The sequence below is a fragment of the Cyprinodon tularosa genome, unplaced genomic scaffold (genome assembly GCF_016077235.1).
Source record: "Cyprinodon tularosa strain WSP-4 unplaced genomic scaffold, ASM1607723v1 ctg31, whole genome shotgun sequence".
Lineage (NCBI taxonomy): Eukaryota > Metazoa > Chordata > Actinopteri > Cyprinodontiformes > Cyprinodontidae > Cyprinodon > Cyprinodon tularosa.
Window position 1 is genome coordinate 2766354 of NW_024039019.1, and position 144179 is coordinate 2910532.

General features: G+C 37.6%; 2 protein-coding genes across 2 annotated transcripts in view; one reads left to right on the plus strand and one right to left on the minus strand.

The window, feature by feature from the left end:
* The first annotated feature begins 38709 nt into the window (after positions 1-38709).
* gabrb4 (gamma-aminobutyric acid type A receptor subunit beta4) lies at positions 38710-119310 on the plus strand. Its single transcript, XM_038292235.1, has 10 exons — positions 38710-39958; positions 42288-42382; positions 89685-89752; positions 90973-91193; positions 103740-103822; positions 109265-109402; positions 110024-110176; positions 112284-112540; positions 113201-113290; positions 113587-119310. The coding sequence occupies exons 1-10, from the start codon at positions 39879-39881 to the stop codon at positions 113938-113940; spliced, it is 1539 nt and encodes a 512-aa protein (XP_038148163.1). The 5' UTR covers positions 38710-39878; the 3' UTR covers positions 113941-119310.
* A 23638-nt stretch (positions 119311-142948) lies between these two features.
* The window catches only part of tmlhe (trimethyllysine hydroxylase, epsilon), a 5895-nt gene continuing 4664 nt past the window's right edge, over positions 142949-144179 (minus strand). The window contains exons 5-7 of the mRNA XM_038292198.1: positions 143598-143834; positions 143376-143514; positions 142949-143260 (exon numbers count right to left, since the gene is read on the minus strand). Of these exons, the coding sequence (XP_038148126.1) occupies positions 143129-143260; positions 143376-143514; positions 143598-143834 (508 nt within the window). The 3' untranslated portion in view covers positions 142949-143128. The remainder of the gene's footprint in view (positions 143261-143375; positions 143515-143597; positions 143835-144179) is intronic.

A 144179-nucleotide genomic window follows, 5' to 3' on the forward strand; every position in this document is an offset into this window, starting at 1 on the left:
AAACTAAATATCTTAGGTTTGCTCAACTCTGAATTATAATTTTTGCGAACTCAACTGCAACTATAGTCAATAAACCAGTGACACATACAGGTGAATTGGTCTGTGCTAACCCTACACTATTATGATGATATTAACTCTGATATGAAATAATTCTTATTACATAAATCCTAACCCTGTACCAACCACATGATAACATGCCTACCCTGTTTTATGGGACTTGCACAGACAAGCTAGCGACTAACTTATGCAGCGCTACTATCATCAGCTAGCCGCTAGCTTTCGTGACTATAGTGCTGTTGGTGTATAAATGTTAAAAATGTTTATGTCGCCTTCTTCATTAAACGACATGTAATACTGCACAACACAACTTAGAATAAAATTTAATTTCAACTTAATTTAATTAAAGGTCACTTACCAGTGTGGACTCCAGCTCGCTGCAGCATAGCCACAATGAGACTTGAAGTGCTAAGTGTCAACTCGGAAAGTTGGCTTTCCCGCATTTTACAACAAAGAAATAAGAGTTTGCAGAACTCTTGTCCCTTGAATTGAACTCTAACTTAAAGATTTACGTATTACCAACTCACCAAACTGTTTAAGAGTACACAACTGGCTTGTTTTGTTGTGCTAACTATTTTTATTGCCTCAAATGTCAATCATTTATATTTTCAAATTTAACCAACTTAAATGACTGTTTTAGGCCAAAAAATACAAGTTGGCTTTTTTGCAGCGTACCTGCCTGGTCTTTGCCTGCTTGTGTAGCGACTGCAATCCTTTCCCAACAACTAAGCCGTTCTGCCCTCATCCAGACTGTCAGCTGCACTGTGTACTATACCTGGAACCGTAACCTGACTTTGTCCTGGATTCTCCTTCGGCACCTCACCGGATCTCTGACCTTCTGGCTCTGACAACCGACCATGTCACCAACATCAGCTTTGACTTTGCCCTCCGGATCTTCCTGCCTATATTCGTCTGACGGGTTCTGACCTCCTGCCTGTCCTCCGACCACCAATACATCAGCATCTGAGACTCTCTGTGCAGTGACCGCCATGCTGTGTTGGCAGCAAGCCGGCTAGAACCATCCTCTCTCTCTGGATTTGAACTTAACAATAAGACCGGGTTAGTGGCTCGCACGTTCATGATTATTCACTGCCGGAAAGATGTGGTCACTAATCTGCCGTCTCCACCTCTGCCTTAGACGCCGCTTACTCTGATTCTGTAATCAATAAATGTTCTGAGAAATCTAATTGTTTACCTTGAATACTGGGTCCTTCTTATCTTAGCCTGACAAAAAGGTTAGGACAATGCAACACATAGCTTGCTGGATAAAACCAACATTAGAGCTTGGAAACTTCACAAAGACACATTCTAACATTTTCCTAAGATTTTTTCATGCTGCTATTTTCTCCAAGAACTTTGTGTTTTTCATTTCTTTTAAGCTGCAGGCAATTTCTCTATCCTCCACGAGGGACGAGACACTTTATTAATTCAAAATGTATGATGTCTTGTGGAAGCATCTTTTAGTTTGTCACACCAGTGAGAACACGACACAAAATCAGAAACTGCTTATGTGGCAGTATGAAATTGACCTCAGAATGTCACATCTAATACCATGTAGATTTCTGCCAATGTAATGTGACATGTTGGATGAAATGACAGCAAAAAAACCTACTAAATAGTTTAAATAAATGGAAATTAGCTGGTCTTTATTTCTGTAACTTGAACAATGTCACTTGATAATGGTGCTGTTTTTTAACATGGTGGCACCATAATGTCAAGCTTAATAATAAATCGCAGATGTCAATAAGAAATTACATTACATTACACATGAACTTCTAAACAGATGTCCCACTTTTCTTACAACCACTCTTCTTTACTTTCCTTCGCTCTGTTTTTTTTTCTTTTTAAATAGCTCTTTGTTCTCTCCCCATGTCTATTTTTATCCTGACCGTTCATGGGAGGAGTCAGAAAAATGACGAGGCTTGGGAGACTCATCTCCATGGCAACTATATTTCTAGCCTTCATTGTCTAATGTCTTATTTTCTTTTTTCTTTTACACCTTTGCTGTTATCATGTCATGATCACAGTTGTTCAGGTCCAATTTATGTTTTTTTTTTAGAGCCCTTCCTCTTCAGATCCTCCATGGAGGTCTCATTTCTCCCATGCTTCCTCTCTTGGATCCTCTCCTCTCCATGCTTGTCCACCTCTCAGCAACCCCCTCCCTCTTCTCCGCCAGAAGTGGATTGAGCCGTCTTTTCCTCTCAGAACCAATGAGCGTGCTGTTGGAGAGTAATTCTGCACTAACCCACGCCTCACTCATGAGACATAGTTTGAATGCTGTTCGACTTGCCACCACTGTGAGGCCTACTTTCATGAGGGGTGAAAATCTCTGTGGGCTCTGTTCGATTCATGGGGGTTTCCCCATTGCCCCCCATCCCCTCCCACCCCATCCCTTCTTTTCTGGATCCCGCTGAGAAATGCAAATTTACAGACACCCTCTATGTCAAATACAAGCAGTACTAAAGATGTAGTTTATTAATCCTCTGGTAATGTAGACTGATCAGGTGCATACTCGCCATGGTTTTATTTAATAAATATTCCTTGAAATGTATTTGCCCTCCTAATATCTAAGGCTAAAGCTCTGCATACAAGCAGATTTATTTAATGTCTAATCACCATCTACACAAAATCAATAAAGCTGTGTGGGCTTCAATCACCACAAATGTTTACACATTATTAGTCTCTAGATCAAAACCATTTCAACTGCAGTATCTTTCTGTATAAAAAAAAAAAGACATGCCTTCAATTTCAGTTTTGGGATTCCTTCCTGTCGCACAGCCAGGCAACACAAGCATATTCTGTCAGTGGAAGTGTCTGTGTTCCCTGACATTATATGCACAAAACACAGCATTGGAGACAGTCATAGGAGCTATAATGGTACCAACATGAGGGGGGATGGGGGATCCTGAAGAGGCGCTCACATGAAACATGAGCAGGAGACAGAAATATACCAGTGAGGCGAATGGCAGACTGATTCACATCCTTACATTTAATACAGACTCTGCATACCATTGAAGAATGAAAGAATATACAAGATTAACAATACCATACCAGGAAATGACATTAATTACATCTTGTCTTTTTTGCCTCATCGCAGACGACGACAGATGTCTGTTACCCCGAAGAGCTAAATGCTCACCCACTATCCTCCAGACTGCACCTAAAAGAAACTCTTTCACTCGTCTGCCCTGTTCCCTATGGCAACAGTCGGAGCCCTGCATGTCAACTGCTAGTGATGAAGCAGGTGTACCCAGCAGGGCCAGGTGGAGGCTCTGCTTGTCACGCTCCCAGAGCTGTCCCCCTGCATGCCAACACAAACGGTAATAAAGACACCAGTCGCCAAACCTGCAATATTTAACACAGCCTTCATCATACAGAATACATGGGAACAGCTGCACACATGCTAACATGCTTGAACATGCAGGCTTGTTGAAGCAGGTATATTTACATATGCAAAGACCCTGACATCAGAGGGACTCTAATACATCCCAATATGCTTGCTAAATCCTTTACCGATGTGCTTTTTAAGGAACTGAAAGCATGGATGGGTTTTATTTAGATTTTAGTGAAAGGAGTAGTGGGGTAATGAGTCCTTAGTCCTAATGTGACTGGCAGATCTCTGTTTCATATTGCATATAAACCTTGGTTTTAAAATGGATGGCCATTTGATAAGGGTTAGGCAGATCAATGGAATCCAGCTTGTTTCACTTGTGGTAGCTGGCTAAAATAAAAGGCATATTGCATAAAAGATGACTTCAAAACAATAAGCGTTACTTTTGTTAAAATTCAGCTAAATTATTGTAATTACCTCCACGAAGGAGGGTATGCTTTAAGTGAGTGTTTGTGTGTACGTTTGTCTGTCTGTCTGTCTGTCTGCGTACAGGATAACTTGAAAAGATTTGGATGGATTCTAATGATTTTTTTTTCTTTCTTTTTTTTAACCAAGGTGCACCTCAGTCCAAGGAGCAATCCAATAAAATTTGGTAATGATCCGGATCACCGTCTGAATCCAGGAGTTTTTTTGAAAGATTCTGTGAATCAGCTATTAACTTAATGTGGAAGTCACAATATGTCGGGGAGTATGAGCTACTTGGCATAGGTTTACGCTCTGAGTGCTTTTCAAGTTCTTTATACTTTGGAGTGAATAAGTCCTCCTTATCATGCTTTCATTTAGAGCTGTTTCGTGGCGTTTAACTGGAAAATGGAAGAAACAGAATATTATTTCATCCTGGTTGTCTGTCTATTTTGGAGCAGCTTTTAAAAATCTTTTATTTGTTTTCAAGTCTATAGATGGTCTTGCTCCTCCTTACCTCTAGACTTACTGCTGTTGTACTACCCTTCTCAGGACCTCAGATCAGCTAACTAATGGTTGTTGGAGGTATCTAATTGAAGCTCAAGAAAATGTGGGTTTTTGGCTTTAAATCTCTAAAACTAAGGGATGCTTTGCAGCTGAAAAGTAGATTGGTTTCTGGAATACACATTTTTAAATCTGCTCTAAAGAATTTAATTTCAATTCAATTCAGTTCATTTATATTTCACCAATTCAGAACATATGTCATCTCAACCAGATCATACAGTCAAATTGATTCAAAGTTTTCTATCTAAAGAAAACCAGCTGATTGCATCGACTCATAACAATCCCTTCCACTAAGCATGCTTCTAGCGACAGTTAAGAGGAATACTCCCTTTTAACAGGATAAACCTCCAGCAGAACCAGACTCAGTGTGAGCGGCCATTTAATGACCCACCTTTTCTCTTTGGTATTTGAACCTACAGGATGTACAGGATGTTCAATTTTTTTTCTTTTACTATCTTCTTTTTAATTGTACAGTATATTTTAGATTCAATAATCATCTGTCCATCATATCCCACTTATTTCTTTGCGGATGCGGTGGAGCCAATGTCTATCTCCGGCAGTCTACAGGTAATGTCAAGGTACACCCTGGACAGGTTGCCAGTCTGTCACAGTGACTAATTATTTCTACTTTTGGTAATTGTTGTTTTATTGTATTTCAGACTCTTTTGTTCCACACTTTTGCACGTGCATACTGTTTAAAAAATAAAGTTGGTTTAAATTATTACTTTGGTAAGTACATACTGCTGCAAAGAATATGTGCATGACAAAAAACTGTGACTTCTTCTTTAAAATAACTTTTTGTCATGTTTTGAAGAAAACATTTTATTTTATTTTTTTAATGAAGTCCAGTAAAGTCATAGTGAGAAGTATTTACCTTAACCAAAGGTTATATTGCAGGGATTTTAAGAAAGAGTGAGTACAGTAACTTCTCAGTGCTATGTATAGATAACAGCTACCTAGACATAGGTTTTTTGCTGTTTGCCAAAAAAAAAAAAAAAAACCCTCAGTACCCTGTTTGAAAGATAAATAATCATGCTGGAGGCTTGCAAGATCCTGTGCTGAGCGCATTATTCATTAAAGAAATTAACAAGTAGTAGTCACTAGTTACTATTTTTTATTTAAAAAACAAAAAGGTTTCTGTCTTATTATATTTTACATGTACAAGTAAGTTCAATAAACAATAAAAAGAAAACCGTTTTTTTTGTTCTGTTTATTCAGTCACTATTAAACACACACAGAGGTGGGTAGAGTACCCCAAAAATCTTACTTAAATAAAAGTAGTCTTTAAAGAAAACTCTCAAGTAAGACTGAAAAAGGATTTGGTAAAAAAGGCTACTCAAGCATTGAGTAACTGATCCACTGATCATAACAACAGATTTAATATTTTTTTAATAATAAAACTTACAAAATCCGAAGATACAATATTTAAGAAAAGCTTAAATTACAATATGCTGTTAGCTGTTTTATCACTCAACCTCCAAACAGCACTGCAGATCCAGCAGATGAAAATAGAATAAATAACATCTATCCAACAAGCCTTGAGTACAAAAAACATTCAAGGCTAAAAGGAAAAAGTGCAATGCTGCAAAACTACTCCTAAAAGTATATTTCCCCCCCCCCAAAAGTTACTAAAGAAAATCTAACTGAGTACTGTAAATGTAACTGATTACTACCTACAGTACTACACACCTTGCACAACAAGTTGTGAAAATATAATAAGGTGTTTCTATTTGTTTCCTTTTTTAAATACAGAAAATCAAAGAAACAGCCATTAAGGTTATAGAAATAAACTGTATAGCAACCAGTCCTGTACACCCTTTTCACTGGACTTTTCCCTCCATCTTCTAAAGCTTCCATTTATATAAGTCCTCTAATAACTCTGCAATAGTCAGTAGCATCACAGTGGAGTACAGACACTGGACATAGGACATTATTTACCGGTTTCAGTGGAAGCTTCCCTTAATCAATGAGGGGAATGTCAAGAATATTGTGATGGTTTTCTGCAGGGCCAGACCATCCCACTGTCACCAGCTGCTTAGAGGAAGGGTCAAAGCAGACTCTACATGAAAGGAAGTGGTTTAAAACGCAAATTAAGGAAGGCTAACTCCCTTAGCCACCTCTATGACGTTCAGCTGGTGGGAGACAAAAGAACTATGGCAAAAATAACTTCATTATTGCAACATGTCTTCAACCCTATTCTGTGGCAGAACTGAAGCGTTTCAGTCAGACTGCTGCATCCCAGGTGCATAAAGAACAATATTACAACTCCATCGTCAAAGCAGCTTTGTGATGTCTTTTTTTGCTCTTGGAAATTGCCTTTTTATTATGAGCAAATATACATGCAGATTTTGTACATTTTTAAATCATCCCTCTTCGTTTCATTTATTAATCTCACTATACTAATTATAAAAAAAGGTTAAACATTTTTCTTTCATTTTCAATTTGCCTTTGCTGAGAATTCTTTATATATTTTTAGTTTTTACACATTTTATCTATGAGCATATTACTTTGCTGCTGCTAAATTTCCCCACTGTAGGACAATAAATCAGCTAAATGAGTGACCCTCATTTGACAAGCTCTCAGGCTTCTACTGCTCTCCGGAATGCTTCATTTTTCTATAAACTCACATAAAAGCATCTCTTTCGTACTGGTAAGGTAACATTTAATGTTGTAAACATAACAGAAAGTCATACATCAATTTTAAAAACCTCATTATAGGACCTCACCATGATTTGTGTCTTTATATACAAAGAAAAGGAAATGCATGCAGCCTTATTTTTTCTTGGTTTGGTAGGAGCACATATTTTGCTTCAGGGATCCACACCTTTACTCTCCAACCTAGATTATTCGGTATTTCCCAGACAATCTCAAAGTGTTCATATGAATTATTCTCCTCAAACATTTATTTCTAGATAAGTATTAGATATTTTTCCTGCTCTTAAGCAGAGTTGTTACATTGCATTGTTGATATCTTTCCTGGAGATATGCATTATTAGAACACAGTGTATGCCACTGGTGTCAAAAGACCAGACTCTCAGCCACTAGGTGCCGCAAACATTTGTTGCCACATGTTTAATATCTATATGTTAGCAAGCGTTTGCCCTGTGGGCGGATTCATGTTGGGAGCTAGGATGTTCTTTTGAAGGAGATTGTACTCATTTGCTGGCCCATTTGGACCATATGGATTTTTTTTTAACCTTCTCTCATATTGGATTTGGGTTGGGGTCTATTCTGGCTGTTTCTGGTCCAAGTCTTGGCTGATGTCTTAGGTGGTCCACCAGTATCAGAATGAAAAGGAACACCTAATTCCAGTAGCTAATTTGTTGGAACGTGGACCTGGGAGTGTAAACGGGAAATACAATTAGTGTACTGAGTCCCTACTTTGTAGTAAAGGTTGCTGAATGATTGTGCTCTTACTTTCTATGGCATTGAAACTGAAGCATGTGATTGTTTTATTTTAACCATTCTAAAAAGGTTTTTACTTCAAAATGAAAATCTCAACATGAAAAATTAACAAGTGTGCATCTGGTTGAATCACCTCTGCTGGCAAGCGAAACATTTACACTTATTAAATTTTACACATATGCAACACATAGTGATTGTGGAACCTGTTAATGGTTAAATTCCTGACAAATATTCAGTATAACTTCTATCAGATAGGGCTTCCTGTCAGTGAACAAAAGCTTGAAGAAATAAGCTATCATAAACTGTGTTTTATTATTTCAGTGATTGCTAAAAATAAAATGATTAAAAATGCGATGTGTTTACTATTCATTGGATTTCTTGAGTTATCACAATTACAGGATCCACACACAAGCAAGTTTAGCATTTTCTTAGCAAGAATGTCGTCGTTGCTCTCTCCTATAGATTCTTCTACTATACATCCATCCATCCATTTTCTCCCTCTTAGTCCTTGTCAGGGTTGCGGTGTACACTTTCTCTTTAGAGAAGCCAGTTAACCAGTTAAGTCATGTTTTTGGACTGTGGGAGAAAGCCAGAATATCTGGAGAGAACCCACACATGCATAGAGAAAACATGCAAACTCCATGCAGAAAGACCTGGCTCCAGGAATCGAATCTGCTGCAAGGCAACAGTGCTATCCGCTGCCACACTGTGCAGCCAATTCTTCTGCATCAAAATATGTTAAAAAATGAAAGCAGCTGGAATGCCTTCATTGGCTACAATAAAACAGAGTTTTGCTGGTAAATTTTTGGCTGACATTACCAGGTGGGCTCTTCAACATGGGATTGTTGTTTAATCAGGCTTTTTTCTTGCAGTAGACTTATAGAGATTTCAACAACCTCTAAGTCTTAGTAAGGCCCGTTGTGTAACCTGGACATTGAGTAAAGAAATGTCTTCTATCTATAGGGACTTGAGGCTGATTATACTGCGACTGAGTGTCGCAGTGAATGCATATGTGCCACCGCCTCTGTCGCAGACACTCTGGTGCACCTCTCCAAAATTGTAGGTGACAGCAGACAGGAGGCCTCTGATTGGTCATCTACATCCACTCTACACTATCCGTGTTTCCTGTTTGGTACATTACCGACCTGTTTTGTTTGTATTTCCCCCTTGTTTTGTTCATTTTTTGTTGTTTTTTTTTTTTTATCTCTTTTTTTACATCAGGATAAGGTGCAGCACCAGTATTCATTGAACAAACCACTACATCTGTTGTAAACTGTGTCTCTAGGAGTCATTATATTTTTTTTCTGTTATTAGTTTAGTAAACTGTCTAGATTTTCCCCCCGTTAAAATCTATTCCTGACACTGTGCTTCTTAACCCCCTCTAGTAAAAGTTAAAAATGGATGTATTGCTTCTATTAATTATCATCACTCTCTCTTCTTTTCTTCCCTGTAGGGAGTTCAGTTCAAAACTCTTGTTTAGACTGGCACAGTGATTTTAATGGATTTTCTTTCAGATGGTGAGGACTTTGCACTTAAATTTCACGAAAGGCATTGCAAAAGACATCTATGAACTGACATATGCTTTTGTAATCTTCCCCCACCATCCTAGAGGATTTAGATTAGGAGAACTTGTAGAATGCTCCATAAGAGGGACCCTATTCCCCTGAAATATTAGATATTACGAAATGACCATCATCCAAAGATGAGGACTCTCACCCCTGATTGATTTCTGCTGCACCATTTCTATCTAGCTATCAGCAACATGAGGCCTCTACAGAGCCCAAAACTCCACTACTCTACTGAAGGAAGAAGTCCCAAGATCATTATGGACACTCCAAATATTATTTTTATGTCACAGAATAGTTTCCCTCCACCTTTCAGTGTATGCCGTGTTTCCTTAAAGAAGCAATGTGTAACTTTTAGCCATTAGAGGTCCTAAACCTGGAAGTCACGGATGGTACATCTCATCAATCCTCAACATTCAGAACAGGAAAGACCTTTAACCTCTGCTATCTTAGGATTATGAGACGGTAAATATCGCGCAGAAAATGCCATAAAAGCCATCTGCAATAGCTTTTGTTTTTAAGGCAGCTGGTTTTAAACCACAATTAGCAGCCTGTCTAATTTCAAATACATTCAATTTCCAATAATTGGCAGATTCAATGTTGCTCATTCTTTTGCACTCAATCAGTGGTGTTTACACTGGGGTACCTTTTATTTTTCATTTTTCAAAGATAAAACAAAAACCTTATATTGCTTAAGTGAACACCAAATGTAGCCATAGGTCTTGGTGCAAAGAGGGAAGCAGAACCTTAGGACTTTCTATAAAATGATTCTAAAACCTTTTCTTAGTGAAAAGAATTTTTAGCACCAGAATTAGGTTTACGAGTAAAGAACTTCAAATAAGTATCACCCCATAAATATTTTTGCAGAACATCCGGGAATAATTTATCTTTATAGTATTAGTTTTATTTACAAAACTGTACAAGGAGGGGTCTTGTGTCATTGACAATGTTCCATGAGGGCTGTGACTGAGGGTTGATGTAAAGTAAGTGACAGTCAAGCAATCCACAGCGGTGTCTGAGGTCATAGACCCACCTCTTCCACCCTGATATACCGTATAGTCAATACTGCCAGTAAGATGCAGCCAGACGAGGGGTTTATCAATACCTCCTGGGAGAAAGAGGTTGTTTCATAAATCAGTCCTGCCTCTGAAATGTTTTGAGTGCACGAGAGTAGCACAAGGTATGTAATAAATTTGATTTATTTCTTTAAACAAAAACAACAAATCTAAGCAAAAAAAATATAGTTAATAGTTTGTTGACTTCCTACTTTAAACTTTCCGCCTGCATATAACTTATTACAAGAAATGCAACTTCCATTGAAAGACTTTTATACACGTTGACAAGCTGATGGTGTATTCTGAACTGAAGAGTGACAGTAATAAAAAAATGCACAGATATTACACTGTTGATCCAGGAAACAGCCCTTTTGGTAACTTAATTACAAGCTTATGTTCTTTTTTTTTGTTTTGTTTTTTTTGCTTATGTTCATTTTTGTCAACTAGTCTTCTCTGACTGTGTTTGAAACCAAAGATCTAGAGAAAGATGCAAAAATATTTCATGTACTAGACTGCATTGCATTGCTTTGAAACATTTTTACAAGTTGAAAAAATACCCTGAAAAGTGTGGCAGGCAGCCCATCTTTTGTAGCAAGTAGTTGTGTTTTTTCTACCGTTGAAACTAAAATTAGCTGAAATCTGTTTCTTGAACATACTTTTTCTCGACCTGTTCATTATGTACCTTGCTCTTTCTAAATATGATTGTGTAATGATATCTATGAAATCTCAGAGGTCTTTATAGCACAGCTGAATATAAACTTGGATTACATTACACACTAAATATATGTCTCCTTTGGTACCTAGATTTGATTTGAGGTATTAGAGTAAAGTGGTTTATTGAAAAAATAAAGGCCACAATTTTCAGATTTTAATCTGTAAAAACGAACTGGAAACCATGAATGCTTTACATGCTATTTTTTGCAAGGCCCAGCATTTTGACTTTAGCTGTGTTTATCAAATTATAACCACTAGGTTTCTATGTAGGAATCCAAATCTAACCATGCCAAAATATACAGGTGCTGGTCATAAAATTAGAATATCATGAAAAAGTAGATTGATTTCAGTAATTCCATTTAAAAAGTGAAACTTGTATATTATATTCATACATTACATACAAACTCATATATTTCAGATGTTTATTTTGTTTAATTTTGATGATTACAAATGACAACAAATGAAAATCTCAAATTCATCATATCAGAAAATTAGAATATTGTGAAAAGGTTCAAAATTGATGGCCCCTGGTGCCACACTCTAATCAGCTAATTAACTCAAACCACCTGCAAAAGCCTTTAAATGGTCTTTCAGTCTAGTTCTATAGGCTACACAATCATGGGGAAGACTGCTGACTTGACAGTTGTCCAAAAGACGACCATCGACACCTTGCACAAGGAGGGCAAGACACAAAAGGTCATCGCTAAAGAGGCTGGCTGTTCACAGAGCTCAGTGTCCAAGCACATTAATAGAGAGGCGAAGGGAAGGAAAAGATGTGGTCGAAAAAAGTGTACAAGCAAGAGAGATAACCGCACCCTGGAGAGGATTGTGAAACAAAACCCATTCAAAAATGTGGGGGAGATTCACAAAGAGTGGACTGCAGCTGGAGTGAGTGCTTCAAGAACCACCACACACAGACGTATGAAAGACATGGGTTTCTGCTGTCGCATTCCTTGTGTCAAGCCACTCTTGAACCACAGACAGCGTCAGAAGCGTCTTGCCTGGGCTAAAGAGAAACAGGACTGGACTGCTGGTGAGTGGTCCAAAGTCATGTTCTCTGATGAAAGTAAATTTTGCATTTCCTTTGGAAATCAAGGTCCCAGAGTCTGGAGGAAAAGAAGAGAGGCACTTCATCCACGTTGCTTGAAGTCCAGTGTAAAGTTTCCACAGTCAGTGATGGTTTGGGGTGCCATGTCATCTGCTGGTGTTGGTCCATTGTGTTTTCTGAGGTCCAGGGTCAACGCAGCCACATACCAGGAAGTTTTAGAGCACTTCATGCTTCCTGCAGCTGACCAACTTTTTGGAGATGCAGATTTCATTTTCCAACAGGACTTGGCACCTGCACACAGTGCCAAAGCTACCAGTACCTGGTTGAAGGACCATGGTATCCCTGTTCTTAATTGGCCAGCAAACTCTCCTGACCTTAACCCCATAGAAAATCTATGGGGTATTGTGAAGAAGAAGATGCAATACACCAGACCCAACAATTCAGAAGAGCTAAAAGCCACTATTAGAGCAACCTGGGCTATCATAACACCTGAGCAGTGCCACAGACTGATCGACTCCATGCCACGCCGCATTGCTGCAGTAATACAGGCCAAAGGAGGCCCAACTAAATACTGAGTGCTGTACATGCTCATACTTTTCATGTTCATACTTTTCAGTTGGCCAACATTTCTATAAATCATTTGTTTTTATTGGTCTTCAGTAATATTCTAATATTCTGATATGATGAATTTGAGATTTTCATTTGTTGTCATTTGTAATCATCAAAATTAAACAAAATAAACATCTGAAATATATGAGTTTGTATGTAATGTATGAATATAATATACAAGTTTCACTTTTTAAATGGAATTACTGAAATCAATCTACTTTTTCATGATATTCTAATTTTATGACCAGCACCTGTAAATACTGGAGTACAAAACTTATAGAAGAGCCATTGATGCAGCTCTGAAACTTAAAATGGATGCTAAAATACTGAAATAAAAGTCTGCTGCACATAGGATTTTATTAAAGGGATTCTGCATTTACTGTAGTGATCATCCTAACCGCCTAAAAGGGTGAATCCAAGTGCTCTCCCACTGAGGGCAACTGGGTCGGAACTCTGGTTCCAAAGTTCCTCTCAGTTGGGAAATCAATGAGTTGCGTGTGCAAAAAGGGTCTCTTGGGATCATAGCACATCTGCACATCTCTGCACAGTTTTGTCACCACTGTTTTTTCTCAGCTCTGTCAGATGAGATCAGAAGGCACAAATGTGCCACATTTTACGCACCTAGGACAGATCTTCACACACAAATAACCATATGGTACTCAAGGGAAAGGGGATGCTGACCCTGCTTCGCAAATCCCAGAAATAATAATAATTAGAGGTAACACTTTACAATAACCACAATTTCTAAATGGTAAAGACCAAATTTATTAATGATTATTATGATGATAGGTGTTTATAAACTGCATCTAAACCATTTTAAAAAGGTAAATATATTACATTGCCCTGTCATGTTGGTTTACCCCTAACCCTTCTATTAGGGAACTTAAGCATTTATTTTCAAATTCAACTTCCCCTGTGTGCCCAGGTTGGATTTATCCTTATCCTGACCTAACATCTGTCGGCATAATACCTCGGTCTATTTATCTTTTATGAATGGTTTAGATGTGGCTTGAGAAGGAATCAAACATTAATAAACTGTATTTGTTAATCATTAATAAATTGTCTCTTTACCATTTATAAATTATGGTTTTGTAAAGTGTTTTATTAAATGCCTTGATGGCAGTTTGGTTGTGCATCATTACCAGTTGGACCTAAATTTGAAGTGACTATATCACACCTATTTGGATTGGAGCGCTGTTCTGACTCATATAATCTAACACTACTTCTTTTTTATTATAAAAATCCAAATTTGGGCTGTTTAGAAGTCTAGTGTTATGCCCATTTGTTTGCCTACTAGATCCTGTAGCCTGCTCTGTTCTTGCCATTGCTTAATACTGTAAAATATATAAGTTTTGTACCCTTAGGTCTCTCAGACATGCAGAGAACTGAGCTGTGCACATTCAGCTTGACAGAGTAGTGTACATTTGGGTTGACACCGAAAGAGAAGGCCTTTCCTTGCCTGCGGTGATGGCCTGCGCTGCATTCTGGTTTGGGTTTAGTGTGAAAGCTAGAAGAAAATATGGAGGTCTAAAGTCCGTTGGAGAAGGACCTGCCTGTGGGTCCACAGCCCCATGCCTTTGGAACACAAGGTGAATCATCACTATGGGAGTCTGGATATACCAAGCAAAGCAGAAAGAAGCCCTGGGGAGGGTTCTGTTTCTAAATTAGTGTCCACCGAAGGCTGCATTACGGAAGAATGCATAATCAGGCTTCAAGTGCGCTTAATTCAGCACTGACCATCTCAGAGAGAGAGGAAACAAGCCAGTCAGTCACGGGCTTATTACTAATGCTGTCTGATTATTGTGTGTGTATCATGTGCTTAATTATGGCGAAACTCTCTTAATAGTCGATCAAGCCTGATGATTGATTATGGCATGCATTATATGAGTTTAGTCATGCAACATATTTAAATTCTGGTGATGTCTTCCCTAACACTATTTTACCAACTAAGAAGAACACAGAGATTGCCAAAGACACACTCAATATAGTAAAAATAACATCCTTCACCTCTTCATAAGGCCACCTTACTGAAAGTGTAGCACAGCTGTTTTGAGATGGCTTGAGTCCCCCAGCTGTAGGCCACCACATAAACAAACACATGCACACAGAACTACAGACACGCACATGTCAACATACATGTCCACACCTCTGTTCCCCTAGTGTGGCCTCTGCAGCTGTTGCTGTTGGGAGTCTGAAACTTGGTTAAGTGTGACCCGAACGAGGCACAAGCCAAAAATAGGATCCTCGGGCAGATTGGTATGAATGAGATCGCAGAAAGCAGATGGTAGGATATAAAATAAAATTAAAAAAACATGGAATGTACACTTTTTGCAGCCAAACTGGTGCTTGCGAAAATGTCATACCACTAAACAGAGTGTACTTAGGAAATGCTTTTAACCTTGCGCTGCTCCTCCTCATTGGTAAGTGAATTATTTTCTGGATGTACATGACTGCTTCTGGCTCTTAGCGCATGTTACTGTAAAACAAATGAAATACCTGCCCAGCCAACCTAACCTAAATCTTGGTCTAATTGAACAGGGAATTTGAGTTTATTTTAATTATTAGTATTACTGTATAAATGTATTTAATAAACATGATGTTTAAAAAAAAGTTTTAAAAAGCACTGATCAAAAGATTAGAACAGGTCATGGTCTTAGTGATTTAATTCTTATTTTGTTGTGTTTTCTAGTTATTTTAAGTTTTCTAAGTTTTTATTTGTCGCCCTCTGCTGCCCTCTTGTGTTCTCCTTTTTCCCTAGCTCCTTTTCTGTTCTGCTCTGTGCACACCTGCTCCCAATCTGCTCGTTAGTCCTCTCTTTGTCTTAGTCTCCCATATATACCCTCTCTGTTCAGTTCTTTTTTGCTGGGTCCTCATCAAACAGGCTCCAACTCCTTTTCTCTGAGCCTTCCTCCTTTTGATAGTGATTTCCCTGATGTCTCCTTGGTTTCTGGTACGTTTTGACGAGTTTTCATGTTTTGATTGTTGGATTTTTGGACTCCGGCTTTCATGTTAGTTTGGACTTTGTTTTCCTTTTGGATTTTTGGATTCCTGGTTTCCTGTTTATTCAAACTCTGTTTTCATATTTGGATTTTTGGATTACCTGCCTTTGTTTACAGTACTCATTATTAAATCCACAAGAAATTCACCTCTGCCTCCCTGCCACTGCCTATGGGTCAACAAACCATAACCTATTCGTGACAGATATATTGCTTTGCAGGATCTTGTTTTCTAGCATCTTCCTGTACGCTTTTTTGAATTCTCTTATTTTGACCTTAAGTCAATTCGGTATACTACTGCACTCAATAAGTCTTGTCTTCCTTCATGAAGGTTCTTTTTTTCTTATTTAGCAGTTTCTTTAGATTCTTGCTGATCCAGGGTCACTCATTGGGGAAGCACTGTTCACTTTTCTGTTATCTACACAAAAGATCACGAAGTCAGTCACATACAAACATTGCTCCGATGTCCTCTATGTGGCTGACAGTGCAATCAACTCTATACTCTTGAAACCAACCTTTCAAGGCTTATTTAGCCTTCTGGGACCACTTTCTTACAGTTATTTCTAAAGCAGGTTGTCTCTTATGAAGGGGCTTGCACTGTAAGGAGAGAAAACTTGATTGTAATCAGATTTCCCAAGAGGAGATCTCACTTTAGGGAGGTATGCATCTGTGACATTTGCAAAAAACTCTTCAAAAGTTTTGTTTTCTCTGGTGCAGCAGTTGACAAACGATTGTGGTTTTGGCAGTATAGCAGAGAGTGAGGCATCATAAAAACAATTGTAAACAGTTGGTGAACAGTTACCAAACAACAGTTTTTTGGCAAATAACTCAAAAACCAACTTCAAACAGTTCAGTATAAGGGTCGCAGAGACAAATCATCACAGTTAAATGTCATGGATAACAACATCTGTAGTTAACGAGCACTGCCAACCCACATCACTTAAGTTTACCAAGTTTTATTAATTTTCAGTCTGCTCATATGGTTAAAAAACATGGCAAAGAGGTAGAAATTCGGGGATATGATCCTTCATCCACGTAAAACAGAATACTACATTGCTGATATTCTGACTGGGTCATCCCTAGTGCTTGGAGTTCTTCTAACATTTTTCCTAAAGATCTCACATTGTCCATAATGATTGAAGGAAGAGACAGCTTGGATTTCCTGCTCCATTCTCTTCTTCCTGCTCCTGCTCTGCTTTTTTTTTGGCTTCCTGTTCAATTCTACTGGTTGCAGAAGTAGTTGAAATATTAGTTAATCTCAAGAAATGTTATTGAGCTGCTCTATGGTCTAAAAACACAACTAACTATGGGTGGTATGATTACGCATTATATCAAATGTCCAAAAAAGGGAAAAAACAACAACAACCAAAAAACTGTAAAAATGCACAGCTTTAAACACCAGAAGATAAAAAAAAGAAAGAAAAAAAACTTGGAAAAAAAGAAACTCCAATCCACAAACCTAGGGGCTAAAGTTAAAGCTAACTCATGAAAGCGAGAAGAGAATCAAGCTAGCAGAGGTAGCTAAATTAAAGGTATAGAGGACAATCTTTTATTTCCAGGCGATTCATCTAAATAAGTGGTCCTACTAATTTTCAATCATTCTTGTGATATGTGTACATAAGGCTGTCTTACTTGCTCATCCTGTTGGCCAATCTTTTTCTTTGCATGCGCATTTTCAGACGCATATGTGTGGTGAGCTACAGTTTCAAACAGTCACTGAAGCTCGACTTTTTCACCACGTTCTTTGAAAAGGGCCCGAGGGTCATAAGAAAAAAAGTGTCTATGAAGTGTACAATAATAAAAGAAAGGCCTCAGCAGAGGCAGATAAATCCCAGAATGCTTTGTGTAGAGAGCTATCCTTGCAAAGCATTATTGGATTTGCTGTCCCAGTGGCCCACTGTCGCAATAGGCTATCAAGACCCGACAGCGGGGACTAATAACAAGATTGTGCTGTGGAGGAGGAGTAACGTGACCAACTGAGAGCAAAGGGTAGTGATCATCTGTCCAAACGGTTAGTTAACTGACTTTGTCATAAAGTCCACTATATAGTCCCCACTCTAGGGATTTAGGGGTTAGGGCGGATGTTCGGACGCAGTAAGCTTGTATGATCTATGAGACCAGCAACTTTTAACCAAAGCGTGCACGAAGAGAAATGGGCTTGTGCATGTTCTTGCATGTGTTTAATAGGCGTTTCCTCTCGGGAGCAGGTACAGGGTTGTGCATGTGAATTTTTTTCTAAAGTAGAGAAGGCAGGTCTTTTTCAGCAATTTCTGAAAATCCTCCACCATACCTTTATAACACTCATAAAGCTATGGCCTTAAAATTCTGATGGGCTGTTTTCAATAAATTGAAAGATCCAATTCCCTCTTAAAATCCACTGTAAAATCCAAATTCATGTATTTTTTGCTTAGTCTTAGAATTTTGACAAGCTGTGTATATTACACTAACTGGGCTCAGTGATTTGAAATGTATTACCGTTAAATAATAAATAATATAATAATAAAATAATCTAATCTGGCACCAGCCACATCGCGACCCTGACGGATAAGCAGAAGAGGGTGTATGGATGTTTTCATAGGCTCTCAGCTCACCTTTACTAGCTACAATTACAGAAACTGCTCAATTTTTTTTTTTTTTTTTTTTTACTTCTGAGTTGTTAAAAATGTCATCACAGGGAATCTCTGAATTTTGTCTCATTCTGATATTTTATTCATGCAGATGGAGTTATGAGGCTGCTTGTGGAGCAGTGGGTAGCACTGCTGCCTTGCAGCAAGTAGGTTCCAAGTTCAATTCCCAGTCTTTCTGCATGGAGTTTGAATGTTCTCCCTGTGCATGCATGGCTTCCGCCCACAGCCCAAAAATGTCCTTAGGTGTGAGTGTGTAAGTGAATAGTTGTTTGTCCTGTTTGTCTCTTTGTTGCCCTGACTGGCAACCTGTTCAGGGTGTACCCCCGACTCCAGCAGTGATAAACATGATGGAAAATAGATGGACGGATGTTATGCATGTCTATTTTTCAAACTTACTTATTGTCATCTTTGCATAATAGGGTGGCTCCACCTAGTTTCTTATTATTACCCCCTCTTCTGAATCTTTTTCTTTACTGTCTCCTTGACTCTTCATTTGTAGTAACAAATCTTTTTCTTAATCTCTCTCCCTGACAGCTTAGTAAATATAGCCTGTGACCAAGTTATTTTTTCCCGCATTGCTTTTAAAAGCATCGGCTGAAGAAAACAGGGCCACTGGTTTTGATCCTGACTTTCTCTTACTGTAGCTTTTTGCAGGATCAATAAAGTGCATCTTCTGACAGCAGTGCAGCAACCTCTTTAACTTCCTTTTCTCTCAGAGGTGTTTCACCCTCTGTGAAATGTGCTCTGTTTCTCTCTCAAATTCCCCTAAAGTTTTTAATTTTTGTTGGAAGAAAAAAAAACAACTCATGATTTATAAAATTAATATAATTAAACCAGGTCAAGTTGGTCAATTACTTATATTGTTTGCACCTTTAAAAATATTAAAATATTCCAGATCATGGGTGCTGAATTGGATGTACATTTTTTTAAGATGTGCAATACATGAATTTGTTCCAGGTGCTCTACAATGAGTGCTAGAGCAATTGTTAAAACCAGTTTGGTTCAACCCTATCAAAATGAGTGGATTCTACTGGCATTTTAAGAGTGATCACAAAAGAAAGATAAGGTTATAAACATTTAATTGATGGATAGAATGATAATAATCTTTTAGAAAATTATATTAATGAAACTAAAATCAAGAAATGTATTCACTTCAAATAGGTAGCGTATCTCAAAGTGCTAAGAATGATAGTAAAAAAGGAAAGTATTAAAATAACAAAATTTAATTATAACCAATAGCACATAAAATATATGGAAGTATCTTTATCTGCTGATTGAGAAGGAGCCTGAGAGAGAAGGGCCTGCAGTCTGATTTACAGGAGATTATAACAGTAGCTTGGCCCGATATAGTTCAACTGTAAAACAAGATAGGTGCATAATAATTTAATAAAACGCAACTGTTATTCATTTGGACTCAAATAAAGAAAATCACAGGAGGAAAAAAGAAAAAACCTTGCCTAGTGTAACACATTGAAACTTTTAGCCAACCCCACCATCCAAATCTGTTTTTAAGCTCTTGATGAAGGCTTTTTAGGCAGACTTTTAAACTCTATACTCCAGACTTTATACTCTATACCCTTTTTCTTAAACAATCAACAATAAACTGCATTTCATTTTAAGTTTTAAAGATTGCCTTCTGTCTCGCTTGATCCCGCTGCTTCACTTTGTACTGCCCTGCAGTACTTTTTTTTATTCATAACCAAGTAGAATTGTTATTTCTACAATGCAAATATGTTTACATTCAAACACTCTTCACAGACTCTCCCTCCATCATCTGGCATTGTACTAATGCCTCTGTTGTGGCCAAAATGACTGCATACATTTTTAATTGTGTGAATTTGCCCCTTTACTTTCAGAAAGTCTAAAAAATTGCTTGGCCAGTGTATGAGAAATCCTTACATACTGTATGCATTCTCTTCACTCATAAATTTGCATGGTTTGGCCATTAGAATATGTGATGCATGTTGAGGAAGACACAAGTATAAAAAGGTTGCTCACATCATCTGATGAATTGCAAACAATATTCACCTTGCACTTTCTTTGAGCAAACTGGGTTTCAGCAAACCTTACAGCAAAGATAAGGGGCAGCAACTCAGTAAATTAATTTCAATCTTTCCGAACTAAAGGGTGAATAATAAGGGACACAATATGTTTGCTTTGAGTGAAGTTGTCTCTTTTACAGGTACAACTATCTTCCATTGATTGATGTCTTTATCTGTTACTGATTTAAAGACCCAATTTTTGGTTTTTGAAATACCATAAATACTTTGGGGTAAACATGTTTGAATTGCATGTTCACTGACAGCATTTTTCATTTAATGAGATGTATTTTTTAACTAACCTCTGTAGTATTATTGATGCAAAATCCTCAAAGTTTAAAGAGAGAGATTGGCAGTTGTTCCTCCAGGGAAGGGCCATTTAACTTCTGTACAAATAGTGATCACTGATTGGTCCATTGCTAATGACCCTTTGGGATTTTTTGACGGATGGCCTCACATCGATTGTGAACAGGGACTCAATGAAATAATTCAGAGTGCAACAAAATGGCCCCAAGCTGCACTCTGGACACTCCTGATCTACACCATTCCCTTCTAGCTCTGACTACATGTATATTTACAAGGATATGGAGTCAAGGCTTTTCCAGCTACTATAGAAGTTCCTTTAGGATTACCCTGCGTTTAGCCAAATTTTTTCCAAAGTTTGAACAGATTCGGCATCCGGTTCAATCTAATCAGAATACAAACAAAAGGTTTATTGCAAAGTACTTTCGTCATGTATGAGGGATTTGTTTTGGTGATAAGGTGCTACTCATAGACATACAGTTGAAATAATCAGCATCCTTCCCTCCTGCCTAGTCATGTCAACATCCTGTCCTTCTTTGACCTTCTTTGACCCAAGCTTCCCTCTCATACCTCGAATTATCATCTTTCATATCCCTGCTCCTTTTAGGGCATTCCATATCATGAAGATCCTAGAGAGACGTTTGTTGGTTCACCCTGACCAAGCAAATAAGTACCCATTAGGACCCCTAGCAGTTTGTCTATCACCATGGAGTGGGAGTTAAAGATGCCATCATACACCTGCTTCAACACCCCAACAGTTAATTTTCCAGTGATTTTAACATGAATTAGCCTGATTTTCTTTTTCAGAAACTCCAAAAGACTCAGGTGGAGGCATCAGCAATTGCCTGGATGAAAGACTGACCTGTGTAAAGCCCCTGTTACATCTTGACGATTTAGACCACCGTCTGTATGAAGTACGAAAAATCTGGCAAAAACGCTGGCATACGTTGAATAAGTTATGGGTTGGTTTTGCATAAGCTTTGAGCACGCTGAAGCATGCTGAAACACGTTGGCACACGTCGACATATGGCAAGAAAGTTGAGAAATTTTTAGCATGCTCAAAATGTTCCCGATGCCAGCATATGCCATATGTGGTGCATAAGTTACAGGAATTGTAACAGGCTGTTACAGGTACGCTGAACTAACTTACAGCTACTGCATAATAGAGAATTGGCAATGTTTTGGTATAAAAGGGGGTTCACAGGAAGAAACCGTCTGTACTCCTCCAGACCTCATCCCCATCGTCGGGTTGTGCGAGAAGGTAAGTGTGATGGATCCTCCCTGCGTTCACGCCCACGGCCATGACCAACAAACTTAGCAGACATGACACTCAATCTGCTGCGACTGCAAACCTTCTTTCTTTTTCTTTTTTCTTTTTATCTGTTCTTTTTTTTTTGGTGGGGCTATATTAATACCAAAATTAAAGACATCATTTTATGCAGACCAAGTGCCTTCAGGCACATCGCTGCACCCCTCAGGACACTATCTTGTGACATTTCATGGGCTTTATGCTGCTGTACGTTATGCATAAGATGTCACTGTCACTGGACATAAGTTCTGGACCCAATATGAATATGGTATTTATATGACCAAAATTGAAAATATACATAGAAAGTTCAACATATGCCAGCGTTTAGGCGATTCTGGGACATTGGGCGTATACTGTCTAGATCGCTAAGGTGTGACAGGGCCCCAGCACAGGAGCATAGCAGGGGAGAGTAATCTGATTTCCAGAACAAGACAATATCCTATCATCTGCAGAAACACTGGGATGACTCTGCAGTCACTGGGTGCATCAAAGATGAACAAGGAGCTGAGTACAGGGAGCTGGTGAACCACTTTGTGGCATGGTTTATAAACAGTCATCTGATCCTGAATGTCAGCAAAACTGATTTTTGGACTGACTGAGTACACTGGAAAAAAATCAAAATCTAGATTAGTAATTTTTTAGTAAAATAAGTGCATTTGTTTTTGGATTGAGGAGGTAAAAGAGACATCTTGCCAATGGAACAAGACAATTTACACTAAGAAAACACAATTGCATTGTCTCATTTCAAGTGCATATTATCTAATTGTCTAATTTTAAGAGTAAAAATAGTTATACCATTGGTAAACTATCTTGTTTACCTACCCAGATTAATGGTAAATACACTTAATTTAAGAAATTTTTACTTATTTCTAGATCGTTTTTCCAGTGTATAGAGAGTCTCCGACTAGGCAGGTTTGACAGATCTGTGCAGATTTTTTTCCCTTCTGTGTTAAAACAATTTCCCACATTTGAATTAAATTATGAAAGTTTATTTAAAAAAAAAAATTAATAGATTAAAAAAGCAGTGCATTCTATAAAGCAAAGTCCAACTGTAGGAGTCTATGTGGCATTTCAAACCAGAACAGATAGAGAATGTTCATATACCTAAATTAAAAACATAATCAGAACTACAGTAGCAGCCATTCAAAATGGCCCTTCCCAGTCAAACGCCACACGAATGACAGCCCACGTGCCTGCAACTCCCAGCGAAATCCCCACCAACTTCCAGCCACAGGAGGGACCCCCTTATTCTCCTGGGCATGCATATTTTTTACTATGACTCCACCCCTTCACTGAATTACAGGGTCTGACCAGGAGATGATGCTTCTCTTCAGATCTTAATGTCCACAATACATGACAAAAAGAATATTTTAGTACAAAGATTGATGTTTAAGTTGTAATCGCATCTCTCTCCCTTTCAGACGCATGAAAATGCCGCTGAATTGCAACGCAGTCTGCATAAAATAGACATGGGGTCTATCTCAGTCGGGTGTGTTCATCTCCACTGACTCTCAATTAGCACTAAATGGCACAACCTCGTCCAACACAATTTTCTCTCAGATCACATAAAAAACTGGATTCAATGTTTTCTGCCCTGAAGCCTATTAACATCATGGAAGAAGAAGTGTAGATGGTGAAAGAGAATAGATGCCTTGGTGTTCACCTCAACACCAAACCTGACTAGAGATGCAATTGTGAAGCCATCTACCAGAAGGGAGTCTGTAATTCTTAAGGAAGCTTAGGTCATTCAGTGTTTGCGGTAAAATGCTGGATATCTTATATATGTCTGTTATGGAGAGTGTTATCTCTTTTGATATCATCTGAGCGGGTAACGGCAATAGAGCAAATTACTTAAATCCGATCAAAAAGCTGATAAAGAAGTTTGGCTCTGTTTTAGGAAATTATCTAGATTATCAAGAGATATTTTTGCAAAAAAATAAAATATCTTCATTAAATGAAGGGCTTCATGGACAACAGTGATCATCCTATACAGAACACTGCCAAACACCAACACGTTGTCTACAGACCCAGTGCAAGACATTCCTTTTACTGAAGATTCTTCTCACCTATCATCTCATCTATAACAACTTGTTGAAGAAAGGTCAATGAGTTACTTAAACATTTAGTTTTCCCTTGGGGATAATAAAGTATTTTTTAGTTGAAATTGAACTGAATCAGCACAGTGCTTTAGGACAGATGGGGACACATAGACCAGCCCATTTGCTTTAGGTAGTCTCTGCTTTATTAACAATGTTTTGACCTACTTTTCTGAAAGGCAAGAGAGCAATTGAGGAGGTGGAGTTCAGACAGTACACCGGTACTTAATTACTCTAACAATGGTTCAGTTTTTCCCCTCTTTCATTGGTCACTTTAAAACCTCTCCGTATTTTAGGAGTTCTTGGCTGAGGTTCCCCTTGTAAAGGTCACAAAAAATAACAATAAAGGAGTTTTGTGTTAGTGTGTTCTAGTATTTGGATGGCTAGAATGTTCTATGAGTCCACATTGTCTTTGAGTAAATTAAAAACCCAAATCATGTTGAATGCCGCAAAGTTATGGGAGGTATAAACCAGTTTGAAATTAAGCATAAAATTGTCCATATTAGAAGAGCAATGCTGCTGGACCGCTTTCTGATTATTACACAAACTGCTGTTGATGTAAAAATATATTATGAAGAACCAAATGGTTCATCTTTCATCCTACACACACAGAGCACCTTCCTCTGCATGATTACTGTGTCCCCTGAATCACTTCATCAAATGAGAAGGGAAAGAAGTATATCAATAAAGTAGCACTGTGCTGCAAAAAACGTTAGTAACAATATTCTATACGAACAAAAGACAAAACTTCGCCTAATGCTATCATCATTTACACTAACCTCACATTAGATGTACTTTATATATAAACTATCGCTTAAAACTGGTAAGGTAGCAAAAAAATCTATATTATGGAAACATTGGATTTGAAGGTGTGCCACCACGTTTAAACTATCTGAAAATGGGTGTTGAACCTATAAGCTCTTGAAATCTATGCATAGTTAACATAATGTCAAATAGCGAGGCATTGCTGACCTCAGTTGTTTCAGTGCAGTTCCATCATCCAATTATGGTCTGATAGATTTTGTGGTTGAGCTGGACACTCTGATTGTGATTTGATGAGCCAGATAATGTGCTTTAGGCTTGTGTTGAGATCTTGCTCTTATAGGTCTCACCCAGGCACACGGTGCTTATGCTTGAGCATTGTAATAAATGCCCGGGGGAAGGTTTCTACAGAGTGACTCCAATGCTTCATGGTAACAATTTTTGCAACAGTGGCAAATCTGAATGTTCATGCTGCAATGAGCCAACATGGTAGAGGTCAGTTTGTTTTTGCATTTAGTAAAACCTTAATTTTTAGAAGTTGATCACAAAGTTCAATTTCATGTAGTGTCAAGGCTTTATGTAAAAAATGTGCAAAGGACGGTTACAGATATGTAAGTTTTACCCTTGCTTGAAGGACTGTTGCAGGTCATGGAGTGCATCTACACAAAGCACTGCTACACAGTTTTCTCCGGGGGCACGCCATGGTTACTAGGGATGGGAATCGAAAACCGGTTCCTGTTAAGAACCGGTTCCGTATTTTCCGATTCCATGGCATCGTTTGGCAGCTCGCTGAACGATTCTTTTTTCGATTCCCGCAGCACCAGAGCCTAGTGCGCCGGCTCTAGGGAGCACGACTTACGTCACGTTTTTTTACGTAAGTTACGCAACTTACGCAAGTTACGCAAGTTAGAAGAACTATTCGAGGAGGAAGACAACGAGCTGCGGTCACTTTGTGAATCAAAGCCCCGTCTTTCCTTAGCCCAGAGGGTAGATCAGGAAATCCAGCTCTATAAAAGCTTGCCCTCCATCCCCTGCAGGGATAGCGCCACACTGTGGTGGTGGTGGAACAAGCAAGATACGCTGCCCTTGCTATCTGGACAGGCTGAAAACTACCTCTGTGTGCAGGCTTCCTCCACCCCATCTGAGAGGGTGTTCTCCACGGCTGGAGACACCATAAGCCCTGAAAGATCCCGTATCCTTCCATAAAAAGCAGATATGCTCATCTTTCTGCAAAATAACTTAATTTTCCCTACTACTGTTTTATAATTAGTATTTTTTGTTATTTAAAATAGGTTATTATCCCATCATTTGTTATTAGACATTGTTGGTTATTAAGTTTGTTCTTGTATTCATTTTTCATTTAAACACAGATGTTACTCCAGTTTCACATTTCCTGTGGACATCTTGATCTTGTTGAGTTTGTAAGATTGTGCAATAGTTAAGTAAACAAAGTTGATTCTGATAATCAAACTGTTTGTTCTCCTTTTTCCCCCAAATTGGAATCGAAAAAAGAATCGATAAAGAATCGAATCGTTTCATAGAATCGAAAAGGGAATCGGAATCGTGAAAATCTTTTCAATTCCCAACCCTAATGGTTACTGTCTCTGTGAGAGTGGATCTGGTTGTAAATAATTTACTTCTACAAATATGAAGGGTCTTTTCTTGGATAATAGCTTGCATGGTTGGAAGAATCATGCCCTTGTTTTCATTCTTAAACTTCTATATCTATAACTAGTTTATGTGAAAATAGTAGCAAAGAAAACCCATGCACCAACAGCCTTTTTTTAAATGACCCTCATAAAAAGACAACCCCGAAGAGTATCATTTACTTTTTCAATGTAATTTTTACTGTACAATTTCAACAAAGGAAAATTATCCTCACACACAAAAGTTAAACTTTACATTAAAAATCCTTATCTCAAAAATAATTACAGCTTATTTAGAACAAGAAACTTAGATGTATCAATGTATGCATGAAAAAAGATTTTATTCCTCTTTGGTTTCGCTATAACTTTAAACAAAGGACATTATTTTTATGCTGGCCCTGAAACTTAATTTTTTTTATTCACGTATATATGTAATGACAATAAAATACATTTTTTTGGTGTTGCTGTTTCAGGCTGCTCATGAGAATGATCAAGATTTATAGATGCCTTTTAGTGGCTATAATTCAATCTGAATATAAAAATCTATATGAACTCTTTTAATATTGACAGAGAATTTAATACAGGCTACTGCAGTCTACTCAATGTTTTACTTCAACTTTCCAGGATCGTGTACAAACTAATGCAAGGCCATTTCATTTTATTTACCATAATTTATATCAAAGTGTGTTTCAGCTTGATTATTTCTGCTACAGCTATCATGGTCTGGCTCAAGTTAAAAATGAACAGCAGCGCCCTTATTTGGATGGCAATGAGTTCATACGCAGCAGCACATTTCAATCTAATACACTATTATTCAACAATTAATCCAAAGTCGATAATTTTTTACTTCCCTATCTTTCTTTCTCAGCCTCTACTGATAATATTTGAGCCAAAGGCTTCCCCAGAAGCCTCTTACCATGTTGACGATCGGTTCGCTTTCTGCTGAGCTAAAAAAAGCTGTCATAGAAATGTCAGACCTACCAGCCCATCTCGTGTGACATTGTGATAAAACTGATCATTTTGTTTGAGTATTCCTACATTTTAATTAAAATACAATTTAGTGCTGAAAAATTCCAGTTAAGTACCAAATTTTATATGTTTTCATTTCTACTTAATAAAACTTTGTTACTGATGCATGTGTAGGTTCAGCATGCAACTGTGATGGTAATTCAAACCCCATGATTGGAAATTTAATGTGTGGCATAAACAACAACTCTTCATTGTCGTAAAGGTGTAATAAGTATTATTTTACTACCCTGTTGCACAAAATAATTATAATATATCTGGGCTAAGCTGATAGAACCATCTATCAAATCCAGATAATCAACACAATTCATCAGTTGCAGAGGTTTTCACTTTGTTTTGTGGCTGACCTTACTGTTCTCTAGAATTAAGTTTTCAATTGTCTGTTTTCTTCAGTTCTTATCTATATTCTTCTGTCAAAGATAAAAAAAAAAATGGAAAAAATTGAAAGGGTCTGAAGGATGGGTTTAGTGGGATTCTCTCTGTAGGATGGCATAACTTTAGTTTCCTCAGCCAGAGAATAAACAAGTGAAAAATTCTGTTGTTCTGTAAGAAAATGCTGTAGACAGGAAAATTCCTAATGAGAAGGACATTACATTAAAGCCCTTGACACCTTAGTCTTTAGATTTACGTAACTATCATCATTCAGTGGCCCCCTGCGGTTTTAATTCACTGTTTTTTTCCTTCTTTCAAAATCAGGTAAATGATTGCTATTAAGGTTTTGTGACCTGTTAAATAGAATTTGCAAATGTAAGTTGACATATTAAATTTTTAGGGTAATCGGAAATTCATACTTGAAGAAATTATGAACATTGAGCACTGAGTAATTTGTTACTACATTTGGTTATTAAGAAAGGAACATTACACATGCCATTATTTATACAAATTTGAAGTAATGAATTGCCTGACCTTCAACTGGAACCTAATTTCATACAAAGTGCTTCAAAAAAGTCATCTTACCCCAAGATTTAAAAAAATATTTTAATCAAAAGAACAACATCACAAGCACAAGAGACCGAAATTAGTTTCCTTACACAATTGATCGCTGTTGTTGTTTTTATTAACTTATTTTTCTACATGCTTAGGATCATTATCTGTTTTATCATTTTGCACACCTATCCAGGTCTCATGGGCTACATTCTAGGATTCCTGGTAACAATAGTTAGTGGAGACACAATTCTCAAGTGAAATGCTATTTCACTTGTTTTGTTCTTCCCCCATGACTAAACCTGATTTACCATCTCTTTTTTTTCCTATTGCCCTATTTTGGTAGTGTTTGGCAACATATTGAGCTTTCTCATCTTTTCAGCTCAGAGTAAATTAGGAGTTTAGTAATATCAAGACTAACAAGATGTACTATCTTTTTACAGCTGCCGTGTGTAATGTCAGGCAGTTAAAAAATAGGGTCTCTGTCCATGGCTCATTTAGCAAATAAGATGAGATTTCCTAGCGTACCTGCCCTACAAAATCATGGAACCTCCCACTAATGTGTTTTATGACTTACCTCTCTGCCTTGGTAAAATAAGCTATGATCGTCGCCTAATCTTGTAACCTGTGGCAGCTGTGAGATATCTCATCAATTAAAACAATTCTCAGTGGAGGTTCGGTTTCCGAAAAAGAATTTCAGGAAAACTCTTACACAATTACGATCTGCCTACAGCCGTGTAATTATACTTGACCACAGTTGCTGCTCCTGTTTCTGCTATGTGACGAGGGGATAGCTGAAGTCTGTCTCATTTAAATTAATGTGGCTCTAAAACTTAACTGAATAGATTGATACACACTGATCCCCAATCTTTTTTTTTAAATACCCTGAGTTTTTTTGTTTTTGTTTTTTTAACGAGAGAGAACAAGGGTTGTTACCGAATTAGGCTGTTTCCACAAACCATATTTTTTACTGAAATTATAGTAGAAAGACCACAGAGGTATATTTTATTTCTGAGATCAGACAGAGGAATTGGAGCATGCTACACTCTAAACACCCAGAGAAACGGACAGGACACATGCTGATGGAATGTGGTTCAGTCCCTGGGAGAATTCCCTGCTCTTCTTTCCAATTGAGAGAGCGAGAGAAAGAAAAAAAAAAACAAACACATAAAACGCTTCAGAACATTTGAGTCCCAAAAAGAGCAGAAAGTCAAATACCGAAAGTGTCTGGGAAGGATGGAGCCCGTCTTTTTGTTTTATTGTCCCTGTTTCCTCTTCTTTTCTGTTTGTTTTCAGAATCACTCCAAGCAATCCACTCAATGCTACACCTACTGTACCCTGCATCGCTTTGCTCATTCTTCACCAAGGAGTTGAAAGCTTTCCATTGCAAAATATTTATGAATCTAAATACAGTTATTTTGCTTTTGCAAACTGAGTGCTGGCGGCAAATTGTTGCAGAAACCCTTCCTATAGAGTGGTATTTGCAGACTCAAGCATAAAAGTACATTTGGTGAGAGAGTATTGACTAACCATTGGAAGGTTGGCTTATAGCACTGAAAGAACAGGTTTTCGTGCAGAGATGGATTGGGTTACCCCACCAGCAGACACTATGCTCTGCCACCTGCTTTTAAAAACATGAGCAGGAGTCTATTATTTTTTAGGGACAAATCGTATTTTTTTTTTTTTTTTTTGGTGTGTGAGTGTGTTTTGAGGCATCTACAGAATCTGTGTACATGCATCCATGCATGATTCTGATCAATTCTCATATTTTTCCCTCTTTTCCAACTTAGCCACCAGCCATACTGCCTGAGGTCTGTGTCATAATGCAAATCAATTATTCTTAGCTGGAACTGCAGTTGTGTGTGTCTGTTTAAGAAAGGACAGTGCAGTGTATTGTTTTGCCATCGACCACATCCAGACCCCATATTTTTGAATGCATTAACTCCATGGCTACCGAAGCTGCATTGCCACTGTCAATCATGTGAAAAAAGGGCAGAGAAAGGAAAGCAGGAGGCGAATAAGGTAATGCACTGTGGACACTTTAGGGTAATTTGTAAAATTACCCAACGAGAACAAATGAAAAATTTAAAAACCCTGTAAACTAGCATGTATACACTGGAAAACCTTGGCTTCAAGAATTTCAAAATACCTTTGGCACTTTTTTTTTTTTTCCCTCCTGTGTGTATACAGGCTGCAAGCAGTCACGCAGCTGTTTCCATGGCAATATCTATCTGTGTGAGGAATTCATTAACCCTTTCTCGTAGGAGTTTCCAAGCAGAAATCCCACGTAGAATACAGATAGGAGCTGAGTGGGGATACTACAGTGCTATTTTTGACAAAAAATGCAACTATTTCTGAAAAGCTTGCATATTTTTGGAATTTACTGTTGAACTGGAGTTTGCGTTGGAGTTAACAACCATTGTTTCTGTTATATGAAGGCTACTGTAGACTGTTGCATCAGGCCTGGACATTTGAATTTCAGAAAAACAGAGGGGAGGGCAGTTTGACAGGAAATTAGAGAAATGAGCTCAACTCTAGCTGATCGGAATAGGTTAAACAATTGTAAAAAAATTTTTTTTTTAAAAAGCTACTACATGATGCTTTTATTTCACACCTTTGAGCCATCCTCATAAGGGGGAAAAATATAATGCTGGGTTTGATAAAACCCAGCATTGAATCAACAATTCATTTAAATCATGAATCTAAAACTGAAAGAGTATACAACAAAGAAAAAAAAAACTGGCAAGCGATACAGTAGCTACTCCCTCATGCAAAGAAAAACAGGTGCATTTATGTTAGCAGGTAAAAAGACCAAATACTGACTGAATATGCTTAAGAATGAACCATGAGCCAAAGACATGCTGTTTTTGTAGAGATAAACAATTGAGATGATTAACCTGATGCCAGACCTTTATAAACACTTAATTATTCATTTTGCTTATATCAATAAAAGGCCACAAAGGTCTGGTTAAAAATGCACCGCCTTCTGTAAATTAAATGATCTACGAGTTACATAGAGACACAGGCGAGGCAGGGGACAGCATTACAAATTCCTATTAGCGTTTGTCCTCCATCAATAGCTATTTAGCATCAAGTGTTGCACCTCACCAATGCAAATTCTGAAGCTGTTGAGGCATGTGGCTCTCTGAAATGTGCCGTACTCCAGTGAGGTGATCATTTCAGGTCAGTAAGTGGGCTTCTGTCTGTAGGGTGACATAACTTTATTTTCCTCAGCCGGAGAATGAACAAGTGAAAAACGCTGTTGGTCTGTAAGAAAATGCGGTAGACAGGAAAACTCCTAATGAGAAGGAGTTTACCGTAAAGCTCTTGACACCTTAGTCTTTGAGTAACGTAACTATCATCATTCAGTGGCGCCCTGCGGTTTTAATTCAGAGTTTTGTCCTTCTTTAAAAATCAGGTCAATGAGTGCTGTTAAGCTTTTATGACCTGTTAATTAGAATTTACAAATGTAAGTTGACTCATTACATTTTTTAGGGTAATCGGAAATCAATACTTGAAGAAATTTTGAAACAAGAGCATTGAGTAATTTTTTGTGCATTTGGTTATAGATAGATAGATAGATAGATAGATAGATAGATAGACAGACAGACAGACAGACAGACAGACAGACAGACAGACAGACAGACAGACAGACAGACAGACAGACAGACAGACAGACATTAGCTTTAAATCAATGATAAGCTTATTTCCAAAAGATGAGGATTTGGAAAAATCGAAAAATAGAAAGTGTATGCTGTAAATAACCAGAGAATTGTAGAGAGTTGATCTTCCAGCAGGAACAGCAACTTCTAATATCCAGCCAGTTAATGGAGTATCAGCTTGTTTATTTGTTAGAATACTACAGTCAAAGTTTTGGGACAAATCCATCTTAGATTTCAGTTTGATGAAACTCTGTTTATTGATTTATTTATAGGCTTTATTGACATATACACTGTGTCCATTTATATATATATATATATATATATATATATATATATATATATATATATATATATATATATATATATATATATATATATATATATATATATATATATATATATATATATATATATATATATATATCTGAGAAATTTCAGTCAAATGATCCAGACAGACTGCTTGGCTTTGATGTTTCCTAAGGCAACATTAGACATTCAATTGCACTGCGTCGCTAATTCCTCAGCAATCCCTCACAAAGAGTATACATGCAGTGACAGTGGAGAGGAAAAAACTTCCTTTAAACAGAAAGAAACCTCCAGCGGAACCAGGTCGAGTATGAGTGGCTTATTGGAGAGGCCGACTGGGGTTCAAGGAGACAGAAGCAGACACAGAAAAGGAAAATAAAAGCACTGATCCATAAATACTTTTTACGTAGAATATAACTGTAGAGTTTATTGAAAGAGGTGACTGTTTTTCTTAATAGGTTTTCTCCATAAAGTCTGCGCATTCGCTTTTTTGTAAAGACGAAAAGGGGAAAGTTTCAGTATGTCTATATCAAAAGATGCATAAAATAAAATACTTGCAGCTAAAATTGCAGCCTTTTTATTCAAAAATTGCTTAAAGGTAGGCTAAAACCAAACGCCTAACTTACTTCTGATTGTTATTTGTTAACTACAAAAAAATAAGAACTTTGTGTTGCTCTATCAGATCAAAGCCGGACAGAACCATTTGAAAATTTAATCCCTGCTGTTTTTTCTTTATCTACATCTTTCAAATTACATATCATGTTATGGGTTTTGTTTTATTTTCTGATGGAACTTAAACATCACCAGGGATTTTTTATCTTGTGTGCTATTTAAGAAATGCATGTACCCAGGGGCTTCTGCATGCACAAAAGGGGCTTCAAACAAGTATTTGAATCATCGTGGTGCAGTTCAGCCTCAATGGGCAACACACTACACTTTCACTGGGCTTTCTGCCGTAGCGTAGCAACAATTGCCTGGCAGCCTGCTTCAAGGTAGTGCTCCAGTGCCCTGTGTTTTCAAAGCCTCTATACTCATCACTGCAGTCAATAAGCGCCATGATGTACTCTGAAGTTAAAACTTTCATTTTCTCAAAGCTCCAGAGGCGTTCTGTGGAGGCGAGCTCTCAAAGTACTGCTTTGACCTGTCTGTGTAATGAAAGCATAAAATATCACGGTTGAACAATAGAAAATTACAGCAGAGTCATATAAAATAAACATGAACACCGCTTACATATAGGCCATATCTTCTAGCTTGACTCAGGCACTTTGGGACGATCCAAGTCTTTCTTAATTAGGACCTGACTCAGGAGGTCATCTAAATTGTGTTTGACTTGCGTGAATCTGGTAGCATCCAGGGATCTAAACTCACCTGTCAATCTTAAAGAGCAGCTTCTGATTATTGCCTTTGCCTGCATGAGGAGAGACTGAGGTCTTCCATAATGAGGCTTAACATGGAAGCACATTCTTTATGGCTGAATCACATAGAAATATCACTATTTCATTTTGACCCTTAGGCTGCTAAAGGAGACCCCCTCACTGCTAGACTGACCAAATATGTTGCATGATTGCTTTGACTAAAACCAAACTCCTTCAGGAGAAGCTTTGATTGCGTCCTCTGAGGGGGAGCTGACAAAATCCCACATCACATTAATGTTAAATGAACTCTCATTAAGACACATTTTCACTCATGTCGCAGAAGCCACGTGGAGAGAGGATGGAGCATGTTGAGATGTCGCTAAACACATCAGTTAAATACATCATCTGTTACTTAGAGCCGATTACGCCCATTTGGTGGATATAAACAGCAGGGGGGAAACGCCAGTGACTGGAAGGCACCAATGCATTAACCATGTGATACTATTTATATCAGCGGAGCAAGGGGGTGACACACTAACTTGCATGACTTATGCAACATGTGAACTACAAGAAAAGGAATCACAGTGGACTCATATTGCAAGGGCTCATGGAAGCCAAGCACAAAAAAAATGCAGTAAACGGGAAGCTACAAATGAGAGCTCAACAGTTGTGAGTGAAATTTCTTTTGTTGTAAAGCCTGAGCATGAGCGTGCCCAAAGATGGACCAAATTCCTAGCATGCTGTCACCAAGGCTCCACATCTGCAGTATATTGTATGTTATTATTGCTCCTTGGTGCACAAAGTGAGATTGTAAGCTTTTTGATTGATTAGTCAATGTTTTTAAATGTTTCACAAATACTACTATGTTTTACCTATTATGAATGTCCTTTTATTTGGCTCATAATTTGACAGAAAAAGGCTATGGTCCACAGAGTGTCAAAAATCATGAAAAGCATTGAAATAGATAAGGATAAAAATACCTTTATGTACAGATAATATTTTTCCAGGGAAGGATCAGCACATATTCCGCAGGATATCATAATCCATCCATCCGGAGTACACCCTGGACATGTTGCCAGTCCATCGCAGGGCAGCACAGAGACAAACAGGACAAAAAAACCATTCACGCCCACACTCACACCTAAGGAGAATTTAGAGAAGCCAATTAACCAGTCATGTTTTTGGACTGTGGGAGGAAGCCAGAGTACCCGGAGAGAACCCCAGCATGCACAGGGAGAACATGCAAACTCCATGCCGAAAGACCCCGGGTTGGGAATCGAACCCGGAACCTACTCACTGCATCACTGAGCAGCCCAGTACTGCAGTCAGTGCTAGTTCATTTAAAAAAATGTATAGAGCAAATATGCTTTGGGGTTTTCTTAAGCAAAACCTTGAATTAAAGAAAGTTCCAAATAGATTACAGTGAACTGGAGAACAGTTGTAACAATAAAAAATGACTCTATACAGCTCAGTGTTCAGCTGATCAAACCAGAAGAAGGCTTTCTAATTTGATGAGCCTTATCCAAGTAGCTGGATGTGACAAGCTTTTGGAAATGAAGGGCTTGTTATTAAAATTCAAATTTTGCTCTTGAAGTTTTCATTTTTTTCTTGCTTTTCTTGGTTTGCTAATAACTGTCCTAAATACAGACACCCACTCTGTTTATAGATTAATACAAAGTTTGAAAATACACTATATTGCCAAAAGTATTTGCTCACCCATCCAAATTATTGGAATCAGGTGTTCCAATCACTTCCATGGCCACAGGTGTATAAATTCAAGCACCTAGGCATGCAGACTGTTTTTACAAACATTTGTGAAAGAATGGGTCGCTCTCAGGAGCTCAGTGAATTCCAGCGTGGAACTGTGATAGGATGCCACCTGTGCAACAAATCCAGTCGTGAAATTTCCTCGCTCCTAAATATTCCACAGTCAACTGTCAGCTGTATTATAAGAAAATGGAAGTGTTTGGGAACGACAGCAACTCAGCCACGAAGTGGTAGGCCACGTAAACTGACGGAGCGGGGTCAGCGGATGCTGAAGCGCATAGTGCGAAGAGGTCGCCAACTTTCTGCAGAGTCAATCACTACAGACCTCCAAACTTCATGTGGCCTTCAGATTAGCTCAAGAACAGTGCGCAGAGAGCTTCATGGAATGGGTTTCCATGGTCGAGCAGCTGCATCCAAGCCATACATCACCAAGTGCAATGCAAAGCGTCGGATGCGGTGGTGTAAAGCACGCCGCCACTGGACTCTAGAGCAGTGGAGACGCGTTCTCTGGAGTGACGAATCGCGCTTCTCCATCTGGCAATCTGATGGACGGGTCTGGGTTTGGCGGTTGCCAGGAGAACGGTACTTGTCTGACTGCATTGTGCCAAGTGTAAAGTTTGGTGGAGGGGGGATTATGGTGTGGGGTTGTTTTTCAGGAGCTGGGCTTGGCCCCTTAGTTCCAGTGAAAGGAACTCTGAATGCTTCAGCATACCAAGACATTTTGGACAATTCCATGCTCCCAACTTTGTGGGAACAGTTTGGAGCTGGCCCCTTCCTCTTCCAACATGACTGTGCACCAGTGCACAAAGCAAGGTCCATAAAGACATGGATGACAGAGTCTGGTGTGGATGAACTTGACTGGCCTGCACAGAGTCCTGACCTCAACCCGATAGAACACCTTTGGGATGAATTAGAGCGGAGACTGAGAGCCAGGCCTTCTCGTCCAACATCAGTGTGCGACCTCACAAATGCGCTTCTGGAAGAATGGTCAAAAATTCCCATAAACACACTCCTAAACCTTGTGGACAGCCTTCCCAGAAGAGTTGAAGCTGTTCTAGCTGCAAAGGGTGGACCGACGTCATATTGAACCCTATGGATTAGGAACGGGATGTCACTTAAGCTCATATGTGAGTCAAGGCAGGTGAGCAAATACTTTTGGCAATATAGTGTATATGCCACATTTGATGGACTTGTGAAAGTATATTGCCATTGGCCTCAAGGGTGGTTTTCCACAACCTCTTTGAGTTTGCAATGAAGGCTCTTAGAGTCCTGTTGATGTTGTATTGCTCCAAGCATTCAATGACCCATGTATGTGGCGTTGTGTCATAGGATTTTTTGTAATAAATCCAGGCAGTGCTCAGATTAATGTTTCGAGTTCTGCAGTCTCAAACGACTGTTCTGTTTACCAGGAGCTGATGTTTGGCACCTCTGATATTTTTACCGATTCTCTTCTGAGCTGTGCTCATGTATTGATCCATGTGCCCGCTTATCTCCGCTATGATCCCAGACATGAGCTTCCATATTGTGGACAGGCAGGTTATTGGTGATAGTTGAAGGGGACGTTACCCTTTGAGGGATCCTTCAGGATCAGGATTGTGTGGCTTTCGTATAGCCTTCAGGGTGGTTTCCATCTCTCAGTAGCTAGTACATTTGTGCTGCCAAACATTCATGGAGTGCCGTGAGTTTCTTAAGCCAGTAGGTGTATATCATGTTGGGGCTTGGTGCTGTCCAGTTTTTCATACCTGATACTCTTTCTTGGCTGTCTGCCATTGCGATGTTGACTAGATTCTGTTCAGGGAGGTTGCTGAGGTCCTCTCTCAGAGCCACAAACCACCGTGCATCACTGTTGTGTGCTACCTCCTTCTCCATTCTAGGAACAGCAAAGATACTGCGCAAAAGGACCTGAGCTTGCAGGAAAAAGGGAACATTTGTGATATATATATTCGACTCTGTGGACTGCTATGAGTTAAGTCAGATAGGATTTCTAAGTCAGCTACAGTGATAATGGATAAAGAAAACCTGACTGAACCAAAGGTTTGTCAGCATCTTTTTAACACTTTATTGCCCCCTAAAACACCACTGGAGACAAAAAAGTAGTTAGAGTCCAAATTCTGCTCCCTTTAATAGCATTGAGCCTGCTGAAAAATGCTGCACAGCAGCAGACATATTGCAGGGTTATTTACCTGTTAGGACAAGAGATATAACAACAGTTTAAAGTGTATTTAGTGGCAACTAGTACACTTGATCGTTTGTATAAAAAAAAACTATAGGCCCTGAGCATTTTTAGATAATTTTATTCTATAACAGAGTAGGATAGGGTGAGTGATTCAACAACTACAATAAACTGTGTGTGTATGTATGAAAGGTATACATATATATGTGTATGTGTGTGTGTGTGGTCTTTCCCAGGGCAAAATTAATGGTAGAATCTCTTCTGTGACACCATCTGTGAAACATAATACATTTATTATTCTTTTCGTTGCACATCATTTAGGCAGCAATACAGATCATTAGCGATTTTTAAAGCGAAGCTTAAGTGGCTTGCATCACCACAGTCCTTGTGGGAATGACAGGGATGATTAGGAGGAGCAGGGTGATGATGAAGCAGAATTAGTACGATCCCCACGATGCGCCAAATTTCCTTTACATGACCCCCACCCCCCTTTATTCTAACGATATTGGCTCCATGGTTTATCGTCTGCTTTTGTCCCACTGACATCGCCGCTCTTACAGCGCACCGGCTCTGCTCCTTTAAGTGAGCCTTTGCGCAGAGTCTCCGAATCACCACAACTGCATCATTGCTGGGCTGGGTTGCTTAGCAACTGGACAGCACAGAGATCCCTCAAGAAAACCTCCTTCCTGTGTTTAAAACTCTAGCCTGCGTGATTTTGTGATCGTTGATGTGCAGCCTGCTGTAAGGGTGTTTCTGGTCGAAATAGACGACAAAAGAGCGCGTAAACATAACATCAGAATAAACAGAGGATTCTTCCTGTCCCCCGAGCGCGCGCCTGTCAGCGGAAGTAGGCGCGTGTCTAGTGCGTGCCTGGTGTGAGCGTGTGCGTGCTGTAAGAATGTAGTAAAGTGGAAGAAACGCATGAAAATACACCGGAGCACACCCCCAGCATCTTAATGGCTTTAAGGCAGAACATTCAGCTATTGAACATCCTGTCGCTAAGGAATTCACCTTAGGTGTCCCCCACTATTTATTGGATGTTATTTTAAATTAAACTAAGGAAACGAACAAGGTTCCTCTGTCATGTCATTTTGGACGATCGGAGCATACTAACATGTCCAAACGCCAGTGATCGCCGGCCAGAGGAGGCAGGAGTACTTTTCAAATAGCTTAATATAATCCAACGCACTTTATGCATATTTGTGCGTAAAAAAAGGGAAAATCAATATTTCTCTGCAGGTAGTTTTTAATTTTTTTTCCTTCATTAGAGGAGTGATATAGGCAGCTCTGACGTCTGCATCAGATATCACCCACCGCTTTTTCAATGTGCATTTTCCCCTCAGTGACTTTGCGTTGATCTACATCAGCAGCAGCAGCAGCAGCAGCAGCAACCGGGGGGGAAGAAGAAGAGAAAGAAGAAAAAGGAATCAAGATTTCATTTTCTTTTCTATTTGAACCCACCGCCCCCCCACCCCCCTCTGCCCCCCTCCCACCCCACCCCACTCCACTCCAACACCCCACAAATACACATCAGCCGACCGCAGCTTTCAGCTCAGTCAAATATCCTTTAACAGCATCACATTGTGGGCAAAGACTGGCGCCCGGAGCGTCGCTGGAACCATGCCTCTCCTGCAGATCTGGACTGGGGATTTTTATTCACCGATTTGATTGTCAGGAGGCTGCTGCTTCAGCCATTCATGCCAGTGTTTGCTTTTTTTCTGCCTTTCCCCCCCTCCTTCCCCCCACAACTGGACTTGTCATCACTTTTAAAAGTATCCTGTATGCTGTTCTTTTTTATTCGAGCAAAGATGTCTGATCTTCTGGTGCTGGTCGAGGGACTCTGTGACCTGCACGGATTTCCATAGCTGAGGGAAAACAGCGGGGGCCAAATATCAGATTTTTCTTTTGTTTTGTCCTTTATAATGAAGAAATTGCATGAGTAGATGTAGGTGAGTTCATTTGACTGGTTTAAAAGGGCAATTATTATTATTTTTTTAATTGCCTGCTTTTAGTTTGTGCGTTTTGGGGGAGGACCACTGGACTGGTTGGATTATAGGAACTATAAGGATTCGTGGAGATGTTGGGTCGTCAAGAAGAAAAAATATGTGGAATTTCCTCTGCTTTGGCGGCTTTGTCATTCCTATGCTTTGTTCAAAGGTAAGGAAATCTCAATTTGGAAGAAAATGTCCATCAATATATTTAATTAGAGCTTGAAATTTGGGAAATCGCATTAAGGGGGTACCCAGGCCTGCTTATAGGGGCACCGCTGCCGATATATGTTCCATTAGACAGCGGTGCGTCACGCGCGAGCGTAAAAAACGCGCGTGCAATATACAGAGCCAATTGGGAAATGTAACCTTTTCCTGATGTCCAAATGAGGAAAAGTCATATGTGTTTGGCGTACAGTCAGGGATGAAATAACCTACACACATAAAATATTTATAGGATGATATGATTTATTATAGTATGGTAAACAGCTGGATCTTTAAGTAAACAGGTAAAACAAGTAGATGTGGAAGTAATATCAATGCATATTTAATGGTTCTAATTGCCCACCTCAGTGAACTGAACCAAATCAATCAGAATTGAGGGAAAAAAATGAATCCCTGCAGGTTGTCTCTCCCTGTAGCTCTCCAGATGGAAGGCTGGGGAAGCTTTCAGCCTTTTAATAAATCAGCTCATGTCAGGGCCTTTCAATGTTTACAGCACACATTTTTTGCACAAGCCTTCTCAGAACATCATTGCACCCAGAATCTGCTACTCAGCTCCCTTATTGTTTTGATGTTGAAGACACTGATGTACATCCCTTGTGGCCTACTCTGTTTCCTTGTCCGTAACGTTCTACGGTGTCAGTTAAAAGATTTAAGGTACCTTGGGACTGAGGCTGCACTTTTTCATATTTTGCTTTCCTGATACCTGATCTGCAATGAAAGGTGGTTCTCATATTACCCAGCACTGATTTTCCCAGAGATTGAAAACACCCAGCTGCAAAGTGAGTTAATAAAAGGGTGCTTCCATGACTCAGACAGCCCTTGTTCCTCCTTTTTTTTTTGGATTTTCCTCAACATTCAGTTTGCACCTTCATTGTAGGGATAAATATTGAGTGGAGAACTGGACCATCTTAGAGGTTTCAGGTCATGTCACTCCATATTATTAGTTAGTCAGACCTGAATATCAGGGAATAAATGTACATACTCTGGTTCAAGCTGACATCATACTGGAAGGCTTCGTTTTTCCTTTTTTTATACTTAGATAAGGTTAATATTCCAATGCTATTCATTCTCATCCGTTTTGAAGGTCTTGCAGTAATGAAATACTTGACAGATTTACTGCCATCAGAACATCTCTACAGCTGATTAGATGGATGTGCAGGATAGGTTGGTCCAATGCACAAGGCGCAATGTTCAACCTTCCCCCAGATTTGAAGTGCTTTCACAGCACACCTTAATTTGACCATAGCTCTAAATTGTTACTTTGAGATCTTAAGAAGTACAACTCAATGATGTTTGAAGCACATTTTTAGTGGATATCTTAATAGATTGTTCTCTGTATTTAGCATAAATCCAGACTAGCTTCATTTTGAAATTATGGCTAATTTAAGTTTGAGAGACTAACATGGAATTCAAGATCTGTAGAATAACTCCAATCTTAAAAAAATCATCATGCTAGTTTAGGAACACATTGTTTTATAAACCCTTAAATCACTGTCACATTTACAACGGCTGATTATTTGCATTGAGGCTGATTGTTATTTACCCAGGAAATAGAGGCAGGTCTTCACCATTGATCGTTGTGTTTAAATCGCATACTGAGAATAGATCATGTAGAGGTGGAAACTCTAATTTACTGTAAGCTTGTTGAATGAACCTTTCTCTGTATTCTACTAGATTAATAGTTTTTTTGTGCTAGATGTTGTTGCCAGCTTCACCTTTTTTTTTTAACCTTATTTGTTTCACATAGGAAAATAATTGTTGGTGCACCACCTTATGGAACCGTTTCCTGTGTAATGAACCATCCAGTGCAAAAAATGGTTAAAAGGTCAATAATATAGTATTGGCTTAAACGGCTTTGAGACTGTCGAGATTGAAGTTGTTAGACATGATTTTCTTATTGGCCCTAAATTCTTCTGAATAACCAATTATCATTGGCTCTGGGGTGAACTAATCTGTTATTTATGCCAAGATATTAACTGCTTAGAACCTTAAAAGTGAACTAGAGTACACTCATAAGTGAAAGCATAAAAGCAGACACATGCGTTGCTATGTCAGAATAAAATAAAAAAAGACTTTCTGTTCCTGGTATTATATCCCCTTCCTGAAACATTACCTCTCTGTGCATTAATGCTTAAAAAGAGGTGCTGTGTGACCATTTTTCAAATTTCTACCTAACCTTGTGCTTTTACAAGATACAAACTGTCCCAGAAATGACACAACCCTGCTTTTATTGATTGAGAAAAGACTCTTATGCTTGTGGTTTTTGCCTACAGCTCCTCCACCGGAAGCAGCGGAATGTCTGTGGCCAAGACTACCGTGGACAAGTTGCTGAAGGGATATGATATCCGTCTCAGGCCTGATTTTGGAGGTATGTGGTGTAAATGTGCCTGGTTTGTGGGTTTGGTTACAAAGGCTACTGATGTTTTATTGGGTGATGCTTTGGATATCCTGACATTTCTTACTCTGAAATTCTGCAGTGAAATATTGGGACAAGTTGTGTTGTTATTTTATCAATTATTTTATTGAAGAGTCCTTCTCTTTGAGATTAAATTCAAACATGTAGTGAGAAACAAAACATGTAATTTTACAAATCTATTCATACATTTTGCCTTTTCACATTTGACCATGTTTCAGCCGCAATATGTGTTTTTCTGTAAGTCTTGAGACATAAAAGCAAATTATTGCAACAGCAAGGTAAAAGTAGATTGGTATACATTTTTGAAGATTGTTTTATCACTAAATATCCAAAAAGTGTGATGTGCCTTTGCATTCAGGCCCTCTGAGTCAATATTTGTTTAGAGACTGATAGATTGGTCAATGCTTCTAATCAAAACACCCCAAAAACACAGTCAAAAAGTATGAAAACCATCTGTGATCAAAAACTTTCAAGCATTCTCAATAATTGTAAACAGGTTAAAGGCCGGACTCTGGACCATTTTAACATCTGAACACCCCAAATCATTTAGTTACAACCCTGATTGTCTGTTTAGGGTATGGGCATCTCTGTTCTTCCTCACCTTGTACTTCCTGGGATCTTCTTTCATAAACACACCATACTCGTTTCTTTTCCAGGTGGTTGCTTGATAAGAGCTCTTGGTGGTAACAGATGTTGATATTGTTAAATAAGTATAACTCGGTTTAAACTTTCCCTCAACTTTGTTTCTCACACTGTGTTCCTTGGTCTTCACGGAGGTGTTCGTTTGCAACAAACCTCTGAGGTCTACAGGGAACAGCTGGATTTCTACTGCGATTAAATTATTCACAGGTGGTATCTAGTAATTTATTAGATGACTTCTGAAGGCAGTTGATTGCACTGATTTATATTTAGGGCCCTCAGAGTAAAGGGAGCTGTTTACAATTGCAAATGAATGCAAATTACAAACTTTTATTTGGAAATCACGTCTTCTTTTTCTTCTTTCTTCTTAGTCTATCTTTAGTCTATCATGATACCGCCAAAATACATTCAAGAGGTATAAAATCCTTTGCAAACAACTGTAGATCTAACCTATTTTTTTATTAAATGTATTATTTTGAGAACAAATGTGCTTAACACAATTTACTGCTGAACACAAAGGTTGTATAAAGATTCCTTATAAATGCCTCTGGTACTGAACAGTTTGCTGGATCAGCTCCAGTAGTTGTCAAGTAGTATACACACCTTTGGAGTTTGAGTCGTAGTATCAGTAATGTTTAACTTTCCTCAAAGCAAACATCTGAGACCTGTGTTCATGATGCATAATAAAAAGAAGGCTTTGATTTACATTTTCGAACATAAGCGTTTGGAGCTTGGTCACTTGTAACCCTCATAATGGATTGAATTTTGACTCAGTCCTGATTAGCAGCTATTGTTAAAACCCTAATTTGCTTCAGAATTAGAATTGTAGTCTTTGAGTTAAGCAGCAGCTTCATAATGTGTGGTTCATACGCTCAAAGCTCTGCTTTCTGTGAGGACGTCTGTTGCTGCTTGATACTGTCAAAAGGACAAAAATCTTAGCAAGCTCTCAGGACGTAGTAACAGCATTGGATATCAAATTAACAAGAGCAAATGACACATCCAAAATGTGTGGCATCAATTAATTTTGCAAGGGTTGGTTGGATTAAAGTCTACAGTTGGAAGAAGAGACATGCTGAAATGTCACAATCTTGCTTTTAATACTTTTACAAGATGCAGAAAATGCACATTAATCACCCCTTTCATTATTCTTCACTTTTAAGCATAATTTGATTTAGTTTAATGGGATGTGAATAACTATTGCCTGAAATAAGGGTAACAAAGTACACTTCTGGTGTTGATCTTTGTGGTTTAGCTTTATTTGGCTATGGTATGCCTAAGTTGTGTAACTTATTATTACTAATTATTGAGACACGTCACTTGCTAACAATAAGCTATCATTGGATGCCATGTGGAGTCGAACAACCAAAACATCAGCTAGCCGATATAAGCTCCTCCTATATGATATCACAGTAAGGTGAGCAGGCTGTTGTATTTGCCGCGGAAAATTTTGTATTCTGTGTTACTGCGCAAAGGGGTATCAATTGAAAAGTAAGTGGATTAATCAAATTATAGGTTATACTGCTTTGCAGTTGTAACATTTTAAATTTGTCAGCAGACTAAATTAAGTAAATCTTCATCAGTGCAGACAGTGTGTTGGCATGGTATAGCATAGGAAGTGGCCAAAAGTACAAAAAGTTCTTGCCATGAATCATATTACATAAACTAATGTGTCAAATACGTAGAAACACTATGCTGTAGCAATATTTACTCTAAGCAAGATATCGTAGCCAAAATAACTGTTAAACTAAAGAGTTTCAGGAAAACTGGACATCCACAGTTTGCCATGGGGTGGAACGGTTCACAATATCCACGGTTCAGTTCGGTTCGGTTCACGGTTTCGTGGTCACGGTTTTCGGTTTGATTCGGTATACGTTGATTGTTAGCCTGACATGTTGGTCGTGTTGCTGTTAGCATAAACAAAACGTGTTGCAAAATGCTTGCAGACCGTTGCACTTTTATCCACAACTTTCTTTCCGCCGTCATTGTAGGTCACTCTAAATGCAAAGTGGTCCCATACAGCAGACCTATAAAGTGCTGCTGGCGCGTCTTCCAACTCCTGTTCTTTCCCACTCACCATACCCACACACTCCACACGCTCATACACTCCACAACAACTGATTTTTTTCTGCTACACCCAGCTAAGCTGCTTCGCTTCTTCTTCTTGTTTACTACTGGTGGTTGGCTGTGGTCACAGTACCGCCACCTTCTGCTCTGGAATGTACACGCTTCGCCTATGAGAAAAAGGAGCAGCGCATGAACTGTGGGCAACACACGCGAATCGAACCGAGTCAATCGAACCGAACGGTTCGGACGGTTATAAACCGTTCCATCCCTAGTTTGCCACTATGAGCCTTCTTTAGGATCAGCACCATGGACAGCATTTTACAACTAAAATAGGCTGTAGATGTGTCCCGGCTCTCGCTAGTAGACAGATGGAGATAGGGACCAGCACCCCTTGCGACCCCAGCTAGAATAAAGCGTGACAGAAAATGGATAGATGGTTTTTTTTTTTTTTTCAGCTGTTGGAGCTGTTTTGTAAAGACTTTATTGAGAAAGAATTACCTTCTTGGTCAAAAATACCTGGACTTTAAGTAAATGTAATAATTTGTTTACCCATGGCACATTCACTTATTAAAACACACTGATCAATGTACAAAACATCTAGTATTTTAATTTGTACAACCATGTCTTTAAGTTTACCAAACAGAGCAAGATAACCAAATATCAAGTGAACTTGTAGTTTTCTAGAATCACTGTTGTACTCTGACTTCCTAGGGTCTGTAAAAAAGCATTTCGTAAATGAAATTTAAATTTAACTTACAGTACCATACAGTAACCTTCTTCTAGATTTACATTATTTTTCTATCAATGTCCTCTGAATTGTGCCTACTAATTACGTATATGTCAGTGTTATTCTTTAAAATTTGCTGCAGGCAGCAGCTTGTCAGTCCTGCCGCTATAACACTCTTGATGATAATGAGATCAAGCAGTGAAAAATGTATAGCAGGTGTGCCTCTTCATGTAACCTTCCACCGGTTGGGTGCTCACCCAAGCAAACGCTCTGATCAAGCCTTATGTGCCAGGATATGTTAGTTTGATGTAAGTCGTTGAAAAACATTTTTTATAGTTTTTCCCTTATTAGACTGGTTTTCACCCCACTCAAAGAATCTGAGATTTTGCTTTAAGTAAAGTTTATTTACTAAGTTAAGTTTATTGGTATGACTGTAAAAACAGCTGCTAATAATAGTAGTTCCCAAAGGTTTGTATCATGTGTGAAATATCACTAGAAAGCTAACAAGCATTGTCCCATAACACTTGATCTATTTATGGCCAGTTATGTGCAATAAAAATCCATAATGAAGTTTCAAGAAACCGCATGGTTTTCCTTAACATGTTTCAGGTAAACTTCTGGCTGGTGTCATAGATTTGCACATGATAAGAACCATGAAGTGTAAGTGGTGGGTCTTGTTTTCACCTTTGGACCTTTTTCACATTTTCTGACACAGACTTATTTATTTAGTCAGGCTTATATTAGAATCACTTATCGATGCATCAGACTCATTGTCAGAATTGTCAGAGAAATCCCAAAGTTGTATGCATACTGTAATACTGTAATACTACAGCTTCGATGTTAGAATGGATCCTAACCCGCAATGTTCCCAAGATATAAATCTTCTCCCAGGGTCCCATATGCTCTCAACTCCTTGCTTGTGCAAACACAGACCTCATGATTTACAATGTTACAGCAAAGGGATTCTGCCTCCTAGTTAGGTTAAGCTTGTAATGAACCTGTACCAGGGATGTAAACACGTCTGTTTATAATGTATACAGTATAACCTTCAGATACCACAGTTTTGGTGAAAAACTTTATGGTCAGACAAAATAAGCCTCAAACTAACTGGCCATAGTATAGATAACATCAGACCCCAGGTGTTATATCAGATTTCAGGTGTGGTAGCATTATGCTAAGGTTCTGGTTTACTTGCTGTGATCCTAGTGATCCTAAGATGCTGCACAAAGTTTGATGAAATTATGGATTTCCTGATACAAGATGTCTTATAACTGAATAAGAGTACTGATATTTTATTACTTGCCAGTACAGAGTATGGATACAAGTGCTAAAAAAAAAGCTGAAGATAAAAAAAAAAAGATTTAAGCTCAAATTCTTCTAAAATTCTAAATTGACTAAGTCAGTCTCTAACCCCAGTCTCTACACCTAATTTGCAATCGAGAGGGCTTTGACAGCTCATAGCTGCTCATAGCTGCAGCTAATGTAAACCTAATTGTTTTGATACTGTGATCTTTGTGAAATATAGAAGTGGTATCTGTTTAAAGTATCAGCTTGTTTTTATAAGCATAATTATGAGTACTCGATGCTGGTATCGGGCCTGATACTAATAACAGTATCGATATTAGCGTATCCCTAGATTTATTTATATCAATGGGAGACTGTCTTATAACAATTAAAAACCCAGCTGGGCATTCCCAGGATGGTCTGAAACACATCAAAACTGATTTTATAATAGATAAAGATGGCTAATATGATGTTTTATGGACAACCTGTGACCGTGCTGTGGTAATCTTTTATTGCTTGTGCCTAATAGCCGTATCTAAAGTAACATTTTGAATGAACTTTTGAATGAAAGAGTTGGCCAAAGTGTAGTTAGAATAATACAATAAGCTTGGTGATGGCTACAAAATGTACATAGTTTCTCTACAGCTTGCTAAAGAACATTTAAGCAAATATAAGCTGAGATATTCTGAAATATTTAAGCTAATGTTTATAATTCTGGCTCTAAATTTGAGTAAAATGTGATGGACTGGTGAACTGTCAAGAGTGTAGCCTCACTTTTGAAGATGAAATGGTATAGATTTTAAAATTCCTAGAAGAATAAAAGAACCTTCACCCTAGGATGTTTACGCAGATGATGAGCGAATGTACACTTCTCTCAAATGCTGTCTAATGTTTTAATTAGTGCTGCTATAATGGATGGCGTATTTTTGTAACCTGATTATGCTGTATACTCATTTGTTTTTCTCTATTTGCAGTTAGTGTAGAAAAAAGAATTATATGTCTCAAAAAATTCTTTTGTTTGCCTCAATATAATTTAACAAAATTGAGTTTACTGTATAAAAGGGTTAGAAAATGCATACATTTTGCTTTGAATTCTTATTGGTGTCTTGTAACTTTTAAACATATCGTTGCCATGCCTGTTTTAATACCTGTAACAGCAAAAACATTATTACAACAGATTCACTTAAAGAGATTTCCAACACTTATCTTGTCAGAATTAGTATTCTGGGACATCCTGCATCTTGGTATTTATGTGAGTCTGGCTTTGACACCTCCTAGTGAAACACTTTCAAAGGACATGACAAAAAGAGCCAGCCCATGCAGATACTAACTTATGGGGATGTGCTGGCATCTGTGAGTGTAAATCAACAAACTGAACCTATTAAAAAAACAGAACAAAACAACAACAAAATAATTGCTGTATGATATTATGGGCTTTACTTTGGCCAGGTGTTGCCATACTATTGGTAATTACTAAAACCAGTGGTTTATATGTTTACTTTCAATTTTTTCATTTGAGGTAGGAATACCGTTAGTCCACTCTGTATTCCCTCTACAGTACATAAGCTACAATATATTTTGACCTATTATTCCCAGTTAAACAAAGTCTGCCATATGTTGCGCTAGTTTGGGACGGTCAGTATGGCTGTTAGTTTGGAAGGGGAAGAGTTGTGACCCAACCTCATCTGAAGTCTGTCAGACGTGTTATATTTATCTGAGGCGAAGCTGGATGCAGTCAGGAAGTGGGAACTGATTACTGACCCCCTTGACTGAGGATCAAACACTTAACTGTGCCTGTTGTGGGATCACAGACGTCTTTCCATTTAAACCGACTAGTACTAACGAATTAAATTGAAGTCTTGGGAAACTATTGCTAGAAGATAACAGTTCGAAGACTCCCACTTTGTGAAATGTATAACTTGTTAATCTAAGATTATTTTGATCGTACATTTAGAATTTAAAATGTTTATATAATGTCTATCAATCTATATATATATATATATATATACGTATATAAAAAGAGAGAGATATATCATTTATATAAAAAGAGAGAGATATATTCCAGTTTTTAATATTTCAGTGTCTCTCCCTTTTGTTTTGTTTTATCACTGTGTGACTTTAATTAAAAAGAGTATAAATCTACCTGTATTTGATCATAAAATACCCAGGTCAAGTTGCACATGTACGCAAGAATGCAGCGTTGTTTCATACCTCGACATTAGCAGAGCAAAGTGTGCAATTGCTGGGTTAGATTCCCAGTCATCTAGGTCTTAGTCATTCCAAAAACAGTTAAAAACAAAACCACCTGACTTTTTTTTTTTCTCCACATTTGAAGATGTTTAGCTTCCACTCCAGAAACCTTTCTCAATTCCAAATGTCTGGAGTAATATGGAGCTCCAGGCTTTATAGAGTAGCCCAACGAAAGGATTTATGGCTTGTTATGGCTTAGAAAACATGCAAATTGAATCGAAACAGCTCAACCCCTTATAATGGGGAGTAGTTAAGATCATTTTTGGCCGGCAGGTTTAAACAACTGGTCCAAACCTCTGTAATGGGGAGATGTCGTTTTGGAATGAATAAGTGTGCGATTGCACCGTTCCATATTGCACAACTAAAAGGTGACACCTAAAAAAAAAAGAGTGGACTCACAGCTCTTGCTAAACTCAATGCAGTTTGTCAGGCAGCTACAGTGGAAGAAGAGAAAGAAGGGCTGGACAAACCAAAACTTAATGTCATCTTTCAAGAGATTGTTTGATTGATTAAATTACTCATCACAAACATTATCAAGCTGAATGGAAACAGCACTGGTACTGGAGAAAGAAAACTGATGTCCAAATGGCTACCTGTTGCCTCCAATGTGACCAAACTCCATACATTGCAAGACATGCAAGTCCCTGAACAGGACTGGGTTATCATTATATCAGAACTCCAAAGGGATTACAAAATGCTTTACTCTACACTTATTTTTCCAACTACCGTAGGTACTTCTATCAAAAGATTTGTTAACACAGCAATGGACATTTCCTCTGCCTGCTTTTACTTGGTAATTCTTTGAAAAAAATCTCCAAATCTCATCTGATTTCTAAATATTTGTTCAAGATTTCCGACATTTAGAATTAAAGCAATTTAATAAATTGAGAAAGATTACTCATTTCGTTCTAATGAAAGTGAAGGCTACCAACCTGGGATTTTAAAACTCCAAAACATACCAAACTAGGGTTTCTTAACCCTCGTCCTTAGGGCCTACTGTCCTTCATGTTTTTGTCATAAAACTGGACAGATGGATCCAGTATTCAGGTGAGACAGACATTCAGAAGGTACAAAATATTTAAGGACAAAACAACAAACACAGAACAGAACGCCGGCTGCTGTGGATCAGCAGACCTACAACGGCAGCAGGGGAAGGCAGAACATCACCCATCACCGGCACTCTGGTTTAACAGTTTAGTTCATGCTCTCGGATTAAGCAGGATCCAGCCGATGGACTGCCAACGAGATGCAGCACTGAGGCGTCCACAGTGTCCCCAATGCAACAACCCCAGTGAGCAGACAGGAGACATATCTAGGTCAGGGAAACAGTTCAGAAGAAGACCGCTCTGAGGACCAGCAGTCTATAACCCGGACAGGAGTTCCGATCCAAACAGAAACAGACAGATCCAGGGTTCCAGGAATCTACAGAGCATTCAGGCAGGTTCAAAGTTCTATGATTCCAGCAGCGAGCTCAGACAGACACTCATAGATGAAGAAAGGTGGGCCCAGTGGTTGAGAGAAACAGAGACAAGACATGGTACCAGGAGAACTGCAGAAGTTTAAACTGGCTCCATCCAGGAGCCACGATCACAAGAGCTAAAACTGGCTTTCTTCGCACACCGAGCCGGGACACAATCAGGTATCAAACAGAAACACCCTCTCTACACACTGGCCCCCAAGAGCAGGGACATGAACGATGGAATTAACTAAAACTAAAACACAAACAAACATGAATAACTAATGATCTGGCCCATATAGCTGGGCTGAACCATATATAAAGCAGACATAGCAGGTGGATAAGATGAATGACAATTAGAGCATGGGGAGGGAAAGTGAAGTGAGTAATTAGATCAGCTACCGGGGCTGCGATCATGACAAGTTTAGATGGGTCTCTACTAAGCACACCTGATTCAAATTATTGTGTTTTCTCCTAAAAAGTCCTGAAATAATGCAAAAGCCTGTTAATTACCTTTTCATTCAGATCAGGTGTGTGGAGGTAGGGAAAAACCTGGACATTTAGGACATTGGGCCCTTAGACTTAAGGCTGATTTATACTTCGAAACTAGGTCGTCTGCATAGGTATCGTAAAAATTGTAGGTGACCACAGACAGTGCTGCAGACAGGAGGCCGGCTTGTTTTGTTTTTATGACCGCAACTGTGAAAAATCAACTAGTGAAGTTGGGCTGGCTAGAAGAGCGAGGTGCGCAAGAATGCTGGGACCCTTTTTCCCTGCTCTTTTGCGCCGTCATGTCCCTCCGTTGTCGGACAAACTTGCCCCCACTTCCTCTCCGCCTCTGCCAGCCCTTTAGGCTACGTTCACACTGCAGGCCTTAATCCTATTTTTTTGCGTTGCTGTTCACATTTCCAAATATATGCGACTTGTATGTGATCTCCTGTGTGAACTGCATTCATGCAACCTACAACCTAAGTGTCCGCAGTAGAGGACGAAATTACGTCATAAGCAAGCGTGCTCTGTGCTTATGGAAGTAACATGGATGGTAGTGCTGGAGAACATCTAGCGATCTTTCCCAACCTTAAAAACTCAATCTTTCCAAGATGGTTAAACATAAATACTACTCTCCATATTATTATCCACCATTGTTGTTGTTTTTCTTGCCACTTCTGCATAGCAAGAAGCAGAAGAGTGACCACTGTCGGGTATTAATGACATTCAGGTCGGATGGATGCGACGTGGCTTTTCAGACACAGGTCGATTCAGGACCACATAGCCAAGCGGCCTGGGTCACATTGGAAAAAAACAGATCTTTGTTGTTCAGACTGTCATTAAATGATCAGATCCAGGTCGCATATGGGCAAAAAAAAAAATCGGATTTGGGTCACTTCAGGCTGCGGTGTGAATGTAGCCTTAGACTTACACAAACTTTATTGTCATTTTGTGCACACAGAGGCTACGTTCACACTGCAGGCCTTGATGCTCAATTCTGATTTTTTTGCAAAATCCAAATTTTTTTTTGCGTTGCCCTTCATATTTCCAAATATATGCAACTTGTATGTGATCTCCTGTGTGAACTGTAGTCACACAACCCAAGTGTCCTGCATGCGCAGTAGAGGATGCAATGACATCACAGGCCAGTCTACTTTGTGTTTACGGAAGTAAACATGGATGGTAGTGCTGGCGTGCATCTAGAGTTTTTTTCCAACCATAAAAATTCAATCTTTTGAATATGGTTAAACATAAATACTGCTCTCCGCATCATCATCTGCTATGGTTGTTGTTTTTCTTGCTGCTTCTGCGTAGCAAGACACAGAATAGTGACCACTTTCGGGTATTAATGGCGTTCAGGTCAGATGAATGCGACGTTCAGACACAGGTTGCATTTGTAAATATCAGATCTGTATCGGATTCAGTACCACATAGCCAAGTGGCCTGGGTCTGATTGGAAAAAATCGGATCTGTGTTGTTCAGAAAGCCATGAAAAGATCAGATCCAGGTCGCATATGGATTTCGGTCACTTCAGGCTGCAGTGTGAACGTAGCCAAAGTGTATACAAAAATAAATTTTGTTCAGTACAGCTCTGAAGACATTTCTATTTTTAAAGTGCAGCAGTGACAAAATGTTAGCAGCAGTGATAAAATGTAAACATGATGATCAAATGTAAACATAAGACTGGTATATGATTTAGAGTTTTCAACATTCAGCATTTTTATTTTTATTTTCAACCTGAGGTTAAAGGGGGAATTGGTCCTCAGGTTTCTTAAACCCGGAGGACCAGGGTTAAGAAAACCTGGTTTATACAATGTCCAATCCAAGTAAGTAGACAGCTGATGATGTACATGAAGCCCACTGTTTAATTCGTATTATGTTACATAGTTACTAATTAAGTAAACAAATAAAATATCTTGGAGTTGAGTCTCCCACGTAGTTGGCTGTTAATAACACAACCAGTTGACATTCCCCAGCTACTTCCATAACTTCTATTTATGTTTCTTTGACTGAGACAGAGGTCTGATTAGTTCTGTTCCTCCCACACACTTGCAGGCTCCAGTCTTCCACCTACTAACAGATTTTTTTCGCCAACTCACCCATTGTCCATAACAGTACAGAATGATACTGAATTTCTGGACTGGGAATTAGGGTAAATCTGGGCAAACTGCAGTGAAGTCAAGATGACATGAAATTGTCCTTTTACCATTTTTCTTCTTAAAGATATTAGCATCTGAATATTTGCCTCACCTTAAACTGTTTCCCTTTAAATAGCTATTGGGCATGTTTAATGCATTTGTTTGTCTTTAGCTTGTTTAACAGTGAAAAGTAGTCTTTAATCCACTAATGTAGTGTGTCCCCAAATTTAAGAAACATTCCTTTCCTCAACACTGATCTCTGAGGAAACACGCAGATCCAGATCATCATTATGGATTTAAATAGCAAAAGAACTCACCATACAAATGTTCCACAGACAAAAAACTATTGACCCTGCATCTTCATACAAACATTTAAGGTATTTTATTCAGTGAACAGTAAAAACTATTATGTATATATTTTCCTGTCCATATGTACACCGTTTTTATTGCCAGAGTTAGAAGAGAAGAGCATAGTTGTTGAAAAGTCGTTCAGATGGCGCTGTATGGCTTAGAAAAAGTGAAATATATCAAGCACCTACTGTGACTGTGGGGAAACACAATCATAGCAGCGTGCTTGTACCCAGTGAAGGACCACTGCTGAGAATTGCAGCCATTAAAGAAAGTGTTTGTACCTTATACACCATTTTAGCTTAGGTTGTATTCACTCATTGTAATGTACAGTGGGAAATCTTGAGAAGTCTTATTTAAACAATGGGTCCTGCACTTCTGCAGTAGACTAGAGAAATTTCAATACTTGAGGACATAGAGCGTTAGGTGTTAGTGTTAGGTATAAATATCAATGCTGATTTCTGTTACAGTGGCATGACTTGAGTCTCTATAAGTAATATTGATTAAGGGCCAGATGTAGCCCCTCTCCACATGTAGAGTTACATTTACTTGGGTATTTTTTTTTAGTAAAAATGTATTCCTACATTCTACCTAAGTTGTATTTTTTTTTAATATCCCTACTCTTAGTTGAGTCATTTTTCTATCTCAACATAAGCTTTGCTGCCTTAAACTTTGTTTCCTGTATAGCAGCTTTGTGTCATTGTACGAGCAGTTGCAATGTGATGAGTGAGACTGTTCAGTCAACAGTGCTCCTTGGGGCTGTAGCTAATGGATGGTGGTGATTTTCTGTACCATCAATGAATGAATCAATGAATGATTCATCAATGAATCAGGTTTCAATTCAAATATTCACCACACCATCGAGATATTGGTCATGCAGTACACTCCCTTCTTGTACTTTCTGAATGAAAGGATGTTATCCTCTTAGGCCGTATACACTGTACAATATTTACCATCTTTGCACTCAGCTACAGCTCAAACTGTACGACACACAGGGTTTTACAGTTCACATCTTACAATATATGTTCTTGCTGTATGGCATGACTCTCTGATGTGATCTAACTGCTCACATTGTACGTCCAAATACCACACCTTGGATTCAGCACCGAGAAATGGCGCTGCTCAGACTCGTCAATCAGGAAGAAGAAGAGAAGAAGAATTATTCCCTTGTTTGCACAGGCGCAGTGTACAAGGTAAATCAGCTCGTAGACACTCATAGCTCTGCTTCAACAGTGGGTTTTGCCCACAGACACCTCACAAGGGCCGACTAAATTTACGATTTTCTCCTTACCTCACGATTCCTTATCGGGAGGTGATCATGAGTGGCTAATCGCTCCCCGTTACCCCCTGTACACGACGCAGGACGCACGATGAGGCTAATCCTCGGCCCGATCCAAAATAATTATTTCACAACTAAAGAATTGGCCCAAAAAGGGAAAAATCTCATACAGTGTGTGCTCGGTTTTTAGGTAGACCCTGGTGTGGAGTCTCAAAAATATAACCAGCTCAAACCTTTTGGAATATTTGTTGAGTCTGAATTACTTTTTTAGAATTAAACTTTTCTCTTATTCCAGTCGTAATACCTTTCACTCATATCAATATCAAGTAATTGTTTGTTTAACAGATGCTACAGTGAGCCTCAAACATAACATTTTTGCCAACATAGTGCCTCTGTAGGCGGTATATTAAAGCATATATAATAGAATAGAATTGAATAGAATAGAATAGAAAATTCCTTTTATTGTCCCACAATGGGGAAATTGTGGTGTTTACAGCAGCAAAAAAGTTTATTGAAAAAATGGTCACACAAATGTGGACCTTAGAAAAATGTATAAGAATATCTTCTTAGTAAAGAGTTAACAGATGAACAATAGAATACCGTACTATAAAATGATTTAACAATACAAAACTGAACCTGGAGAATAAAGAACCAATATACAGCTATGAACATTTTTACAGGATATTTAGAAATAGCAGCAACATCAAAGATGCAAAAGGTGCAAAATGACAACAGCATGTTATTAACTGACTAAGGTAGAAACAGTGCAAAATTAGCATGAATGTAACAACTTGTTGAGGTTGTTGGGAACAGTAGTGGTTATAGGGTCTTACAACTGCTGTGAGGAAGGATCTGTGATATCGCTCCCTGGTGCATTTAGGGTGCAGCGGTCTGTCACTGAAGGACCTCTCCAGCTCAGCAACAGATTCATGCATTCTATGGGAGACATTATCCAACAGAGATGTTTTTTTAGTTCATCCAGATTTAGTTGAGCCAACCGCTTTCTCTCAGCTAGAGATAAGCTACTGCTCCAACAGACAGCTCCATAGAAGACGGTTATATACATATATGAGTAATTCAATAAATAATAAATATACATAAATATATTTAATATATATTGTAATTACCTATATGACCTAGTTTCCAAGAACCCTGCTTAAATCTCAGCCTGCCCATGCATTTAAAAATCAGATTTTACCTTCAGGCGATTTAAAAAAGAGCAAGACAGAAAAATAACCTTTAATGGGCAACCAAAGAACAAAATTATTCTTTTCAAAAATTAGATAAATGAATCAAGATTTACTAACTTCAAATATGCAGAATGCAGATTGAAATCTTAAACCTTCATGTTTCTAGTTTTGTGAAATTAATAACTGCATTATTCTGCTTTCTGTATTCATCTATTTTCTTCTTTGTTCTTATTAGTTCATGAGTTAGAAAAGAATAGATGAATGCTCTGCATATCTAGGTAGTGTTGTTGCCAGAACTGAAAAAAAAACAGTGCATATGGCACTAAAGCTGATGCCAAGTACTGAATAGTTAATTTGCAACAATAGTTTCTGTTATGATTTTTTAAGCTACCATATGAAATCACACTGAAGGAGATCAGCATGTAGTTACTTGTTAATTTGGTCTAGGGTGCTTCTGCTTTAAACTGTCAGGGACTGTGTAATTACCGGTCAAAAAAAGAGCCAGATCACCTGACACTGCCTCCATAACCGCTATTGATTTGTGCATGGGTACGGGAAATCATTTTGAAAAATGGGCCACTGTGTGCAGTCCTGCTCAGGATTTATTTCACTTTGCTGGTACCAATATGATATGTCAACAAGAAAGATCCAAAAACAAGTGAATGTCCTGTCTGAGGGAAGAGATACTGTTGGGGCACAGAGCTCTCAGCTCTGGCCTCGTTCAACCGTTTGTCCTTCTGGAGGACATATTTCAAATGAACCTGTCATCAACGGAATGAGTTTTATGATCTCAGAGTGCACCATTAACAGAGCACGAAGGGCAACATATCACAAATGCTTTGAACATGTCACTCTTTTAACTGTGTTCTTTACCAAGTGCTGGGGATTTGGAGTAAGAGGATGTTTCCCCTCTCTCAGTAGGTTCTGCACAGTTTATTACATACATAGGGACATATGTTGAAATAGTGCTGCTGACTTAGCTGTTAAGTCCCTTTAGTCATTATGAAGGTCAACCCACTAAAAATAGTAAGCTCTTATTCAGCGGGAGTTCTTATCCAAACATGTTTAATAGCATGACTTTGAGAAAACCTATAACAAAAACAAACGTTGATTACCACTGGCATTACACCCAGTGATAATCAAAGACCTACCTTCAAGGTCTCCGATATTGCAGGTTTAAGAATTGGCCAATACCGATATTGACTGAGTAAAATATCAGCATAAATCATAGTAGCTTTTATTGCTTAATTTATAGAATTTTAGATAAGACTTGATGAAGTAATCTTACTAAAACAGTGAATAAAACTCAAAAACAAAAGTTATGAAGACAACTAAATTATATCAAATTAACAAATGAGTTCCAGAAACTTTTAACAGAAGCGAAATATCACAGATTTTAGATGCCAGCCGATAAAATCCGATATTAATATCAGATTGGTACATCCTTATTATTTAGTCTCCAGCCTTGCCAAGTTGGCTCAGATGTTACTACCCTGCCACCGGGAGTACAGCTTAGCTGGTTCAATGGAAAAAGAACGGTTTATTTGTAAGTCCTCTATCTCCTTTGTGAACCTCTTTAGTCAGGCAACCAAGTCTAGGAGTCTTTGATATGCAGTTCCGAGGATCTCAGGTATGAGCATCTTTTTGTATTTCTGGGATATTCCTTTGTCCTGATGCACCCTACTGGAGTACAGAATATTGTTTTTTATTTCTGTGTTGCCTTGATTTGGGCTTTCAACCTTCTCTATGCTGCATCTTGGCCTTTTTTGATGTTATCTTTTACAAACATCTAAAGGATCATTAATGCTATACTGTATGTCAACTCATTGTTTTCTGTGATTGTTGCAGTATGGATCTTACTTAGTGCTGTATTCAAATCATCTAGGAAATCCATACTTTGCTTTACTTCCCTGGCAGGCATTAAGGTTTACAGGCTCTTATTTTGGCTGTCGTCTTATTTCTCAGGTCAGTAGTTCTTGCATTCAGTTGTTTTTGCATCAGTAGAGCTTGGTACTCAATTTCTGGTGGGTTGATGTTAGTTTGGTTGTTAGATTAGACTATGGGTATTGAAGCATCTATGTTACCCTCTATTGTTTTATTTAGCCCAGCTAACTAGGCTTACTGGAGTAGTAGCGTTCCAACAGTGCCTTAATAATAATGTTGTTGTTTTTGCGCATAGAACTTCTGGTGCTAAAGTCATTGGGAAGTCATATTTAAATTTCAATTCATTCTGGCTTAAACACCAATATAAAGGTACTCTTTATTAGACCATATTGTCCCAAAAGTTAGAACATTTCTATTTTTACAAAAATCCTGTCTTAAAATCTGTGTGTGTGTGTGGGGGGGGGGGGGGGGGGGGGGGGTTCCTTATCTTATGCAGGGCAGTTAGTTATACATCAGCTTGTACACCTAAATTTGGCCAGTCATATGTCAAAGGTCATCTGTCAATCAAATTTTTTCGGACATAGCATCTTGATTCATATGTGCTCAGTGCTACTTGGTCCAATGTAATTTCCCATTGGGAACCTACTAGCACTAAGTTGCTTACTGGTTAGCAAGATGCTTCCAAGACACCGGCCACAACCAAGCGTGCTTGCGAACCTTCCGCCACAACAATCCCGCCCTCTTGATGATCGACCAATCACATTCACTTTATTCACTCGTGTAAAGTCGGGCACCACTCGGGAGAATTCTGAACTGCAACCGTTTGAACAGCAGCTTCCCTAAAACTTTAATTATCGTTTCTGTTAAACTTATAATGGTTTTGCAAACAGCAGTTATTCATTTTAGAATTTTCTCGTTACTAATTCAACTTAAATATTCTACTTTGCATTCATAGGTTCTTCTTGTTGACACATTATTTCAAACATTCATAAAGTTGCTGTATTTGCATATACCTTTATTGACCTACACAAAAAACAGCATATATATATCATGGACAATGGTTGGCTAAAGTGAGTTCTTATGCACATAATGAGCAACTATAGTTTTAATTTGATGAACAGTCACAAGGGCACTCTGCTGTGCAGTAGTGTAAATTCTGCTCATATTAGTGTAAAATGTATGATGTTCTTTGAATCAGTTTCATAGGATTCAGCTTCTTTGTTCTGGTTAGTGGTTAGGTCAGCATTTTACTCTGCCTTTCAGCTCATTGTATCCTAAACATGGAAAATAATTGAGATTATCAGCACAAATAAAATCCTGTGATGCTTTTTCTAAGCTTCTCTTCTTCCTTATTGTGTCCTTGTCTGCCATAATAAACAGTGATACTTGCTTAGTTTGCCTTTAATGGTATTTTGTCAGTTGTGCTGCAAGGAGAAAATGGATTTCGCTGAGCATACTGTAGATGTCCATAAACGGCATGACAAAGAACCTGGAAACCCTGTAAATGCTCCACGGCCTGCACTGGTAATTTATTGAGCCTTGTTGGTTAGCATGGAAAGTCCATCAGATTTAAAAAAAATAATAATAATCAATTTGACTGATGAAAATTTCAATTAAGATTTTTTTAATGCTTGGCAAAAGGTAGTTTTGATAGAATTTTCTCTAAAGCTGGTTTAACAAACTATTTAATTCAGGAAGATACTAAGAAGAACATAATCTTTCCTTGGACTGCACCAACATAAAGCCTTTCTAAGAGTAAGGCAGAAAGCATTAAAAAGGTGACTGAAATTCCCAGGGGGATTCTCTGGGGTTGTGGAGCATTTTATGCTTTGCAGTGGTTATTAGTGCTTTAAAAGAAGAAAAGGCTCTCTTACAGTGTACTGCATATCACCAAAAATGAAAAGCTATTAAAAATATCAGTTTATTTTATATATTATAAAAAAAACTGAAAGATCATATCTTTTAAGGTATAACAGCAATTATCGTTGTACTTAATTTTTTATTTTTTTCTATTTGTGCCTGAAAGAGTTAGACGGAAATACTAGCTTGTGTTCTTATGCGTGTGGTTTAACTGGTGAATTAAATTTTTTTGGCCATCATTTTTTTTTTTTTTTGGGATCACATGGAGTTGTTGTTAACATAAATACCAACTGGTGATGGGTCAGTACATCTAGTTCCATAAATATCTATTAAAGCCGCTCTCTCACAAGGAGAATTAGATAACAATCGATTATAAAAATGCTAAATTCCTTCAGCTGGCCCCTCTTACTGACATAAGATTCACCATCAACATTTATTAAGTAGTACTTAGGGCATTCAAGTGGGAACTTATATGTGAGCGTGTGTATCAGAAGGAAAACATTGGGAGACGGACCAGCTGTATTTACCTACAGCGGCTGCATCCTCCAAGGACTCTATCTGGACTGGGTCCTTGGAGGTCCATGAAAATATGGAGGCTGGAAGAATTTTGGCTGTGGATTCAAACAGGTCCATCCTTTTCGGGCTTTCACGTATGCTCTGTTGCCTAGCAACCATGAGAGTTTATACACAAATCAGGCAAAGAATGGATACTGAACTTCTCACTATTGTTCTGTGTGCTTTAGCAGCAGTACAGTCATCGCAAATACCAGATTCTCCACGCTGCAGAGCTATTGGAATCTGAGCTTAAATGTCAGCCAAACAAAACATTACACAAAATGTCTGACTCAATAACCGTTTGAAACAATTATTTTCATTCATTTCAGATGGAACTATTCGCATATTTGTATATTAAACAACACAATATTCACCATTGTTTGCCACCATTTACTGTATCTTTTTCCTTTGAGCACGTAGCAGCCATCTTGCTTGAACTTGCAATGAATCATGGGATACCCAAGGCTAAGTAGGATACGCCAGACACGTCCTTCAAAACTGGCAAAACAAAGGCTGCATTTGTCGGCCGCATTACAGGAGTCTTCCAATCTGATCTGAACAGGCCTTGGCGCTGCGCTATGATGTAATTGGCCGACGAATCTGACCTTCGGAGCATGCAGCCACTGAATTCGTATGCAGCATGTGCAGTGATATGTGCAGCAGGTTATTGAATGAGTTCACAGTTGTCCTGATTACAAGGGTCATCTGTCTGAATACTTCTATAACACTGCAGTGAGAATTAAGGAGATTGAAATTATGGTTGGGCATTGTTTGAAATGGACTGATCTTGGTTCCCATTCCAAGTTGTTTCAATTGCAGTTCCCATTGATTCTGATTCTTTTAAAATGATACATTTTTAGACTATATAAATTAGCTGGTTAACTGGAGTTCTGTCTGAATAAAATTGTCTAAACTTTCCTAGGAATTTTTATCCCTTAGACATCTAACTTCGTGTAAATAACAGTTGCATTTTCACATGGTGCTTCATTGTTTAATACCTTATTAAAACACACTTACACATTTCCAGTTTCTGATACTTCAGGGACTTATCAGTTGAAACAATTTTATTATTGTATTTACCCGATTCTGACAGCGGTGCGGTGCTAGACTGAGTGTTTCGGCCAGAGGAAAAAGCAGTGCAACAGGAAGGCCTCCTGATTAAGTCTGCATCCGAATGTCCACCTTGACCTCAAAATCCCTGAATCACTATTCTGCGAGGAGAGCTCTCGCAAAGCATTCTGGGATATATCTGCTCGTCTCTTGACCATGGATGATTACTTCTTTTCAAGGTGCATGGTGGGAAATTTCGAGTCTACTACTCTTCATCCACTAGACGTTCGGACACTCATTTAAAATGGTTTAACCACTGTATAATGATTAAGGCTGATGTTTGGAAACAAGATTATAATACAATAGATTGGAAAATTCCTTTAGTGTTCCACAATGGGGAAATTGTGGCATTAAAGCAGCAAAAGACTATAGCAAAAGTGGTCACACAAATGTGGACCTTAAAAAGTGTATACAAATAACAGAATAAGTGACAAAGTAAAAAAAAAAAAATAGTGCACTTTAAAGTGTTTTTAATAATATAAATACTGTGCATCTGGAGAATAAATAATCAATGTGCAGCTCTGGAAAATTTTTCATAATGGATATGTGATAATAGCAGCAACACCAGAGATGTGGAAAAATGACAGCAGCATGTTATTGAGTGACTAAGACAGAAACTGTGCAAAAATCAGAATGAATGTAACAGCTTATTGGGGTTGTTGGGAACAGTTATGGTTATAAAGTCTTACAGCTGCTGGGAGGAAGAATATGTGATAACGCTCTCTGGTGCATTTAGAGTGCAGCAGTCTGTCACTGAAGGAGCTCTCCAGTTCAGCAACAGCTTCAGTTCATGAGCATCATTTATGGCATTCCAGTTCCACTCAACTAGATGTGGAATTAGTGTTTTTTTACTTTTGTGGACAGAGGACGGATCAGATTTCTTACTCCATAATGCGTTTAGTGGGTTTTATTGTTTGAAAAATGTTACAAATAAACTTAGATAAATAATGGATCATGTTTGCATAAAATTATTTATAGATTCAGCAGATCTAAGTTGTAAAGTGCTTTCCCTTCTATCCAGATCATGTAGGAAACGAGGCAGGTATCTGCTAATACGTAAAGTAAGAGGAAGAAACTAGAAAAAAAGGTATACGATACTTTAGACGAGCAACAAATTCCCTCAGGTAACCTACCTTAGCATAACACCGCAGGTCAAAGATTTAGGTGGTGTTTATTAATGACAGCAATTCCATGTTCTTTGCATGATCTAATCCCAGGTGACCGACTAGTCATTTCCTTGATTCATTTTAAGCCACACTTTCGTATACGCTGCAGCACAAACAACAGTTGTGAATACACTCCCGTTGATTCTTCTTGACTGATAGTAGGCAGGTTTTTTTAAGTAGCATCGAAACTAGGATTCGAAAATAAATGATTTTAATACTTCTTGCACTTTTGAAAGATTAGAATCAATTCACTGTTTTAGTAAGATTACTTTTGAAAGGTTTGTATCAATTATCTTTTCTCGATGCTCAAGCCTACTTATAATAGACTATTATATAATCCTAACTACAATTCTAGCTTGTCAAAAAAATTTAAAAACTTCTACATCACCCATTGTATACATTGTTCTTTTTGTTTGTTTAACAATTTTTCCCTTGGAGTCAAGCTATCCAGTTTTCATGGTTTGTATCTTCCCCTGAGTATATTTTGCACGTCAGAGGAAATAACCATCTCAGAAATAGTATTTTGTTTTTTATATTTCTCATGCACCTGACAAGTTGCACAACATATTTGAAAGCTAAATTACAGATGAATTTCAGATCAGACTCCTTTTATACCTGGCAAAAACAAACTGTGCGAACACAAAATACAGTTTTCAAATCTTGGCTTAGTTTGTTAAGGAAAATAGCTATGTAAACCAAGTTGTCGTTTTGTAAAAAAGTAATTTCCCTAACATATAAAAGCTAGATCTGCTACTCTATGAGGCAACAACTGCTGTCCGGCACATGCAATAACTGATAATGACTGATTTACAGTGCTGCGTAAGAATATTCTAAATGGCCCTGCTAAAGATCTTGCCAATGGTATCTCAATCAGATTTAAATTTCTACTTTAGCTAAGACCTACATTTGGTTTAGTTTTCTGCCATGTTGTGGTGTACTTTCTATAGTTTTTCGAACTATTGTTGTGCTGTATAGCCTAAGAAGGCTATTCCTTCTTTATTTGCACCAAGTTGTAACCTCAACATGTTTAATTGTCAGTACAACATATTGTTATATTTGTTTTATATTACTAACTTTCATATAACTTTGAAACAGTTGCAGTTTTAATTTCTTCAGTTCACTAAATATCTTACGAAAGAACTTGTCGATCAACAACTTTTTGTGTAGCAAATGTGGGACAGGCATTTTTGTTCCTTTTTGACACTAGTGGTTTTGGTGCAGGAAATTTCCAATACATGGCATTTTTTTCTGTCTCTATTGAATATTGATTGATGTCAACTTATTTAAGAGATCACTTGAGTGCATTAGAACATCTACAAAATTTCATTCGGAGTTCTTTAACCCCTGGGATGAGATTTTGGAGCTTGTTTTTTTTTGCTTGTGTTTTCTACACTTAACAATACTCTAGCCATATTTTGCCACAAGTGTAGTACTCAACGTGTTGTCTCTAAATGTCTTAAAGTGGTTAAATCAGCAATTATTTACTTATTAAAATTGTTTAATTATTTAGTTTAAAAGTATGATTCATTCCTCAACATTCAAATGACAGGCTGGAGAGAGTAAACCTTAAGTAGTCCCAACGGTGTGTCTGCATAGTGTACAGTAGCAAGAATTTAAGTAACATTATTTTTTGGTTCATTGCCTTGGCATTTGTGTAGCTTTTGCATAAATCTCTTTGCAGTGACATCTTAGCGTGGGTTAGCATCTAACTATGTGATAGAAAGTGGTGTGTAGAAAGTTATACTTTAGCAGTATTTTTGCATCTTTGTACAACATAGAATGTCAGAATGTTGCAGTGTAACAAAGTTACAATGAACAAAGGTGCTGCAAGAGAAATGTAGTATAACAAGCACAATGTGAGGCCCAGATCCGTCCAACCTTAGACACAGATAGATGTCAGTTCAGCCTGTAGTCATATTATCAGAGCTTGGTCACCTTCTCTGCTCCATGCAGACTAATCTTATTTCCCATTGACCTAAATGAGTCCCAGTTGCAGCTTTATCTTGTTTGTAATGGAGAAACAGTTAATGCAACCATGTAACTGCAGACCAGTTGTAACAAGGCTGTTGTATAGAAGTAATTCTTAATTGACTGAATCTAAAAGAAAGCTGGGACTTGCAGGGAACAGCTGTGCCCGCAACCCTTTACATTCACTTTGTACAGTACTGTGGAAGGTAAGTGTGATTGATCTGAGGTTATCCACTGTGTGCTGGGAGACAGCTGCATAACGGCTCTACACAAACATATGTGTGGAGCTATTTGCAGAGAGCTCTTCCCACACTATTATTTTCCTCTCTGTAAACATGACTGCTAATTGATGTGTGCGGGGCATCAGCGGCAACTGCATTTTTGCAGTTAAAGCCATTACATGATACATAGAAGCAATTCTATTAATGTAAGTGGACACTTGTGCAATAGCGAGGACAATCTCTTAATCTGTGAACTGCCTAACTTCAAATTGTGGGCTACATTGTACAAAGACTGGTAGCAGAGGCCATCATGATTCAGTTTCAGAGTATTGCATATTCAGCACAAAACAGGCGAGTATTGTCAGAATCCCGGATGGATGTTGGCACTAGGACGAGGGATATCTACCCTGATGATGGGGAGAATTGCTAGTGATTTATTGCAGAGGAAACAGGAAAAATGCTCTTGTTGGGTGTTTTTTTTTCTTGGCTTATATTTTCCATTTGAATTAAATGAGGTGTGTACGTAGGTAGGAAGAGGGGGCAAGGGTGCAGAGAGATAGCTTGCAGGAGCAAGGGCATACTTCATCTTACCATTCAAAGTGTTGTTTTCAGCAACTTCGAAATGAAAGCAAGAAATGCTGATGGGATTGCACTAGAATGCATCACATTGGACTGCAAAGTACAAAAAAACAGCAGGTCAGGGTTTGAGAATGTATCCTGCATAAAGGGCACTTTTTCACCCGCCTTTTTATAACAATTTCCCCTTGAGGTCCCCTGTGGCTTACTTTTTGAACCTGCAGAAAATGATGCAAGGTGTGTCATTGACAAAGGCAGGATAGATTGACCAAGGGAAGGACACAGTTTTACAATTGTTTCCCAGAGATAAACAAGGGCAAAAATGTCATGTACGTTATCTAAAAAAAGATGGTATCAGTCTCCCTTCCAGGAAGCATGCTTTAAAGCCCAGCCCATGATTAACATCCTAAAGCAAGCAGTACGCATACAAGAAGTCTCCATCTGGAATAGTATGGCTGAACCATGACAGCTAGCGCTGGAGAAAAATAAGGACCTCAGAAAGAGACTTTTAAACTGGAAATGGTAGACTGATCAAGATAGTTAATTAATGTTTCTTTAAAATCTTGTGTTTAAAGCCTGACCTGTGTATAATTTGCAAGTTAATGGGTTTTCTTTGGTTACTTTGGATCAATGTCACACTCAAAACAAGCATATTGGGCAAAGTGTGCATTCTAAAATATGCATTTAGTGACAAACAATATGTTTTTTATGATATTTTGAAAATCTCACTTGGATAATATCACCATACTAGTCTTTGTGTCTGGAGGTAAGGGAGTCTAGGTCACGGTGAGGTTACAACCAGAGAGGTATAATTTGACAAACTTCAGCTAAATTATAATGGCCTCTTGGCTTGGTTGATTCATCTGTCTGCTTATCTGTGATCGTGTCACTTGGTTATCAGTTCCAAGAGGGGAACCCATACTTCCTCCGCTCTTTACTCACCTCGCATATATAAGTGCATATAGTCCATCCAACAAGATATGGGCCTCCTCCCAGTAATCTGAAAACTTTAAAAAAAGAAACAACCTAGTTGACTCCTTTTGATAAGAAAGACCTCTCTAGAAAGAGCAACCACCCTACAGTAGGGTTGTCAAAAGTATCGAAACTCAAAAAAGTATCGATACTGAAATGTTGTATCCGGATACAATACTCGTTTTTAAAAGTATCGATACAGTGCCGTCACCAGTGGCACCTAAGCAGTCATTCATCTAAAGTGCAGAATAGAGGACAATGCACTTTCAGAACACTGTGTGATTGAATAATTCTGGGCTCTTTTCAGTTTCAGACTTTTTTGGTGCAGCTGCTGAGAATTATTTTTGTTTCTTAACCGGTTTGGCTAGTGTCATTGTTATGTGTGCAAAGCATAGTGTTAGGTTTAAACACCAAACATTTTATGCAGTAACCTGTACAAAGGAAAACACAGAGAATTTTAGTATGATTTACTTGCAAGGAGAGTGATCAGAGACTGTTCAGTTACAATTCTCCAAAACCACTCTGAAAAAGTCTCCGCTCTACCAAGCTTTTTATTAAGGAAACGCCCTGGCTACAATGTGGTTCCGACTGCTAAGGGGAGGGGGAAGGGTGAAGCCAGTCGGAACCAGAAGTTCTGCATCACATCATACAATATCATGAGATAAGAGCTTTCACTCCTTTCTCCGGTGTTAGTGAGTGCATTTCCCCGTGTTTTCTCCTTGCTGACCTTGAGCAGCCAGCACTCCATCTGCACACACTAATAACAAGCATTAGAAAGACAGCAAGTGAAACATTTCAACACTTTGTGTAATACAAGTATACAGGAATATGCAAATGTGTAAATATGAATGTATAAGTATAATATGATTAAAGTAGAATAACTTGTACAATTAATCCAACATTTCCCCCTGTTTATTCACTTTAAGCTATTTATTTTATCATTCAGTAGTTACTTCTTTTCAGATTTTCAACTATGAAATCATGTTTTAGCTGTTAAAGGGTACACTCAGAGGTACTTTAAACTGGTGGGTTACTGGTAATATCATTGGAATTAGGATAAAAGTCAGGAAAATGCAAAGAGATCTCATCTTCTGCGCTGTCTTCATCATCAGATGGGTATTTTTCAGTGGGCATGAGGGCATACATTTCTGCTTTCATGGGTTGTATTGCTGTGGTAATCAGTCTATTTAGCAGCGCTCTAATACATGGAATACAACAACATCCACATAAGGTCAAGATGGCGGCAAATACAGCTATAGACATTAAAATAGAAAGCACCAATTGTTTGTATTTACCAAAAATGTCTCCAAATCCATCCCACATTTTTGTGTCAACTCCAGAATGGTCTTTCATTTTGCTGTTAAGAGAGCGAAGGCCTTCAAGGGCCTTTGTGAGGCTGCCATCTGCAGCGGTGTTGTTGGGAATAAAGGTGCAACACTGATCTCCAAAAATAGAGCACACACCACCTTTTTCAGCTAACAACATGTCAACAGCAATACGGTTCTGGAAAGCCATCAGAGAGGTAGCTGACAATTGTTCATGGACGGCGGAGAAGCCTTGTTCTGTTTTATTTCCCAGCCTCTGGACGTTGTAATGGATGTAGTTGATTCTGTCTAAATTTTTATTTAGAGTACACCACCAGCATAAGAAAGATTCAAATCCTGCAGAAACTTGATTGGCTAGTTTATACTCATCAGGAACACCTCTGGGTACTCCAATGCTATCAATATAAGTAGGATCATCTCCACTCCATGCATCTTCAGATGCCCTCCTCCTTCTAGTATGCTCTGTGTGAGGTAAAATGCTGTTTGCAGTCGTTAACAATTCATCCGTTGTGAGTGATGTAACAGAAACAGGTAAAATCAAGGTGACAGCAGCACATAATCCAGTGGTGTTACATGGAAGTTCGTCAAACAATTTTTTTATCTCCACACCACCACCAGATGTCGCTGCGGAATTGAGGTTTAAAAAAAAAAGGTGGATACCAGTAAAATGCTTGCACATTGTGTTTCATTTAGTGTGCCTAGTTTCGGGCCCGCTCCGGTCCTGTTTACACAGGTGAAATTTGCCACAGCTACTTTTTTCAAAAAGATTGTTTTTTTTTTTCTCAGCTGTGGTCAGGGGATAGATGTTATCCCAATAGGTGCAATTATCAGATGGGACCGTATAATTCATTATATTTAGAAGATATTGAGGAGTTATGGTAGCAGGAACCACACGTAACAGCGGTCTAGCTCCCATACACACAAGACAATCATTAGACACTGTTTTAGCTGCTTGTTCTGCCATTAAAAGCCAGTTGTTTGTTTGCCCAGAGATTCCAGTGATGACTTGAAACAATTCATCTGTTTTAAGCGGACCATTAATATTTTGAATTTTTATCTGTTCACCTGAATCCCTTGTATCTCATCTCCTTTTTGTGTAATATTTACGGGGCACAAATACAAAGGCCAACATGGATCGGTTCCACTAGACCTTGCACATAGAAATGAGGAAGAACAGCCTTCCTTCTCAAGGGGTTCTGCTGTGGAGTTTATTGTCATAGTGAAAACTTTGGAGGCATGGTTAACAGTGAACCCTGATATTCTACTCATCTATTTCTTAGCTAAAGGTGTCCATCCATATGATCCCTTTTTCCACTGTCCAGTGGTTCTAAATACGTCTCCCCAACCATTATGAGTTCTTTGAACTACGCGAGGAAATAGGTAGAAATCAAAACTGTGCCAATTTCCCGGGTCATGTTTAAATCTTTGCGAGAATGTTTGAAAAAGAATAGTCACCAAACTGATTACTCTAGTAGAGTTATAGCAGAGATAGACGTCCCTTTTACAAATAGCTGGATCATGGGGGCAACAAGAATCCTTGCTCTGAGCGAGAGCTAAAAACAAAACTAATATGAATAATCGCAACATCATCTAGGTTTAAACTTCAAAAGTGTTCTATGGATAATCTTTTTACACAATGGTCTACTTCCTATGACCTCTCGGCAGAGTTGTTGAACCTTCACCAGTTTGAGATGGTTGTATACTAAAAAATACAACCCCCTTTGTACGATGGACTTCCTCTGGAGGTCGGTGAAGGAGACCAAATGTGTATTCTATAACAGGTACCACAGTAGAATTACTAGAGTGCTAAGCAGTACGGTCAGGTTCCACAGAATAATTAAGAAAGTGATTTTACTTATTACTCATCTGATCTAACTATCACTTTCTTGCAATCCATTTAGAAAACAAATCTATTATAACCAAACAGAATTGAAAGGATAAATAGGTTTAGGGAAAGCACCTTTTTTAGGTCTTAGACATGCTTTACAAAAGTTTTTTTGCATAAAATATAAATCCATATGCTATATAATGATGCTCAATGCTCAATCAATCCTACAATCCCCCCGAGACATGAGTAAAATCATGACTCAATATAGCAGCTCATTCAAAGAATTTTTTATTTGGAAGGATTGGTTTATGTTCTGGTCACATATAGGTGCCATTATGGATTTTAAGATAGTTTGGCTGATTAACATGTTTGTTTCGTTGAATGTCATCCCCATTTCACATGTTTTTAATAAGAAATGTTATGTTTAATACAATGTTACGATGAAATTAGGACAGCAACTAACAATTATTTCGTAAATCGATCAGTCTATCGTTAATTCTTTCGATTAATTGGTTAGCCAAAAGTTCTGTAAAGAAGATTACTAATGACATTAAACCAGGTGAAACCAAAACACCTCCTCCTGAAGAGCTCCGGACGGAAAGTATTGACAGACAAAAACATTTTATAATCGTATTTGCAAAATGTTTATAAATTTATTTTACAGTTTTGGTATGATTACTGATCCAAGTGGGTTACTCTGTCGGGGAAAGCCAGATTTGACATGCATATTATGTGTTAGAGTCTCTATACTCCATTTAATGATGAATCACTAAATTCTTTTACGAATATGCAAATAAACAATGAATTTGATTCATGTTTTCAGCCACAGATAAAATACATGAGATGGGCAACACAGAGTAACTACAGCCCAGATGTTCAACTTTCATAGTGAAGTTATTATTTTTAATGAAGCATAGTAGGTAAAAATATAAGAGTGAGGTTTAACTCTGCACAATTCTATATATTCAGAAGAAAGTACTGTATTTACCGTCTGTCTCAGTTGTTCAAATAAAATCATTTACAAAGTGGAAAACAGTCCTAATTCCACATTCATCAGAGCCGGTGATACTCCAACATTGATAAACAGCATCTAGTTAGTGTAGTGCTTAAAAATGTTTATTAATGTACCAAAATGCTCCTTTTCTCTTTAAACAATGAATTCCTCTCATCCGTACTGATGCTCATATCAAGTATAAAAAAAAAAAAAAAAAAGGGGGCATGCATAATGCATAGTACCAATGACACCAGACCAATAGTGTCCCTACCAGGGATGGGATGCCCAGCCTCTGTCTAAGCAAAGCATAGAGCATCCCTGCCTAAGAGGTTAACTGGACATTCAGGTAAAGTCAGTACAGACAGCCGGCAGGAGAGTCCTTCAGGGTCTCTCAACCACACAAGCTGGATCTCCTGCACAGCCTTTAAATGACCTTGAGATAATCGGACTATGACAGTCTCAGGTCCTTGGCCAGCACCTGGAATTTGTTGTTTAACAGTTGTTCTGCATGCACCACTGTCACACAGGAAAACTGTTGGGGTGCTATTCACATGTATAGTTAATACAACTAATCCTTATTTGTGCATATTAATTATGTTTTTGATAAAAATGCTTTTGCTAAAATGCCATCAGAAGGCTGATAAAATAGAGAGGAAAAAGGAACAAGAACAGAGGGACAAAACCTAGAACAAATAATGAATGTCTATTCTATTAACATTTCTCTATCTGTAGAATGGGACTGTTTTATAGGTTTTCTTGTCAGGGGGGGGGGGGGGGGGGGGGGCCCTGCCCATCCATGCCCAGGGCCCCAAATTTCCTAAATCCGCCCCTGCCTATAGACCATCATGACAGGAAAAAATGGATTTTCAGCTGGCCCCTGACCCGCCAAAGGATTTGGCAGCTCAATTAAAGGAAACACTCGATTTCAGGTTTGGGTTCAGGGGCTGGCTGTGGGGAGATTAAGCCTCCCCCCATATCTTTTGACCAAGCCCCCACAGGTCCCCCAGAACGGGTAACCCTTGTGGAGGTGCTGGGCATAGGAGAATAAACCGGTGGATTTTCAACTTTAGGAGCTGGCAAGACTGGGGCTGAAGCAGAAGCTGCAGCAGCACCAAGTTCATTTGGGTCTTGCTGTAAAGCTGCTTCTGCAGCTGCTTGTGATTGCTGTAATAATGCTTTTCTAACATCTTCCTGTGTCCAGGTTCTGTATACCATTACTGTGGCTGGTTGTTGGGCATTCCCCTCAACCTGGCCTGCTAAGGGGTTTGGTAATTCTATTAAAGGAAGCATGAGGACTGCTCCTTCACCTTCCAGGTTCACAGGCATCACTCGGGGTGTCCGTGGAGACAGAATGTCATTAAATGTTGTCGCTAAAGTTTTTGACCAATCCCCTACAGAACCTTTGGACCTAGTAATATATCCCTGGGAGGTATCAGCTTGTGGAGAAGCTGCTTGAGGAGGGGCTGTGTTCAATGGTGCTTCTACATGTTGTGGGGGAGTATATCGAGGAGGATCCCCCGTGGGCGGGGGAGCTGAGGGATCGGCTGCAGCAACAACATCTCCCATAGATGGGAGATTGTGTATTTGATGTATCAGGTTAGAATAAGGCCCTACGTACTCATCATCCTCCTTTCTATGAAACATAACTGATCTTTCCTTTTTTCTTTCTTCACTTTCCCTTTCTTCCTTTTCTTTCTCTTTTCCTTATCTCTCCCCCCTCTCTCTCTCTCTTAGCTCTGCGCTCTCCCTCTTCTCTCTGACCTGCCAATTTCATCCAGACCATGGTTTGCATGTAACCTTCTTTTGCCATCAAAGTGTCTTTATTTTTGCTTTTTGTTTTTATTTTTTTGTTGCTATTCTTTAATGTTTGTGGTGCTCAATTTGCCTATTAAAACCGTAGTTTTTTATCCAGTGACACAATGGCTCTAACGCTGATGGGTCATCATTTTTGACTGCTTTCCAATCTTTGCACTGGAGTTTCTCTAATAACTTCTGTTTTTCTTTACTTTGCCCTTTTCCCATTTTGAACTAAATTTGGGCCCAGTGGGTTTTCAACACCTGTCGTGTTCTAAACACTGGGGCTTCAGACAAGATGGTGATCAACTACTTTTTGTGGTAAAACTCACTTCAACCTTTACAGGTGGAGTTTTCTTGTCTACAAACATCCACAAAAGCTCACCATTTAACCCTTGTCTTTTTGGTATGAAATACAGATATCTAGTGATATCTATATTTCCTTTCACACACACACTCACACACACACTGCGCAGTTAACTTTTACCTTATTTTAAACACAGAGGACGCCGCTATCCTATGCAGAATTTAACTAGTTTACAACTCGGGGAACCTGCCCTTACAAACTAGGGGAGCCTGCCCTCCCGCGGACTTTAACTGTTTTAACATTTCTGTTTTACCTGATAGAGTCTAGAATTGTCAGGGTTTTAGTACAAAAGGGGAATCTCGTGACCCCACGCTGAGAGGACTTCAAAAGGGGAATCTCGTGACCCCACGCCCTTCACTTCTATCTTTTTTTTTTTTTATATTATTATATTTTTATAAATTTTTTATATTTTTATATATTTTTCTTCCAATAATTCACTCACTCCTTATTAAAAGACAAACTACTCACAATTCTCTGCGTCCTCGAAATGCTTCAACCGTCGGACCCCAGCTTGTAAGGGAGAGACCAGTCCCGTAAAGGGTCTCTTTGCTGCGGCCGCAGGCTTTATCTGGGTCTCACATACCTGCTGGGGGTCGTCGGGTATCTTGCAATCCGGCTCGAAGGACCAATTAATGTTAGGTTTAAACACCAAACATTTTATGCAGTAACCTGTACAAAGGAAAACACAGAGAATTTTAGTATGATTTACTTGCAAGGAGAGTGATCAGAGACTGTTCAGTTACAATTCTCCAAAACCACTCTGAAAAAGTCTCCGCTCTACCAAGCTTTTTATTAAGGAAACACCACAATGTGGTTCCGACTGCTAAGGGGAGGGGGAAGGGTGAAGCCAGTCGGAACCAGAAGTTCTGCATCACATCATACAATATCATGAGATAAGAGCTTTCACTCCTTTCTCCGGTGTTAGTGAGTGCATTTCCCCGTGTTTTCTCCTTGCTGACCTTGAGCAGCCAGCACTCCATCTGCACACACTAATAACAAGCATTAGAAAGACAGCAAGTGAAACATTTCAACACTTTGTGTAATACAAGTATACAGGAATATGCAAATGTGTAAATATGAATGTATAAGTATAATATGATTAAAGTAGAATAACTTGTACAATTAATCCAACACATAGCCAAGGAAGGAACACTTAATTTGAATTTTATAAGTTTTTTATCAAGCTTGCTTAATATTATGCACAGCATACAACCTTTATTGTGTTTATTTATTGTATTTTATTTATTAACGAAAATAATTCTGTTGAATTTTGGAGTCTTTGTTTTTATCCTTGTGGTATCGAAAATGGTATCGAGTATCGAATATTTTCCTTAGTATCGGTATCGAGTTGAACATTTTATTATCGTGACAACCCTACCCTACAGAGATACAGAGTGCATTTTGTGTGTCCGCAATCTTGCTCTTGTTGGTTTTTGGTATTGTTGCACAGATACCAGTATTGAGCAGGGCCCCAATACTGCACTAAAATGGTAGTGTCAGCATCGGCGACTACCGACAAATAGGGCAGCGGTACCATTTTGCGAGCCAAAAGTTTATTCAACCATTGTCACCCATTCCAGGTAGGTAATAAAAACTTCTACTGGATTCCCTTTGTATTTGTCTTTTTTTTCCTGCTTCACAAAGGTAGGCAGCAGCTTGACAAAGCCATGATGGCAATTATTTTACATCCAAGTAGTATGCAGTTCTTCATATATACACACACACATCAATTTCAAACAGATTGTATCGGTATGGTATCGGTATCGGCCAATACTTCACAGCCAGGTTTCGGTATCTGTATCAGGGCCAAAAAATGGCATCGGCCCAACACTAGTTTTTGGTCTGTTCCAGATACAAGAAATCTTTTGCTTGTTGAATAGACCTTAAAAAATGAATTGCGTCAACATGTAGAAACATCTCACAGAGCACAAATAAAAGTGAGCCTTCAAGGCTTGAGTATTAACAATGAAGGTCTTTCATTGTTAAGATTGTTTAAAATCCTTTATTTTTTTTCCATTTCTTTAATCCAAGCAGTGTGTGTTGTAACCAAAACAGCGCTGTTTGACTTTCTATAAATAGGCAAATGCTGATGAGCCATGCAAATGATCCCTGACAAGTGAGTGACACTGCTTAGTGTTGGGTTTCACTGCAGTGTTCTAAAGGGAAAACCTGCTTCCTAGCATTCCTATAGATGTCAGCTTGACACTTGCCACCTACCTGCACATTTTGCACAGACCAATCTTGCCTTCTCTTTGGAAACAGCACTCCCCTACAGAAGCAGCCAATTCCCAGCAGGACAGCAGTGAGACTCGCAGAAAGTGCTTAATAATGACTCTAAGAACACAACAGAAAAAGGTCTGACGTGAACACCTGGCCTCTAAAGTCCCAGAGTACCTTTTGGATGGGATCTGCTGTCGGCTATGGTAACCAAACCCCATCCAGGGAGTTCACAACTGACTGTCAGCAGGGTACAAACTGTTTTTAGTTTTTCTTCATTTTTTGCCTAATGTCCCAGAACTTGTGGCCCTTTGAGATGCTTTTAAATCATCCAGCCTCTGTTAGGGCTGTTGTATCCTCTTCTTAAAGGTCTCTTCTTTTGTTTCATGTTCAGAATTTGTTTAGAAGAAGAGTGTAGATGTTAGTATTGGTTTTGATTTCAACATATATGTGTTTGTTCTGTGTTTTTCTCAATTTGAAGTCTTGTGATGTCAGTTGAACACTATATTTACATTTCTTAGTTTTTAATAATCTGTTTGATGGCACCTTTATAGTGCATTGATATAGACCATTGACAGAGCATCATTTAATGCGCGCCCCCCCCCCCCTAAAAAAAGAAAGAAAAAAAAATAGAATAAATGAACTCTGAGCCCTAGGTGGCAGTGCAAGAGAATTTGTCAAAAGTTGTCATGACTCGCATGGCAGAGATAACAGTTTGATGACAGCAACTCTTTCTTCTCCAACTCATAGTCATCCTTCATAGAGTCAGCAACACCATAACCCTTGATTTCAACAGACTTGTGTAACAAATCTAGAGTTTCTGATCTGCTGAATTTGAAATGAATAAAATAAATGAAACAATACCTGTAAACACTATTTCCCTCAAGTGCACTTTATAAACTCAGTGTGAGAGTGGAAATGGTAATAAATATGTGCTTAAAGATCAAATTTTTGACACTGAGATGTGACTGAGACTTCATTGGTAGAGTCTAACGTAATAATGTTTAAAACTTTAGCAGTATGCACCAATATACTGAAGCAAGGAGATTCACGGCACATGTTTGTTTACTGATAAGATTAGCTTGGAAAGAGTACACCATTTAAAAAAAGCAAGGAAAGGCTTAATAAAAAGAATGCTATATAAGCCCTTCTTTGCAAAATAATTTCAGTTTTGCAGGCCAGTGAAATTTTTCAAGCTTTCTTGGTTATAACCACAATCGCTATTGAATTTCTAAAATGATGTGCTATATAGAGATCCAAACAAAGTCTGTGGTTTTGATATATCTTTATATTGTGTTTTTGGAATATTTATTCAGGCTCATTTACTGTAACACTCTAAAATAAAACCCATTCTAAGTAAATGTCTTTAGAAACAGAACCCACTTTGTTGTAATTCATCTCAGTATAAATTCAGATGTTGTTAAGGCCTCAGACATTGTTTTGAGAACATGAAAAAGACCTTACAACACTACAATTTAACCTTATCATCACTATCCCTATAATAAAACATGATAGTGGTATTGTCATGCTGTGGAAATGCTGTCCTTCAGCGGAGAAGCTGCTCATGTATTACAATAATGCCTAAAAAAAAAATACATCCAGGGTCAGTGGCAGCTGGTGGAGTATTCTCCATGGGGGGCAAAATAAAATTATACCAAAAACCAATCAAATGTATACTAAATTATCACACCATTATATTTGTATGAATGCCTATAACAAAAACATTTAAAAAAACACTTTATAAAAACAAAACATAATTTCATGTACAGGTTTACTTTTTGCACGTAAATCTTGCCCTTCTGAGGCTTTATGAAAGCAAATCTGAGTTTTGCATGGTCCAATATTATGTACCAGTTTAATAATGGAGAAGCTATTAGTCAGCTTTATATTTTTCTAATATATAAATTATAATAATATTTAGATTTATTTTCTGATAATGTGTTTGAGAGCAAATATGCAAATTAACAACCAATCTAGAAAAAGTACACTATATTATATTATTTTCCATGTGAATCCCAGATTGTTCATTCTTCTTTGCCTTTTCTAAAAAATTGCTTTAAATCAGTCCTACCTGTCTTTATTAATGCTGGGTCAGATCCTGACGTTTGAAAAAAGGAGGCAGGGAAAGTAGAATAAAATGTTAGCCTTGCTACATGCAGTTAGCCAAGCCTTGTAGCTAAACCAGGTCGTGGAAAAGGATGTTTCTTGCACCATTTATCGCTCTCTCTTTCTCTCTCTCTTCAATGCGTCTCCAACTGTCGCGACTCGACCCGCAAAAAAGTCTGTGCTGCGGCTGGAGATGATGAGCAAATACACTTTCTGTCACCTCAGGTCGCAGCTTAGCTGCAATCTGAGCTCTTCTATACCTTTGTATTGCAGAGGAGCTACTGCGCATGTACAACTTTTAACGAGAGTCAATGGTCAAAGAATTTTGCACCTTAGGGCGGAAATACGTCACTAATCTGGCGAAAAATTTAATTTCACTTCACTAGTCATTAAAGATTAAATATTTATCTTGCACATCTAAAACTATATATATTAATATATTACAAAATATTTTAAACTTCAATTTAAAATGTAACTATAATTTCTTTTTTTTCTTTTTATGTCTTAATCATGGTCATTGGGTGGTTGGGGCGGCGCTCTAGCGTCCACTACTGGCCAGCCGCCACTGTCCAGGGTATAAAAGAACAGTTAAGATAATAACTTATCTGTGTCTTAAAATGGCTTAGTCAAAGTCCATTTTCAAACCCAATTAGGAATCTTTGACGAGACTTCAAACTCAATGGCCACCAATGATAAGTTTACTGCAGTCTGCAAAGAGGAACTAGCAAAATGTTCCATCTCTATATGTGCAAGGTTGGTAGATAGAAAAATTCCTAAAGGATTTTCATGTTTACTTTCAGCAAAAGATAATCGTACAAAGTGGAAACCCATATTTAAATTTTTTAAAACCCTGTCCCAAACTATTGTATAAACCTACTTGTGTTGCCCTGTGGCTTATATCACTCTTAAGTTACCATGAATTTTTTACCTTTAAAATGTCAAAAAGTTTTCTGCGCTTTTGTCTCCCATAAGATGCTGATATTTAGTATTCAGAAGAAGCATTAAAATGATTAAAGTTTTGTTGTTTTGTAACTTGGTGGATAAAATTAGGCTATGAGTAAATAAATAATAACCTGGACAACAGCAAGCTTTTAAATAAATAATCAACGTTTTTAGCCAGCAATGTGCTGACATACTTCCTCCATGAGTATGCATAAATGTTAATGACGGAAAATGAAATTGTATTCCATATGCTTGCATTGCCTTTCTCTTTTCAGTGTGTCCTTTTAAATACAATCCCATAATTCTCTGCTTTATATCTGTCTGCTAAAAAGAGGACCTGTTTTAGTTTCGTTTTAGATCCAACTTTAATAGTTTAGTAGAGACTTTTGTAGATTACTTGTACATGTGTTTGTGTTTTGTGCTGTATAAAGGATGGGCATGTAGTGCTTAGACTTCAAAGACTCAACATTAGATTGAGATCAATGCAATCATTAAAAGGATCACTAACAAAATTAATCAAAGTTTAACTTGAACCTTTACGTTTCATATCATGACAGGACTTTTATAATATCCCTTACTGAATTGTAATTTATTACTAGAAGCTTACCAATGGTAATACAGTAGGCAGATCACAACTCTTTCACAAAAATCTGTGCATATAAGTTAGAGGCGTTGTTTACTCCCCATTTTAGCATTGAATCCAAGTAGGTTTCATATATCAGTTGCAAGTTTTGACAGGATAGGACGATAAGAAGAGGCCACCTTTACTTATCCTCTGTCTGGCTGGCTTCCGGTGATGTAGTGCCTCTGCTCTCGTGCTTCACCTCATAATTTTCCTTTGTCTTGTGTTCTGTCCTATTCTATCTTTGTGTTTGAGCTACTTTAATGACTTCCCTTAAGTCAGAACCAGTTCCACCATATTCAGCCACTGTTTATTTTTCTATAGTTTTCCTACTGTAAATGTCAGGGCTGATTTTTAGGGACACCGTCCAGTAGCCTACATACAGTATTACTCTATGTTTAGAAAGAATATAAGTTTCTCTTTGACACTAATCTTGATTTTATTTTGATATAGTTTAGTTTGAGTTAAAGACATGGATCTATAGCAGCTTTCACACTGAAAACCCTTTTTTTTTTAAAACCAAGTTGACCAGCTAACAATCGGCTTTTGGCTCCAATTTAGCCAAAAATCCAGGTCTGACCCCCTGCTGGCAAGCTGCATGGTCACTGTCCCCTACCACTGTGTGTCTTGTAACGGCATCATGCTGGGTGAGCGCTGATGATGTTGACAGTGCGACGGAAATCAGGAAAGTAAATAATGGAGAGCAATATGGACGGAAGCCAGATCGTAGTCAGTATTCTTTATAATTTATGTCTGAATCCTTCTCACAAAAGTTGTGCCATGTTTATAGATTGTAAACAGGGTTGCTTTGGCTTATTAGATCAGACGTGACAGGTGTGGTATGTTGACGTCTGTACCTTGCGCTCAATCACATAATTTAGTGGGTCAACCGAGGTCTGGTTTTCCCACAGCACACCGATCAGAGCCGAGGCCAAGTCGTTTGACTCCGGTACACATGCGTCAGTGAGCTGTTTCCACTGCCATTAAAAGCTGATTCTTCCCGGGTTTAAACTGGTTTTTCGGCCAGTGTAAAAGGCCTATATGTGAGGCAGCCACAGTCAGGTCCTTTAAAAGCATCTGGGTACGGAAAGTGCTTACTAAAGCAGGCCTTAGGGCCTGTGTGTTTTCAAAGGGGGATTCTTTCTAGAGGCTCTAAGAAATCTGAGGAATAGAAGATACTAATGATTATTTTGGAAGCTGGCTGTTAGAATTATTAAAATTAATTGAATGGTTTGGGACTGAATTATTAAATTTTTGCCTTCTGTTGATGGGGTGTCTGTTTTCCTGATTGTAAGATCTTTAACTGCACCTTCCCAAGGCTCCACATTTGTGATTCTCATACTGAGGCCTTTGCATTTCAACATACATTGATCAGGCATAACAGGGAGTTACATTCCTAAGGTGGTCTGTGTCTTTGTTTGGTCACAGCATGTGTTAAACGTACATGTATTCAGAAGGTTGTTTAGGACACATGGATATAGAAATAGCTCATCATGTTATTTGGAAGTATCAAGACCAAAAAAAAAAAAAAGAAAAAAAGTTTGGACGCATACAGATGTTTTAAATGCTTTCTTTGCATAATTTAGTCAAATTTGATGAGCTTGAAATAATCAGCAGTCCAGTTTTGAATAAGTTCTTCATGCTTCACTATTTTCTTTTTTAGTTTGGTTTTGGTCCTGTAAAAAATAATAAAAGTTCTTTATCTCTTGTGAATTTTTTGTCTCTGCCTGGCCACCTTTGAATCTGTGTACTTCACCGTATCAGAACCATATCTCATACAGCCACTGGCCCTTATTTGACAGGTTTAAATTAAGACATGCCATCTGCAGGCCTTACTAAAATATCACCTGGTTAATCAGCCCCTCTCTGATTGTGTTTTGCAGCAGACATTTAAGTGCATCCTCTTTGTGAAAATTATTTGGGATTATATTGAAAGAACTGTAGCTTAATTTAAAAGTGTACATGTACTTCTGCCATAGAAATGAGTTTTTCAAATGCAGGGTTTTGTTGTCGATGCTGTTTTACATGTGCTTTGAGAATCTTCACTTTATTTCACAGTGGTGTTGGCTTATTACTTGAAGGTCTTCAAATCAGATCTAACAATCTGTTGTAGGATTTTTTTCTATTCAGAGTTATCCTGGTTTGCTCTACGTCTGTTCTGACTTCCAAATGCGTGCTCCATTTCCTCCCACAGCCCTAGAGAGGTCAGCTGGAAACTCCGAGTTGCCCGTAGGTGTGAATGTGTACATCAGGATGTGTGTGAGTTGGCTCTCTGACAGACTGATGTCCCGTCTGAGGTTTCTCGCTATTACGCCCCCTCATGCTTGATGCAGACTTCATCTCTGCGCAACCCTCAAGCTCGCTTGGAAAATGGATTGATCTAATAATAAAACAAGAGTGAAGAATCTTGAAATACCAGCTCATACCAAAATGATACATGTTAAAATATTAAGGATTTCTGATTGGGCAGTTCTTGGTTTTAATAAATATCTGTTTCAAATCAAATCCATGTTTAGTAGGAATAGCTTGATTTAAGTATTCTGTGAGGTTTTTGTATGACAAAGGCAACTAAACACTTAAACATTTTCCTTTTTCATTATTTATGCTGTTTTTTCACTGACTGCATGTATGTGTCTAATTTTTCTCTATAAACGTGCCCCCAACTCATTCTTCTCCCCTGCTAAAGGTAAAATAAATGACTAATTGTTTTTGCAATTTGGGAAATGCCCAAATAATGATGATGTCGTGACTCTATATTCAATATATGGGCCATATACATAGATCTTGAAATGTTTCTTTGAAATTTACGATCCTCTTTTGTTCCAGTAATAGATTGTTTTTGACAAAAAAACACCTTGGCTGTTCTAAATTATACAGCTCTGCAGTGCAGGCTGATCTTTGTTGTGATTGACATTCTTGGAGCTCTTGGACTGCATGCAGGAGGAGCCCTGTGCAGGGCACCATATTGTTGCGTTTCTTAATTTTCTCGCAAAGAGGGCTTCGTGAGAGCAGTAGCCATTGAAAAGAAAAGCAAACACTGATTCGACTGGATAAATCATCATGCTTCTCCTGCAACACCGTTGAGAAAAAGCTGCACAGTTGCTATGGTGCCTGCTGTTGCTTAGCAATGGCTTGATTATCAGTTTTTTTCTTTTTTTTACATAAGCGGTAGCGTTTTCTTTGCTGCCCAGTAAATTTGTTTTCAAAAGGCTTTTCAGTTGAAAAGATATGTTGAAGTTTGCTTTCTTCATGCATGCTTCATGCTTAATGATGATTCAAATGCACCATACAAAACAAAAACAGTCATCCAAGGGTTTCACTGACAAACGCTTGTATTAGAGAAAATTACATGTTTTTTTTTTTGGTGTCCTGTGTTCGATTGTTATCAGTGTCAGTGTATCTGTGACTGATAATCTAACATAAATATCTGTGTTCCTATAATGTATTCTAATGTTAAATAACTGGTAATCTCTCTCACAATGAAGAAAGGTTTAAGAAATTATTGTTAAAAAAACTATTGCAGTATGTGAAACACAATATCATCTTGATTGTCATTAACAATCCATACTTCAGGTGTGTATGAATAAATGCAAATGTAGAGCATACTTATGTGCTGTATATTGCTCATACATACTGATGTTTAAGACTTGCTATGTCTTCTTCATTGCACATAATAAAATGCTACAATTAAGCCAGGATATGCTGCTCATTTTTTACAATCACTTTTCGGCATTAAACCTATATAGTGCTCGATTGCAACTGCTGTTATAGTGCCAAACATTAAATAGGGCAGTCGTACTGGCCACTACATCAGTTGAGGTTGTCTGCCCTGGGGCAACTTAAGATTGCCAGACTAAAAGCTTAATGTGGCGACACATTGTTGTAGCGGTGAAGACAGCGTACACAGACACTGGCAGAGGAGAGCAAAGCGGGGCGGAAAAAATCCAAACTGTCAACCAGGAGCTACCGACATTTTATGCATTTTTTTGATCATGTAGAAAATCATCTGAGCATTAACAACTAGGTTTTAAATCAGTGTGTTATGACATCCAACTCTAAAAGCTCAGCTGTCTGGATTGTAGCTCAATAATCAAGTTGTTTTCTTTTGAATATCATAAAGGGATTTAAATAATGAATATATGACTGTTGTCTTGCTGAAACTCCACTATGTTGCCAAATCCCTTTGTTCACACCAAATACATTTGGATTCTGTATATTTGGTATAGAGAATAATGAGAGGTCTGCCAGAGTTTTGACTTCAACCTTATAGCACACCTTAGTAGGCTGGAATTCCCCTATTGATCCTATAGATTAAGAATTGCATATCATTATTGTTCATGTACATTTGAAACTTAGACAGACAAATATTTTGGGGAATATAGTATTAAATCCATTCTAACATGCCGGGCACTGATACTATTGTAGGTAAAGCGATTTGCACTGTGCTACAAGGAAGTAGCTGATGAGAGCTGGACTTTATATTGAGTACAAGACAATGAAATATTAAATTATACTTTTGTTGACGCATACTGTAGCAGAGCATTCTTAGGGTTATTGCAGCCCTGTCCTTTTTTGATGCGTATGGCATTTTTTTCTCAATCTACTTCTGTTTTGTACTTGTAAATAACCTCTTTCATACCCATGTACTTAACCTTACATATCAGTTGATTTCTGTTTGGAGCTTAATGATAGTGATAAATGTTGAAGTTACGTGATCATAAAAAGTTAAAATCTCACGTTTAGTTTAAAGGCGAACTTACCTCACTATCAAACCTGTCTAAAACTTTCTCGTTTGAGACCTCTTCAGGTTTAAACAGGGGGCCTTAATCAGATTTGTTTCACACATAAAAAGTGACATTAACAACTCTGTGCTGTTGGTTGATAAAAAACACTGTGTCGCACATGCCACCACAGTCAGCTGGATCGAGTCTAGATGCAGACCATAGAATATACAATTTAATCTACAAATAACATGTAAAACGCTAACACCACTCAGAATATCTACCAGTATTAGGGTCTTAGCTGCACTGGTGGCCTTGAGAATGTCTGAAGTCAACAGATCAAAACGGTTTAGCCCAGAGCTTCGCAAAGCCTTCCCGTCTTTATACTCTATTTCTTTTTTCTGTGGTGAAAACAGTGGAGAGAGCTATATTTACATTGACATCAATAATCTGAAAAAAAAAATGCTGATCAGACTAAAAGTGTGGCATGTAAAGATGTCAGTCTGAATTTTCAGATCGGGTTGAGATCGGAATATAACAGTAATCCGAATGAGAGGGACGGTTTACGGCCACTAAAAAATTTGCATTATGTAAACGCTTGTCAGGATAAACTTTTTCTGAATGAGGCAAGCTGACCTGAGCGTATATGTGTTCCCTGCCTCAATTTGACGTCTGACATTGAGTGGCTAACCACTCTGGCTGTGTTTACTGGACACATTCAGTAAACAAAGCCAAAAGGTGGATCCCTTTATTCTAATTGAGTAATTAGAGTAATGGTATATTACCATTACTCATGCCAATATATATGGTACAATGCATTTTTTACATCTTAATACATTTTAATCTTATTGTGAAACGGTTGCGGTTAGATCTGCATACCTTTAGCTCAAACCATCTCTTATCTGTTGGAGAAGTAAGGCTGAAACAATCAATCAGATTAATGGTAATTTATCAATTACTGAAATAATTGTAAAGCAATTAAAAGATCTATAGCTGCTAGCTGTAACAGATGTTGATACCTTAAAGTTAAGCCCACTCAGAGGAGTAATTATTCCAAATTTCTAAAAAGTACTGTCTTTTTTTTGTTTTCCATTAATATCCTCTATACAATAATCACCTGGTTTAAATTCCGTAGGAAATCTTCGTTAAGGCATCTATTGATATCAGATTATTAATGAATTAATCAAAAAAGTGATTGACAGATTATTCGATTAGCCAAATAAACATTAGTTAAACCCCTAGTGAGAAGCATACCAGCATACACTTAATCAGCTATATGGCATCCTGATTTACAATTCTACATGCAAGATCATCATACGCATCCTTTATATCCACTGTTTAAATCCTTATTTTCACCTATTATCTCTTTGCTCGGTCCTCATGTTTGTTAATCTGTCAAATGCTGCTAAGACAACGCTCTGGTAGGTGGTGAGATTTTCTTCTCTCTGGGGAAGATTTTAAATTGATGGTTTTTGCACAGTCTGTGTTTCTGTTTTAATATAATAGACTGAAAATATGATCCCTGATCAAGCCAAAAAAAAAAACAATTAGAACATTAGTTGAACATTAGAACATTAAAACATTAGTTGGTAGACACAATTATTAGTTAGATCACCTAATTTTAATTAGACTATGAGTAGATCAGAGGAAGTTGGTTTTATGTCAAAGAAAAAAAAGAGTAAAATTGAAGCAGTCAATCTTTAAGTGATGTGGGTAATAGGCTATTCACCAAAATGTCAGCATTTTAACTGCTTGCATCAAAACTTAGTCTTACTCTCTTATTCTGTGGGCTCAGTAGAGCACACACTGTAGTTAACAATAAAAGCTGGATTAGACCTACCTGATGTAACCAAGACTGTTGCTGCAGAAAGTTAGTTTCTACCGATAAAGTTGATCCAGGCAGGTGGATTTCCTGTTTTCCTATGATGTCACAAAGGTATCATGTCTTGATACCTACAGTACCAAAACATGCCATGAGGTTTCACCATCAAATAAACCTTAAAGTTCCCAGTTTATTCAAAGGGGTTGTGTTTTTATTATTGTTATTGCATTTAGGAATTAATGTTTGTAATCCTAATTAATTGCAGGGCTGAAATGTTTTGATTTATTAGAAATAGAAGGAAACAGAGTTAAGCGTCTTCTTACACAGTGTATGTAAATATCAAATTTTAACTTTGTTCCCTTTCTATATTAATAAGGGCGACCATATAGAATGTCTTTTAATAAAGAATTCCATGTTCTGCCATCCTCATATCATCATAATAGTGCTCCAGGTAAATGTAATTTATCACCACATTCTTATCATTATTACCACTGTGATGCATTTCTGCTAAAAACCGTAATCACTATCTGCAGCCAGTTATTGCTCACAGCAGGCATGGGCAGGAGAAGGTTCATGTGGGTGGAAAAAGTGAACCGCCTTCTGCCACTACTTATAGCCATCAAAACCTCACAGCACACCTTTAATTTGATTAAAGGAAAATTCCCCTTACTATTGTTGCTGTGCCAGGTTAATCGAGAACCACACAAGGCAGCGCTGTTAGAAAAAGGACAGACTAGACTGTGGTGTTTGGTCTCCACGTTTGTGTTGCAGTCTAACACATCTATTTTCCAACGCTTAATCTGACATCTGCTTGAAGCTCCTCCCGCTGAGACGTTGGCCAGCATCCGTCAGAAAAACCGGGGCATGTCAACACATTTGGCTTCTTCCTGGAAGAAACATTCCTGAGAGCGTTAACACCCATTTTTGTTATTTCTTTTTTTTTTTTTTACAAAAAACGCACTGCGCTTCAGGACATTATATCCCCTTCTCCTGGCAGCATATTTTCTTTATATGGATTCCTGCATCATAAAAATGTGCACACCAAATGTATGGTTTTGTAAATATTACTTGGAGATATAAGCTTGAATAACTTACTTTGATAAAAGCAAGATCAAATGTATTGCTTCTGTTACATAGAGGAAGGGCTGAAGCTGAAATATGCTAAAGTACAGTATATTCAGGACTTTCTGTTTTCACTCAGAAAAATGTTTGCACTTTGACATCTCAAGGGAAAACTGGTACTGATTGCCTTCACAAAGTGCTCAAAGTACATAGCACTACTTAAACCCGTCAACCCAACCCTGCTGACCCTAATATGAGAAAGCTTTAGGGCGATGCTGGTTAGCAAGAAAAAAGAAGAAAAAAAAAAGTTAGTCATCAGTAAAAAAGAGATAATTAAGAGTAAAATGCTGCCATTTGTATTTAGTTGGTTTACAGCTTAATAATCTAGAGCAGGCATCCCCAAAGTCGGTCATCGAGAGTCCTGCAGGTTTTAGAGGTTTATCTGCTTTAGCACAGCTGATTCTGATAAATGCAGTTCAGCCAAAGCCTGTTAATCAACTATCAATGTAAATCAGCTGTGCTGGAGCAGGGAAACTTCTAAAACCTGCAGGACAGCGGCCCTCGAGGACCCACTGATGGAACATGGAGGGCTAAAATCATGATACAAACATATGCATGTGACAAATAAAAGTACCATCAATAAGATGTAATATGTATTTATCTAAATCATTAAATTATAAAATGCACAATCTGCCATTAAATGAAAAAATTTTTTTATTATTAATCACATTATGTCATTTGAAGAAATAATTATTTCAAAAATTTATATTATTACCTCATATTTATATAAACAATAAATATAAAGGGAAGTAATTAATTGAATATCTATTTTAGAGGGTCGTCAGTCTCTTGCATTGTTCCTACAGATGCACCAATCAGGATTTTGGGGATCCAATCATCAATCACTAGTATCTGCAGATCCAGATATTGTCAATTACAGAATCAAATCCATAAGTTGTTTAATACTGTTGTCTCATGCACATTGACAATGAATTGTTAAGTATAATAATTAGGAGATGAGAAAGTATCATGGATTTACCATTTTTTTAGTGAAGCAGGCAGTGGAGACATGCTTTATTTAATCAAAATAGAAGATAGAAAAAATAATGTTGACAAATGGTGAAGTGGGAAATGATTTTAAGTGGTTTGTGGCTGGCGTTTCCAACCCAGGTAAATGCCCTAGAAGGACTGTTTTGTCATCCTACCTCCAAAGCAGACACCAGCCAGCTTCTGCCTTCTCTCTGGCGCTCTGTCTGCCCTGTAGGTTTCTTTGATCCACCCCTGTCTTCCTTCCATCTCCCACAGTTAGCCTAGAGGCTAGCCTTGCATTTACCTGCTCTGTATCGCTGGCAATTTTTTCTGATGTACCACTGTCCTACAGCATAGCCTCTCCCCCACTTTCAGCTCTATCTTTGCCCAGCAGGCTTATCCAATCGCCGATGTGCTCTTCCTGTCTCCTTCTGAGAAAGAAGGACCCACATATACCAATGTGGTTCCTTAGCTCCAGAGGTGGGGACAGGCTGGCCACCTCGTCCCGGTTATGAAGTTCTCTGAGCCTGTGTTCTTGCACCGATTACCACCGATGTTCTTGCTCCTGTCTGAGCTCCGGAATGGTATCACACCTTACCTATGTTTACCGGGTGATTTGTCCCGCTGTTTTTGGCATTTTAACCAAAACCAACATTGACCAAAAGCAGGAGATGCCCTTCCAATTTTGATTTGTGAAAATTGTGCCCAGGAGATAAAAATATAAATTTGTTAACAATGAAGGGAAGACAGATCTGGAGTTAGCACTGATCACTATTGGCAGGAATAGAAATATCGCTACAATATATCTGTTTCATAAACACATATATATGTATATATGTGTGTATATGTGTTGTGTGTGTGTGTGCATGTGTGCACAATCTTCTAGCATGAGTTGTTCCTGTGTTGTTTATGATCGCCATAAAAATGCCATTTTCTACTATAAAACCAAGTTACATTATAAAAAAAAAAATCCTGATTCAGCGCTGCCACATTTGCTATGCAGTTGTGTACTTTCTGTCTTCAGTGTCAGCATTTTGTGTTTTGCTCAGGCAAAGCGAAGGCGACAGTGGAAGTGAGAAAGAAGGGAGTGGGGAGAGGCTTATTTGCGGAAAGGAAATAATCATTCATATAGTCACTGAAAGTGACAGTCACCTCTGTTCACACCCAGAAAATATGGTTCTGACTCCCCTTTGAAAGGGCCATCATGCATTAGGAAATATCCTTTATGGATTTTTCTGGAACTTTTAGAAGCAAAATTATGATTGTATTATTAACAAGTCACTTTAAAAGAACTGAGCGCATTTGTTTGGTAGTGGTACTTCAACTTTTTAAGGCACAAATCCGGGCTTCCTCATCATTTTTATTAAATAAATCAAAATATACACTATGGTAATTATGCATTTGGCTTTGACACATCCAAAAACCTTAAGCTTGCTTATATTCATTTGTTTTTCTGGTAACATTCATACAGAACCCAGTTTCAGTTTGAAGTGCTCACTGGCTGCTGGTGAATGGATTTGTACTTGTAAACAGCAAGTTTATGCAAGCTGAAATGGACTGAGCGTTGTTGTACATTTCGAGATATAATCATGCATAACTGCTTACATATCTGCAACACATACTGTAATTATGGAGATGAGGAACGGTTGCTCTTCCTGTTCCCTAACATGGGTTCCTAACATAGAAATTAGTACGGATGGGTGCATTCTCTCTGGGTAATTTGGTAAGCTTGTGAGGGTAATGCATTTCTCATACTGCCTTTTGTTCCTGCTGCCTTTAGCATACTTTATAGAAAATAGTTTTTGGGTTATGGTTAGACGGTAATATAATGCTTGTCTTTTTAATACCCTTACTGGTTCATAAGAATAATGACTTTTTTATAGGATCTTGTATGAGTACTGTGTTGCAAAAGTAATTATACCTCTCTAACTTTATCAATCACTCTATTTCAGTTTGGTTTTTTTTATTTTTTATGTAAAATGCTCAAAGAGAAGATGATTTTTTTTATATAAAGCCAACATGAACAAACAGCATCAATGAAACAAAAAATTGAACACTATAAAAGCAGGATACATAAAAAATAGAAAATTATTCCCAGTTTTAAAGACCTCATGTTTTTTTTTTGTTTGAACTATCGTGTCAAATATGAAAAATTATTCCTAACCTACAAAGATGAAAGCTTATTTAAAGATGATAAGATGTAAAAGGTTTTTTGATTTTCACTGATAAGTGTTTCTTTGCTCCTCCAGGTCCTCCAGTCATTGTAGGGATGAGCATCAATATAGCCAGTATCGACTCCATCTCAGAAGTAAACATGGTGAGTTACATACTTCTTGGTCTTGGGTAATTTTTGTCTTTGTACCCAACCTAGAGGAGTCAGTTTTCACATTAACTCTCGGATTAAATATGTGGTCCACAAGGCTGACGTCCAGTATATCAATGTGACACTAGCAAGGGAGGTCCACCTCAACCCACAGAGACACCAGGAAGAGTACATGGAGCCATCAGCGCATCAGCAAATATTGATCACGCATTGTTTCTGTGAATGAGAGCATATCCTTATTGACATGCAGCCAGAGAGGCAGACTGACCAGAGAAATATGCCGTATGGCTGATTTCTAAGGAGTTAAATTACTGTATCAGGTCTTTCTCCCAACTTAGTTTTTTCTGTAGCTAAAGCCGTTTCTCAATATGTGAATATCTGCGTTCTCTTGTGTTCGTGAATCTTTATCAGCCTAAGCCCCAGCACCGCTCCAATTTACAAGAAAACAAGAACAAGAATGGACAAAATTTCACAGAGCTTAGAGTATTAAGTTAACTTTTCTGTTGCTGTTGTTCTATAAAAGTATGTCTTAAAAGCATTTTAAGTGAGAACATTATACTTGTACTGATTTAGTGTGTAATTTAAAAGAAAGTTGTGATGCTAAGAGGACCATTGCAACCAGTGGGGAATCTAGGCTAACCTCAGTCAGGGCTAACATTAACCCACCTGCAGCAGCCATCTCTCAACATAGCCATGTGTGAAGTACTGCTGGCTCTTATGGCATTTTTTTTTTCTTTTGGCAAAACTTTAATTTGATTAGTGTTTATCTCTATTATTATTATTTTCATCTAGAGACCATTAATAGTAAGATGTAAAATGCAGCTCCAGACAAGCCGAGTACGCTTCCATTCCAATTGACATTGATTTATTTTTGTGCTCCCGTTCTTCCCGTGTCATATGTTCTGGTCAAGAACCTATTTGGCGAGAACACAAGTCCATACTCTCCTGCTAATTGGAATCCACAGTCAGTCACAGAAAAGCTCGCACTTTCCTTCCTTCCTTCCTTCCTTCCTTCCTTCCTTCCTTCCTTCCTTCCTTCCTTCCTTCCTTCCTTCCTTCCTTCCTTCCTTCCTTCCTTCCTTCCTTCCTTCCTTCCTTCCTTCCTTCCTTCCTTCCTTCCTTCCTTCCTTCCTTCCTTCCTTCCTTCCTTCCTTCCTTCCTTCCTTCCTTCCAATTCAGTGCATTTATATGTGGTTCTTTTTCTGTGTTTTCAGGACTACACTATCACAATGTATTTCCAGCAGAGCTGGAGAGACAAACGTTTGGCCTACGGAGAGCTGAACCTAAACCTGACTTTAGATAATCGTGTAGCAGACCAGCTGTGGCTCCCTGATACCTACTTCCTTAATGACAAGAAGTCCTTTCTTCATGGTGTGACTGTGAAAAATCGCATGATCCGGTTACACCCTGATGGCACAGTACTATACGGACTGAGGTGAGCATGAGGGAACAGTTTGGGTCTAACTCTTAGTTTTATAAGTGTGCAAATAAATGCAAAATAAATCCAAAACAACAAAAATGTACCACCATTTGAAATATTTTAAGGTTGCTTTGTGTATTTCAATGTGCAAATAATCTAGGAATTTAAGATTAAGTATAGCAAAAATTTGCATAATCAAAATAAATCAAAATAAAATTCTTGTTTTGGCACATCATTTCAGCCGGATCCTCCAAGCAATCTGGCACCACGAAGCAGTCGTCATATGATGCACTTCTTGGAGAAGCTTGCAAAACTTTAATAATTCAGGAGGTCAAAGTGTCTGCTACAAAAAAAATCTTTCATGCATTCTAAGATACATGTCACCTTCCTCTGACCCTTCCAGCAGAGAGTAAGTGGCTCTGTTATGAGAGCAGTACTTGGATAGATAGAATGAAATAAATGTGTAAAAATGAACAACAATAGACGTAGACAAACTTTATTTAAATTTTTATTTTGTACACACGGTGTATACGAAACAAAATTTCATTCAGTATAGCTCTCAAGACATTTCCATTTCTTAAAGTGTGGCACTGATAAAATGTAAACATGGTGATCAAATTTAAACATAAGACTGTTTTCCAACATTCAGCGCTTTTTCTTTTTTTTTTTTGCAGTTTAATTCAACAACAATAATTTTATCTGAAAAAATATACAAATGCTGCAACCTATAATTTTGACCAAAGCGTTACGGTGGAAGAGAATGAGAGCAAGAAGAACACAATCAAAAAAGAAGGTTAATCTTTGTTCATTTTAGTATGGATGTTTGGTCCTAGGAAAGGATAAAAAATGACAGATTTATATTTGGCATCAGCTACCAGTCTTTAAAGTGTTATTTTTAAAGCTATAGGTCCTCTAGCATGACCTTAGCTATATCCTCCATGTTTCTGAAAAAGCGAGAGGCACATTCAAGCAAAGATTCAATGACCCTGAAAGCCTAAGAAAGGTGTAAAATCTCCAGCACCTCTCATATCAACCTGAAAAAGCAAACATTTAGGTCAACAGCAAAAGTGAACAGTGGCATTCTTCAAAGTTCCCATGGGTGTTAAAAAAGTCAGATTAGGTTTGCTGAAAATGAAAAGCAATTGGTTTTGTTATATTCTCAAAGCCATTTCCTTTTGGTTTGTTTAAGTTTAATAACCGGAAGAGATGTTTGTTCTAAGTATAAAGATTTCTATGAAGGTTCTTTAAAGTAATTCCAGAAGGATTCAAAAGGGATGTAAGATAGTAATTAAATAAATCATTTTTTTTAGTTACTCTGATCTAGATTTCTTTCTAAAAATAGATAAAATCTAATTTTACCATTATCACTTGTCCCATAGAAAAATCACCTTACTAGTGTGAAGGTTTTGTCTTTTTTAATGTCAGATAAACATGCCAGATTACATTAGATATTTATAAACACTGTTTTACTTTGAATTCACTTTGGATCATCAAATCATGTCTGTTTGTTCAGAATTATTTCTTCAAATTAAGAAGCTGACACCTTTTTTTTTTACTATTACCGTACTATTTTAACATTTTACTGTAAGACGAAAATTTGAAATGTAACCCCTTTGCTCCCCTTAAAGCATTTGTTTAAATTATTATGGGACTGAGATTGAGGTTTTGTGATAGCCTCTCCGAAATATTATCTATCTACCATTATAGACTTTTTATTGCAACGGTTATAATTCTATGGTCAGTGGCATTGCCCATTTTAACTACGCATTTGTGCCAAAGATTTTCTAATGACAATCTTTTTTTATGAAGCACACCAGAGCCTCCTGCAATAAAAAAAACATATTCAGTTCATTTTTTATAAGCCAATTTCACAAAGTCACAAAACACTGTAAATTAAAAGAACATATGAGAAATATATAAAAGAAGTGGGAAAAAAAAATGTTGACTCAAATAATCATTTGAAGCACCACAGGTGTGAACAAAAATGTGAAAATCTAATCGGATAATAAGGATTTTGTAATAAGTCAGGCATAGGAGGAGTAAAATAAAAGATCTATTGCGACCCGTAAAGAGGGCATTACAGTAGCTGTGATGAGTAAAATATGTGAATAATTTTCCCTAAATCACTTTGAGAGACAATGAGATATATTGTAGTTATGCGATGTAGAAAAAAGGAACAAGAAATGATGTCACAAGATGGTGATGAACCTCACAGCAAGGAGGGAGTTCTCAAGCTTGCTGATCTCAACTGTCAACCTCCATATGTAACAATGGTTATTATAGATCAACATCATCATCATTCCTCTTTTTATATATCCTGCTTGGGTATCTCATACAAACCACATGAAGAAGTGGGCTGGCTAAATGTGCACGTGCAGCAGTACTTATTGAAAGGAGATCTGCAGACTGAATTATAATTGCATGAATTACTTTATGAAATCTAGTTTAAATAAAAATGGGATCAAAGCAGAGAGATCACATTTTTTAAATTGGAAAATGTGTTTCTATGACATTTGACCTGATTATTTGTACAGCAAAAAAAAAATTATCTAAAGAAGTAATTTTTTCTTAAATGAAGTTGATATTTCTTGAATTTAGGAGGTATGTGAAACACTTTGCCAATGGAACAAGACAATTTACATTTATATTAATATTTAAATTAAGACTAAATGCACACATTCTATTGTCAAATTATCTTATTTAAAACACATAGTACACCGGGGAAAAAAATTATAATAATAACAATAATAAACAAAAAGGATCAAAAAGAAATGGGACAACTTTATAGACAGCTTTGAATTATTTAAAAAAACTTCTGGAGCCTTTACAGAACAACTGGATTTATGAGATTTGAATTCTGAAAAACTCTTGGTTGCATTGCACCTCATTTAGGGGTATCATGTTTATAGGGGCTAATTACAAACATACACTATGTCACACTGTTCTGATTTTACATTATTTTACCATTTAATAGTGCACTTTGGACATCAAAATAACATGAGAGGTGCATAAGAGAAAAGGGATCAAAATTAAAAAATTAAAAAACGACCACAAACTGTCCAGCTTGCATAAGGCATTTTTATTTGCAGTGTTCTTGTACTAGACCTTCATCAGGCATACATGATGAAGGTCTTTACCAGTGTCCTCTGCAGCCATTTTTATTACATTCCTGATGAAGGTCTAGTGTACAGGAGTCTTTTTTAAACATCTTAAACATTTGGAAAAACTGTGTATAATTGTTTTATCCACCTCACATTTATCCACTGCTGTGATTTAACCTATTACACTTAATCCAAATAAAACACATTAAAGTTTGATCGCAAAACATGCATAAATCAGAAGCAACCAGACTCTCGAGTTAAGTTTTTTTTGTGCTTGCCATTACCCAGGTGGCTATGAATTTACACAGTCTATAAAGTTTGATATTGCAACATGAAGAAACACAAAAAAGCTGCAGAGTAGCAACATTTAAGTGCGTTTCTGAATGATGCGAATATGCTATCTAACTATCTGTGCAGTGAGGGAACATAATGAGCTATTTGTCACATGGAGATGCTCTGATTTGTTAAGAGGTGGGCTGAAACTGAAATTGTTCTGCGCATGTAAAGCTCCCAACCTCATCCCGATGCTGGAATAGAATCCTGCCTGGAACCCTGATATTATTTTGCCTTGCTTGTATTTCTCTGGGTTCAGAGGAGCCTTTGGGAGCACTGAGCGGAGCAGCTAGGAACGTTTATTCAGATCACATGTAATTCAGATCCACTGTAATTTAGCACAATTCTCATATTCTTCAGTTTGTTCTTTTTCAATCTTGGATACGTCTAAAACACATGTTGTCACACAAGCTGCATTTAAAGAACATTAGAAAAACTAAATCATAAGGACCAAGAACACAAAGTTGATTTGCAAATTGAACATTTTCCATACCCGTTATGCATGGGGATGCCTGTTCTAAGCAGAAACACTGATCAGAGTTCATGGCACAAAAGAGCTGAATCCATTAAATGCTACAGTGGAATAGTTTTGATCCAAGTTTATTCCTATTTATGTGAGCTCTTACAAAGTCCTGACCTTAATGAATCCATATATGGGTCGCAGGACTTGAATATGGACATTCATAGATGCTCACAAACCAATCTGACTGAGCTATTTTTTTTTTAGCTATTTTGCAAAGGACAACATGAAAAAAATTGTATCCTCTCAGCAGGCAAAGCAGGTATATGCAAAAGCACAGCTATATTTGCAGTGACAAGCAGAAAAAAATGTGTACACCACACTATTCAGTTGTGTTTTGTTTTTTTTGATTAAAAAAGGTTATCCTTTTCTTTACATTTTACAGAGCTGGAAATGCTTTTGCTTGCCTATCTCACATAACATGAAGCTTGTGTCTGCAACATTAGAAAATGCATATAGGAAGTGATACTTTAACTACAGTGTTAGTGATAGGCATTCTGCCACAATCATTAAAATTAAAAGATTACCTAAATTGACCGCTTCTTTTTAATTGCATGTTATAAAATAGAGATAATTGGCTTTTTAAATAGACCAACTATAGTTATAGCAGAGGCTCAGAGTGAGTGGTAAATTTATCCCTCCCTATATAAGATCTGTTAGCTACATGTAGATGTCTGGTTGCAACTAATCAGTTCATCTTTCCATAATTATTTCCATCTGATTAGACATGAATTGTGGTGACCATGGGTATTGAAGATTAAAAAAATAAGATCAAATATAGTGCAGTTAGTTGCTTTGGTTGGACCTAAAGGTTGGTGGCGATAATTCAACCAGACAGCCTTGATAATGCAAGGTGCCTGCTTTAGCTTTCAAAACGATTTTCTTTTCTTTAACTTTGATTTATGGAAATATAGTTGTCAGGGAATAAAGTTAATATCAAAAAGTTTAAATAGAACTCATTTCTAGTGATGGTTTCTCACAGTAGGGTATGGCCAATGACTTCAAGTCCTTGGATCTGTCCTCCAGATCATTTTTTACACTGTTCTGTAATTAGCAGCATCTCATAATATATATCCAGTGGTGTTTCCAGGACCTTTTACAAGCCTCCTGCAAGCATATAATTAAAGCGCTTTGTTAAAGTGTTTGACTTTGCTTCGGGGTTGTATGGGGAATCTTTTTTTTTTCCCCAGAACAAATGGCACATCTAACAATAGATGTTTATAGTTTTTACACTGATTAATTTACATTTCACTGTACTCAGCTTTGGCTATTAAACACAGTGTGTGCTACATTTTAAGGCTGGTTGTTTGAACTGGCCCCCTCCGTGTACGGCAGAACTCAAACCGAGAAAAGTCACAAGCACATAAAACTCTTTGTGTGGTTCTTTAGTCAGTCACTGGGAGATGTGCTAGTTCTTTTGTTTATCTTTATTTTTAGACTTGAATTATCTTAAGACAGGCTCTTTGTTGTGATTTTAACTTGAGTTGCCTTGATCAACCAGTTTTATTTTAGCACCCACTCCCAGTATGAGCTGACATGACCTCTTTTTAAAACTCTTTTCTTTCTTTTTTATTTAATTTATCTATATTATCTGGCACTGAATAGTAAGGTTGACATTTTTTTTTTCAGTCATTTGTGTATTTAGATTTCTAGCTGAGAAAGAAAGCATATTCGCTCAAATTTAGTAAAACAACAGCTACAGCCAATTACTTTCAATATCCGCTCTTATTAAAAGTAACTTACTATAGGTAAGTTTATCTAATTAATTTAGATTTGCTCAATTAAGAAGAAAATAAGTAGTTTCTCAAATTATGTAGTAAAACAACAATTTAGTTATGAAATATTTCAAAATTCATGAAAAAAATAATCAATTGAAAATGAAGAAAGTTATTAAATATCTAACATAAAATAAAAAATATAGATTAAGAACCAGTTTTAGGTTCTAACTTGTTACGTCTCCTTGATTAACTTCTTGACCAAACAGCAGTTTTAGGAGTTGTTTTACTGCACCATGGCTTTTACTTTTACTTGACTAACATTTTTATAAAGTATCAATACTTTTACTTAAGTATATGCTTTGGCTAATCTACCTACAATGAATACAATTACGGAACAAACAACAGGAACATTTAAAATTAAAATACACAGACAGTTAGGGTTTTCTAAAATGACTTTTCTTTTTTGTACAAAGGCTTTGTTCATTCTACATTAGCTGAATTTTCTGCTCTAACATATACTCATAGTATGTTATAGTAAGTACTGGTTTCAGAGGTTTCGCGTTGAAAAATTTCAATTCGGAGAAGTGTTTATTCTTCCGGAGTTCATCATTTTCCTATACATTTTTCATTCCTGTTCATTATTTAATTTCACTCTAAAAACACCAGTTTTGTGTTTTGGTCTGTCTTATTAAATGATTGTTTAAAGTAAATTAGATGTTATGATTAGTAATATTGTATCAATTACTTTTGACATTTTTACTCGTGTCTCAATAATTTTTCTTTTACTTTGATAAGTAAAAATATGTTAAAAATAGTACTATGCTTACTTGAGTCCAATTTGGGGTCCTCTCTACAACTCTGCTAATAATAATAGAGGTGTAGAGAGATAATAATAGTTACAACCAATCTAATGATTGCAGACAATTAAGTTTGCATTTTACAGTCTATATTTTTATTTATTATTATTTTTTTTTACATGTGGATTAAGTCTGACCAGGCAAAATTACAGACAGACAAGACGCAAAACATTAGTTCAGCCTCTAAAAGAGATGGAGGTGCATATCGACTGACAGCCAATATAGTTAATAGCTTTGAAATTAATTGTGATCAGTTCAAGTTTAAATCAAATCCCATTTATTTGCTGCAAAATGATTTTTGAATATCTTTTTAACAGAACTCTGATTTGTAAGGAATACTATTTTTTTTTTTTTACTTCATTATTTAGGAATCAAATAAAGCCTGGCTCATTATTACATCAGCTATTAAAGTAAGTTCTTGAAGAAATACACTAAATGCATTTAATAAGCAGGTTAAATATTGCAGAAAGGTAATATCTGCTTATAACCTTTTAAGAAAATAATTATACAAAAATACAAATTGACCAAATCGTTCTTTTCTTATAGGTTCAGTGGTTATTTTATTGTTACTTAAAAAGAAAGAGAGTGATTTCTAATATCTAACTACATGACAAAGTCCCATTAAACCTTCCACCATGTGTAGTAATCAACTGTGAATTAATTTTGTTACCTTTAGCAATAGTAAGTATTAGTGTGGACATTATCCCAAGCAAAAAATTGGACAGTGACAGATGGAAGAGTGCTGATGCACCTGTAGATATAATCACAATACATAATTATTTAATTGGCCTGAACTTACAGATCTCAGTTGTTCTGAGATCTGTAAGAAAAAAAGATCATTAGGATGCAGAGAATAGTGTTAAACATCAGTTAAAGAAGTCTGACAATGTGAAACGGATGGAGTTGATAGTCCTACCTTGCCTGTGAAATGAGAAGCTGACTCATCATTAGCAGACTGATGGAGCTTGTTTGATAATGTAGTGGGCCCTGAGAGCATTGGAGGCTTTGTTGAGCTAAGCTCTGACCAGATTGTGTTTTCTTTTTATCTATTCCAGACTCTGTTCTCTTTTTTCCTGTGTTTATGAAGCCAAGTGCCTCTAATAGTACAATGATCTTCTGTGGTAGGGAAGCAACCACACAAAGACGACTACAGAAATAGACTGCGTGGGATTAAAACATTGATTAAACACTAGAAAAAAAGAAAGAAAAAAAAAACTTGGTTGAGCATGCCAACCGAGTCATGGTAAAGTTCAGTGCTGCATTTCTAATGTAAAGTCCCTGAATTTCTTGAGACCATACCCCACTTAGCTGTTCTCCCCCCATGGGTGTTAGGCCTTAATTTGTGTTAATACATCTGTTTATGAGTTGTTTTTCATGAGACTGTCTTTGGATCCACATACAAATCTCCAACATCTTGAAATATACAAAGGTAAAATGTCCTGAGCATCGGACAGCTGTGTTGCCCAGGTCGGAGACTGTGGATCAGCTCTGATGGGACTGTAATTTGCTGACCTACATCTGCTGACAAGTTCAAATCCCAAACCCTTTGCTGCGAGCTGTCCCAACTCGAGTCTGCTCAAGTGATGACTCTCTCCTGACTTGTTAACTGCCACATATAAAGTCAGTTTTATTTCCGCTGTGCTTCTGCCAGGGGATCCAAGCATTCTTTATGGTCCACTGCTTCATGCAGCTGTCTCTGATTCTTCTGCCTTTTTTCCCCACCTAGCATCAAGATGTTTGGAATTTTGCTTTTAGACTAAATGGAAACGGTGTATGAGATAATGTATTGCAAAGTCGTTAATAGTTTACTTTTTGTTTTCCCTTGGGGAAACATTTGCAGAGATTTGTTCCATATGAATCCTGGTTCAGATTTGCTCTTTTTTTTTTTTTTTTTGCAAAATCATAAACATAAATGTTATACAAGTAGACAGAGAATTTCAGTACCGTTAGAGGTAACTGTATTTGTTTTTGGTTCAGTTTGCATGTTTCCTAAGCCATAACAAGGTTTTTTTTTTGGGCTACCCTGTAAAGCCTGGAACTTAACGCTACTTTAGACATTTTTAATTAAGAAAAGTTTCTGGGTGGGAAGCGAAATGTCATCGAACTTGGAAAGGAAAGTCCAGTGTTTTTTTTTTTTTTTTTTTACTTTTTTGTTATGTCAGGTTGGCACAGATTGACACATCAAATCCTGTATGCTTCTGAAAAGTGAATAGTGGGTGTGGTGGTGTAAAGATTTTTTCTAAGCCCTTCCAAACTGATCAATTTGATCGACTGCAATCCAGACTTATCTGCTCATGAATATCATTAGACGGGACAAGAAGTGTTGCTTTTGGCAATTGATTTGCCTACTTGTTGATTTGAGCTGAGCTCTATTTAAGGAGTCCTATGATCCTGCAGATCTAACAGATCTACGACTGGCCGTATCTGCAAGAATTGAGCCAAAAACTGGCTAATCACATTTGATAGATGGCTTAACAGGAAGAGATCATAGGTTTGAAAGAAAACTACATATACAGCTGCATTTGTATTTACACAGGTTATCTTTGTCTGATGATATATAGTCAGTTGTTGATCTGTTTTATTTAAGAAGGATCTGTGAGGGAGTGAATACTTTTTGCTTCCTTCGGTATAAACGGTATTTTTACTCCAGGAAGCAGGGTATTTCCTTGGATAACAAATATTATTGAAAAAGTAAATGTTAGGGTTGGGAAATTTAATCGCAATTTAAGAAAATGCAATATTTAAATCGCAGAGGTACCCCCAGTTGTTATTGGGGTATGTTAGCATACCTTTTCCTGACCCTAGATCTGTAAAAATCCTAAAAAAGGTAAAGGGAAGAAGGGTAGGTCAATCTTTACAATCCTATTTGTAGACATAACTGAATTGGTGATGATGTATTATCACTGGATTATGATAAAATATTTGAAGTAGGAAGAATCCTCACACAGCTTTAAAGACTTGTTAAGTATCAGAAAAAAGACTTGGACCAGTTGGTCAATGCAGACCTCCAGGCAAAGGGGAAAATACAATGAGGTCCTCCATTTATTCTGTGACTTGTTTACATCAGGGGAATGGTTTGTATGCGTATTAAGGAGAAATTATAAAATGGAAGATTTATAGTAAAAAAAAAGTTAATTTCCACATTATGTGGTAGACAGGGTTGCTGCTTCACAAACAATTATTAGCAACACCTAAAGAAAGAGACCGTGGTCTTGCTAATCGTAATTAGAAATAGAATGGTGTGTCTACAGTTAATCACTGGTAAGTGCCAAACATTTCTTTTTTTACTTTAACAGAGAAAATATCAGCTGGGAAAATCTTAAATTTTGATCTAGCTGTGTAGGAATTAAGTGGCACCCTTCTCCAGTTGCGAGGTGCAGCCATATTTATAATGATTGCTGGACGTTTACACTGAAAGTGTTGTCGATTTCTTCTTCTTTGCATATTATGTGAAGACCAAGAGAAGGGTAAACAAAGCGAAATCTAAGATTGGTAGATCTAGTACCTAAATCTAATTTAAGGTCTGCTGTTTATCTTGTACCTTGAGAGCTAGGCCTATTGCTAACATTGATGAATAAGAAACTCAAGGCCGACTTTCAGCGATTTCATTAGACTTCTGATGTTTGTACTTCAGTAATTGACTGTGAACATCTGGAGCGCTGCTACCTTATTAAGATACTGTTGTTATAACTCTGAACACTAATATTTTACGAAAAAGTCTTCAAAAATATATATTAAACCAAGATAGTACAAGCCATATTTGACTTAATAAATAAACTTAAACATTCAGCATTTAGGTTTACTATTAACATTTTTAAAATGACAGATAATTGCAATTGTAATATAATAGTTGCTTAATCCACAAAATTCAACCTGCCTCCTAGTCTAGCAGGTGTAAGCAAGGTTAGGTACACCCTGGTCGCCATTGCGCAGCATTTAATATAGTCCATATTTATCCTTTAGAGCTAGTCCTACATATGTTAACCACATTGGTATTTATTTGAGTCTGCATTTGTTTTGTTTGACTCTACAATACTACATATATCTTTAAGATTTTTTTAACATAAAATACCCTGACTACTTTCTTATCTTGGCAATGCTAATAGATCAGATTTTGTGGGGGAGAAAGCTTTGACTGTAGATTTGTTAAGTTGGTTTGATGTTTAGAAGATAGATATTGGTTTTTATTTTGTTTTTTTTTACAACAATAACTTTACATTTTAAAAGATGTTTTTGATTAGGAACCTTGCCGAACAAAGATCCAAAATAATAAATACATTTGAATATGCTATCTTTATCCATTATATTTTTATGGGCTGGAGATGCAGTTGTGATACCTTTGCTGAATAATCCAATGACGATGTTGATGATTATAGATTTCCTTTAGAACCAGTCTGACCGTATGATCTGGTTGAATTGTCTTTGCAAAGTAACTCGAGATGATATGTGTTGTGAGTTAGTGCTATATAAATAACTTCAATTGAAATTAATTAAATTCATTTACATTTTTCTGATATATTTCTTCCGTTTTTTAAACTTTATGGGTTTCTTTCTTATATCCCCCATTATATATGTGGAATAACTTAATTTGGGTTATTACTCTAGCAAAGAACATTCAGCTGAACCTATGAACCTTTCTTAGCCTTCTTCAAGCTTTTCTCAAAGAGTAACAATGAATGAGTGATTTAGAAAACAAAATGGGCCCTCATCTTTTCAGAGTCTAATGCATGCCAACTCTTAAAATATATATATATGCTTTAGTCAAACTTTTAGCCTTAAATCATGTTTGCCGAGTAACCTTTGTTATTAATGTAATTAGGCTTTATCTCTTCACAATGGGCAACAATAGTAGCTCTTAGCAGGTAGACACTAAGAGGCAGCAGGAGGGTGCAGTGCAGGAGAGCAGAACCGAATGCAGTTTGAGCAGCTTTGTGCTTGTGCAGAAGAATGCATCTCATACCTGTCACACTTTTTGGTTCATGCATTAATGTCTTTTGACTTCATAGAGCCTTTTTTTCTCATCATGGTCACAGAAGGCGTACATGCCTCTGCATAAATCTGCCCGAATCAGTTTCAGAGGAACATATTTTGTTTTCCAATTACCTGCCGACAGAACTATGGGCAAGCCACCGTGAACAATTTACAGACTCTGTATTCGAGCAATATTTTACAAGGCAAACAGCTTATTATCTCTTGCATTAGTAATTCAGGGTATTGTACATGGCTGTGTACATTTGTTTACTGCACCAATGTAAAACCTTAAAACTTTATATTTGTAGCTTGCATGATTGAAAAAAAATGAGTTGCACTCTGTGAAGAGTAAAACTTTATATGGCTTGTGTAATGACCTATACACATAAAAAAGATGCATGTTGTGCACATCAAAATTCGTATTTTTTTTTGTAATACATTCTTAAAGGAATAGCAAGAGAGGGCAGGAAGTTAATGAGAGTCAGTATGATGAACACATAGCAACTGGCATCAACAGCAAAAAATGTAATTGCTTAAATTTGCTGTACGGGTAAATGTCTCAGCTAAATGCAAAGGACCCCCTATATGCGTAATTTGTTGCAAAAGCTGTTTTTTTCCGAGGCGGCTGGAAATTATTACTGACACTAATAAACTGCTATGCATACATCTTTTCTAAAGCTACCTTGCAGAAATCCGCTTCTCGACAGTGGCAATAAATAAAAGCTGTCAAGAAATAAAACTGAAGCAAAGCGATATGGGCTGTATATAAGAAAACGGTACATTACTAGACTTTTTTGAGAATGCTAAATATTCCATATAGAAGAGAACTTGGAGATACCATTACTTTAAAATAATAAAAAGTTTTCCCACCAACTCAAATCCATTGAAATGTTGTATTGTCTAATTTCTATAGGCATATTTTGAACAAACATCAAAATCGTTAGTTTTGAGTCCTGTAAGCACTGTTATTGTAGATTAATGTCGCTGAAGACTGATCTCTTGCTGATATCATCACTCTATATGTTGACCCGTAACTTCATGTCTTTCTACTCTGTCCTTAGAATAACAACTACCGCTGCCTGCATGATGGATTTAAGGAGGTACCCTCTTGATGAACAGAACTGCACTCTGGAAATTGAAAGCTGTAAGTTTTTCATATTTCACTGAACATTTTGTCTCTTCGTTCCAAATGATTTTTATTTTCATGAACCCATGGAAGCGTATGACATGATCAGTATGAAGCTCATGTTTGTGGCTGAACCACATGTAGTCATTCTACAGTTTGAGGACGCCAGTTTAACAAATGTTCAGCGCAAAATATGTCAGACTTTGTTAGACAGGATAGCATGGCTTTGAGGATTGTGCAAACTTTCATTGTGTCTGGCATTTAAATTCCTCTTTGGGCTCTTAGGACAAAATCACCAACAACCGTGTATGAGCTTTGCTAAGTTTTATCTGATCATTTTGGATCAAAGTATTTTTTCCTGTTTAGAGAAGCCATTTAACATAACTGTGATGTTTTTAACAGCTTGAGAGAGCCCCCACATGGATGGGGAGAATATTCCAATTCCATACAGAAAGAATCGAACCAAGAACCTACAAACTGCACCACTGTGCAGCCAATGTTTATTTAATGCCAGTTCATTTCTATAACTTTGACTCAAAAGACATTTCAAGACGTTTCACAAAGCCAATTCAATCGCATCATACAAACAAATTGGTTACAATTTACTTATTCGTATTCACATTTGACACATTTGGTCTGCCTTTAACAGGCCAAAATTTCTTTCCCCCCTTGGTCTGGAACTTTTGTGTGGGTATGAAAGCAGCCAGCAAATTCTGGTTCAGACCAAACAAATGGACCAAGACCCTATTTTCAGGTAGTCATTGTTCTCTTTCAAATGGACTCTGGTACTGTTTGCTACAGGTTTAGATATAAACCGCACTTGGTACAACCCAAATGCAGAAAGAATGCATCTCTTTGTACTTAGCAAGCCACTATGGTAGTAATACGAAATTATAGTTGTTATGCTGTCTGTTGCTTAGCAATGCGGCTGCTGGCAAGTGTTTGATCTCCCTTGGCTTGTAGGTTGCATTCTCAGACAAAATCTAAAGTCTCATGACACTCCCAATGGTTTGGCAGCTGTAATAACAGAATAAACTAGCTCCATACTAGGTGCCTTTGTCCAGGAAAGATGAGCTCTGCTTGAAAGTATAGTTCTGCCTCATCCCTTAAGCTCTTGAAGCATCAAATAGGTTTTATTTTAGTATTGCTTGTATAATGTTTATTTTCTGCCACATTTGCTACATCCCCCCTGTACGGCCTGTGTCTATGTGAAAACAGGACTTCTTGCTTTATTCTAGCAATTAACTTTTTCTGTATAGGCCAAGGTTACAGTATGGGCTTCACAAACTTTTCACATTAAGTTGACAGATTTCGCCAACATGACTGTGTATTTCTGAAGCTCCTCAAGAGATAACTAGAGTCTCTTGGCTTCTTAACCAAATTACTCTTAAAAAAAAAAAACATAAACCAGAATCTAAATATCACTGTTCCTAAAAAATATCCATCCATCCAGCTCATACCCTTCACCAATATAATAGAAATTCTTATATAGTGGCAACTCTACTTTGCTTTTTCCTGATTGAAACCTAAGCTAAAAACTTACCAAACTAGTTTTAAACCCAAAGCTTTAAAACCTAAGTATATACTGAGCTGTGCTTGGATGAAAGAGGAATTGGCTGCAAATGTTTTATTTTTGGGTCCTAATATAAAAGGATTGTAACTTTTTTTTTTTTTCTTAAACTTTATTTTGCCAGGAAAAAAATAAATCCATTGAGAAGGATGCCCTGGCAAAGCACAATGTAAAAGGCAAACAAGCCATTACATTTACAAAAATGAGCAGTATTTTAGGATCACTCACACCCCCAAAAAAAACAAAGCATAAAATAATAATACACTAAATGAAACACTTAATTGTTTGTATTTTTTTTTGCTAGATCGTTAACAAAAACAACAAAGTATTAAACAATTAAACCGAGAGATTAAAACATTTAAATGTTAGTGTTTCTGTAAGTGTGTCTGCACCTAAATATGTGTGAAAGATTTGTCTGAAACCTCTGATCGTTTGCTTGAAAATAGTTACAGAAATTAAAAGTTTAATCTCAACTGCAGATGACTCTAAAACCATGGGCCAAAATAAGACAGACCTATCTTTCCTGACTCTGTATGGACATCATGCAATTTGTATAAAGCTCTCATCAGCCTCCATAAGATAAAAGAGAAGAAGTTAAGCTTGTCAGATATTTGATTTATATAGGGTTAGAGGAGCAGGTGCACCCAAATAGCCTATAGTGGGTCCTCCTGGCTCATTGTGACCAGATCTGACAAAAACGAATCCCATCAAACAAACTGGATATGTTTTGTTAAATAGGTTTTAATCCATCTAACCATATTTTCACCAAAGCCAAGTTTTATTATGACGGGGATTGGATGACAGAGGTCCAGAGAGTAAAAAATTAACCTCAAACAATTTTAAACAAGCATGCTTCAATATTCCTGTGCTGGTTTAGTTTGTAACATGACCAGATTTAAAGAAGATTAATGTACATAAAAACCATTGAAAGGCACTGTAAGAAATGTATTTTTAAAAAGTTTCCCTGTCAGTATAAGTATTGCTGAACGTGAACTAGGTGTGTCTTGTAAGCCTGAAGCATTGTGAAAAGGACGAATAATTTAAAAGGCCTCATTAATCCATTAATACCTTAAATAAATGCAACTTATCTCTGCATTGTTCTGGGTTATATTATATATGTATGCAACTGTTTTAAAATCAACTGCGATTGCTATAATATGTAAATGTCCCCGCAAGTTTTAAGTATCGTCATGAAATGTCCTCCCATTTACTAACTCAACACTGAGTTTTCCAAACTGTAATCATAGATTAATATTTTCTCAGAACCACTGAGGAATAATGCCTCAAGACATTTTCAGGTTCAGGTGGATAAATCGTTAATTTTTCAAGAAGAAAAAGCTTGTTTTGTAATTAGAAACTGCATTTGTGTGATCATTTTCAATGATCACGCCATCAGTCATGCAGACTTGCTCAATACGTCAGATTTTTTCTGGTACAGGCTATTCAGCATGAGAAGTGCAGACTGCTACCTCTGGGGCGCTGGAGTAAGCAGCAATGAAATATAGACAGGCCATGAATTAAAAAGTTGCAGAATATCTGCTGTTTATCCTCATGGAGGGCTTTGCACTAGTGACTGGTGCGCATTAACCACGGTTTGATGGATTAGGCAGTCAGTTGCTTCAATTTCATGGACAATGTCACATTTTCTTACTCTATAACCTCTCAGAGAGATTTAATAGTAATGAATCCTAGTCCTGTAGTAGGTTTAATGCCACACAGGTCTGTATGTAGGGCTGCGGATGTGATATGTGGTAACACTTACCCCGATTGAGAAAAAGCTCTGCATCAAGTGCGTGCTAGCTTATTCTCATAAATCTACTGCTGTAGTCACTTTCAATTGCATTGCCAGTAGAGAATGCATGGCAGCGTTGTTGCATGTGACACATGTTAATGAATATTCATGCTGGTCGTAATACATGCAGTGATATAGCTTCATGGGAGTCTGGAGAGTGGAGCATGCAATTGTAGCCTGACAGATTTAGGTCTGAGCTTGACCTGTTCTAGAAAATTGTACGCATTGGATGGTTTGTGTTTCCCCAGCGCTCCTTTAATTCCACTTTCCCGCAACTATGAACATTTAAAATGATAAGTGCACAATGATTGCTATGAGAATTATATTGATATGACATCATGGTTTAATGCTATTAAAAGTTTGCCATAGAGGAAAGCAGGGGCTTTATTTTTATTGGTATTTTTATTATGTAACTAAAATAATATTTATAACTACCATCCATTGGTCATAAACATGCATGACTTACATCAGTCATATAGAGACTTTTTTTTTCTTACCAGCTATCTCTTCTAAATAACTCTAAATGACTCAGGGGTCACCAACCTCATTAGGACATAGGGTAGCCCAATACTGACTTATGAATTGGAGGATAGATAATAAACTTATTTCTTTTTTTTATTTTCATTTCTAATTTGCTTTAAGTTATTGCCATTTATAAATCCCTATAAATACTTAACTGTTTTAAATAATTAATATGAGAAAATACTCTATGAATGATAAACAATAAAAGAAGCAGCATAAATAAAATTTTAAACTTAGTCTAATGGGGAGTTGCTCTTTTTCAGAAGATGCTGAGGGCCCCGTATGGTCCTTCAGGGCCCCTTGGTGCCCACGGGCACCACTCTGGTGACCCCTGCTCTAAGACATTGTCAAGCAACACAAACAGTTGGCTTTCCTCGCCAAATCCTGGCTTTGCTCTGAGATCTACTCTAGGTGGCTTCCAGCCAAAGCAATGCCTTAGAAAAGGCCCCCTTCCAGATGGAACAAACCTCCTCTATTGGTGTCTTTGGAAAAATATTTGGAACTGTGACTCTACTCTGAGTTCATCTCAAACCAAACAATGCTCAATTTTCTGTTTTAATGGGCAACCTTGACAAATAGCCGAAAGTTCCTGCAGCCTTGTTCTTTTGTTTGTTATTCATCGTTTATGACCAAAAGCTAAGTGTTGGACTGTAGCTCTACTGGCTCCACCAGCAGCGTGTGTATTTTAAAGTTCCTATTTTACTTTAAATCTTTGAATTACCTTACGCTGCCTTACCTCCCTGCGCTTCCATCCCAACTTACCCCATCGGCACCACAGGTCAGCTGCTCAGCAGCTCTTGCCAATACAGAGATGAGGGAAAGGAGGCACCTTATTTCTGAAAGAACCCTTCACATTAGAGGCTCATTCATTGTGTACTTTAAAAAAAAAACCTTTATTCCATAGCTTTCAACATTGTTGAGACTTAGTTTGAACTTGTTTGTCTTAAATTATTTTCTCTTTGCTATGCCTTATTTATATACTGAACATACTGTATATCAATGAAGGTTTTATAGTTTGGATTCATGTCCAATGCTTTGTTTTAGCTGTAAATATGTATACTTGTTCCCTTCCTTTTGAGGCAGCAGGACATTATTAAGGTCATCATCTTGCACTCAGCTACAAACTGCTCCAAGCCTTTCTTAGGGTCCTCTTTGGATAAGGTCAGAAGGAAGAAATCATTTGCATACTGCATAATTTCGGTAATGTTACAGGTACAAAATTAGTATAAAAGCTGGCAGCAATGGTTCAAGACATACTGTATAAGACCAATTTAAGTGAAATGCTGATTTTAGCTCTAAATAAACATTTCTCATCCCACACGGCTAAAAAACCGGCCACACCATGGAAGCCCGTCAGATTGCAATCTCTATCTTCAACATAGAGTATTTACCATAACTATTCTTTAATCAGCCTATAGTGTTTTAAACAGCCAGCTATGTGAAAACCACCAAGCTTTACCGATAAAAGATTCAATGTTCTGATGTAATTTCCATACTCAAGGAACAGATAAAGCCTTCATCATAAAGTAATTCCCCCTTCTTCTTTCTCTTTTGATTTGTTTGCACTCTAACACAGATGGATATACAACAGATGACATCGTATTTTTTTGGCAAGGAGACGACAATGCTGTGACCGGGGTCGACAAGTTGGAGTTACCTCAGTTCTCCATTGTGGACATCCGCTTGGTGTCCAGGGAGGTCAGGTTTACTACAGGTAACATCATTTAATGTCTGAATATCCTAAAATGAAAACATAACCCTCAATGGAAAAAATATATATATAAGGTTGAGAATGTAATGTTTTTAGCTCAAACTTTTAATGTACACAAGAGCAAGAATCTTGGTGCAAAATTTCCCCAGATTCATTTACTGTGTATATATGCCATATTACTCTGAAGTAATGGCATGGGCAGCAGTCGTCCAATTTTTAAATGCTCATTTGGTAATGTTTATAGGACAGAGAAAGTGCAAAAGAAAAGCAGAAGCAGCTCGCTGTGACAATTCTCAGAGGGATGCTGGAGCTGCCTGCTGAGATAGGGGCTTGCAGAAAAATGTGCCGTGTTTGCGACTTTCTACCATGTTTAATTGGAATCGAACTTGTCCCTGGAAAGGAATCTATCGCTTTGGGGAAATTAACTGCTCCATCTGAACAAATGGAGAAATGACTACCCTGTGCGTTGTCAAAGTGCAGACTTTGGAAGTCTTGACTTGTGTTGACATTTCTTCTTTTTCTTTCTTTCTTTGTTTCTTTCTTTTTCTTTCTTTCTTTCTTTCTGATTGTTTTTCTTCTTTTCCTTTGATTTTTCTAAGATATCACTCTATTCTATTCCACCAGGTTCATATCCGAGGCTTTCATTGAGTTTCCGGATTAAGAGGAACATTGGCTATTTCATCTTGCAGACATATATGCCCTCCATCTTGATCACCATCCTCTCCTGGGTCTCCTTCTGGATCAATTATGATGCCTCTGCAGCTCGTGTGGCCCTCGGTAAGACACAGTCTCTGCTACATTATTAAACTTCTTACTGCCCCCATAAGAATCCACTCATTATCACAGAAACAAACAAAACACAGCTGTCACACGTGCAAATGTTACTACACACATCTTCTACATTTATGGGCGCAAAATAAGCAAGTAAACGCTGTGAACATGTAGCTGCAGGTTACAAGCAACTCTCTTTAATTTCATTTCGCTGTGTTTCTCATTTTGAATTTTCCTTGCCTCTGTTTGATGTTGCCACAAATTGGCTTTTGTTTTGAAAAGAAAAAAGAAAAATGGAACAGCAGGGAAATCCACACTGTAATCCACCCTAATATTTTAAATTGTGTGGGCTGATTAATAACCCTAAAAGAAACTTAACCAAGTGGTACTTCCACTCCTACTAGAAGTGAGTCTATGTCTAATTGTCCAAATAAATTATTTTTTTCCTAATAATGCCATCTCCAGATACCAGTTTTAATATTGGAAACTTTAATTTGTCAAAAGCAATAGCTTGATAGTCTCCCACATGTTCTGCTATTCTTGTTTTACTGCTGATGTTGGCATTGTATCTCTACTAGAACAAATATTACTTCTAATTACAGGGATTTACTGTAATGCAATATATTGTATTTTTGCGTTGCCGTAGAAGTTGCTATTTATATAATATCCCTAATAAATGTGGGTCTTGCATTTATGGAGGCAGACATCTTTGAGCTACGACAGGTAGAGCTGAAAAAGTAGTAATTGTAGAGATCGCTGTTATGCTCGAAATTAGGCCTGACCTAATATCCTACACAAACTAATAAAATACTATTTATAAAATGATCTATGTAAACAAACCTAAGCATTACTTGTCTAGATAGGTGATAGGGATGTTGCGGAAGACATTTTGTATCATGTCAGAGGTCATGAAGAGGGAGAGAAACAGTTCATGACGCTGCAGTCAATGTAGCAGAAAATGACCAACTTTTCTGTGGTGTTAAAAGACAACACAATTCTAAAGTTTCCTTTGTGTCTAAGTCAGGGATACAGTCCCTGGATTAAGTGTCTGCATCCCTTGAATTTGTACATCTGTATTGGTGATAAAGTTCAGTCCAAAAAACCCTTTGAATATAATAGTTTTTACAATTTAAGGCATTTGCTGTACTTCTCCTTCAAGCAGTTTTCCGAAAACGAAAACTCCATTTAGCTTTACTCTTTGAACTTTCCAAGTGTCCGATAATTTCCCACTAATGGCATGGCACCACTGATGAAGCAAAAAATCAAACTTTGGAACACAGAATCAAACCACCCTTAACAGATTTTGCTATTGTCCTTGGCTCTTGAGAATATTTTGAAATAAAGAAAATTCATCTTTAACCATAAATCTCAGATATTTCTACATGATGTTCCCATTGATCTAAAATACAGTAACACACTTTTCACATGTCTTAAATAAAACTGTCCTTGAAAAAGCCCACGATCACCCTAAGATGGTCAAACTCTGCTTCCGCATTCTAAACTAAAACAAATAGAAAATATTACATTACTCCTGTTTTCATAAATTGGCTTCAATGGGCTGTTTATTTCATAATTAATGGTAAAACTCTGACTTTAACCTATAGGGCCATGCTTGGTCAATTGTTAAACCCAATAAACTCAAGCCTTATGTCCTCAAACCAAAATCATACCATTATACAACATTATACGATTTATACAAGAGGGGATACATATTTCCTGTTACATTCCTTCTATTTACATTGTCAAGTGCATCATATTTGAGAAACACACCAAAAAAGTGATTGAAACATAATTTCTTTCTACAGTGTTACTGTATTTGCCTATAATTTACAGTATAAATATTTTTTGTATTTTAGCCCTTTGCTCTCTTGGTAAAGTGTTTTGTGGTTTGTATCTAATATCTTGATAGTTACCTTTGGGAAAATGTAAATGAAATAAGCTTTCAGGCTAAACTGTTAAAAAACTGTATTAATAAGCCATTTATAGCTTAAAGGAAAATATTTCAGAGAAGAAATGAAAAGCCAAAGAAATATGTGAAATAAACAAACAAAGACTACCAAGGCCATGAACTCTGTGTCTAACAGAGATTTATTTTTTGTTTGTTTGTCCCAAGGTGTGACAACGGTGCTTACCATGACCACAATTAACACTCACCTTAGGGAGACCCTCCCAAAGATTCCTTACGTGAAAGCCATCGACGTCTACCTCATGGGCTGTTTTGTGTTCGTGTTCCTGGCCCTGCTTGAATATGCCTTTGTAAATTATGTGTTCTTTGGCCGGGGCCCTGCACAACAGAAGAAAATCAATGAGAGATTGGGCAAAGTCAACAACGAGCGCACAAGATACGAAGAGAAGCGCCTGAGGGAACAGGTTTGCATCTTCCTTCTGCTGCTTCGCTCTCTCATTTTTTTGTTTTTTTTGTCTTACCTCTCTGCAGAAAACAAGTCTTTTCTACATATAAGATTTCTGACCATAGTCAATTTTCGTAAAACCACTTGTACAAATCTCCCCAAGTAATCCGCCACATGCATACTGATGTCACCACAGCCTAATATGCATTCAACCACCATCATCCATGGCTTCTCCCTAAAGCACTGACTGCTTTATATTGAGCAAAGACTTTCTCATTGAGATACCTATTCATCTAACTCAACGGTGGTGTAAACATTCTCATTTCTTATTTAGATTGTAGTCTATGTTGATGCTGTAGGCTTTATTCACTCTCACTTCACTACCTTGTATTTAAAGAAATTTTCCAGCAAAATCAAAGAAGGCATGAAAACATACAGAAATATAGTGATGGTAACTAGGGCGTTTTTCCCTAGCTGGTTGCTAAATGGGTGAGAATGAATGAAGCCCCCTCTCTGAATCTTTGTGTGAAGCTTTTAATGCTGTACCTTCTCAGAAAGTTTTTCCTGTTAACTGCCACTGTCCTACACATTGTGCAATTCCTGAGAACTATGATTATCTGTCTGTGTTTTAGTCGTTTTAATGGAGTTTTTTTGTTTCACTTTTCTTTCACATTGCAAGGACTCCATTTCCGTGCCGTTTCAAACCAACACCTTCAGGTCATTTACACAACGAAGAAATCTGTATCTCGAGGAACAAAGAAAAGTTGGGGTACATGTATTTACTGTAGCAATCCTATCAGTTATGGGTGTTATAATGAGTACTTTTCAGATTAAATGTCAATGTTTTACTTGTTAAAAATGCTAATGTTTGTATGTGTAAAGAAGCTAATTATTTATTTTGCATGCAAGAAATTGCATTCCATATCATCCCTGCATTTTGCTTAAGCTTGAGCAGTTAGGAGGGGGGGTTAGAATGTCATGTTAGAAGTTGTATGGGATTTTTTATGGGTGCTGCTGGATGTTTTTTCCTTCCTCTTACTTTGTGCGTATTTCCTTTCTTTGCAGGTGGATGCTTATGGAAACATCCTCCTTACAACGCTGGACATGAACAACGAGGTGATGCCTTCTGACGTGGGTAGCAGCATCGGTGACTCTCGGAATTCCGTCATGTCCTTTGACAGCTCCGGGGTCCAGTTTAGGAAACCCATGACTCCACGGGATGGCTACAGCCCCCACTCACTGGACCGAAGCGCCATGCGGAGCAGGGCCAACTGTCGGCTACGACGACGCTCCTCAAAGCTCAAGTTGAAAATCCCAAACCTGTCAGATGTTAGCACCATTGACAAGTGGTCCCGGGTCATTTTCCCTATTACCTTTGGATTTTTCAACCTAATCTACTGGTTGTACTATGTGAATTGATGTGCATCCCACTAGGAATCATGGGCCATATTTTGAGAGCACATTAAATTGGCTTTGATACAGTTCCAAAATATGTATACACATATACAAGTTGAACATATGTATATGCATATTTCCATATATTATATTTATATATACACATGTGAAATCTGAAGGACCTTTCTGCTGTACAGAGTATTACTAGGATGACTTGAATGTTTAAGAATACTTGTGCGAGAAGAATTTCAACGCCTTGAGTTTCTTTTTCCTCCTGAAACAAACATGTTCCCCATCAAAGGGGTTTTCGGAACAAAAGACTGCATGATATTTTTTGCTAAAAAAAGAAAAGAAAAGCAAAAAAAAAAAAAAAAAGATTAAAAAGAAAAAGTGAACGCTCTTGATAGAGAAAAGATGTCTCAGAGTTCCATTGACTTTTTATTGATACTTATCGTACTCAGAAATCCTCTTCAACAGCTTGAGAAATCAGCAGTGGCTTGTCTGTCCCGGCGTTGGCTCAGTGAGGTCTTTGGCACCACCTTTGATCCCCGCTCACCTTCTGCCATTACCCAACAGAATGACGTACGGAAACCTACAATTCTACAATGTACAGCGACCTTGTTTGGATTATGTGGTGTTCCTTGGCTTTTTTTTAGAGTGAATATTGTTCACCTTATCAGACATCAGGTGCAGCTAAATGGTCTCCATTTGGTTGGCATATTGATAGGTTATTAAACCGCTGCATTTACACCCACAGTTTAACCTTAAACTTGTGTTCCTGTTTTTCCTCTTTTTTTAAAAACATACCCTAGGTGGGATGTGGGTGGGAGTGGGGTTTTGGGAAGGGGAAAAAGATGGGGATTCCTTTTCATTCTAGTTAAAAGCAACCACTGCTTATTGTAGATATGATTTGTCTTTAAAAAAAAACAAACTGTGATTTCTAAGAGTGTCAGAACATGTTCTAGTGCTAGGGCATTATGAGGTAAAAGAGTCAAAAGTATGCATCGCTGATTTTGCTAAAAAAATATGGGAAAAATATTCTGTACATTTCAAATACTCAGCTTTCTCATGAACATAGCCTTGTGCTTTTTTTCTTTCCTCCTAAGTGTTGAATCACATTCTGCTTAGATGCAGGAGTTCATTGACGTCGGACCATGCTTTGTGTTTGCTACACAGAAACAAGGGGGGAGGGGTTGCTTTTGTTACTCGTTTAAAGTATTTCCTCTGTAAAGATATAAGATGTATATTCACAAAGATCCACCCATGTTTCTTTCAAGAGCCATCATTCGGTATATTGTATTCCTTTGTTTACGCTGCATTTTTTGGTGTTTAAGTCACAGTGTCTGAAGGGAAGAAGATTTTGAATTGAGATAGTACTGGGCACTCCGGGAAAGAGGCGTAGAGAGAAGAGGGTTTGTCATAGTAGCCTTATTCAACAGTTACACAAAACTCCATCAGGATTAGGAGGGACCTCTAGGGAAATCAGTCTGAGAAATAGCCATGAATTTAATGAAATTCTGACCAAAAGTGAATAGAGGTACCGGTACATAGTATTTGGTTATACTTACCTTTTTTTATGGGGAGGAAAGTCTTCAGTCATTTAACCCCTTCACCATTTCCTAGCTGTAATTTTTGGATGCTCAGTACACAAAAAAAAGGCTTTTTACATGATTGATTAAAAAAAAACTATTGACGTTTGAGCAGTTCTTACAATTGCTGACCAACAATACTCCTGTCTTTTATTTTTTTATTTAAATATAGCTTGGAGCTGAAAGTCTTTGAGAATTAAAGGCTTCCTTACCATCATTGTAGTATTCAGCCCCCTCTCCAGACTCTCTATCAGATTCTGGCTGGGCCATTATAATTATATTAAAATAATATATTAATTTTACCTTCAGTCAGAAAAAAATTGAGTACATTGAGTGAAACTATGGCTTTTTTGGCAGGGGAATAAGAAAATAAAGCTACAGTGAAAAGATAACCGATAAAACGTACCCATTGATTAAATGAAAGGGTTTCTAATATCTTGTTTACAGGTACTAAATAGAGGCATACATTTGTGAAGGGGTGAACTGGTGCTGAGCCAAAGAAGAATTTCTGATGGATACTACTGTGTGCTCAATCCGACGTCACTGTATAAGATTCTTTATTACATTTGAATGGAGAAGAACAGAGGCAGAGATTTTTTTTTCCTTATGCCAACCATAATTAAGTCCAAAAGCAAAAACAGAACAAAAAAACATCATGTCGACCAAATAACAGTGGCTTAGAAATCTTCCTCCAGGTATAGACTATATGAAGAGTATGAAGAATTACATCCTGGGAGAACAAGATAAAGATGGAAAAGCTGCAGATGGAGAAGCAGAGATATCAATTTATCAGATACATGCATTCTCCTTTAAAACACGGTATGCACAGGATTTCTTCTAAAAGGAATACTGATCACAAACCAGTGTGTCTTAATGACGTTTGTGCAGTGCTGTGGCCAGAAGTGTGGGTTTTGATTTGAGTATCTCCTTTTAAAAGAAATTCATGAAGCATTGTCACATTTTAAGCACCACCTTTAATTGTTCTAACATCCATGTACTTGAAATCAAAGGATCTATTTCCATGTAATTAGGAAATTGATTCAAATTTATTATCATACCTTCTCCAAGCAATTGGCAGGTAACACTCGTTAATAATGAAGTAGGGAATTCAAAGTTGGATTCAAAAGTAATGCTGAAATAAAACAAACCTTTGCCCAGTGCCAGATGTCCAAGCACTTTACTGATTCAACATAACGGTTTAATATCCCAATCATAAACTTCTTACAGAGGCTTTAAAGCTGTGACAAAATAGATCCACTTTTAACCTTCATTTCCCTCGCCTTTAAATATATTTTCTCTTTACCCCCTTTCCCCACAGTGAAACTCAATCTGCTGAGAGTACTTGGGGCATAAACACTTTACTCAGCCTCTTACACATATGCAGTAGTACTCCCCGACACCTGTAAACTCACTTCAGCGTTGCTGTTCCCCTTTAACTCATTATAGACATCCCTGTGATACGTATGCTGCAATTATAACTTCTGGCTTACAGAAGTTTTCTTATGGGAGATGCTCAAATGGAATCATTAATAGATGTGGCTCTCTTTTAGCCAGTTATTTGTTGCAATCAGATTAATGAGTGAAACGTGACTGTGTTTCCAAAGTATAGATTATGTCGAAATCGGTACACTTTATAAATTGTTAGATGTGGGTAACAATTTTGAGTTAGGGCTGTTTTAGATGGCCACATTTTTTTGTTTTACACCAGTGGAAAAAAATAGGTGTCAAATGTATACTATTTGTTTGGTTTTGTTTTGCAAAAATCAGAGTAACCCTGTTCTAATAAAAATATGATAGATCTTTATGAAGATTTTAGATTTAGAATATAAGGCCAGAGAATATTATTTGTTCCACTGCAAACCAGGCAGATATTACTGTGTTTACCTGCCTGCTCCGTGGTCTCAATGAGATGCACTTACAGTATATCTTTTTTCTAATGTAAACCAACTCAAGTATCAAACTGTTATTCAGGTTGGTGTTATTCCCAGAAATGAATGCCTTTTCAGGTATTTTACTTTTCAGATAGTACACTAAACACATGAGGGGTAAAATAAATCACTATCGCATCACTGTTCATTTCAACCACTACATGTATTACCAGCTTTCTGGACATGAAATTAGCACCTTCATCCCAAATGCTGTGAGGACATTCTGTTCTGAAACTTTTTCTTTCATATATTTGCTTATTTGGAGAGGATTTTTTTTTTCTTCCTTCGAACACTTGAGTTCAATAAGTAAAAAGGAGGGTAAAAAGTGTTGAACTGATTTCAATGTGAATTTTCTTGCCTCTAGTGTATATGTGTAATTACATGTGAATTGTACTGTAAATATATCTTTCACTTAATAGTTCTTAATGCATGAACAAAAACATAGCAGTTCTTAATACCAGCTAGCCTCACTGCTAATGGCATGGACAGTTTTTCTAGCATTGGCACACTTCTGCAAACGAAACCTTAACAAAAAAAGAATAAAAAACAGAAAAAAACAAAAGAAAGGAATACATGGTGTGAACAAAATAATGACGAAATTGGGACAAAGTTCTTTCGCGGTGATGGAGTGTCTAGCTTCATGAGGTTAACGCTAATGCTAACTGAAGCGGTCGTTAATTCCTAGCGAGTTTAAAAGTGATGTTCTGTTGTTTAGGCTTTGTACATTTATCTGTTTGTTACCTGATGTATTTTTTAGGAGATTCAGCACAGTCTACTTACCTCAGCCACTCACGAAGCACTCAGTTGTCTAAGAGTTTTATCAGAAAACATAAACAGCTAGCTATCTTACAATAGTCAGAGGAGCAGGGTTGCCTTAAGAGGGCGAGTGGGATGTTTTTTTTTCCTGTTCCTCAACAATAAAGTCAGGAGTGCCCTTGAGCAAGGCACTTTTCTAAATGCCCAGGCACAGCTGCTTGGAGTCTGTGCTATACTGTAGCAAACAACTATAGCTAGCATCGAGCATAGCTAGCAAGTCTGTGCTGGACTGTAGCAAACTTGAGCTTATTTAGATCATGATTAGCAAACTGTAGCCTGGAGAAATAAATCACATTTCCCTTAGTTCTAAAAAATGCAGACATTTAAATATAGAAAGTCGAACTAAACATTTCATATAATTTGTGCTCTTTTCTGTCAGGCAAATTGTCACCGGTGGATTCATTATTTTGTTCACACCTTGTAGGTTTTTGTTAGCATGACCCGAGTTAAAAAAAAAAAGGTTTATTTTCGTATATTTTTACTCTACACCATCCAGTTCATCTCCACAGCCAGGACAAAAAAAAAAAAAAAAGAAATATCCAGTGTTTACATGCTCAAATTGCACTTGTTTTACAGCCAGCTCTATAAATCTTGTGAAACAAACTATTCATAAAGCTGGAGGACAAATGTCACAGTGGAGCGCACATTTTGTGATTTTTTGATATTTTTTTTTTTTTTATGAATCACAGTTGTGTACTTCAACAAAAATGAATTTACTGTAAATCAGTTTAAACCAGATGCACCAAGTGCATGCTACAGTTTTATCAGATTCTGCTTAAGCATCTCATCAAACGCCCTTCAACTACAAAGGATGTAGAGGATGCTTTCCAACAGCGTCTTAACATATAAGCCATGTGATTGCACACTGAGTGGGTGTTCCCTGTATTCTCTCTTTGATAAGTTGCCTCTGGTTACGGCCTGCTGTCAGTTACTGTATGAGGGTGAATTGCAAGACACTGTGCCGATTCCCAGTTTCCCACACGTCAATATACTATACCTCCCTCTTTTTAAGACCCTTTCAGAAAGACTGTCTCATATTTAACCAGTAGGTAAAAAAAAAAGATTTTTTTTTTTCAACAGTTGCAATTATTTGGCAATGAAAAGAAAGAAGCCCACAAGATCAACACCTTGTTTATTTTTCAGTAAGAATTAAATGATTTTGTTCCTTTCTGTGTTAATTTTTAATTAATTGTATTTGTAGGATTTGTTATAAATTGTTATTCTTACTGTTGTTGTTTTAGTTTCATAAGAAGGAAATGTAATTCATCTGATATACGATATGGCACTGGAAGTGAAAAAAAAAATGCATTTTGTTTTTGTACTGTAATTGTTTTGTTCACATTGGGCGCTTATTTAATTCAGTTGTTCAATACAGTGTTTGATTTCATTTTGGGTATCAGTACTCATGGAACCAACATTTGTGTAGTATGAAGTTGTATTTTTATTTATTTTTATTTTATTTTTGTCAGTGCAATTTAATGTTATGGTGTCAATCAGCTTTTTTAGGTGTTTGAACAAAATGTGTTTTTTACAAATACAAAGTGTTCAAGTATGTGGTATAAAAAGGGTTATCATTCAAACAACCAACTTTTTACAATAAAGGCTTATACTATAAAGAAAGCTATTGTCTTTTCATATTCCCTCCTTTTTATATTTGTTTTTATTACGGGCTTATGTATTGCAATAAAAAGGGTTAAATTACATATATTGTTGCAGAAAGAGATTTTAAAATCAAGTGTTTACATAGCTGTTCTCAGTTGTACAGTGAAGAAAATAAGTATTTGAACAACCTGCTATTTTGCAAGGTCTCCCACTTAGAAATCATGGAGGGGTCTGAAATTGCCATCATAGGTGTATGTCCACTGTGACATAATCTGAGACATAATCAGGTTTCTGGGCTGTCCCTGAGAAACAGAGTGTGAGCTCCCTCCAAAGAATATCTATTGAGTTTAGGTCTGGAGACTGACAAGGCCACACCAGAACCTTGATATGCTTCTTACAGAGCCACTCCTGGGTTATCCTAGCTTTGTGCTTGGGGTCATTGTCACATTGGAAGACCCAGCTTCCACCCATCTTCAATACTCTAAGTGAGGGAAGGAGGTTGTTCCCCAAAACCTCACAATACATGGCCCCAGTCATCCTCTCCTTAATACAGCACAGTCATGCTGTTCCATTTGCAGAAAAACACCCCAAAGCATGATGCTACCAGTCCTATGCTTCACAGTAGGGATGGTGCTCTTGTGATGGCACTCTTCATTATTCTTCCCCCAAACATACTTAGTGCAATTATGACCAAAAAGCTCTACTTTGGTCTTATCTGACCACATGACTTTCTCCCACGACTCCACTAGATCATCCAAATGGTCATTAGCAAACTTAAGATGGGCCTTGATATGTGCTGGTTTAAGCAGGGGAACCTTCCATGCCATGCATGATTTCAAACAATAAATAAAATAATTTCCTTTCAAAAATTTCCCGTAGCCCTTTCCAGCCTTGTTGCGGTGTACAATTTTGTCTTTTGTGTCTTTGGACACCTCTTTGGTCTCTGCCATGTTAGTAGTTGGATTCTTACTGATTGTATGGGATGGACAGGTGTCTTTATGCAGCAAACGACCTCAAACAGTTGCATCTAATTTAGGATAATAAATTGAGTGGAGGTGGACATTTTGTAGGCAGACTAACAGGTCTTTAGGTGAGAATTCTAGCTGATATACATGTCTTCAAATACTTATTTGTGGCTTTACAATACAAAAAAATTGTTTCAAAATATATATTTTTAGATTATGTCTCTCACAGTGGACATACACCTACGGCTGACTATTTCAGACCCCTCCATAATTTCTAAAGTGGGAGAACTTGCAAACTAGCAGGGTTTTCAAATACTTATTTTCCTCACTGTATGTCAGAGCACTAACCTCTCAGTTGGTGTCTTGGTTATTAGAAAGACTGACAGAAACAAAACAAGTCACCAACCCAAAGAATTTAGGAATAATAATTGGTCTTTTCTCAAAATTTAGTGATAACACTTTTTATGTTTTTTGCAAAATACCCGCTATTATGTCATATTTCATGAATAAAGATGCAAAGTGACACCTGCAGACAAGTGTAATATTGGCCTCTTCTTTACATTAGGAACTTTTTTTACTGTTAAGATATAAAGAGTACATATTTTTTTTTAGCACAGAAGGGCAGGTTTGGGGCATTTATCATTCTTCAAACAACTTGATTATTCATCTCTTTGTTTATGCAACTAGAACTCTTGCCAGGACTTTCTGTCCTCTGATTCAGGACATGCTACTAAAAATGGTTACACATTTGGACCGTGTTTTCAATCTTTCCCCATTTGGCTATGAATGCTAGCAGATGTTTAGATGCCAGGGGTGACTCCAACAACCTCTAACTCAAACTATGGCTACAACCAAACTGTAGTGATAAGAATTAGTATTAATAATCTGAAAAGAAATATTAAATATGATGCATTTATAAGTGTTAAGAGACATAATTGTTTAATATGCTTCAGAGAAAATCTTTTTTTAAAAGGTAATAATTACAAGTAGGTTTGCACTTAAAAGGAATTTGACTTGGTGTTGATGGTGCAGACAAATTCGATATATAGATATATAGATAGATATATAGAATACAGAATCAGTAGCTATATGCAATATAAAACATACAATATACTAAATACAATATAAACTATATAGCCACTATACTATATACTATACACTATACTATATAAACAGTAGACTGTGCATTAATTTAACGCAGGAGGTCTGGAGATGCTATGTTGGTGTAGATTCTAGGTCCTGAACGGGGGAGGGAGAGAGGCAGTGTCAGTGTCTCAGAGGTCTCTGGGCCTTGTTGATAAGGCTGGTAGCAGATGGGAAGAAACTGTTCTTGTTAAGTGAGGTTTTGGTCCTGCAGCCTCCTGCCAGAGAGAAGTGACTGAAATAGTTTTTGGCTGGGGTGCGAGGGATCAGCCACAATCTTCCCAGTCACACCTCAGAGTCCTGGAGGCGTACAGATCCTGGAGAGATGGAAGACTGCAACCAATCACCTTCTGTGCTGACCCGATGACATGCTGCGGTCTGCCCTGTCCTTGGCGGTGGCACCAGTGTACCAGATGGTGAAGGAAGAGGTGAGGATGCACTCAATGATGGAGGAGTAGAAGTGCACCATCATTGTCCTTGGCAGGTTGATTTTTTTTCAGTTGCCACAGGAAGTACATAATCTGCTGGGCATTCTTGGTGAGGGAGTTGATGTTCAGCTCCCACTTTAGGTCATGTGAGATGATAGTTCCCAGGATATGGAAAGACTAATTTTTCAACATGGCATGATATTGCCTTTTTTTTTTTTCAAAACCATTTTTCTAAAGCATACATATATCACTTAAATTAAACTTGATATATATTATTATATTAAGTCAGTAAACTGATTCAAAAACCAACTTGTATAATATTTATGTTTAGAGCAACACTAAAACACAGCTCTAACTGTGACAAATAGGGCTGGACAAACATACCCACTTGTCATGGGTCTGTGAAAGTGTTTAAGTAAACGAAAATACTTTAAGCTCATTGTTAAAGAACTGCAGCTATTATATCTGAGTAAAATAGTAGCACCTGAAAAAGAAATGAACTAGTTGTTACTCTGTGTTAATACCTTTTCACTGTATATCTTTACAGCAATGCCAACACCACTGCACACTACATTATATCACCCTAAACTTTGTTTACCAGAACCCTCTATTTTACCCCGGCGGTCAGCTGCATGCTTTTTCACAGTCAGGTCAAAAAACCAGGCTGCTTATAAAATATCGAACTTCATGAAACTGGAAGCATTCCTCCTGTACTATAGAGGTATCCAAGTAATCAAAACCCACAGAGGCAAGATCAAAACAAATCAGGATTATTTTCTTAGATGATAAATCACGCTTCCATAATGCTGTATGAGGAAATACAGGAGCAGATTTTTATTCTTACAAGTTTTTCCATAAAGTTAATATCTTATCAACAGTTTCAGTAAAGAGATCAGCAGACCTTGACTAGCATTGCATCTGGTAAAAAAACAAACTTTGTTGATATTTTGTATATAGACCTGCACTTTTGTATTTACCAAAGCTTATCATGGTAATCAACGTTTTACTTTGGTCTTCTGTAATTTAAATAAGCCAAATTTTTCCTTGGCAGAAAGATCAAACAACAATTTCAGGGTTTTTCAACAAAAATTAGGTGCATAGGCAGATCTTCTCTTAATCATATACTGTAAGTTCTGATAGTATTTGCACCTCCACGGATATGCAATCAAATGTTCCCAAGTAAGCTTCTGTTTCCTGTTTATTGTTACTGTATACACACAGTCAAAGAAAAACATACAGTGGCCTATAAAGCTGCTCAAATTATTCTAACTTGTAAAGTAATGTGTTACATTTTAAGTTATGTAAAGGCATTACCAAAATAACAAAAGTAGTTAGATTACTATTAAAAATAATGCTGTTAATCCCAGCCATGTTTTTTTCTCACAGTCAGAAGCACACGCCTGAGGTCACCATATAGATCACATCCTCTCTCATGTTGCTTAGGCACATGAAAAGAAACGACCTTCAACTTTCACTTGCTCAGTTGTGGTCTGACTGTATAGCTGTCACATATAGTTTGTCTTGGCCTGTTTTCTGTGGCTGTTGATGTCCATCTCCATCATGCTTGGCGTCCACTAGTCACTGTGTGCTGTGTAATGATCTTCTTCTGACTTGTCCTCCCTCAGAAAATGTGAAGATTTAATGCACAGGTTTTTCTTCCCTAATTGATATCTTTTAATTAACCTTTTTTTTTTTTCAGCTCTGCGTTTACTTCAACTGCCGATTGCACTGAGCTCACCTTAAGAGGAGTAAAGGTTTATAAATACACTATATTGCCAAAAGTATTTGCTCACCCATCCAAATTATTGGAATCAGGTGTTCCAATCACTTCCATGGCCACAGGTGTATAAATTCAAGCACCTAGGCATGCAGACTGTTTTTACAAACATTTGTGAAAGAATGGGTCGCTCTCAGGAGCTCAGTGAATTCCAGCGTGGAACTGTGATAGGATGCCACCTGTGCAACAAATCCAGTCGTGAAATTTCCTCGCTCCTAAATATTCCACAGTCAACTGTCAGCTGTATTATAAGAAAATGGAAGTGTTTGGGAACGACAGCAACTCAGCCACGAAGTGGTAGGCCACGTAAACTGACGGAGCGGGGTCAGCGGATGCTGAAGCGCATAGTGCGAAGAGGTCGCCAACTTTCTGCAGAGTCAATCACTACAGACCTCCAAACTTCATGTGGCCTTCAGATTAGCTCAAGAACAGTGCGCAGAGAGCTTCATGGAATGGGTTTCCATGGTCGAGCAGCTGCATCCAAGCCATACATCACCAAGTGCAATGCAAAGCGTCGGATGCAGTGGTGTAAAGCACGCCGCCACTGGACTCTAGAGCAGTGGAGACGCGTTCTCTGGAGTGACGAATCGCGCTTCTCCATCTGGCAATCTGATGGACGGGTCTGGGTTTGGCGGTTGCCAGGAGAACGGTACTTGTCTGACTGCATTGTGCCAAGTGTAAAGTTTGGTGAAGGGGGGATTATGGTGTGGGGTTGTTTTTCAGGAGCTGGGCTTGGCCCCTTAGTTCCAGTGAAAGGAACTCTGAATGCTTCAGCATACCAAGACATTTTGGACAATTCCATGCTCCCAACTTTGTGGGAACAGTTTGGAGCTGGCCCCTTCCTCTTCCAACATGACTGTGCACCAGTGCACAAAGCAAGGTCCATAAAGACATGGATGACAGAGTCTGGTGTGGATGAACTTGACTGGCCTGCACAGAGTCCTGACCTCAACCCGATAGAACACCTTTGGGATGAATTAGAGCGGAGACTGAGAGCCAGGCCTTCTCGTCCAACATCAGTGTGCGACCTCACAAATGCGCTTCTGGAAGAATGGTCAAAAATTCCCATAAACACACTCCTAAACCTTGTGGACAGCCTTCCCAGAAGAGTTGAAGCTGTTCTAGCTGCAAAGGGTGGACCGACGTCATATTGAACCCTATGGATTAGGAACGGGATGTCACTTAAGCTCATATGTGAGTCAAGGCAGGTGAGCAAATACTTTTGGCAATATAGTGTATGTCCAACATGACATGATGTAGAGAGTTCCCCTTTATGAGGCGATGATTAACGTATAACCTCTTCCAGCTCATAAAAGTACACTTAAGTTCTTTAAAAAATACCCAACACAGCTGTTTATTGGAGGGAAAGTATTAACATTTTAGAGGAGGTGTAGATTTTGTACATTAGGGGATTTATTTTATTTTATTTTTTTCAGATGCATAGGCTTCTTATTCACTGTAGTGCAAATCTACGCTGAGAGGACAAATTCAGAGCAGGCGAAGTAGCTCAGTAAAGTGTTTCCTGCATTTTTGTGGTCTATTGTCAGCACTCCATATAAAAATATAAAATATTTAAAGGGTGCATTAACATGGGTCAGGCATGGATGGATTTTCAAGGTATGCTTTGTGGGGAGGGATGCTGCATGTGGGTTAGTTAGGTCAAAGGGCACAAAATCCTGGGGAAAAAAAGCTTCACTAAACTTTATGTATATAAACTTTATGTAACTGTAATACTACTGGAACTGATTTCTAGTTTTTATTAATAATGTTCCTATACCTAAGCAACAGCATCAAGCTAAGCTCACCTGAAAATACCCCAAAGAGCTGGCAAAATATTTGATTATTTATTCCTACTTTTTGAATATCAAGCTTTATTCCAATTTATGGCAACTATACCATGTAAAGAAATATAAATGTTAGAAATATCTGGCTTGCAGCCATTACTGCTAACCCTGTCCCTGTTGTTGATATCGAACAACAAGTCCTCTTACGATGGTGCTAGGGCTGCAACTAACGATTATGAAAATCGATTAATCTGTTGATAATTTTTTCAATTAATCGATTAATAAGTGAATAGAAAAAGGTTCCTTAAAAATACTTGATTATACCAATAGCCCCTTGTCACATCCTGTCAGCTTTCGTTCTTGTTCCATTTGAGTCATCCAAGGGGGAAGGACCTCTTCATTTGCTGATAAAAGTAACATTTCCTTTACATGCATACACAATCACATCAGGCAACCCAAGAGAACCTATGTTAACACCCTTGCAGCCCTGAACTGCATCATCGAGCAAATCATCATCTGGCAAATTGAAAGAGAGAATGACAATCTGTTCACTTACTATGCCAAGTAAAAATCAGTGCTTTATCAAGTCCAAGGACTCCAAAGCACTTTACATTAAATTCAGCCTTTTACTTGCTGGTGGTGGTAAGCTACATAGTAGCCAGAGCTGCCCTGGAACAGACTAACAGAAGCGAGGCAATGCCCAATCCCCAATATTTACTCTTGTCTTATTTCATCACTGAATAGACTACTATTTGGCTATTTTTGTCGCATTAGACACAAGTTTTATTTTCTCACCCCAAAAGGAGTCTGTGATAGAATTTGAGGTGAAATTTTGACTAAACTTTTGTAAACCATCTTCTCAAACTGTAGCCAATGTTTTCTCACTGAGATGTGTACTACACCCTACAGTGTACAACAGCTTGCCACCTTCAGTATGTGAGCATGTGCTTGAATGGCTTACTGAATGTAGAGTAAAGCACTTTGGTGATGAACTTATTTTGTGAAAAGATGTGAAAATCAACCCTAGAACAAAAGCTAAATGCTTGGTGAATATGCTGGCTGAGGCTTGTAGGACAGTGTGTTTATTCACCGATACATGCTCTGCACTGATGAGACTGAAAGGCCATTCAGATAGAAGGAAGCAATTTCTCCAAAAGTAACAATATAGACAGATTACAATTTGCCAATTCAACAAGGGATACAAATCTTGAGTTTTAAAAGCTTTCGCTTTAGTCTGACGTAATCAAAGCTGTGGCGTTTGGCCATATTGCTCATCATTACAGAACAGTGTGAAAGTTGAAATCATGAGAACACCGACCAGACCGATCTCTAAAGTATGGCTGTTTCAGCAATATTGAGAATTATACCATAAAGATTGTGAGGGTTGAATTTTTCCAGAATATGAAAACTGACAGGCATTAGAATGTGGTAAACTGGCTCTTTACAATATTTAAAGAGATTTGTTGTTCGACATAATCCTAACTGCCTGAAATGTTGAAAAAAGGTTAATTATTTCCAATTCAACGGGTTTTAAAACACAGACAGTGGATTATCTTAGTAATAAAAAGTAATTTGTAAACTGTTTTTGTCCAAGATTGCAAGAAAAATGGACACTGACCAGTCTGAACAGGATTCACAACTAAACTAAGCATTTGTTACTCAATATGGTAGTCGTAAGGTAGAATCATCATGACATAAGGTTAGAAAAGGAAAACACCGCAAAATAACACAGGAAAGATCTCATTCTCAACAGCAAATAAACTGTATTTATTCAATCTAACATAGATATCAATGAAGGGTTAATTTCCGTACTGTCCAGAAAGTTTGAACCTAACTTTATTTTAATCACTTCTGATTTAAATTCAATATTTAGAATAAGGTAAATTAGGATTTACCCCTGGAAACTGTTACTGAATTTCTAGTGGTGTTGTTCCAAGTTTTTGCTTTGGGCTTTAAAATCAGATCTGCTGCATGTGTTCAATGAAATATTCAGCGGCCTTTTATGTAGCATTGCCACAACTCAACCACTAATTTGAACTACCGGTAATTTAAAATCCAACGGAATAGAAAAACAAAGTCATGTTGCTGTAAGGGAATGGCTGTTTTAAGGTAATGTTAAAGGTAGAGCTTAAACATTATAGACATAGAATTAAGTGAGAAAAAAAGTGAAAAACAGCATGTCAGATTAGCATTAACCAATTTGTAATGCCAAATCATAGTTAAAACCTTTAGACTGATAAATTACCAAAGGGTCTTTAAGAACATTTTATCTAGTATGTATTCTAAATGGAAAAATAACATGTCCATTTTAAAAATGGTATAAAGGGAGGTTGTTTTATTCCCTATCTGCCTGCAGACACGAAAGGCGCCTTCCTGAAAAAGAGATGCACAACTTCTGATTGATTTTAGGTTTGTGCTTTTCCAGTTGATAAGAATAGTCCTAACAGCCCATATAATTATTTAAAAAAATTATTGTATGAAAGGCTTTGCTTTACAATTTTGTATTGTAATTGTCAGGTTAAAAGAAAAACTTTCTCCTACTAACCTGAATTGTTTGATTTCTTTGCATTCTTTGACATGTCTTTGCAAAGAATGGACAGATTTTTGATTTTTTTTTTTGTTTCCTAAATTATTTTCTTTGCCAGCACAGAGAAATTCATTAAACAGGATGTGACTAAAACCTGATGTGTGGTGGAAAAGCAAAATGTTTCTCTGTGCCTGTCTGGGTCATCTGTTTGATTACTCCACTTTTTTCTACTGTCTGTACTTCGCAAAAGTTATAGCCTAAGTGCAACACTGACAGGCTGCCGATGAAGCTGTAACCTAATGTAGATCCACTCCCATCCTCTGCTGTCCTTTTTTTTTTTTTATTTCTGTCCCTTTGCCAATTTGTGATAGGTCACCTTTCAAAGTTATGCACTTTGAAACTCAAAGATGACAAAATTAAAAGGGAATGTTGCTTCTTAAGTGCATTTTCCCATCTTCTCTGAGTTTGTTTCTGTAGTTGTGTCATTTTTTATGGAAGTACTGTGTCACGCTTGGATTTGATGCCAATGTAAGATGATTGTTCGGTGACACTTGGTTTGACTTTTACAGCAAAAACGAAAAAATGAAATGCAAAGGAGATCCTTTTTTCAGAGCAAGTCAGCTGATGTTTAACACTTTGGTGCATATGGTTTGTTTTTGTACTGTCACCCTAATAATAAGTACTATTCTTGCTTATCTGTAGAGACAGTATGTGACAGTATTTGAAGTTATGATATATATATATTTCTTTTATGTTAAATGTGAGAGGAGGATGAGGAGAAGCGATGCTGTATCAGGAGTGTCAGGTAAGGCTGCATTGCTATCAGCAGCATTAAACTCTATAAATCACACACACCCAAACAAAAGCACATTTCTCTATGCTTGTGGGGACTTTTAAATGACTTCTATTCATTTCTAGTCCATTTCTACAGCCTTACCGTGACCCTTTCCCTAAACCTAACCATTACATGTTCAAACCTAACCCTAACCACAACCTATACTCAATTAACTTCTTTGACCTAAGCCCTACATTAGTCCCCACTAGAGTACTTGGTCCCCATTGTGTGCTATGATTTATGGAAAATCATCCCTGCCATTTAAGAAATACATGGCTGCTCACACACATACACTCACAAACACACACCAAGGAAATTCATAACATCTAACAGCCTGGAATGCCATCTCCTGGCTTATTTTTGAATTGCAGCTCAGTTTTTCCAGCAAGCGAAAAAGCATGAAGCACTACCACATCTTGCAGCCCATCAACAGTAACCAGATAAAACATTTTATTTAGTAATTGTATTTCTGCGTGGGAAAATAATTTAGGGTTATAGAAAAATCAACAAATATGACAGGATCTCTTGTTTCTGTCTAACTGAATCATTAGGAAATAAGAAGGAGTGTTCATCAGAGGAGTCTTAAAAAAGTAAGTAAGTAGTCTTTACTAAGTGTCGAGGTTTTGGTCTTTATTTAACAGTGTTGTTCATGTTGGTGTGGAGCATTCTTCCCAAGATAGACACTGATGAATGGCTTTCATTGATTAAAAAATGATGGAAGAAGTTAAAAACAGATAAGGAAATGCAGAAAACTGTTTAAAGTGAAAATATAAATATGTAATTTACATTCACCAATGATACTCCAGGTGCTGCAATATGCAATAAACATCACATCTTCCAAATATTTTCCTAGCTAATATTATGTTAAGCAGGTAGCTCTACTAGTACAGTAGTACAACCCAATGTTTAACTTGTTTTAATACAAACATATATTTTTGTTTGGTAAGCAATACTTCTACTTTGAATTAAGACAAACGTCTTTTAGAACAGGATTTTAAAAAGACAGGAAGCATCAGCCAATGTATGTTCCTACTTTAATGATTAATGCCATTTTAAAGCAGTTGAAAAGAAAAGATTTATTTGGCTTAGAAAGGAACTTTGCAAGTTGTACACACATAAGATTAGATTATCTTTTTAAAAATGCAGTTCACTAATGTTAGTTTATTTTAATCAGGACTCAGATTATTTTTTTAAAGACCACCAGTTTGAGACTGAATTGGGACATCCATAATTCCAATATTTGATCAGTGAATATGTTTTTTAAAGAAATTAAATGGTGATGCTGTTTCTGGGATTAATTGAACATTTGCTGTTGTCAGCATACAAAATATATTCTTCTAAAAAACTATTTTTACAAACATTACCTGGTCATCAGTTTCTTACATCCCATAATGTGAAGGCCAAGCAACATTTTCGTTAAAACAATGGCTTGTATTAAATTCAATTCAGTTTATTTATATGGCGACAATTCACAACACGTCATCTCAAAGCAGTTTACAGTTCACCAGATCATAAAGTCAAATTGATTCAACGTTTTCTATCCAAGTAAAACCAGTTGTTTGCATCAACTCATGAAGGCAATCCCTCACACTAACCAATACATGTGGTGACAGTTGAGAGGAAAAACTAAATTTTAACAGGAAGAAACCTCCAGCCGAACCAGGCTCAGTGTGAGCGGCCATCTGATTTTGTGTTTTTTTTTTTTTTTTTATCATTCTGTTCTATGATAATCGCCTTTAGCAATCAAACAAAAAGCTCAGTTCTACTCCTTGGTTCACTGGCTCTATATTGGCGAGGAAAGCATCTCAAGATCTGCATTGTAGTAGGAAAGTTTAGACGGACAATCTTCTGTATTTCTTAATAACATGTTATCCTTTTGACCTTCTCAAAGTATTTGGTTCTCACCCGTTGCAGCCTCCTGATTGTCCCAGGTGTAACAAAAATTTATAATCAACTCACAGACTTCTTACATTGCTTGAACCCATGTGACCTACAAGACAAAATACCTTTGTTATCAACAGAAACTTGCCAGCTCAGAACGCAGCACCCAGTGAGGGCTATTAACATCCTTATTAACAGTCTGGTATTTTGCAGATATTGATTTTATTTGGTAAAATAAAAAAAAGGCTAATCTCGCCAATGTGTTTTAACACTAATCTTCTGTTGCCCTAATAGTAAGTTTCTACATAAAAGAAATAACTGGTAAAGAAATGAAATAAAAAAATATAACAATATGAAAAGTGCTTATTAGTTCAACATGGCACTTGCTATCAACTGTCCAATCTTTTACAGAAAAAATGACATATTATTGAATTCAATTGTGGCCCTCTGGGGTACAGTTTTATTAACATTACCAACACAAGTCCTCAGCTGATTACCTTGAGTTTAGAATTATCTAATTAAATTTGACTGGACAACTTGCGTCAAAAATAGACTATTAACTATGCACCAGGTATGCAGTCTTTATTTTTTACGGTTCAGTCTTAAAAAATGTTACACTTTTTGCACAACTCAAAAAAAAAAAAAAAAAAAAAAAAACAGTTTATTCATACTCCAAGAAATGTTAAGAATTAGTACAAGTTATTTTTTAAATCTCGTTTGATCTCAGCCATTGAACGAACAGATGCATCGATTTGCAACATACTGTTCTTCTGAATCATTTTTTACACGTCGGTCATAATGAAAAAGCTACTGAACTGTCATTCACTGGTCACGAGTCATGCTGTTACATTCATTTTAAGAACCCCTCCACCCCTTGAGTTGGTGTACCCAAATACAAGAGCTGTCATGACGCATTGCTCTGATTAGACTCTGAAGGCAGCGAAGTAGTCTCCCTTCCCAACATACAGGTGTCTTCCTGATAATGAGCTACAGGCACTCCCCTCCTCTTTATTACATGATCCTGCCGCCTCCATCCTTCCTTCCCTCAGCCTCCCAGTCACCCCTGATCAACATTCTTCACGTCCTTAATCACTTTTGTCAGCTTCTGGTAATTACAGACAATTAATCATGTGTGATTCACCGTCTCTATCCCTCTGTCAGTGTCTGGCTGTATGCTGGGTGGAGCGAGAACGACAAAAGGTGAAAATGCCTTTATTGAGCTTTTGGCAGCACCAGGGAGTGAACTTCCCAGGGATAAGTAGCATGTTTCAGTGCCTGGGCTTCACTCTTCGAGGCAAACGAAAAAAGGCCAGGTGGAGATTAGATTATATAAATTTTTTTCTCTAAAGGCTCTGACCCAGAATGACTTACAAGAGAAGGAGGATGAGCTGTAGAGAAGCCACTGCCAAAATAATTAACAGGCAACAGTGTAACAGCACAGTGTGGCCTTTGCTTGGACATAGATGGCTTTGATGTGTTACAGAAGATAATTACTAATGTTGTTTATGAGGAAATATGGATAACAGACCTATAAACGTGGACAAAGTTCACAGTTCTTCTCTTTGCTAAGTATACTCTGAGATTTAGCTCTAAAATTGTTAAAAGCAGTTTACTCCAATATTAACCTAAATTATACTTCCTTGCAGCACATAATGGTGCTTGTTAGGATATGATTTTTCATGTTGACACTCATGGCTAATCACTCTTTTCTAGGATTAGATGACACCCCTAAACATGTCCTTATTGTTTTGAAATGAAAGGCCTTTATATGAACATTTTGCTTAGAGTGTCATGATCATGGCTCTGATAGCTGGCCTAATTGCTCATCTCATTCACCTACCTAACTCTGCCCGGTTTTCAATTACCACTCATCTAATCCACCTTCTCCTGTTTCTTTATACACAGCTCAGTCCCAGCTATCGGAGCCAGATCATTGAGGTTTAGTTCACTGACAATGCAGATCATTGTTTCTGAGTTTTTGATTTTGATGTTCTAGTTCTCCGAGGCCAGTGGTGAGAGAGGTTTTTAGATTTCACTCAGTGTTCCTGATCATGTCCTGTTTCTTATCCACTGATCTTGCCCCGTTCCTGTTTTGGCTCAGTGAAGGGAGCTAGTTTTAAAGTTCCATAGTTATTCTTGATATGCCTTGTTCTGCCTCTCAACTACTGAGCTTCCCTGTTCGCATCTGAACGTTCTGCCTGAACTCTCCGTTGGACTCTTGGAATGCTCAATCTGCCTGAACTCTCTTGTACCCTTGATCTGTCTGTTCCTCTTCTGATCGTAACCCCTGACTGGGCTATGGACTCCCGGATCTCAGACCTTCCTGTTCTGAACTGTTACCCTGACCTGGCTCGGACTCCTGCCTGTTCCCTGGGGCTACTGCACTTGGCTTCACTCTGGGCGGCTTCCGCCGCATCTCGTTGGCAGTCCATTGGTTAGATCCTACCTCGCGCTAAGGAGTTGGACTGAACTGTTAAACCGGGTATGTGACTCACATGGAATTCATCTTCCATCATATTATCATGGTCACTACCTGTTTTTCTCCCTAAACCAGAGTAACAGTGATGGGCGGCTCCCCCCGCAGCCACTGAAGATCCACAGTACGGCATCTGGTATATCTACAGTATAAATAAATGCCTTTGAATTTTCCCACTTTCTGTCTTGCCTTGAATATTGGGTCCTTCTTTCTGAGCCTTATGACATCGAGGATTTGGGATAGAGACTGCAAGTACTCACACACAAAAAACAGGGACTGATTATATTTGAAATTCAGGATGTCCTTCCATGGGATGAAAATTTTATTCAAACTGTACATGATTCGAACCCGTCTGACAGTGATTCATTCTGGTGCCTGTATTTTAAGCTTGCTTCATGATACTCCTGCTTCTACTCATTTTTGATCAAGCACCCACCTAAAACTATCAACATCAAAAGCGTTTGTATATTCTGCGCCAGATCCACTGTGCTTTGTAGACAAATCAAATCCCTTACTGGCTCATTACCACTCTGCTGCTCCATATCTATCCAACCTCCAAGATTGACCACTCACTCACAGACTGATTCCAAATGAGGCAAATTGTACCTACCTCTACTTCCTAGATCCTCGTTCATCAGCTTTCACTGGTTAAACCCTAAGGATCCTGGGTAGGAAAGGAACTACAAACTGAATTCAGCCTTCTGAATGGAATGACAGAAACACACATGGATGATGCGTTTTAAAACAGGGACTTGCAAAAAAAAAGTACAAGTTACACATATATAGCCAACGACTTAAAAGCCCTAAATTTATGAAGGTGTGACCATTAGAATCTGTCATACAGAGTACATGTGAAGGAATAATGCATTTTTTCTCAACTTCATGCAGGCTATGCCTATAAAGTCTTGAAAATGAATGTGTGTGAATGTCCTTATAGCTCCTAGCAGAAACTGGGAACATCATGAGGTCGCTGTGGTAAATGATTTAGTGCTGGGAAGCATCCTGCTTCCTCATCCTACCTCCTTCCTGAGGGCCATCACTATTTGGATAGCACTTATTATGGTGACTGCTGATGCACGGTATTCGGATCGAGCTACAAACTAAAGGTCCCTGGCTCTGACCCCATCCCAGTGATCCACACAAGCCCTTTTTGAATTCCATTTGTTCTTCTCAGTTGTAAAATATTTCAGCTCATCTGCCACTGTTCTCTCTCGTTCTGTAGCAGTGATTCCTATGCACCATCTAAAGGAAACTGGACTAAATATTTTCAGTTTATCAAAAAAACTTTTGAAATGTTTTTATATCTCCAGGTGATTTTCCAACATGTGGGTCAGAATTCTCCCTGGCGTCATGACAGCCACACAACTTCCACAACTTTTTATAGAACCTTTTTCATCACATTTCCTCATCCATGTGTGGTACTGTACTTCTTTACTCCATCCATCTTCCTTACAACTTTTAATAACTTGTCATCCCTATTTTCCTAAAATCTGTGGACTACTTCCCTGACACTCTTCCTTATATTTCTTTATTTTCTAACTCATTCCTAATATCCCTTTTAACCCACATAACCACCTAATTTCTCTTTATAGCAATTATATTCTTGAGTTTTACTCATTAAATTTTTACAAATATATAACCTGCAGCTTATTCTGAACAAAAGGGAATCAGATTGGAGTGGTTGAAAAAAAAAACACAGAAAGTAAATTCTTATGAACAAATATCACAGTCCTTTTAAAGTCATTTTTTGTTTTAGTTTGCTATATTTGCCAAAACACATGTGACTCCCCTTAAGAAGCTAAACCTTAAGATTAGAGTTGTAAAACGTACTCCATCCATCTATCCATCCAGCTGTCTATGGGCGACAGTAAAAAGTACTCAAAGAAAAAAAAAAAACCTTAATAGAAAATTACTTTAGTAAAATTGAAAGTGACAGAAAAAAAGGACCTAAGTAAAAGTCAGAAAATTGTTCACAGGACTTGGTAAAGTATTTTTGTACATAAAAAGAAGCCAGACAAAATTTCCTTTGTTGGTTCCTTTACTTCACTTGCGTAAAAACAATGGAGTTAGATTTAGTAAAAACCTACTTTAGCCAAAAGAAATCTAAGAAATCATCAAACAGTAACAGTACTTTCCATAAGAACTCAGAATAAGACAAAAGTCATCGTTTAAAATGCCAAAACTTTACTTTTTGCCTGAGAAATCTAAAGTGCCATAAAAAAAAAACTGAACTAGAGTTTCTATGTACAGAGTTCTTTTCTTGTTTACACGCCGATTCCACATAAGATCTCAGGTGTCAAGTACGAAGTACAAATACTTTGTACTTAAGTACACTTTTAAGGTATCTATACTTTACTCCATTACTTATTTTTCTTCCTACATCTGACTTTTACTCATTACATTTTCACATAAGTATCTGTACTTTTTATTCCTTACACTTTTTAAAACAAATATTACTCTTGGCTTCGGTTTAATGTTTATAAATATTTATTTCACTTCATATGCGCCATCCAATGCAGATCACTGGCACCATCCGCATCTAGTGAAAACTAGTGTAATTGGATGAGTCATATAAGGCAAACACTCATTGGTTAACTATAGGAAATTATCAGAAGCAAGCAGGTGTTCTTCAAACTGTAAATGTGAATTGTCTATGCCATGCTACAATGTTTGATTCAGAAGAAAATGTTGAAATGTCTGAAAGGTCGGACACAGGCGAGAGCATATCGGGAGATGGAGACCAACAAGACCTCCCTCATCCTTGAACCTATCTCAAAGAATTTTTTGAAAATAGTCGAAAAATTTAGCTTTCAATTCATATAGTGGCATCTGTCAGTTTTTTTAAAGGTTATTTTATACTTTTATACTTTAAGCAGTTTTTGGAGCACATACTTTTTTACTTTTACTTGAGTAAAGAGGTCAACTTGATACTTCAACTTTTACCAGAGTGTTTTTAAACGGCATTATCTAAACTTCTACTTCAGTAACAAATGTGTGTACTTTTGACACCGCTGCATAGTCCTTTCATTATACCGGTAATTTCAAGTTATAATATAATCCATATCAAGTAATAAAATCTTTGATTTTTAAGAAAGTAACAAAGTATGTTTTCTAATGTTACAAAATAAAACTTGCTAATGTTCTTAAAAAAAATAAGTTAGTTACTGTAATAAAGTAAATTTACTTCATAATCTTATACCTCTATCTAAGATCCATCTAGCCCCTTAACTTCAGATTCCTATGACACAAACCTTGTTTGTAAAACTAAACAGGACATGTTCGAAGAAATTGGCATAATAAGAGAAAATGGAAGACTTAACTGCAGTAACCTTTAGTAGCCCCAATGATTAAATATCCACCTTGTGTCCCTTTTAATAAGTCTATTCATATCATGTTTAAAATGAACAATTAAGGGTGCAGACTTCACTGTTTAACATTACAGTGGAAACTTCCTCTGAGAGTTTCTTAACTTTCTGATTAATTAATGCCTATAATGAGTTATATATCAAACAAGGAGATTTTTGGGGGCAATGATTTACATTTCAACAATATACTTAGGCAGTTTTTACACTTCTGTCTCCAGTTGTAAAAAGCAAAGCCATTTAAAAACAATGATTAAATATGATTATGTTGGGGAAATTACCCAGATTTATTTGCAGCTGTGGCAGTAAATGTAAATGTGTACAGTATGTATGCACATTAGATGTATAGTTTTTGCTGTTTAAGTAAGCTTAGATATAACCTGGAGATTTGCATTATTGGAGAGAGCTGCTGATAATGGATGGTAAGTGAAGTCAAGACCAAAACAGGGAAAAAAACTGATTCAGAAATTAGGACTCCATTGAAATATTTAAGTGATTTCTGTCTTTTCTCTCTGTGTTTATTGTTGTTACCAAACTTATCAAAATACTGGCCCTGAATATAGGGAATTAAGCTCAGCAGGAATCATCTCATTCACTCAGTTACCAGGACAACTTGGTGGGTAGGCCTCCATATCCTCAGTAGTTACCATGGATACTGCAGTCGTCTCCTCATTGTCAGTGGAAATTAGAGAGGACTGTGACTGCATCTTTGTACCACACGCAGAATACATATCCGTGTCTGATGCATATAAACTGTGAATGTAAAATGGTTTCAGCCTATAGTGACGGGTGGGGGGGCTCTCCTGTGCTTATTAGCATGAAATCCAGTATGATTTTGCCTGCTTACTCTTGCAAGCAATTAATATGGTAGTTTAGATAATGAGTGGAATCTCATCAATAACAAACAGGTATATTAATTCCCTGCAGAATTATTTGTCAAGCACCTGAAACCATGACATTATCGATATATTATTGAAAGAGAAATGTAGCTGAAGGTTAAAATAAACTGTCACAACAATGTTTTGTAGAATTAAAATTATTTCAAATGCAAAAGGGAGACATGGTGTACACCAATTTGCTTTCAGCTCAGTTGTAAGGTGACATTTGGATGCCATGAAATGTACTTGAATTATACATAAGGTGTTTCCTCAAAACAAAATATCCTTTGTGCAAATCAATACACCTCCAAGATTTGTCATAACAACACCATAACTGTTATCTACTGAGCTGTCTCCCACCAAACCTGTAGGGGTACATATAGCACCTGGAGTAGGGATGAAAAAGAATGCTAGCTTCCGTTAGGTTGTTGGCTCACAGCAGTAAGAGCTTCTACTGAAAGAGGGGGCTTTGTCAGCCCTTTATTTCAGCTCTGCAGGAGTTGAGCCCAGTCGCTTCATTGGTTTGGAAGCTTTAACGAAGCAAATAAATGTCAAAATGTGTGAATTTGTGACATTTGTTCTCTGTCATGCCCTCTGCTACCATGTTCATGTGCTAAATGAAAACTAGCACCCTATTCTTTCATTTCCAACTTTGACTTCCCCCTCTGGTGATTCGGAAAAATCAACAGAAAAGCTGCACCTTCTTATAAGCCGTATGGTTCAAAGTGTGGGAATGAAGTAGAGGCTTATAGTCCAGAAAATATGGTAAATAACCCAGTAGGAGGTTGAGGGAGCAACACTAGCTGTTTCAAAGGCACCTGGTGGTTAAAAAGTTAAATAAATTATAGCTCAAACTGCATGTTTAGGCATTTGCACTTTCTCTTAAATAAAGCCATTGCCTCCACATCTGGGTCATCCTAGTCAGATACCTAAAACCGCTTTAATGGATTCCTTTCATAGCAATAATTAAACTTTATTAATCTCACATTGGAGATATTTACCTCTCCATGTAACCCATACCCTTGGGGAGCAGTGGACTGCAGCGCCCAGTGAGCAGTGTGGGGTAAAAGGACTTGCTCAGAGAGCCAGAGTGGCAGTTTGTGGGAGTCGAACTCAGGATTCCAAGCTCTAACCACCAGGCCGCCACTCCCTTAGCGATGTGAAAACTCTACTTGGTAAAAGCTCAGGCCAGAGGCGTGCAGGTGGCCCATGTACGGAGGCCTTCGATGTGGGCGACCCAGGTTCGAATCCTGCCTGTGGTCCTATGTCTCTCCCTGTCTCCCATACCCCCTTTCCTGTCAGCCTACTGTTGAAAAAATAAGACACTAGTCTGTAAAACCTCAAAAAAAAAAAAAAAACTTAGACCAGTTTGTGCTTCTATCGTCATCAGTATCTCAGACCCTGATTAAACAGTAACTTTGAGATTTTCTTTCATCACAGCTCCACAGGCAAAGTAGATATCTCAAATGAGTTACAGGTGTTTCAAGATCAGTTGAAAATCAGTGGGAGTATTCACAGTAATTTTAAACACAGTGTTGTAAAAACAGCACATTTTAATGTGGGGATTTAAGAGAAACAACAACATAAAAGACAAAGGAGTTATAAAATTTGTATTTGTTTTGAATACAATTACTAATTAGACAATATATGAAGACAACTATTTGCTTAAGGGTATCTGAGGGGGGCTGAACACAAAAGCGTTCCAGTTTCATGATGTTCAAAAATAATTACCATTTTATATAACTTCACAGATATGCACCTGTTTATATTCTATCTGACAGAATCCCTATAAATTATATTGAAGCCCTTGATTTCAGCAAGATGAAACTAGAAAGCATAAAAAGGGTATGCATACTTTTGTAAGTGACTGGAAATGCGCTACATCAGTCAGTTTAATTGTATGCAGATTCCTTCCTATTCTAAGTATTCAGAAAAGTCACCCTGATAACTTCATTGACAAAAAAAAAATTGAAAAATTAGTCCCATTACTTTAGCTGCAATTTGTAAACATTATGTTGATTGATATTTGCTATCATAAAGGCATATATCTATTTACGAGCTAGCAGTGAACCATTTTTTAATGCCTCTTTGGCCCAAAAACACATTCAATAAATAACAAGCCTCCACATTGTGCCAATGTTAAGAAAGCATAAAATTATCACTTATCTGGCAAGGGAAAAGGCAATCAAGAGATCTGCAATATGCCCTTTAAACAGAGACCTATAAAAATAATGACTGAACTCCATAACTCTTTATGTAGCCTGATAATTTAAAACAAAACATTAGTTTTAATAAAAGTCTCATTGTGGTTAAGTATCGTAGCTTCTGTTTCTGTCATTTATTTATTCCTGTTTCTTCTTTATGCTGTGGCACTTGTTCTAATACAAACTGTTGCATAAGAAGTCAGTCTATCAGCTATGCACAAATGAGAGTTAATTCTTTGGAGTATTATGTTATACTAGTAGATTATCTTATACCTTTACATCCCATCATTTGGGTGTGAGGGAATGTTGGCATAGTGGTTAGAGCATCGCGCTTGTGCTCTGAGAAGGTTGCAAGTACCCCGTTTTATCCTCACAGCCTGCACTCTGGGTCTCTGAGCAAGACCCTTGACCCCACACTGCACCCCGGGTGCTGCACCATGGTGGCCCATTGCTCCCCAAGGGGATGGGTTATATGAAGAGAGTTAATTTCTCCATTGTGAGATCAATAAAGTTCAATTTCTATCTGTTGTCAGAAAGCTCTCCTGCCTCACCTCAGATATATTTTTCTTCCACCTCTATCTGCTTTTATCTGTCTGTTCTCAACCAAGTCAGAAGATGGCGCTGCTCTCTTTGCCACATTTTTCCATGTGTGTGTCTCTTGAAGTCAGCAGTTTGAGAGACTGAACTATGAGGATCCAGGTTGAGATGGTGGCCAGAGTCCTGAAGGACAGTGTTGGGATTTCTAAAACACCTCTTCAACCCAGAAGATGGTTTTAATGATCTGGAAAGCCCCCTGCATCGTTCCTGTACAAAAGAAACAAACAGTCCTCAACGGCTAAAGACCTGTTGCAGTTGCAGTTATCACCTATTTCAACAAAGCAATGTCATTCAGACAACATAGCACAGATTTTAACTTGCAAATCGATGCTAATTGCAGTGGAGATTAACGAGTCCAGCGCATTTCTCAAATTAATAACTAACCAGCAATTTGGACTTTAACAAACAAAAACCCCAGTGTGCTGACAATATTTATTGTAACTCAGCAAAAGTAGAACATTTGTTCAACATGATTAAAATAAATGACCTACTCGTATATCTTCCATGTGTCATGTGGTCCCTATTGCAGTCAGGCTATACATCAGTCTCTATTGGGGAATGTGACTAAAATGTTTATTCACATTTAACATTTTGTCATGTGGAATCACTTCATATCAAAAGAGATCATCAGAGATAAACATTTGAAAGGTTTTTCATCTGTTCAGTTATCTTTATTACCCCCTAAATGGAAATCAATGCACTGAGTTTCCTTCAGAAGTCAACCAATTTATCCCTGTGTGAATGGATTAAAACTCTAAATATTCCAGATGTTCTATGGAGGCCTAAGAGGTTTGTTAGAACATCGCTAAGTCTTTCCGTTTTGGAGCGGTAAAGAGGATTTTTGTTTTATTCGCCTGTTATTAAAAACAGCTTCAAATGATTGAAGTTGTGGAGAACCCTGAGGATATTTCAAACTTTTCTAAATATCTGAAAACTGAAGGACTGTGGCGGGACTGTAATTGTGTTCTACTAGGAAAGGAGAGCTTTGATAAGAGAAGGATGAAGTCTCTGGTTACCTCTGGAAGAGCTGCAGAGACCAACAGCACATCAAGGTGAATTTGTCCATAGAGCCACTGTTAGCCTTTAGCCAGAGATAGCAAAAGTACTCACTTTCCCTACTTAAGTAAAAGTACAGATACTTGTGTTAAAAAATACTCTGGTAAAAGTGGAAGTACTGATTAAACTTCTTTACTCAAGTAAAAGTAAAAAAGTACAGGCTTGTAAATTTACTTAAATTATAAAAGTAAAAGTAGAAACCACTTTTTTCATGCCGTTGCCTACATTTTAAATGGATGTCTGCCAATAGGACTAGATCTCCGTTGTGTTCATTTTCAATCATCTCGTCGTCCATGCTACTATGCTAACGCCACCGCCACCAAGCTGCAATGATTTGCCGCCAATGAATACCGCCGAATCTGTCGATTCATCTTGTAGTGGTGCGTCAAATGCAACGTAGATTCCCATCCAATTAGATTGAATTTGGTATTGATGACGTGAAAAATAGTAACGGTAACTCCATTGAAATGATTCAAAACTAAAGTAACGAGCCAATTTTTTAAAATGTAAGGATAGTAAGGAAAGTACAGATATTTGTGTAAAAATGTAAGGAGTAGAAGTAAAAAGTCACCATAAAAATAAGTAGTAAAGTAAAAATATCAGAAAAATCTACTTGAGTACAGTAACGAAGTATTTGTACTTCGTTACTTCCCATCTCTGCCTTTAGCCTATGTGGAAGAACGGCATGAAGAAAGAATATGTTGACAGAAACCTCCAAGAGGTCAACATGAATGTTTTCTACAAACCTTGTAGGAGATAATTTAAACAAGGTTTAAAAAGGATTATTTGGGTCAACATGTAAAATTTTGTGTGGGTAGAAAGCTATTATCATAAACAAAATTGTGAAACATGGAGGCAGTGACATGATGATGTGGGAATCATGTTTATCTTTGAAAACCATGTACACCTTGCTTCCACTTTAAAAATATATCGAGGGGTATGTGTATTCTTGCAACACACTGAATGTAAAAGTTCAGTGTACAGGTAGATAGCAGGTCTACAGTAGGCAGCGGAGGGCATCAGTGATGTCAGTAAAAGGGGATCAACACCTGGTGGAGCGTAACGGTGTGCAGGGGACACGGTAGCTTAGGTTGTGCAACTGGCCAACATGCTGGGTGTGCAGACCTCCTATTAGGTGGGAAGTGTATCTGAGATGCACTATGTGTTGAGTCATACTTAAGGCCTTTGAACATTCATTCATTTATTTGTTTTTGGTGTTTTAAATGACAAAAAAAACTTAAAATTGATCAATATTCCAAAACATATATCAGTAAAGTAGTATATCCTCCTGTACAGCAGGGGGTACACTATAATTAAACTACATCAGAGAATATTAAGGCACTGAATCGATCAATTCTGCATGTTTAGGCTTGGAGTCCGAAGCAGCGTGCAGTACTGAGAATGTCGTCTCGGGTCAGGTAACATCCACAAAGCTGCCTCAATCCGGTGAAAGATTCCCTCCCATGCAGGACCCTCCAGTTGTCAATAAAAATCACCTAAGGAGACAAAAGAAAAACAGCAAAATGATTAGATTCTACTAAATTACATCTAAGCTTGGGGGGTTACATTTGTAGCACCTGATTTTCTTAATTAAAGCCTCAACATTCTTACTTTCCCTGGAGTGAGTTTCACCCACAGCTCGTTCTCTGGGTGCCTTAATTCCTCGGTCAGCTCTCGATGTGCTACATACCATCGCTGGACGGTTTCATGAGGGATTGTGTTAATCACTGACCGGTCATAGTTGTTATACCTGGAAAAATTAGAACAGGGAACAATAAACATTACTGCTCAGCGTCTACAGCAGAAAATGTATTAAAATCAGAATCAATTTACCGAATCATGTAGAGTTCATTATTCCATGGGTAGACGTTGAGCACGGGGCCAATGCCCATCATGTGGTTCTTGTGATTGTCTGTGTTCTCAATGTACTCGTGCCTTATTGGTATTTGAAAGAGAAGCTCAAAGTTCTGACGAGAACGTTGGCGGAGCTTCTCTGCAGCATGGAAGCCATCCACCAGCAGTGTCCTTCCTCCTGTACCCTCATGTCTGAGGCAATGAAATACCTGGATTCTGCAGCAGCAGCCAAAACAATCATTTTCAGTGATAAATCATCAACTGTCCTACATAACCTGAAACACTTGGACTAGGCTTTCATCCCATAATTATCTGCCTGGAAAAGTTGGAAAAAAAGTACACTGTCACAAGTACAAAGAAACAAAATGTAGTTTGCATCCATCCAGAAGTGCTTTACAGGATAGATGTTTTTCATTTTTTTCCATGTGCACAGAGACTGTGTATGTATTGAATATAAATGCTATATGATAATTAATTGAACTTTATTTATCTCACACTGCATTTAACCCATCCCCTTGTGGAGTAGTGGGCTGCAGCGCCCTGGTAGCAGCGTAAGGTCAA

Coding starts and splice junctions, on each gene's coding strand:
- gabrb4 (XM_038292235.1), top strand. CDS start 39,879: ATGTTGGGTCGTCAAGAAGAAAAAATATGTGGAATTTCCTCTGCTTTG. Junction 91,194..103,739: donor ACAGTACTATACGGACTGAG/GTGAGCATGAGG, acceptor CTCTGTCCTTAG/AATAACAACTACCGCTGCCT. Junction 103,823..109,264: donor CACTCTGGAAATTGAAAGCT/GTAAGTTTTTCA, acceptor ACTCTAACACAG/ATGGATATACAACAGATGAC.